The sequence below is a fragment of the Sciurus vulgaris genome (genome assembly GCF_902686455.1).
Source record: "Sciurus vulgaris genome assembly, contig: HiC_scaffold_442_arrow_ctg1, whole genome shotgun sequence".
Taxonomy (NCBI): Eukaryota; Metazoa; Chordata; class Mammalia; order Rodentia; family Sciuridae; genus Sciurus; species Sciurus vulgaris.
Genome location: NW_027632595.1, coordinates 43,107 through 187,285, shown reverse-complemented (window position 1 = coordinate 187,285; position 144,179 = coordinate 43,107). Strand labels below are relative to the sequence as shown.

General features: G+C 39.0%; 1 protein-coding gene and 1 long non-coding RNA gene across 8 annotated transcripts; one reads left to right on the top strand and one right to left on the bottom strand.

Annotated features, from left to right (window-relative positions):
* Positions 1-69,206: 69,206 nt before the first annotated feature.
* On the top strand, positions 69,207-96,620 carry LOC306652688. 4 transcript variants are annotated; one of them, XR_013761510.1, is made up of 8 exons: positions 69,207-72,651; positions 75,245-75,343; positions 76,710-76,739; positions 77,215-77,288; positions 78,450-78,501; positions 80,345-80,443; positions 90,952-91,172; positions 94,745-96,616. It is a non-coding gene; the product is annotated as an uncharacterized lncRNA (long non-coding RNA). The 4 variants fall into 4 exon arrangements; XR_013761511.1 differs by lacking the exon at positions 76,710-76,739 and having other exon boundaries at positions 69,213-72,651; positions 94,745-96,614; XR_013761509.1 differs by lacking the exons at positions 69,207-72,651; positions 75,245-75,343; positions 76,710-76,739 and adding an exon at positions 92,190-92,341 and having other exon boundaries at positions 76,751-77,288; positions 94,745-96,620.
* A 21,474-nt stretch (positions 96,621-118,094) lies between these two features.
* LOC306652687 (ankyrin repeat domain-containing protein 7-like) lies at positions 118,095-136,404 on the bottom strand. Of its 4 annotated transcripts, none has more exons than XM_079125441.1 (3): positions 125,082-125,414; positions 121,416-121,530; positions 118,095-118,256 (listed from the first exon to the last, which is right to left on the bottom strand). In XM_079125441.1, exons 1-3 carry the CDS (start codon positions 125,228-125,230, stop codon positions 118,194-118,196), a joined length of 327 nt encoding a protein of 108 aa, XP_078981567.1. In that variant the 5' UTR covers positions 125,231-125,414; the 3' UTR covers positions 118,095-118,193. The 4 variants fall into 4 exon arrangements, 3 of the variants coding, with proteins under 3 accessions (XP_078981567.1, XP_078981565.1, XP_078981566.1); XM_079125439.1 differs by lacking the exon at positions 118,095-118,256 and adding an exon at positions 121,000-121,257 and having other exon boundaries at positions 121,410-121,530; XM_079125440.1 differs by lacking the exon at positions 118,095-118,256 and adding an exon at positions 121,000-121,257.
* Positions 136,405-144,179: the final 7,775 nt, after the last annotated feature.

Genomic DNA, 144,179 nt, shown 5'->3' with positions numbered 1-144,179 from the left:
TCTCCAGATGTTGGAATAGTTTCTGTGTTTTACTCTTTCATTTATTTCTAACTTCAATCCATTATCATCTGATAGAATACATAGTAGTGTCTCTATCTTCTTGTATTTGCTAACATTAGCTTTGTGGCATAATATATGGTCTATTTTAGAGAAGGATCCATGTGCTGCTGAGAAGAAAGTGTATTCACTCTTGGTTGGATGGTATATTCTATAAATGTCCGTTAAGTCTAAATTATTGATTGTGTTATTGAGATCTATGGTTTCTTTGTTCAATTGTTGTCTGGAAGATCTGTCCAGTAGTGAGAGAGGCGTGTTAAAATCACCTAGTATTATTGTGTTGTGGTCTATTTGGTTTCTGAAATTGAGAAGGATTTGTTTGACATACATAGATGAGCCACTGTTTGGGGCATAGATGTTTATGATTGTTATATCTTGCTGATTTATGCTTCCCTTAAGAAGTTTGAAATGTCCTTCTTTATCCCTTCTGACTAACTTTGGCTTGAAGTCCACATTATCGGAAATGAGGATGGATACTCCAGCTTTTTTTGCTGAGTCCATGTGCATGGTATGTTTTCCCCATCCTTTCACCTTTAGTCTATGTGTATCTTTTTCTATGAGGTGAGTCTCTTGCAGGCAACATATTGTTGGATCTTTCTTTTTAATCCAGTCTGCCAGTCTATGTCTTTTGATTGATGAATTCAGGCCATTAACATTCAGGGTTATTATAGAGAAATGATTTGGTTCCTTCCCGTCATTTGGTTCATTTTTAAAATTTATTTATTTATTTGTTTGACACAAATTGTTTCCTCCTTTATTTGACAATTCCTTTAGGATAATTCCTCCCTTGGCTGATTTGCTTCTTTGTTTTTCATCTCTTCCTCATGGAATATTTTGCTGAGAATGTTCTGTAATGCTGGCTTTCTTTTTGTAAATTCTTTTAGCTTTTTTTTTATCATGGAAGGATTTTATTTCATCGTCAAATTTGAAGGTAAGTTTTGCTGGGTATAAGATTCTTGGTGGCATCCATTTTCTTCAGGGCTTGAAAATGTTGTCCAGGCCCTTCTAGCTTTAGGGTCTGGATTGAAAAATCTGCTGATATGCGTATTGGTTTCCCCCTGAATGTAATTTGGTTGTTTTCTCTCACAGCCTTTAAAATTCTGTCTTTATTTTGTATGTTAGGTATTTTCATTATAATGTGCCTTGGTGTGGGTCTGTTGAAATTTTGTGTATTTGGAGTCCTATAAGCCTCTTGAACTTGATTTTCCATTTCATTCTTCAGATTTGGGAAATTTTCTGATATTATTTCATTGAATAAATTATTCATTCCTTTGGCTTGTTTCTCTAGGCCTTCCTCAATCCCGATAATTCTTAAATTTGGCCTTTTCATGATATCCCATAGTTCTTGTAGATTCTGTTCATGATTTCTTACCATCTTCTCTGTTTGTTCAACTTTGTTTTCAAGGTTAAATATTTTGTCTTCAATGTCTGAGGTTCTGTCTTCCAGATGTTCTATCCTATTGGATATGCTTTCTATGGAGTTCTTAATTTGGTTTATTGTTTCCTTCATGTCAAGGATTTCTGTTTGGTTTTTTTTCAATATCTCTAACTCTTTATTGAAATGATCTTTTGCTTCCTGTATTTGCTCTTTTAACTGTCAATTGGTGCGATCATTCAATGCTTGCATTTCCTCTTTCATCTCGTTTGCTTCTCTGATCATTTTAATTATGTACATTCTGAACTCCTTTTCTGTCATTTCTTCTGCCATGCTGTCATTGGGTTTTATTGATGTAACATCTAGATTTGTTTGCAGCATTTTCTTTCCTTGTTTTCTCATATTGTTCAGGTATCAGTGGACCGCTGAGATATTGCAGATTTCCTCTATTGACTTACAATGTCCCTGAAGATTTCTATATATATCCCCCCTTAGCCTCAGTAGGCTGAAGTCATGGAGGAAGTTGATAATGCGGTGCTCCACAAGGAAGCTGCCTCTCTAGGAGTGGTGGCCTTCAGGTGGGGTATAATCCCTGCTAGTGGGCAGAGGTGCCTCCACTTGTTAACCAATGGTCATCCAAAGGGGACCTAGGCTGCGGGCTGAGGCAAGGCCTGTTTGGGCCTGAGTCTCTGGTTTTACCGTCCTTGTGGGGAAACCTCACCCAGCAGGGAAGACTCACCCGGTGGGGAGGTCTCGCTGGTCAGTTCCCTCCTAGAGGTTCTCCTCAATTTACAGCTACCGCCTGGGCTGGGCTGCCTTCCTCTGCAAAGTTCCCAGGGGCCCGGCCCTACCTCCTGGGGCTGGGAGCCTCACCCTTCGCAGATGAATCTCCTTAGGCTGCCCCTCCTCAGAGAATTTGCCCACAGTCCTGGAACCTTCGCTCCGCCCTAAGCCTGTGTCTGTGCGGCTCTTCCACCCAGAAGCCTCCTAGATCCTGGGACCCTGCTCTGCACCTAATCACCTGGCTGTGTGGCCCCTCCTCTGAGCAGCCACCTGTGGCCCCGAACAATTGCTCTGAGTCCCAGAGCCCCGCCACAGGCCTCTTCCTCCAGACAGCCGCCCAGTATTCCGGTGCGGTCACTAGGAGTCCAAGAAACTCACTTCGTGCCTCCTCCTCCCACCAACCACCCGTAGCCTGGGGCAATCAATCACTCCGAGTCGAGGTGACCCTCCCCGTTCCTCCTCCTTCTCCAGATAACCCCCCAGGTGTTCAGGAGCAGTCCCTCTGAGTGGCTCTGAATCCACGTGACCCGCTGCACGGGTCCTCTGGGCAACCGCCCGGAGCTCTGGTGCGGCCACTCAAGACCAAGCGTCCCACCATGCTTCTCCTCCAGGCAGCCCCCCTGTGTTCAGGAGCTGTCACTTTAAGACCAAACAACTCACCACTGGCCTTCTCCTCTGCGCAGCCGCCTGGAGCGCTAATGCAGTCACTGCGAGTCCAAAGGACCCGCCGCGCTCCTCCTCGTCCTCCTCCTATTCCTCCGGGCAGGCCCCAGGGTTCAGAAGTGGTCAGAGTCCAAACAGCTCGCCACGCAGCCCCTTCTCTGGCAACCGCCTGTAGCTCTGGTGTAGTCACACGAATCCAAGTGGCCGCGCTCCTCTTCCTCCTCCTCGTCCTCAGGGCAGGCCCCGGGGTTCAGAAGCGTCGTTCTGAGTCCAAACAGCTCGCTGCGCGGCTTCTCCTCTGGCAACCGCCTGTAGCTCTGGTGCAGTCACTCCGAATCCACACGGCCACGCTCCTCCTCCTCCTCCTCAGGGCAGGCCCCGGTGTCCTGAGTCCACACAGCTCTCCTCGCCACTCCTCCCCTGGGCAGCCGCCGGAGCCCCAGTGGTTGCTCAGAGTCCCAGCGCTGTGCCGAGCGGCCTCCTTTACGGCGCTCCCAGCTGTCCGAGTTCACTGCTCCAGCGGGGGGAGGGGCATCTCGCCGGCAGTTCTACTTCACAAAGTTTCCTACGTTCCAGGACCACCGTCCCATCCGGGATGCCTCCCCAGGGGGTGAGAGTCACCCGGCTGCCGTGACTTTATTATTCTAGCTCTTTGATATCTCTTTTGCTGTCTAGGGATTGATGCAGCTTCTTGCAATGTTCTGCCACCACTCTTGGCCCTACTACAATCAATTTGTACATGGCAAACTTGACAATGCAAAATAGTTTATGTGATTTCCCAAAGAAAATCTTTCTGTGACTTTCCATGGAAATTGGAATAAAATCCAAACTCCTTCGTATGTCTCATAAAGCCCCATCTCATTTTCCTTATTCTTAGGGCAGGCTTGAATTTTGTAGGGTATCTTTTATTGCCATAATTATTGGAAAGGGGAGCTGTTACTGACATTTAGCAAGAAGTATAGAGAATGCTAGGTGTCCCATGTTATGGGATGATCTTTCATTCTGCCTGTTGATCATTATCTAAGCCTGGTCCTTTGCTCAATATTATATATCCAATGTAAAGTATTTACATGGGATCTTCCAGGGATGCAAGTATTGTCTCAAAGTAGAAAAAGATGCATTTTGTCTCAGTATGGAGGTGCATGCCTATAATCCTAGCAACTCAGGTGGCTGAAGCAGGAAGATTGCTAGTTCAAGGGCAGCCTCAGCAATGAGGTTGCTGACCCAGATGAGCAAGTGGGCAGTGTGAGTGGAGAGTGGAAATCAGTTGGTGTGCAAGGAAGAGTGACCCACATTGAGGAAGCAGGCAGTATGAGAATCCTGGGGCAACCTGCTTGTGTGTAGGAAAGACTAACCCAGGGGGACATGAAAGAAGTGTTCAGAGGTTGCAGAAATTGTTGGGGTGCAGGTAAGGCTGACCACAGTGAGTGACCAGGCAGTTTGTGGAGCATGCGGTCACCTGCTGGTAAACAGGAAATACTGACCCAGCATATTAGACAGGCTTTGGGTCTGTGGACATCAGGAGTGGTGTAGGGAAGACTGACACAGTTGGGCAAAGAGGCAGTGTGAGGTGTCATTGGAAATCTGCTGGCATGCAGGGAAGACTGAACAACCATGAGCAAGCATGAAAAATGTGCAGTGTATGAATACCTGCTGGGTGAAAAGGAAGAGTAACCCAGCTGAGCTAGTAGGGATTGTTCTGCAAACATGGAAACCTGTTGAGGGGGAGGAAGTCATACCCAGAGTGAGCAAGCAGGCAGTGTGAGGGGTCTGAGAAAACCTGCTGGGTGCAGGGAGGACTGACCTACAGTGAGCAGGATGGCACTGTAGTGGTTTGAGGAATCCTGTAGGGTGCAGGGAAATCTGAACCCCAGTGAGTCAGCTGCATGTGTGAGGGGTGTGTAAACACAGTTTGGGGTTCAGAAAAAACTGACTCAAATGAGAAAACAGGCAGGGTAAGGGGCCTATGGCAACCCACTGGGGTGCAGGTGCCACTCACCAAACACCAGTAAGTCAGTAGTGTATGGGGTTTACAGACATTGTTGGGTTACAGCAAAGACTAACCCAGGTGAATAAGCAAGTAACATTAGAGAAAATGGAAACCAACTGAGATGCAGGGAAGATAGAGCCACAGAGAACAAACAGGTATTGTGAGGAGCCTGGGGCAACCTCCTTGCATGTAGGGAGGACTGATCCAGCTGAACAAAAAGGCAAAGGGTGGGGCATGCAGACACGTGTTGGGGTGCTTGGAAGGCTGAACACAATGAGCAAGCTGGAACATTGGGTGGCACGTGGACACATACTGGAGTACAGGAAAGACAAACACCCAGTGTGAAAGCATTCATTGTTAGGGGCCCAATGCAACCTGCTGAGGTGCAGGGAAGACTGACCCAACTGAGCAAGCAGCCAGTGTGAGGGACTTGTGGATATGAGTTGGGGTGCAGGAAGACTGACCAGAAGTAAGCAAGCAGGCAGTGTGAGGGGTGCACATCCATCTGCTGGAGATCAGTGAAGAAAGACTCCAATGAGCAAGGAGAAATATTTTTGGGCATGGTTTAAATGGGTGACTTTAGGAGAGAATGACCCAGCTGAGCAAGCAGGCTGTGTGACTGACCTATGGAAAACTGCTGGTGTAATTTGAAGACTGATCAAAAGTGAACAATCAGGCAGAGTTAGGGTCTGTGGGAAGCTGCTGGAGTTCAAGGAAAACTGATCCACAGGGACTAAGCAGGCAGTGTAACTGACTCACAGAAACCCTACTGTGGTGCACAGAAGACTGACACACATTGAGAAAACAGGCAATTTGTGGGGCATATGAACACCTGCTGCATATGAATACTGACCCAGCTGTAAAAGCAGGCATTGTGGAGGTATGGGAACATCTGGAGTGGTGCAGGTAAGAGTAACATTTGACCAAAGAAGCATGTGTGTTTCCATTGGAAACCTGCTGGTGCATAGGAAAAACTGGCCAATGTGAGGAAGTAGGCAGTGTAGGGGCCTGTAGAAACCTCCTAGCCTTTTAGGGAAGGCTGACCCAGCTGAACCAGCAGGCAGGTTTTGGAGTCTATTGCAATCCCCTGGGGTGAAGGGAAGACTGGTGCAGCTCAACAAGCAGGAAGTTCTAGAGATACGTGCTCAGGTGTAGGAAAACTTCCCCACAGTTGTCAAGCAGGCAATCTGATGGTAACACAAACATATCATGGGTATAGGGAAAACAGACCACAGTGAGCACACAGGAAAAATTAAGTTTTGGGGGAAAATGATGCAGTGAAGAAAAGATTGACCCAGTTGCACGAGCAGGCAGTGTTAAAGACTGGTGGGAATCAGCTGGTGGGCAAGGAAGAGTGACCCACAGTAAACAAGCAGGTAGTGTGTGGAACCTGTGGCAACCTGGTTGCATGCAGAGTATACTGACTTATCTGAAGGAAAATGCAGTGTCAGGGGCAGACAGGTTTCTGCTGGGGTTCAGATAAGTCTGACCCATTTAAGCAAGTTGGCAGTGGGAGGCATGTGTGGAAACTGAAACCGACTGACTCAAGGGAAGCCTGGGCTGCAGTGAGCAACCAGGCAGTGGGGGGTGGGACACAGATTCCTCCTGGGGTGCAGGAAGCAAGATAGAGCTGAGCAAGGAAGTAGTATGTGAAGTCTGTGGAAACCTGCAGGAGGCAGAATATACTGACCCCCAGGGAGCAAACTGGCAGTGTGAATGTTGTGTGGACACATTTGGAGTATGAGTAAGATGGATCCAACTGAGCAAGAAGGCAGTGTTAAGATCCAGCAGAAACCTGCTCTGGTGCAGTGAAGACAGACACACAGCATGCAATCTGGAAGTGTGAGAGGAATGGGGAAGCCTGGTAGAGTTGGAGGATGAATGACCAAATTGATTAGGCATACAGAGTCAAGAAGTGACATACACCCGCTAGGATTAAGAGAAGAAAACCTGAAGATAAGTGAGCAGGCAGTGTGTGGGGTGTCCCAATACCTGCTGGCATCCAGGAACGACTGAACCTGCTGTGTGGGGGGTTTGAAAAACTTCTAGGTGGAGTAGAAGACTGACCCAGAGTTGACTTATCAGGCATTTTGACAGGCCAGTGGAATCCTAACATGCTGAAGGAAAGATTGACCTGACTGAGCCAGCAGGCAGTTTTTGGAGCTTGTGGCAACCTCCTGAGGTGTGGGGAAACTGGTGCAGCTGATCAAGTGGCAGTGAGATGGCCTTGCAGACAACTGCTGAAGTGCCAGAACCACTGACACAGTGAGGAAACATGCAATTTAAGGTGCATGGGAAAATATGCAGGGGTGCAGGAAATACTGACCTTGGTGAACAAACAGGCCCTGAGAGGGACCTGGGTGAAACTTCCTAGGTGTTCAGAAAGGGGCCCCTAACAAGCTAGAAATTAGTGTGAGGGGTGTGGGGACACCTGCTGGGGTGGAATGGAAACTGACCCATAGTGAGCAAGGAGGCAGTGTTATGGGCATGAGAAAACCTGCTGGAGTTAAGGGATGACTGACTCAGCTGAGCAAGTGGGCAGTGTGAGTGGCCAGTGGGAATCAGCTGGTGTTCAAGGATTGATGACCATCAATGAGCAAACAGACAGTGTGAGAATCCTGGGGCAACCTGTTTGTGAGTAGGGAAGACTGATCCAGGGGGACAAGAAGGAAGATTGCACTGGGTGTGGAAACTTGCTGGAGTGAAGGGAAAGGGACCATAGTGAGCAACCCAGCAATGTGAGGGGCATGCAGATTCCTGCTGGGGTGTGGGGAAGAATGAATCCACTTTGCAATGAGTCATTGTGATGGTCCTTTGGATATGTACAGGGGTGTAGTGAAGATCAGCCCACAGTGAGTAAGCAGGCAGTCAGAAGGTCATGTAGATATTTTGGGGGGTTCTATGAAGACAAATGAGCAAGGAGTAATGTTTAGGGGCATGGGAAAAATACTGGGACAGATGAAATGCCTTAGTCACCAACTGGGTGATGTGAGTGACTGTGGAAATCAGCTAGGATGCTTGGAAGTCTGAACCAAATTGAGTAAGCAGGGAATGTTAGGGTCTGTGGTAAGCTACTGTGGTGCAGAAAAGACTAACCAAAATTAGTAAGCAGTGTGATGGACTTGCAGAAACCTACTGAGGTGCAGGCAAGACTAACACACAGAGAGCACACACACAATTTGTTAGACATGTGACAATCTGCTGGGTCGTAGAGAATGCTGAACCAGCTGAAAAAGGAGGAAATGTGGGGACATATGGACATGTGAATGGGCGCAAGGAAGACATATTTGACCAAGGAGGCACTGTGAGTTGTCACTGGAAACCTACTGGGGTGCAGGGAAAACTGACCCAGTTGAGCAAGGAGGCAGTGTGTGGGGTCTGTGAACACCTACCTGGGTGCAATGAAAACTGACCCACATTGAGCAATCAGGCAGTGTGAAGGGCTTGTGGAAACCTTAGTAGGAAAAACTGAGCAGGCTGAACCTGCAGGCATTTTTCCTAAGTTGTGACACATTGCTAGGTTGCAAGGAAGACTGACACAGCCCAATAGGCAGGCATTGTGGTGGCCATGTGGACAACTGCTGAGGTGCAGGGAAGACTGACCCAGGTGTACAAGAGGGCTGGGGATACATGCTTGGGTGCTGAAAAACTGACCCACCATGTTTAAGCAAGCAGTCTGATTCACAAGAGAACATTTGATGGGAGCTGGGAATTGGGACCAGAGCATGAAGGAATGCTTTGGTTTGTGGGGAAATGCTGTGGTGCTGGGAAAATCTGACCCATCTGAGCAAGCTTGCACTGTGAATGGCTGATGGAAATTAGTTGATGTGCAAGGAAGACTGATCCACAGTAAGCAAGCAGGCATTGTTTGGAACCTGTGACAATCTGCTTGTGTGAAAGGAAGTCTGACCCAGCTGAACAAGAATGCAGTGTGAGGGGAAGGCCAGTTTCTGCTGGGGATCAGGTAAGATTGACCCATTTCAGCAAGATGGCACTGTGAGGGGTATATGGAAACCTTTGGGGCAAAGGAAAGACTAACCCAGAGTGAGCACTGAGAAGCAGTTGGGAGTGGTGTAGATCCTGCTTGGGTGCAGGTAATGATATAGCTGAGCAAACAGGTAGTATTTAAGTTCTGTGGAAACCTGCAGGAGGCAGGGAGCAAGCTGGCAGTGGGAATGGTGTATGAACCCCTTTGGGGGTTCAGGCAAGATTTACCCAGCTGAGCAAGCAGACAATTTTAGGATCCAGTGGCAACCTTCTGAGGTGTTGTGAAGATGAACCCACAGTGTCAAGCTAGCAGTGTGAGAGGCATGGGGAAACCTGGAAGTGTTGGAGAATAACTGACCAATTAGAGCAAGCTTACAGTGTCAAGGACTGGTATATACCTGCTGGGATGCAGTGAAGGGAGACCAAGTGTAAGTAAATCAGCAGTGTGGGGCGTGTGCCAACATCTCCAGGGTTCCAGGGAAGATTGAACTGGATGAGCAAGCAGTGAGTGTGTGTGGGGGGGGGTTGAAAAACTGCTGGGTGGATTGGAAGACTGACTCAATGTGATCAAGTTGGCAGGGTGATGTGTGTATACTTGCTAGGGTGCAGGTAAGTCTGACACAGTTGAGCAAGTAGGCAGTGTGAGGACCCTGAAGAAACCTGCTGGGGTACATGGAAGACTGACCCACCATGAGTAAGTTGGATGTGTTAGGGGTTTGTGGACACATTTTGGGGTTCAGGAAAGACTGACTCAGATGAGCAAGCAGGAAGTTTCAAGGGTTGTGGCAATCTGCTTTGTTGCAGGAACCACTGAGCTACATTAAGTTGTCAGTTTGTGGGTTTGCAGATGCTTCTGGGGTACAGAGAAGACTAATTCCACTGAGCAAGCAGAAAGTGTCAGGGGTCTGTGGGAAGCTGCTGGGGTTTCAGGGAAGAATGAAGCACAATGAGCAATCAGGCAGTGTGAAGGTTATCAAGATTCTGGCTGTAGTTCAGGGAAGAATGACCAACTTCACAGTATGAGGGTCCTTCGGAAACATGCTGAGGTGCACCAAACCTGGCTCACTATGAGAAAGCAGGCAGTGCAATGTATGTGCTGAAACCTATTTAGGTTCTGAGAAAGAGGCAGTGGGAGGGGTTGCAGATTTCTGCAGATTTCTGCAGAAGGCTGACTGAGCTGAGCAAACATACAGTGTTGGGTCCTGTAGACTCAACTACTCAATTTGGGGAGCAGGGAAATCTCGCCCTCAGTGAGAAAATAGATAGCATGATCAACCTGGGAAACATGCTGAAGTGCAGGGACAACTGACCAATCCGCAAGCAGGTGATGTTAGGGGGCTGAGTTTGAAGGAATAATAATGCACAGTGAGAAACCAATAATGTTAAGGGGATTGTGGAAAGTGTGGGGTATGTGAAAATTGAACCAACTGAGCAAGCTCTGGAAAACTGCAAGAGACAGGGAAAACTGATCCCCGAGAGCAAGCTGCTACTGTGAGCGGTGTGCAGAAACCAGTGCAATACTGATGCAACTGAGAAAGAAGACAGTGTGGAGGTCTGTGGAAAGCTGCTGGGAAGGCACTGAAGACTGACACATGGTGAGTTGTCAGGCAGCATGAAGGGCTGTGTACAACTGCTGGGGTGTAGGATAGACTGAACAACAGTGAGTAGTCCAGCAGTGTGAGGGGCCTGTGTTCACCTGCTGGGGTGTAGGGAAGACTGAACAACTGTGAGTAGTCAGGCAGTGTGAGGGGTCTGTGTTCACCTGCTGGGGTCCAAGGAAAACTGACCAGCACTGAGTACTCAAGAAGCATAAGGGGCATATGTGTAACTTATGGAGTGCATGAAGACTGACCCACAGTAGTCAGGAAGCAAGAGGGCTCTTTTTACCTGCTGAGCTGCAGGGAAGACTGACAAACAATGAGAAGTTATGCAGCATGAAGAGACCTGTGTATACCTGCTGGCGTGCAGGGAAGACTGACGCACAGTGAGTAGTCAGGCAGTCTGAGGGGTCTGAGTACACCAGCTGTGTGAGGGGAACACTGACCCAGAGTGGGTAGTCAGGAAGTGTGAGGGACCTGTGTACACCTGCAGGGGTGCATGGAAGACTGGCCCACAATGAGTAGTCAGGTAGTGGGAAGAGTCTGTGTATACCTGTTGGGGTGCAGGGAAGACAGACCCACAATGAGTAGTCAGGCAGCAAGAGGCACTTTTGTACACCTGCTGGGTTGCCTGGAACATTGATCCACAGTTAGTAGTCAAGCAGCATGAGGGGCCTCTGTACACCTGCAGGGTTGCAGAGAAGAATGACCTACTGTGAGTAGTTCAGCAGTGTGAATGGCCTGTGTATACCTGCTGGGGTGCAGGGAACACTGTACTCAGTGACACACAGTGAGTATTCAGTCAGCATGAGGTGCTTTTGTATACCTGCTGGGTTACCTGAAAGACATACCCTCAGTGAGTAGTCAGGCTGTGTAAGGGGCTTGTGTACACCAGCTGGGGTAGCTGGGGTGACCAGAAGTCTGACCCTCAGTGAGTATTAAGGCTTTGTGAATAAATAATTTTTAAAAGGCTTTGTGAGGGGCCTGTGTACACCTGCTGTCTTGTGTGGAAGACTGACCCACAGAGAGTAGTCAGGCAGTGTGAAGGGCCTGTGTATATCTGCTAATCTGTAGGGAACTCTGACCCACAATTAGCAAGCAGGAAGCTCAGGCCTGTGCATACCTACTGGGGTACAGGAAAGACTGGTCAGTCTTTGATTAGTCAAGCAGTGCTGGGGCCTATAATTTCTGCTGCTGTTCAAGGAAGATTGACCTACAGTGAGTAGTCAAGAAATGTGAGGGGCCTGTGTGCACTGGCTGGGGTGGAGGGAAGACTGACTCACATTGAATAGTCAGGTAATGTGAGGGGCCTGTGTAAGCCTGCTCAGGTTCAGAGAAGACTGACCTACAGTGAGTAGTCAGGTAGTGTGAAGGGTCTGTGTACACCAGCTGGGGTACAGGGAAGACTGACCCAGAGTGGGTTCAGGCAGTGTGAGGTGCCTGTGTACACCTGCAAGGGTAGGTGGAAGACTGTTAGAGAGTTTGTTGACATGCATTCTGAGGGGCTTGTGTATACTGGCTGGGGTGCAGGGAAGACTGACCCACAGTGAGTAGTCAGGCAATCAGTCAGTACATGTGTGTGCCTGCTGGGGTGCTGGGAATACTGACACACAGTGAGGAGTAAGGCAGCAAGGCACACAAGAATGTATACAGAGGACACTCATTCTGCCTCACTACTCCCTGTGGGCCAGTCTTCACTGTACCTCTGCAGGTGTACACACACCCTTCACACTGCCTACTTGCACACTGAGGATCAATCTTCCCTGCACCCCAGCAAGTTTACACATACCCCTCTTGCTGCCTGACTACTCACTGTGTGTTAGTCTTCTGCGCACCCCAGAAAGTGTACACAGTCCCCTCAACTGCCTGACTACTCACTGTGGGTCAGTCTTCCCTGCACCCTAGCAGGTGTACACAGTCCCTTCACACTGCCAGAGTACTCAATGTGGGCCAATCTTCCCTGCAGCACAACAGGTGTACACAGGCTGCTCATACTGCCTGACTACTCAATTTGCGTCAGTATTCCCTGCACCCCAGCAGGTGTACACAGGTCCCTTTTGCTGCCTGACTACACAAAGTGGTACAGTCTTCCATGCACCCTAGCAGGTGTACACAGGACCCTCTTGCTGCCTGATGACTCACTGTGGGTCAGTCTTCCCTGTAACCCAACATGTATACACAGGGCCCTCACACAGCCTGACTCCTAATTCTAGGTCAGTCTTCCCCGCTTACTTGCTTACTGTGCTTGTTTTCCTTGCACCCCAGCAGGTGTACACAGGCATCTCTTACTGCCTGACTACTCACTGTGGGTCAGTGTTCCCTGCACCCCAGCAGGTGTACACAGGCCCCTCACATTGCCTGACTACTCATTGTGGGTCTGTCTTCCCTGAACACCAGCTTGTGTACAAAGACTCCGTTTGCTGCCTATTTAATATGGGTCAATTTTCCCTGCACCCCAGCAGGTGTACAAAGGCCCTTCATACTGCCAGTCTCATCACTGTGGGTCAGCCTTCCCTGGACCCCAGAAGGTGTGCACAGATCCCTCACACCCCTGGCACTCACTCTGGGTCATTCTTCCCTGCACCCCAGCGGATGTATATGGGCCCCACACAGTGCCTTACTATTCACTGTGGGTCAGTGTTTTCTGCACCCTAGCAGGTGCAAACAGGCCTCTCATGCTTCCTGACTCTTCACATTGTGGTCACTCTTTCCTTCCCTCCTTCAGATATATACAGGTCCCTCATACTGCCTGACTACTATCTGTGGGTCTATCTTCCATGCACCCCAGAAAGTATACACAGGCCCCTCACACTGCCTGACTACTCACTTTAGGTATGTCTTTCAGGTAACCCAGCAGGTGTACACAAGCCCCTCTTCCTACCTGACTACTCACTGTGTGTCAGTCTTCCCTGCATCCCAGCAGGTATACACAGGCCCCTAATACTTCCTCCTTGCTCATCTCTGGGTCAGTCTTCCTTGCACCCCGACACATATACACAGGCCCCTCACACTGCTTTACTACTCACTCTGAGTAAGCCTTCCCTGCACCCAGGTGTACACAGGCCCTTCACACTGCCAGAGTACTCACTGTGGGTCAATCTTCCCTGAATTGCAAGAGGTGTATACATGTCCTTCACACTGCTTGGCTACTCACTGTGGATTAGTCGTCTGTACACCCTAGCAGGTGTACACAGGCCACTCACACTGCCTGACTATTCACTGTGGGTCAGTCTTCTCTACACCCTAGCTGGTATACACAGGCTCTCCTGCTTTCTGACTATTCACTGTGGGTCAGTCTTCCCTGCACCACAGCAGGTGTACACAGTTCCCACTTGCTGACTATTCACTGTTGTTCATCTTCCCTGCAGTCCAGCAGGTGTACAAAGGCCCCTACACAGTCTGACTACTCACTGTGAGGCAGTCATCTCTACAAACCAGTTAATGAACACAGGCCCACTGACCCGCAATGAGTATTCAGGCAGTGTGAGAGGGCTGTGTATATGTGCTGGGGTACAAGGAAGTCTGAACCAGAGTGAGTAAGTAGGAAGCATCAGGGGCCTGTGTACACCTGCTAGGGTGCCCAGAGTAGTGACCCAGTGTGAGGAATCATGCAGCATGAGAGGCCTCTATATGCCTGCTGGGGTGCAGGGATGACTGACCCACAGTGAGCAAGTAGGCATGTGGGCCTGTGGCAACCTGCTTGTGTGCAGGAAAGAGTGACTCAGCTGCAAAATGCAATATATTGGGCATGCAAATTTACCTGTTGGATGCAAGGAAGGCTGACCCCATTGAGCAGTCAGACAGGGTAAGAAGCTGTGGAAACCAGTTGATGTAATGGAAAGACATACCCAGAGTGAGCAACCAGGCAGTGTGTGAGTGTGCAGACTCCTGCTGCAATACTGGGAAGACTGATCCTCTGTGAGCAAGTAGGTAGTGTAAGGGTCTGTGGAAATGTGTTTGGGTCAGGGAATACTGACTCAATTGAGCATGCAATTCCTGGGAGCCTCTGAAAGATGACTGCATGGGAAAGATTGGTTACACTGCCCACAATTCTAAGAGGTGCCTTATAAGCAGGTGACATGCAACTCTCTGAAGACTATATGTGGCCACAAAAGTAGAATGGGCTTCACTATCCAGAACTGTCAGGGGTAAGCATGTGGACAGTAGTTGTCAGGAGCCTCAGTCTGAGGGTTGCACAAGGTTGGACTGTACTACCCAGAATCTTGAGAAGTGTGTAGTAAGCATGTGACCTGCAGCTCCATGGAGCCTCTGGGTAAAGTCTGTACAGGAAGGATGACCTGCACTACCCAGAATCCACAGAGGTGTGTGGTGAACATGTGGACTGAAGATCCCATGATACTCTGGGTCAGGGTCACACAGAAGGGATGGGTTATATTACACAGGATCCATAGGGGTATATGGTAAGCATGTGGCCTGCAGCAGCTCCTAGGAACCAGTGTATGATTACTTCGCTGAATCCAGTATGTGTGGTGAACCTGTTGCCTGAAGCTCCTAGAAGCCTCTGGGTCAGGACCACACATGTACTTTTGATTACACAGCTAGAATCCTCAGGTGTATATGGTGAGCATAAGGCATTCAGTTCACAATGGCATTTGGGTGAAGGTTACAAAGGAAAGACATGCTGTACTACCCAGAATTCTCAGGTGCCTTATAAGGATGTGGCCAGCTATTGCCAGGAGCCTCTGTGTTAGGACAGCACAAGAGAGATAGGTTGAGCTACCCAGAATTCTGAGGGTGCATGGTTAGCATGTTGCCAACAGCTCCCATGAGCCTATGGTTGAGGGCTGCAAAAGAAGAATGGGCGTCACTACCCAGAATCCCAGGGTGCCTTGTGTGATTGTGGTTTACTGCTCCCAGGAACCTCTCAGTAAAAGTCTCAAAGGAAAAATAAGTTACACTACTTAGAATACTTAGGGGTGGGTGGTGGGCATGTGTCATATAGCTCTCTGGAGCCTATGGGTGAGGACTGCACTGCAAGATTTGTTTGCTCTACTTAGAATCCTCATGGTTGTGTGTTTTGCATATGGCATGCAGCTTCTAGGATCCTATGCATGAGGGCCACATGGGAGGGATGCTATATTCCTCAGGGTAATATGCTGAGCATGAGACATGCAGCTCCTAGGAGCGTAAGGGTGAGATCTGCATAGAAAGTGTGGGCTGCACTACTCAGAATCATGTGGTGCTTTATGGGCATGTGACCTACAGCTCCCAGGAGTGAGTGTGTGAGTGTGTGTGCTTTTGTGTGTGTGAGCACTGTGCAGAAAATATGGATTACACTGTCCAAACTCCACAGGGTACCCCATTACTCTGTGACCTACAGATCCCACTATCCTCAGGGTGTGATCTGGACAGGAGGGATAGGTTACACTATCCAGAATTCTCAGGTGTGTGGTGTGTGCATTTGGCAAGGAGATACTAGGAGCATCTGGGTGATTCCTGCAAAAGAATTGGGTAAACTACCCATAAACCCCAGGTGCCTGATGAGAATATGGCCTGTAGCTACCAGAGCCTTTGATTGAGAGGATCACGGGAAGGATTGACTACATTACCTAGAATTCTCAGTGTGCTTGGTGAGAATGTGGCCTGAAGCTCCCTGGAGTCTCTGCATGAGGGCCCCACAGAAAGATTAAGTTACATTATCCAAAACCTCAGGGTTGTGTGGTGGGAATGGTACCTGTAGCTGCCTGGAATCTCTGGGTGAGGGCTGCAAGAAGGAATGGTTATACTACCCACAATTCTCAGGAGCATATGGTATGTGGTGTGTAGCTTCCAGAAACTGGTGTGTGAGGATTCCTAAAGGTGCCTGGTGAGCATGTGGCCTGCAGTTCCCAGGAGGTTCTGGGTGAGGGCTTCAGAGGAAGGATATGATGCACAACTGAGATCCTCAAGAGTGTCTGGTGGGCATGTGGTATATGGCCCACTATCTGTACAGTGGGTATACTTGTGCTATCTTACTTCATGGAAACATTATCATTGTGGAGACAAAATGGAAACCACAGATTACTGAACTGTTATTTCTGCTGTAATTTCTAAATCCTCTTCAGAGACTTTCTCTTATGCATCATTGTGGCATCCTAGTAAGTGACATCTGCCTTATTCCCTATTTATGAGAAAGGCATGAGACACTTAAAAAGGCTAACCAATAGCTAGTAACAAAGCTTAAAGTAAGACTCCAAGTGTGATTGTGCTAAATTGTGTGAAGGCCTTATTTTTTCTACTAGGATGCTCTGGGTGGGGGATGTATATCAAGGGTACCATGTTGCCTAGCATGAGTGAGGACCTGGATTTTACCCCCAGAACAAAGCCCCACCCCACCTACAGTCCCTCCAATAAGTGATTGATGTTTGAGAAATTAAGACCTAAGAAAGATTATACTTCCTGGGGAAAAGTAAATATTTGTTTGAAAAGTGGAAGAAGTATGTGAAATGTAGCATTTCCACTTTGATTTTTTATTTCTAAATTTTGAGATAGTGCTGTATTTTTTCATGAAAAGTCCTTTCATTTTCATAGAACTACTCTGTATTATGTCTACATCTACAGCCACAGAGAGGTAGTGACATTGGTGATGCAGATGAAATGTGACACTGACCTCTGCAGTTACAGTGACAACAGCACAGCTCTCATTAAGGTAGATAGCAGCCAAAAGTGGATTTGAATACAATTCCTAGAAAAAAGATGCCTTTTTTTTTCTCATTAAAATATGTCACGTTGGTGAAACCTGTGGCATGCTAAACTTGAATGCCTGGAACTAACTATTCTTTGGTGCAATTGACAGCTGCACAAGTCCAGGAGGAGGAATGTGCCATGGTTTTGCTAAAATTTGGTGCAGATTCAAATGTGATGGATGCCAGTGTCAACACTGCTCTGCACTATGCTATTTACAGTGAGAACATATGCACAACAGCAAACCTGCTAATACACAAGGCAGTCATGGACACAAAAAGCAAAGTATATTTACATCACCTTTATTTATAATTATTGATATGTACTTCTTTTAAAGTAATACATACAGGGGCAATTTAAATATTCATACTTTAAAAGAAATACAGGAAGTTACAGATTTATTTTAGGTAGTTAAGGTAAATATTTGTTAACAGAAGCGAAATATTAGATGTCAATTTTTTTAAAAATATGGTTATCGACCATTTTTCCCCAATAAGATTAAAAAATGCATGACAGAATTATTACCTTGGAAAGAAGCTTCAGTTGTGCAAGTGTGCATTTGAGAGTGTGTGTTTGATTGTGTTTCTAGGAATACAACACAGGGATAATCTACCACTGCCCACATGACCAGTAATTTTTTTTCAGAGTTTGTTATTTTTAATATTCTTTTATGGCTTTTTGTTTTTGTTCTTTGTACTGATACATGAGAGCAAAATGTATGTCCACCTATCATACATACTGGAGAGCAGTCATATTTTAGCTTTGAGACAAAGTCTTGAAAACAAGCTCAGACTGGTTTGGTAGATGTTATATTCCAACCCAAAGCTATTCAGTAGGTGGTACTTCAGGAGTGTGCCTTGTACACAGGCTGTAATTGGGTTTGATCTTAAATGAAAACAAAAGAGACTTTGATAAGCAAGTGGAATTTCATGACATTTTCTATATATGTGACTTATCTCTCAATGTTAAGGCTCAATTAGGGAAAAAAGGCAAGTGAAAGAAATCAGAAATATATAGACCCATATGATAGTCATGTAATTGAGAAAATGGACAAATAAAACCTGTTTGACTTTTGAAAACCATTTGTTTGGTTTGTGTATAAACAGGTTCTTTTCACATTTGGGGAAAATAAGAATTCCTTGTTTGTAAATGAACCAGAGTTGCAAACATGTACAGAGATTCAGTTTAGGAGAACTCAGATGTTAGGTTGAGAAGGTGCTAAGGGATGAATAGATAATTCACTGTCAAATTATTCATTTCTTGGAGAGGGAGCCACCAGTATGAGACCAAACACTTTTCTGAAATATGTAATGCTTTGCTGGGAGGTGACAGAGATTTTCATTTTTATTTTTGATAGGATGAAACATAAATATATTATTACTGGACTAGTTGCCATCACTCCCCTACCTGGGAAAATTTGGGGGGGATTTATTGTACATGACTATCTTACACTTTCTTCCTGTTGAGCCAATCCTCAAATGATTAAGGAAAATTTCATGGGACCAGATTTGGTACTGAAGTGGATGATGTATGTATACCTGTCATTTTCTGCCCTAAAATTGTGAATAAGAGTGTCCTGAGGCTAGTTTTGAAAACTTACAAGTATCACTCACACTGAAGACCTGGATTCAGTAAAAGTAGTAACACTGGGATATTTACTTTTAAATGTATTTCACAAAGATTCAGAGAGAACTCCTTGATAGGAACTACTAAATACATTTACATAATATATGAATTCCAGCTATCCAAAGCTACTGAACTCTCTAAAATAGTGGGAGATTGGTCAGGAACTCCTTTCAAACGTCTTCATCCCAGTACTGGTAATCTAACTTTCCCCCCTTTCACCAATTCTGTGATTCATAATTTGAAGAAATGTTTTAGGCATTATCTATGGACTTACAAAATAGCATCCTTTTACTTCCAGCCATTAATCATGTACTGCCATTCAGATGATCCATAGAAATGGGCTTATGGATCCTCTTTTAATAAAGAGAGAATGATGCTTTAAGTATTTCATGCCTCCTTGTTGTCTTCAAGGTCATTTTGACAACTGATGCTTTTGCATGCAGTGTTTCTCCTTTAGAATTGCAGTAGATCATGAACCCAAGTTCAGTGTGAGTTTTATAGCAGACTCTCTCAGATGGCCTGTTGAGCTCTTGGAGCCCTGGCATGACCAGCATGGCAGTATTGAACACTGCAAACCGTGAAATGAGAACACAGATGTGGATACTTTTAATTCATTTTCAGCAGTTCTTGGGAAAATTATTCATTAACAGGTGTTGGAGTTTTTTTACATGTGGTGTATAAATTAATAGTTGAAGGAAAAATCTTAAAGGAGGTATTTGCAATGCTTATTAGGATATTTTTGAGCGTGATATTTATGGTGACATAAGATATGAAAACAGACTGTTTAGACTGCCACAATCTGGCTTTGATCAGTCCATTGATAAAAACACACAGTAAATCTACTCTCATTCACATACCATGTCTATGGAGCAACCATGGCCTGTGCTAATATATAGCTTCCCACTGAATTGCATGATCATGAAAATTGAGAAATGTCATGCAGAATGTGGCTATTAAACCCATCGAAAGAATTGAATCTGTTCTTCTTTGGGCCCATACTCCTCTCTTGTGAGAGTCACAGAGTGAGGTCCTTTGTTTGAGGACTATGAGTTTTCCACTTTGCTAATAATCCACATAGGTGTCTCATCAGATAAGCCCTTTGACTCAAGAAGCAATAGTTTATAACTCCTGTTTGACAATGTGATTTTTAAGGATTTTAGTGTCTTTAAAATTGCTTATATCAAGGGCTGGGGAGATAGCTAAGTTGGTAAAGTGCTTGCCTTGCAAACACAGGGCCCTGGATTCAATCCCCAGCTCTGCAAAAAAAAAAAAAAAAAAAATGCTTATATCAGGACAAAAGTTGGGCCCAAATGTTTACCACATCGGCCTAGGACCTGACTTCCTTAACAAATACCTAAATTGCAAGAAGTAAAAGAAAAATTGACAAATGGGATGGATTCAAACTAAAATGCTGCTTCTCAGCAAAGGAAACAACCAATAACAAGAGAGATTCTACAGACTGGGAGAAAAGTCATTACCACATGCACACTGGATAAAGCACTAATTTCCAAGATAAAGAACTCAAAAACTTAACACCAAAAAAATCAAATAACCCAATCAATAAATGGGTGAAGTTACTGAACAGACATTTCACAGAAGAAATAAAATCAGTCAAATATATAAAAACAATGTTCATCATCTCTAGCGATTAGAGAAATGCAAATCAAAACTACTCTAAGACTTCATTTCATTCTAGTCAGAATGGCAATATCAATGATAAAACAAAAATAAATGTTGGTGAGGATGTAGGGGAAAAGGTACACTCATACATTGCTGGTGAACATGCAAATTGTTGCCAAGATTATGGAAAGCAGTAAGGAGATTCCTGAGAGAACTTGGAATGGAATGATTTGACCCAATTATCCCACTCCTCAGTTTATACCCAAAGAACTTAAAATGGGCATACTACAGTGATGCAGTAATATCAATATTTATAGCAGCTTAATTCACAATAGCTAAACTATGAAACCAATGTTGATGTTCTTTAGCAGATGAATGGATAAAGAAAATGTGGCATATATACACAATGGAATATTACTCTGCCTTAAAGAAGAATGAAATAATGGCATTTGTTGGTAAATGGATGAAGCTGGAGAATATCATACTAAATGAAATAAGCCAATCCCAAAAAACCAAAGGCCAAATGTTTTCTCTGATATACCAGTGCTAATTCACATTAAGTGAGGGCTAGGAATTAACAGAGGTACTGTGAATTAGGCAAGAGGGTACTGAAGGGAGGGGACGGGTTATAGGGGTAGAAAGATTAGTAGAATGAATTGGACATTATTAAACATGTATATAGTATCATATCCAGTGTCTTGACTACATGACCACTGTGATTCTACATCATGTACAACCAGAAGAATGAGAAGTTACATACCATATATGTGGTGTTAAAGAGCATTCTGTCATGTATAAAAAAATTAGAATAAAAAATAGTTTATTTAATAAGAATACGGTTCATAGATTTTATTACTTTTTGAAATTAACTTTTTAGTATCCAAGTTGGTATTTTATATGCTTTCTTCTCACAATGCATATGTCTATATTGCAATGTGATGGAATATAAGCCTTATAGCATAATTATAGCTATAATTGGATAGGTCATTAATATTGTCAACTACATGGTGTCTTTTCAGCATTTTCTCTAAAGTGTCAAGTGATTTAGGGCCTTTCATGATAAAAATGTTCCAGATAGATCAGAATTAATTTCTTTTGATAAAAAAGTAATATTTCTGATTTGTACTTATAAAATAATAAGGTGGAAATTAAAATGGAATCTGGAAGAAATGATTTAAAAACTGGATGTGCATAAGTGTCCCTGAGTTACTTTTGTAAGTGGGCATGTAATTTTGTACGGAGGTTTAGAGCAGTTAATTTGGAAATCCTTCCTCTGATAATAGGAGAAAGTCTATGGATCATTTACTATAAGCAATCAAAATTCATCTGTCCCTTTAAATTCAGGATGCATTTTGTAATGTGATCCATTTGGAGCAGGAGTGCCTGACAGTAGATTCTGATCCTGACAACACAAGTAATAGTGTCGTGTTAACTTCTTCCCTAACCTTTGTGAAAATCCATTATAACTGAAGAGCTCCCTGAAATTAGAGCTCCTTGAAACTCTGATTCCTAAAATATTAGTGATTGCCACCAAAGAGAATTTCCCAGTAGGTATTAAGAAAATTTAAAGATATTCTTTCAATACTGGATAAACAATGCACAGTTTTGTAATGTTTCAGAAACCGATGATCAAGAAATGTTTCTGTTTGGGGATGGTACTTCTGGAAGAGTAAAACAACTGAGAATATGGAAAGAGAAATCCTGCCATGAAGATGAGTATTGAACTCATTCTTTAAATAGGAATACTTAAAATACTATTGCTTTAGGGTTCTTGTCTCTTTGAGTCAAAGGTATAGTCCTTGCCTTCAGGCAGCTCTTGGTTAAGGTATGGAAAAATCACTTTATCCCATAGTGCCAGGATGAATTTAAGTTTCTTGGAGTTGCTCTTTGTTTGGAGATAGTTGTCCAGAGATCTGGAGTCCATGTTACAGGGGAAGGCCATCTCAAAGGGAAGGAGCAGCACTTGTTAATACGCAGAGGTCTAAGAAGGAGCAGTTACTATGCATTTACTCTATTTTAATTTCATTTTAAAAGGGTCATTTATACAATTTTCAGTTGAGTTGTGAAATATACAAATGGGTGAATCTAATGTGTTTGTTTTCTTACAGGAGAGTCTCACACCACTCATAGCACTTGAAGGGAAAACAGCAGATGGCAGAATTTATATAGACAAGGGAGTAATTATACATACAGTTGTTCAGGGAAGGTACAGACCTTTACTTTTCCCTGCTTCTTTTGACCTCACTGATGGTGTAAAGAGGTAAGAATCCCATAAGTCAGAAATAGTCGACTGATGGGAAGAAACTACTTTATAATGTTTAAGACATAGTACAGCCTTTCAAAATGAAACATCCAGTAACAATTACTAGGATGGGAAACACAAAGACAGCATATAACAGGATTCTTATTCCCTTACAGGGAAGAATGATGTTTTGTTCTCTATCATCAAATTTTGTTGGTCCTGTGCTCTTCTTTTATCTGGTTCCTAGGTCTGCTCCTCATGTAATGTTACATCAGCTATTCAATCAACAAACATTTATTAACCATCTCATGTATGCAATGCCCACAGTTGTTGCTAGATCCAGACATCATGAGGAATAATGATGTTCCTGCCTTCAAGGAACTGACACTCTAAGGGGAATGCTGAGATATTAGGAAGTCAAAGGCAGACAGGTGAGTGCAAATGAAAAAATTTAAGTGGGGTTAATGGATCTAAGAACATCCACTGAGGTACAGGTAGGTGAACAGAGACAGACCCTGTGAGGATGTGTCAAGTGAAAATCAGGTCATGTCCTGTGGCCATCAGAAGAGTATCCCATTCAGACACTAGCTCCTGCAAAACTTCTGCTATATTAGAGTTACCAAGGGGTCCCTGAAAAGAGTTTTTCCACTCTTTATCAAGAGCCAGACAGTAAATATCCCAGCTTTTGAGGACTATAGCACTTTGCTGTAATTGCTCAAATAAGTCCTTGTCATTCAAAACAAGCATTGGCAATACCTAATTGATCAGGTATAGATGTGCTCCAATAATGCTTGGTAAATGAATGTTAATAGAATTTTCATATATTTTCACTTGTCATGAAATAGTATACATATTTTGATTATTCCTAGTATAAGAACTTTACCTGAAATGCCTGAAAATACCAGTAGTAGTATTTGGCCTAAAGTATGTAGTATGTATACTACTGTGTGCAGAGGTTTGGCAAGGTGGCTGGTGAGGGGACAGGGGAAAGCAGCTGGAGACTGGATCAGAGAGAGAGAAACAAAGGTCTACCACTCACCTTGGGAGCCACCCAGAGCCGAATTCTAACATCCCCTGGAAATGCCTGTCTACATTTTTCAGAACCAATGGGGATTCTGGATAGCAGAGGTCACCCAGGGAATCTTCCACGACTTGAGTTATGTCTGAGCAAACAGCTGGATCTTAATTGTAGGTCCATTCTGAAGGATACAGTATGACTGTGAGTGAATCCCATTTCTTCTCTTGGCTTCTGCTTTCTCATCAACACTGGGGCACTGAGGAAAAGTGATCTCCAGAAACCTTCTTGGCTCTCAAAAGTTGTCATTTGTCTTTCCACATTTCCCTCCAGCTCTGTGAACTTCAGCAGCATAGACTACAAACCAACACTCCCAGGATGCTACAGATCTGAGCTGAGTTTACAATCAGAAAATATTTTATCTGGATCTTTCCCACTTGCTGGATACTAAGGATATGCAGGGCAGAGGATCTGGGCTGTGTCTGTAAGTAAACTTCCAGACTTTGTGTTCCTGTGGGATACCCAAATGCTACTGCCACTTCTGCTGCTGCTACTAAAAAACCTTCCTTGAGCTTCTTTTAAGTCACCAGCTCTCCCAGCTCTGTCAGTGAAGCTTAAACCTAAGGGGGACATGTGGGAGGCTATATGGAGGAGAGGAGAATGTGAAAGCTCACTGAGCTCATCTACCATCTATCTCCTTCCTGCTTGCCTCCTCCTCTCCACCTCCCAACCCCTCTTCAGTTGCAGCTGAAATGGGCAGTGGCTCCTGGGCAGAACTGACACCATGGTCTGTTGCTAGGGCAGTAAGGTATCTTTTAAAGCAGGTCCAGTTGGGAGGTCTTTCATTCTGTTCTGTATGAACTCTGTGCCTCTTCATATTGGAACATTTGGCGGCATGAGTCCATTCCCATGGTCACTCCCTAAAGGGTGAGGAAGGCAGTAAAGCTCTCCACTGACCTTGAAGGAACATCTAGAGAAGGCTGACTTCTTGGTAGGTTTGACTCACTCATGGGAACTCAGAGCCATTCACCTTTTCCAACTCTTTGGGGATTTGGCCAGTACTTTGGGGGATGCAGAGTACTTGTGGGTATCACTACAAAATGCAGGTTGTTAGAATGGAGCTACTTTTGTTTTAACTTGTATTTATGGAGCCCCACTTGGAATAAGATTTTGGAGTCTCACACATGGAGTGGACATTCTGTGCATGACTTTCCATTCAGTACCTGAAAAGCTGCCCCAGGACTCCCCAGCAACATGATCATGTGTTGGTGTTTCCCCAGATCTGGTCATGCATTTTCTTTTATTTCTCTCTTGCCTATCATTTTTGCTTTTGTGCTTGCTTCCATATCATTACTTAAAGAAACTCTATCTTGAATAAGGAAATGCCTATAGTTTATCAAATCCAACATTTGAAATTTAGCAGCTGCATACATACATCAGGCTTTAATGTTACACTGTCAGTCATTTGTCAGTTTCTTCAGGTACTCAACATCTTAAGAATTCATTTTCCCTCTTATGCAATAGGTGATCAATGGGGAGAAAAGCTTTTCATGCACTTCCTTCCTTTTATGGCCCCTCTTACACCACCTCAGAGGCAGGCTGGATTGAAATGATGGAACAAATGTGCAGAAAAGATTATCAGTCTCTGCCTTTGAATTAACATCATAGTGCGCTAGAAATTTTTAATGAGCTTTAATATTCAGCAAACTTCAGGTCATGTTGACTGATGGTGCCTCGAGTCTCTTCTTCCTCTCTGCTCAGCACATGAACCCCTGAAATGAAACTCCATGTCATATTTCATTATGTCACAATGAAAGCCTCATCGTTTATTTATAGTTTAAACAATATATAACCTTAGTGAGACCCCATCACATAAAAAGCAACAACACTGAATGAGGTTGCTCTTTAAATTAAACACTCAGTTTGAATACTTTTTAACTGTTTGAATGCAACCAAGTTTTTATTATGCCATGTTATCAGAGGGAGGTACATACCGACTTCTTAAAATTATCTACTTGTGGGCAGCTCACATTGAAGAAAAGTAAAAGCAACTGTTAAGTAACTTTGAAAAACTGAATTATGAGAGTAATCATAACTTCGTTATTATTATTTTCAAGCAGCAGTAAATCTGACAAAAGCGAGAAGCAGGAATGAGGGATAAAAATGTTCCTGAAGTAATTCACTACCTGATATTATTAATATGAAGGGAACACTCACCTAACTAAGGTTTACACTGGATAATAGTGTGGCATATGATTTTTATTGTTCTAAACAACTCTCATGACCAAAATAACTTTTTTTGTTTTCAAACTGAATACTTTAAAGTTTTGAAATATTTGCCTGACTCTGATCATTGTGCCTAACGTAAAGACAGCTATGATACTACTGGCAAAATGAAAGACAGAATAATGACCAGTGTAAAAACAAAGTTAAACCTGATATTACTTCACAGGTACCCCCAAATCTATATTGTGACCATGTTGCTGGTAACTTTATAATTAATATAAATCCCATTCAACTCAGGAAAGTACAGAAAGGTCTGAAACCTGCTAGTCTTTTGTTGGACAGTAACAAAAAAAATGACAACATGCCAGCCATGGTGTAACACACCTGTAATTCCAGTGGCTCAGGCATTTGAGGCAGGAGTATCACAAGTTTGAGGCCAGACTGAGAAACATAGGAAATCCCAGTAGTGACCTCTTGGGCCTTGTGCTTAATGACTGATGGGGCCTTGGTGCCATTACTATCAACAGGCAGAAACCCAGGGTGCAAGTCCAAGTAGATGCACAGCATCAACTTCCTCCTAGATACAGGGGCCACCTTTTCGGTCTTGAGGGAGTTTTGGGGAACCATGCTGCCTTCATCCTCTCCTGTTGTTGGGGTAGGAGAGAAAATCATACTTCTATTAAAAACACCTCCTCTAACCTGCTCTATAGACAGTTTCCCTTTTTCCCATTCTTTCCTTGTAATTCCCCAATGTCCAGTACCACTTCTCGGTAGGGATATCCTCTCACTCCTCAAGGCTACAATTTCTATACAGCCTCCATCATCCCCCACACATTTTTTAATAGTTCTCTTAGCTGATGATTTCACAATTGCTTTCTGCTTCAATTGTGTAGGTCCTACCCAAGACCACCCCAAACACAAGCACTTCCCTATCCCCACTTCCCTTGTAAAGCCCATTGTCTGGGACATCTGTAACCCTTCTATAGTTGCCTGTCCCCCTATTAGGATCCAACTCAAAGACCCCATTCATTTTTCTAATCAATCCCAATACCGGTTACCTACCACCTCACTAATTGGCCTCCAGCCCATCATACAGGACCTCCTAAAAAAGGGATACTTACAACCCACTCACTCTTCTTTCAATGTCCCTATTGAGTTAAAAAACCTAATGGTTCTTACCACTTAGTGCAAGACCTTTGCCTCATCAACTCTTCCATTATCCCCATCTACCCCCTAATCCCTAACCCCTACACCCTTCTCTCCCAAATCCCTGCTGCATCCACTCATTTCTCAGTAATAGATCTCAAGGATGCTTTCTTTTCTATTCCCTTTGTACCTGAATCCCAAGACATTTTTGCTTTCACCTGGGCTGACCCAGAAACCAGACATTCTCAACATCTTACATGGATAGTCCTTCCCCAGGGTTTTAGAGATAGTCCCCATCTCTTTGGACAAGTCCTGGCAACAGACCTAAAGGACTTCCACTCAACTTGCCCTGACTCCACTCTCCTTCAATATGTAGATGACTTCCTCCTCTGCAGCCCCTCCATGGAAATCTCAAAGCATGACATCATATTCCTACTCAACTTTCTGGCCTACAAGGGTTACCGTGCCTCCCCTGAAAAGGCCCAACTGTCCTATCCCACCGTTACTTATCTCGGGTTCTCCATCTCTTACGGAAGGAAGGCCATCACTACCAACAGGAAACATTTCATTAGCTCCATTCCCATTCCCAAACTAAAGCCTAAATCTTATCCTTCCTGGACTTAACAGGATATTTTAGGGCATGGATTCCCAATTATTCCCTCCTAGCAAGGCCTTTATATGACATGGCAAAGGGCCCTCAAAATGAGCCGCTACCCTCCACTCCCAACCGGCCTTTCCACATATTAAAAAGGGCACTCCTCCAGGCCCCAGCCCTCCACCTGCTGGACCTAGAAAAAAACTTTTCTTCTCTATGTTCATGAAAAGGGAGGCCAAAGTTTAGGAGTACTTGGACAAAACTATGGGCCAACTTTTGCCCCAGCAGCCTATCTCCCCAGGCAGTTGGACCCTACTTTAGAGGATGGCTCCCTGACTACGCACCTTGGCAGCCAGCCATGATCTTCAAAAGGAAGCTCATAAATTCACCTTTGGGTCTCCCCTCACGATTCTTTCACCACATCACTTGAAAGACCTCCTGACCTACAAAGGGTTGCAATCTCTCCCTGCTTCCAGGATTCTTTCCCTACTGGTATTCTTACAGAACCCCACAATATCTTTCAAACCCTGTCCCCCTTTAAATCCCGCCTCCTTACTCCCTATTACAACTAACTTGCCAGAGCCCCGAGTTCGTAACTGTACTGAAGCTCTGGAGGCTTTTCTGCCCTGCCCCACAACGATCTCTGAGGGGACTTTGTTTTGTCCTGATTTCACATGGTTTTCCAATGGCAGTTCCTTTATGCAGGATGGGGTCAGAGTGGCAGGATATGCTGTTGTCTCCCTCTCCTCTATAATCAAAGAAAACCCCTTCCACCAAACACCACTAACCAACAGGCCGAACTCATAGCAGCTACCAGGGTTTGTGAACTAGCTACAGAAAAAAAAAAAACTTATCTTTTTACACTGATTCCAAATATGTTTTTCATATTCTATTGTCCCATGCTGCCATATGGAAAGAAAGGGGACTCCTAACAACCAAGGGCACCTCTGTCACTAACTCAAAACTCATTTCTGACCTATTGGAAGCCTCAAAGTTACCATCTAAACTTTGTATCATGCACTGTAAGGCTCACCAAACTGACTCCTCCCCTATCACAGTGGGCAATTCCAAATCTCATCAAGCTGCACAATCAGCCGCCCTCCAACTTCCAATCCCTCTCCAATACTCACACTCACTTCTTCAGAGAATATGTCTGAACAAGATCATCAATATTTTTCCATTTTCTCCATTCCTTGTTTCACTCTAGCCCCCAAAGTCTTGAAACCTTTCTTCAATCATTTTTCACCCTCTCTGGGGATGTTAAAGCCCTCTTACAACACATCTCCTCAACATGCCACATTTGTCAATGAACCAATTCTAACACACCTCTACAGCCTAAACCCTTCCCTTTCCTTCCCATCAGGCTCAAGGGCACATCCCTGCAGCTGACTGGCAAACTGACTTCACCAATATGCCCAGGGTTAAACACATACTAGTACTACTAGTACTGATGGATACCTTCTCCGGATGGGTCGAGGCTTTTCCTACATCCAACAAAAGGGACTCTACCATCGCTAACATCCTGTTAAGGAAAAATTACTCAGCTCATGGAACTCTTTCCTCACATCCCTTCACCAGAACGCTTGGCTCATTCCACCCGAGGCCACTACAAGGGACATTCACCAACCTAACCCCCCAAGAAACTTTCCCCTTTCGGCCTTGTTATGGGGTCTCCTGACCATATTTCTCCTGAAACCCTCTACCCCTTCCCAGACTTCGCTCCCATCCAGCAGGAAGTAAGCAGATTGAGTGACACTGCATTCCAAAATATTTTTAAAAAGGGAGAAATATAAGATCATTGCTCTTATTTTTCCTATTTGGCGCTTGACCAACATTCTCCTGCCAGCGTGAACTCGCACCCAATCGGTGCTTAACACCCCGCCCAGACCCCTAGCAACAAGGCTCACCCAATCAACTCTCACCCGGTTTCATGCCCCAACCAATCAGCCTCTTCCCAGCCCCATATAAGTGTGTACATTTTTAAAATAAAACAGAACTGCTCCAGCATTTGGATTTGGCTCATGTCTCTGTGTGATTCCTTTCAACTATGCTTCTCCAGTTCTCTTGTGAATCAGCATAAACAAATTTTGCAGAGTTATCTATCAAATGTAAGAACAATTCTTTATTGCCATGATTATGAGTCCTGTTTTCTGGAAGACACACATTCCTATGATTAAGTTGTGATTATATGCAAAATGATCAGTAACATAAACCAACATTACAGCTAATACATTAACTACAAAAAATGTCCAATTTTAGAACTATTCAATATGATACAAGTAAAAGAATATAGCTTTGAAGAAAATGGTGACTTCTTGAACAAAAATGTAAAGGGTAAGCAGTGGTATTGTTTAAAAAGAAACATGCCAGTTTACATACATTCCAAACCTTTTTTCTTGAAGTGTATTGACCTGAATTTAGGAAGCATTCATAATCTGGAGTAGCTGGGATTGCAGGATTGTATGTGTGCATCAATTCACCACATTGAAATGAGAAGTTTTTGTTTTGTTTTGTATCAGGAATTCCTTATTTCTGAGCCTTAACCTCAGCACATTTGCTTTTTCTTAAATTTTGAGACAGGGTCTCACTAAGTTGCTTAGGCCCACAAAGTTGCTGAGGTTGACCTCAAACTTGCAATCCTCCATACTTCTTCTAGAGTCTTTGTAATTATAGTCATGTGCCACTGTGTCTGGCAAAAAGAAGCTTTTTAATGGTTATTACACTAAAATATCTTCTATGCTAAACTAAGTTACTTATAGATATCAAAATTTCAAAATATTCCAACTAAATCCATGTTTTCATCCCCCTACATGAATGGATATTGAGCCCAGGTCTTTGACCACACTAGGCAAGTGCTCTATGGCTGAACCATATCCCCAGCCCTCAACATAAATTTTCTATGTTTTACTATCTACACTGTAGATCTTTTCTAAAATACAGATCCAAGAACTATTTATCATTGGGAAGTTCCTTATTCAGTTTTTTTTTTAATTTTTAATTTTAATTAAAAATCATAAATTTACATAGGGCAATGTTGTTTGATTCATTTTGTTATTTTTCCCCTTCCCCCCTCCCCTCCCACCCCTCTTTTCCCTCTATACATTCCTTTCTTCCTCATTCTTACCACCCTCCTTATCCCTAACCCTAAACCTAACCCTAACCCTAACACTAACCCCTCCTACCCCTCACCCCCATATGTCCTCATCCGCTTATCAGCGAGATCATTCGTCCTTTAGTTTTTTGAGATTGGCTTATCTCACTTAGCATGATACCCTCCAATTTCATCCATTTGCCTGCGAATGCCATAATTTTGTCATTCCTCATTGCGGAGTAATATTCCATTGTATATATATGCCACAGTTTCTTTATCCATTCATCAACTGAAGGGCATCTGGGTTGGTTCCACAATCTGGCTATAGTGAATTGAGCAGCTATGAACACTGATGTGGCTGTATCTCTGTAGTATGCTGCTTTTAAGTCCTTTGGGTATAGGCCAAGGAGTGGGATAGCTGGGTCAAATGGTGGGTCCATTCCAAGCTTTCTGAGGAATCTCCATACTGCTTTCCAGAGTGGCTGCACTAGTTTGCAACCCCACCAGCAATGTATGAGTGTACCTTTTTCCCCACATCCTCGCCAACACCTATTGTTGCTTATGTTCTTGATAATCGCCATTCTAATTGGGGTGAGATGAAATCTTAGGGTAGTTTTGATTTGCATTTCTCTTATTACTAGAGATGTTGAACATTTTTTCATATATCTGTTGATTGCTTGTACATCTTCTTCTGTGAAGTGTCTGTTCATTTCCTTAGCCCATTTGTTGATTGGATTATTTGTGTTCTTGGTGTAGAGTTTTTTGAGTTCTTTATAGATTCGGGATATTAGCGCTCTATCTGAAGTATGATTGGCAAAGATATTCTCCCACTCTGTAGGCTCTCTCTTCACATTACTGATTGTTTCCTTTGCTGAGAGAAAGCTTTTTAGTTTGAATCTATCCCAGTTGTTGATTCTTGCTTTTATTTCTTGGGCTATGGGAGTCCTGTTAAGGAAGTCTGCTCCTAAGCCAACAAGTTGAAGGTTTGGGCCTACTTTTTCTTCTATAAGATGCAGGGTCTCTGGTCTGATTCCGAGTTCCTTGATCCATTGTGAGTTGAGTTTTGTGCAGGGTGAGAGATAAGGGTTTAATTTCATTCTGTTGCATAAGGTTTTCCAGTTTTCCCAGCACCATTTGTTGAAGAGGCTATCTTTTCTCCATTGCATATTTTTAGGCCCTTTGTCTAGTATGAGAAAATTGTATTTATTTGGGTTTGTGTCCGTGTCCTCTATTCTGTACCATTGATCTACCTGTCTATTTTGGTACCAATACCATGCCGTTTTTGTTACTATTGCTTTGTAATAGAATTGAAGATCTGGTATTGCGATGCCACCTGCTTCGCTCTTTCTACTGAGGTTGCTTTAGCTATTCTGGCATTCTTATTCTTCCAGATGAATTTCATAATTGCTTGCTCTATTTCTGTAAGGTACATCATTGGGATTTTAATTGGAATTGCATTGAATCTATATAGCACTTTTGGTAGTATGGCCATTTTGACAATATTAATTCTTCCTATCCATGAACATGGGAGATCTTTCCATCTTCTAAGGTTTTCTTTAATTTCTTTCTTTAGTGTTCTGTAGTTCTCATTGTAGAGGTCTTTCACCTCTTTTGTGAGATTGATTCCCAAGTATTTTATTTTTTTCGAGGCTATTGTGAATGGGGTAGTTTTCCTAATTTCTCTTTCTGAAGATTCATCACTTATGTATAAAAATGCATTGGATTTATGAGCATTGATCTTGTAACCTGCTACTTTACTGAATTCACTTATGAGTTCTAAGAGTTTTCTGGTGGAATTTCCAGGTTCCTCTAAATATATAATCATGTCATCAGCGAACAGGGATAGTTTGAGTTCCTCTTTTCCAATTCGTATCCCTTTAATTTCTTTGGTTTGTCTAATTGCTCTGGCTAGAGTCTCAAGAACAATGTTGAATAGAAGTGGTGAAAGAGGGCATCCCTGCCTTGTTCCAGTTTTTAGGGGAATGCTTTCAGTTTTTCACCATTTAGAATGATATTGGCCATGGGCTTAGCATAGATGGCCTTCACAATGTTAAGGAATGATCCCACTACCCCAATTTTTTCTAGTGTTTTGAGCATGAAGGGATGCTGTATTTTATCGAATGCTTTTTCTGCATCTATTGAAATAATCATGTGATTCTTAACTTTTAGTCTGTTGATATGGTGAATGACATTTATTGATTTCCAGATGTTGAACCAACCTTGCATCCCTGGGATAAAACCCACTTGATCGTGATGCACTATCTTTTTAATATATTTTTGTATGTGATTTGCTAAAATTTTGTTGAGAATTTTTGCGTCGATGTTCATTAAGGATATTGGTCTGAAATTTTCTTTCCTGGATGTATCTCTGTCTGGTTTAGGTATCAGGGTGATATTGGCTTCATAGAATGAGTTTGGGAGGGTTCCCTCCTCTTCTATTTTATGGAATACTTTGAGAAGTATTGGAATGAGCTCTTCTTTAAAGGTTTTGTAGAACTCGGCTGAGAACCCATCTGGTCCCGGACTTTTCTTTGTTGGTAGGCTTTTGATGACCTCTTCTATTTCATTGCTTGAAATTGATTTATTTAAGTTGTGTATATCTTCCTCGTTCAGTTTAGGCAATTCATATGTCTCTAGAAACTTGTTGATGTCTTCGAGGTTTTCTGTTTTGTTGGAGTATAGATTTTCAAAATAGCTTCTAATTATGTTTTGTATTTCACTCATGTCTGTTGTGATATTTCCTTGTTCATTCCGAATTTTAGTAATTTGAGTTTTCTCCCTTTTTCTCTTTGTTAGCGTGGCTAAGGGTTTATCAATTTTGTTTATTTTTTCAAAGAACCAACTATTTATTTTGTTAATTTTTCCGATTGTTTCTTTTGTTTCAATTTCGTTGATTTCAGCTCTGATTTTAACTATTTCCTGTCTTCTACTACTTTTGGTGTTGGTCTGCTCTTCTTTTTCTAGGGCTTTGAGCTGTAGTGTTAAGTCGTTTATTTGTTGATTTCTACTTCTTTTGTTGAATGCGCCCCATGAAATAAATCTTCCTCTCAGTACTGCTTTCATAGTGTCCCAGAGATTTTGATATGATGTGTCTTTGTTCTCATTTACTTCTAAGAATTTTTTAATTTCCCTCCTGATGTCTTCTGTTATCCATTCATTGTATAATAGTGTATTATTTAATCTCCAAGTATTGGAGAAGTTTCTGTTTTTTATTCTGTCATTTATTTCTAATTTCAGTCCATTATGATCTGATAGAGTACAAGGTAGTATCTCTATCTTCTTGTATTTGCTAACAGTAGCTTTGTGGCATAAAACATGGTCTATTTTAGAGAAGGATCCATGTGCTGCTGAGAAGAAAGTGTATTTGTTCTTTGTTGGATGGTATATTCTATATAAGTCGGTTACGTCTAAATTGTTGATTGTGTTATTGAGGTCTATGGTTTCTTTATTCAATTTTTGTTTGGACGATCTATCCAGCGGTGAGAGAGGTGTGTTAAAATCGCCTAGTATTATTGTGTTGTGGTCTATTTGATTTTTGGATTTGAGAAGGATTTGTTTGACGTACATGGATGAGCCAATGTTCGGGGCATAGATATTTATGATTGTTATGTCTTGCTGATTTATGCTTCCCTTAAGCAGTATGTAATGTCCTTCTTTATCCCTTCTGACTAGTTTTGGCTTAAAGTCCACATTATCTGAAATGAGGATGGATACTCCAGCTTTTTTGCTGTGTCCGTGTGCATGGTATGTTTTTTCCCATCCTTTCACCTTCAGTCTATGGGTATCTCTTTCTATGAGATGGGTCTCTTGCAGGCAGCATATTGTTGGATTTTTCTTTTTAGTCCAATCTGCCAGTCTATGTCTTTTGATTGATGAGTTCAGGCCATTAACATTCACAGTTATTATTGTGATATGATTTGTATTCCTATTCATTGAACTCATTTTTGTTTTTTGACATGATTTGGTTTCTCCTTTATTTGGCTATTCCTTTAGGCTAGTTCCTCCCGTTGCTGATTTACATCGTTGTTTTTCATCTCTTCCTCATGGAATATTTTGCTGAGAATGTTCTGTAATGCTGGCTTTCTTTTAGTAAATTCCTTTAGCTTTTGTTTATCATGGAAGGATTTTATCTCATCATCAAATCTGAAAGTAAGTTTTGCTGGGTATAAAATTCTTGGTTGGCATCCGTTTTCTTTCAGGGCTTGGTAAATGTTGTTTCAGGCCCTTCTAGCTTTTAGGGTCTGGACTGAAAAATCTGCTGATATTCTTATTGATTTTCCCCTGAATGTAATCTGATTCTTTTCTCTCGCGGCCTTTAAAATTCTGTCTTTATTTTGAATGTTAGGTATTTTCATAATAATGTGCCTTGGTGTAGGTCTGTTGTAATTTTGCATATTTGGAGTCCTATAAGCCTCTTGTACTTGGTTTTCCATTTCATTCTTGAGATTTGGGAAATTTTCTGATATTATTTCATTGAATAGATTGTTCATTCCTTTGGTTTGTTTCTCTAAGCCTTCCTTAATCCCAATTATTCTTAAATTTGGCCTCTTCATGATATCCCATAATTCTTGTAGATTCTGTTCATGATTTCTTACCATCTTCTCTGTTTGGTCAACCTTGTTTTCAAGATTAAATATTTTGTCTTCAATATCTGAAGTTCTGTCTTCCAGGTGATCTATTCTATTGTTTATGCTTTCTATGGCGTTTTTAACTTGGTTTAGTGTTTCCTTCATTTCAAGGATTTCCGTTTGTTTTTTTTTTCAGTATCTCTAACTCTTTATTGAAATGCTCTTTTGCTTCTGTTATTTGCTCTTTTAACTGTTGATTAGTGCGTTCATTTAATGCCTGCATTTGTTCTTTCATCTCCTCGTTTGCTTCCCTGATTGTTTTAATTATGTACATTCTGAACTCCCTTTCGGACATTTCTTCTGCTGTGCTGTCATTGGGTTTTATTGATATAGTATCTAGGTTTGTTTCGGACATTTTCTTCCCTTGTTTTCTCATATTGGTCAGACGTCAATGGGACTCTGTGATATTGTAGATTTCCTCTATTGGCTTATAGTGACCCTGTAGATTTCCAGTGTATCACCTACCAGCCTTCAGTAGCCAGAAGTCTTGGATTAATTTGATAATGCAGTGCTTCCGAAGAATGCTGCCCCTAGCCCGCTACCGGTTCCAGGGAGAGAGACCTGGAGAGGTCTCTTGTTGCACAGCCCTGGTTCCAGAGCCTGGTTGTAGGTTGGAGGTCTCCACTGGTTTGGGGACTTGTGGCTGGCTCTGTGTAGACATGCTCTCACTGGGTGATTTGCCCCGAGAAGCTAGCCTAGAGAGGCGCTTCCTGCTGGAGGGGGGCTGGGCTGCTTGGGGAAGTCCCTGGCGCCCTGTGCTGGTCACTGAAGCAACCTGTGGGCGGGCTGTAGCTGGCAGTGGGGCGGGCTGGAGCTGGCTGGGGCGGGCCGGAGCTGGCCGCCCTTCTTCTGTGCAGAAGGGCTCTCACTGGGAGGCCTGTTCCTAGAGGCTGGAGGATCTGTCCCTGTGGGCGGAGCCCACCACCAGACTGCACCAAGCTGCCTGGGGGAGATGCTATCTGCCCTGTCCCACTCTACTAAGCCACTCGAATCTGGGCCTGCCGCCCAGCTGAGCTTCGCTGGGTGGGGGAGACTCACCCCGTGGTTCTATCTTAGTCCGAGTCTCTCAATGTCTCTCCTTCTTGAATCCTGAGTTCTGGGGCAACTGGAGATGCAGTCACCCTCTAGTCCGCCATCTTGGATCGCCCCGTGGAAAAAGCCTGCAGCTGGAGGGTGACAATGCTGCCTGGAGAGGTCTCTGGCTGCCCAACCCTGGTCCCAGAAGCCGCTTGCGTGTCGAATATCTCCACTGGCTTGGGGACTTGTGGCTGGCTCTGCGTCGAGAGGCTCTCACTGGGCGGTCTGCCCCGGGAAGCTAGTCTAGAGAGGCGCTTCCCGCCGTAGGGGGCTGGGCTGCTTGGGGGAGTCCCTGGCGCCCTGTGCTGGTCACTGAAGCAACCTGCGGGCGGGCCGGAGCTGGCAGCAGGGCGGTCCGGAGCTGACCGTGCTGCTTCTGTGCAGAAGGGCTCTCACTGGGGGGCCTGTTCCAAGAGGCTGGAGGATCTGTCCCTGTGGGCGGAGCCCACCACCAGACTGCACCAAGCTGCCTGGGGGAGATGCTATCTGCCCTGTCCCACTCTACTAAACCACTCGAATCCGGGCCTGCTGCCCAGCTGAGCTTCGCTGGTTGGGGGAGACTCACCCGTGGTTCTATCTTAGTCCGAGTCTCTCAATGCCTCCCCTTCTTGAATCCTGAGTTCTGGGGCGACTGGAGATGCAGTCACCCTCTAGTCCGCCATCTTGGATCGCCCCGTGGAAAAAGCCTGCAGCTGGAGGGCGACAATGCTGCCTGGAGAGGTCTCTGGCTGCCCAGCCCTGGTCCCAGAAGCCGCTTGCGTGTCGAATATCTCCACTGGCTTGGGGACTTGTGGCTGGCTCTGCGTCGAGAGGCTCTCACTGGGTGGTCTGCCCCGGGAAGCTAGCCTAGAGAGGCGCTTCCTGCCAGAGGGGGCTGGGCTGCTTGGGGGAGTCCTGAAATATTTTTTTAAAAAAGGAGAAAAAAGAAAATCTACTGTATAACAGTCATATACTAATGAAACCTCCTGATGTATGTTATGTACCTGACAATGGGCCCACAGTTTTAACTATACTTTTAGTTAACAATATATTTATTTTGCTTGCTCTATTCAAATCAGTGTTGCTAATATTTTAGTTATTGCTCATTTAATTGGCTATGAATCAAAAATTTGTTAAAAATATAAAGTATTTACACACACCAAAGTCATTTTCTTTAAAATAATTTGGGTAAATCAGATGTGGTACTCATTTCTTAACATTTTATTTTTCATGTTACATTAAACTAGGTAGTGCACCTCTACACTTGAGTCTGTGGTCTGTCAACTAGGTTAGTATTCATGCTATCTGAAAGCCTAGTGCAGAGGACACTCCCATACATCAGAGTTTCGACAATGACAGCGCTTGCCATCAATCGTGAAGTCCAAGGTGTGGGACTCTGTGGTGTGGGAAGCAGTTTAGAACCTCACTATTCCTGTTCTGCAGTGCTTCCCTGCCACATTGGAGGCCTGAGTTCTTTGAAGCTCTTGAAATACTGGAGCTGTCAAGTTAAGTAAAGCATTTTGTTTCTATTCTATTTCCTCACTTAAGTAAACTCTGCAACATTTAACACATCTGAAGGAGTTTCCTTTAACCATTAAGAATGAGATAGAACCTAACACTCCATTAACTCTCATGTAATTATGAATCTGTGATATTCATGTTTAAACCTATTCACATCTTGAATAAATCTAAAATAAATTGGTGTTTCTCATTAGTGTTTGTGAAGCATAGTGTCTTTTGAGATATTTCTTATAAAACTTATTAGAACAAAAATTAAAATACAAATATAATTGTTGGCATACATACATACATAAATATAAATTCCAGAGAAATAAAAATTCCATGATGATACAACACAAATTATACCTCAGATATAAATCATGTTGTTGATTGTTATCAATCTACTCATCCATCTATCCATTTATCCCAGGACAAAAACAAAACAACATATTAAAAAGTTTGCATACTTAAGAAAACATAAGAATAACTGGGCACAGTGACATACAACTATAATCCTAACTACTTAGGAGGGTAAGGATGATTGAAAGTTTGATGACAGCCTGAAAAACTTAGCAAGATCCTGTTCCAATGTTTTTAAGGGCTGGGCTGGAAATGTAACACAGTGGTGGAGCACTTGCCTAGCATGCATAAGGCCCTGGGTTCAGTCCCCAGTAACACACAAGCACATTTGTGCACACACACGTGCAACATGGGAGAACAAAAGAAAAAAATCAAATTCTAAAACATGCATAAAACAACACAGTTTTAACATAGATAAAGAAAAATACCTAGAATTAAATGGAATGAGACAAATTCATAAGTAGTTGTTTATTTCAACACTCTTATCAGAATTAAGAACACTTGATAAAACATGTAAGTATAAAATCAGGAAAGATCTACAAGGTAAATGAGACAGTCAAATGACTTGACCCACTAATAATTTTAGAAAGCTCCATATAATAATAGGATGCACATTCTTCAAGTGGAAATAGTACATTTGCCAAATTATATTGCATTCTGGACCATATCACATATCTATATAAATCTAAAGGAAGTGAAGCCCTACGAAGTGTATTCACTGATTCACAATGCATTTAGGTAGAAATAACAAAGATATCTGAAAAAAAATTCTAAGTATTTGAAAATCAAAAAAAAAATTCTAATTAATGTGGTTCAAAGAATCATGGGAAATAGAAAATATTTTGAACTGCATGAAAGTGAAAAACATTTTGAAACTTGTAAGGTGCAGATGAAGAAGTAATTAGAGGGAAAAATTATAGCTTTACATCCATGTTAAAATTGAAGTACATTCTAAAATCAAACACCTAGTCTTTCCCTTAAAAGTTAACATGCCCCACACAGTGGTGCATGCCTATAATCCCAGCCACTCTGGAGGCTGAGGTAGGAGGATTAAAAATTCAAGGACAGTCTTGGAAACTTAAGGAGACTATATCCAAAAGGGCCTGGGCAGGTAGCTTTGTAGTGAAGTGCCTCTGGGTTCAATCCCCAGTACAAAAGAACAAAAATGAACAGACAAAAAACAAACAACAAATAAAACACAAGAATGAAATTGCTTTCCTATATACCAACAATGAACAACAGGAATATGAAATTAAAATCACAAATTCATTTATATTCTCAACAGAAAGAAAGAGGAAAGGAGAGAAAAACATTAAGGGAGAAATCTAAAGAACAATATGAACAAAATCTGTGTGAGGAAAGTGGTAAAACTCTGATGAAGAAAATCAAAGTTTATTTAAATAAATGTTGAAATACTCTAGGTTCTCAGATATGAGAACACAATATTGTTAAGATGTCAATTTTTTACAACTTGATGTACAGATTCAATGTAATCCCAATTAACATCTAACAAATTGTTTTGTGGATACTACAAACTGATTCTAAGTTTACATGGGAGCTGGGGGTGTCCTTAATGGTGAAGTTCTTACCTAGCATGTACAATGCCCTATGTTTAAACTCTAGCACCACAAAACCAAAACCAAGTGCATATAAAAAGATAAATCAGAAATGCTAACAATACTGAAGAAGAGGAGCAGAGAAGGAGAAATTAAACTGCCTAATTTTAAGACTGTGAAGGTATAGAAATCAAGACAGCATTGTATTAGTGTACTAATAGACATACGGACCAGTAGAACAGAATACAGAGCTCAACTTCACCAAAGGAGCAAAAAAAATCCAATGGAGAAAATATCTGATTTTTCAATGGTGCTGGAACAATTAGACATTCAGATGCAGAAATAAATAGAATCTGCACAGTCTTTTTACAAAAATTAACTCAAAACTGGTCATAGACTAAATGTAAAATGCAAAATTTGAAAAATTCTTCAATAGGAGAAAATGCAGGTGAACTTTGGTTTGGCAATAAATTTTTAGATTTAACACTGAAACAGGATCTTGAATGAGAGAAAATATGAAAAGGTACAAACTAATCAATTCACATATTTAAAAAAGAAAAAAGTCAGCTAGGGTTGTGGCTCAGTGGTAGAGCACTTGCCTAGCATGTATGAGGCTCTGCGTTCAATCCTCAGCCCCATATAAAATTATAAAATAAAGATATCGTGTCCACCTACTGTTAAAACAAAATATTTTAAAAAAATAAAAAAGTGGTAAGTTGAACTTCATAAAAATTTCAAAGAAAATAAAAATTAAATTTTTATTTTGCTCCATGCAAGACACCATTTTGAGAATGAAAAGACAAGTCACGTAATGAAAGCAAATATCTGCAAAATACATAATGGTAATGATCTGAAAAATAAAAGTGCCAGGAAGTAGGAAAAGACATTTTCAAAACACAAAAATATACAAAAGAATTAGGATCCAGAATGGACAAAAGAATTTCTACATGTCAATAAGACGAAAAAAAAAAAAAAATCAAATGGAGTCGTGGGCATAAGAAACAAACAAACAAAAAAAAAATTCTAGGAAAGAAAACATAAAGAGCCAGTATATTTATGAAAAATATCCAGGCTCTTTTATCATAAGAATATGCAATTGAAGGTCAGAATCATGTCTTGCATAGAGTAGCTAAAAATGTCAAAAATATAGAGCAATAAGAATTTCACACACTCTGGTACTATAAAACATTGTGGTTTCTTGGGGAAACAATTTGACACTTCCTGTATGTGAGAACATTCATATCCTATCACCTAGAAATTCTACTCCTAGATGGATTCTCTTCTCCTGTATGCAAAAGACATACCTAAGAATGCTCATTAAAGCACTGTTTATTATAGCAAAATATTGAAAAAGATCTTAATGCTTATTAAGAGAATAGGTATTTACATTGTATTCTAGTAACAAAATCTAATACTATAAAATGGTTAAAAGTTGATAGAGATTCCCATTACATGATAGATTTCAAATACTAATAAACTGAAGAGTAAGTTTCAGAAGAATAATTAAAATATGATAGGCTTCTCTAAAGTAAGAAATGTGTGAAATGATCCTGATACCGCCTGAGTCAGGTTTGCAGTCAAGAGTGGAGAGAGAGGATGTCACTGGGGACATGGCTACTTCACTCACATTGGTGCTTTTCTAATCCTCAAGGGGAGCAGTGGCCATGGTCAGATTTGTGGTATTGTACATTTTTATATATCCATTGTTTAATAAATTGAAGCAATGGCCTTCAATGTATATATTGAATATTAGAACCTTATAAAAGTGCTTCCAATAGTTTCTGAAAAGTACATTCATGCATTAATTGCAGGACTCTCTTCTTCCAGTGACGGAATGAGCTTGTGTGAGACCTGCTGTTAGCACAAGGGTGACTGTAGACAGGAAAGGGCTTGCAAGCTTGGGGGAGAGAGGCCTAATGGTGACCAGGGAGGGACACCTTGGAATACCAACAATGCTTTTTAAAACTGCACTTCACTTGATCCACAGAAAAGGGCACTCCAGAACCAGCCACCTCAGCCCAAGGGGCTGAGTCACCTATGAGTGCTGGTCAGGAAAATTCACACTGGATCAAGAGCAGAAATAAACCTAACACACAGGACAGAGAGTCTACATCAAACATTTTCAGCTATGAAAGCTTATGGAAAACATTATAAAGTGTAAGAAAATACTCCAATATGAATTTAATTAAATCAAACAAAATGAAAAAATAGTGCAACTTGGGATTTTAAAATTCTAGATAGAAATAGACAATTGCCCAAATATATGACAGAATTTTGGAAAGAAACTAATTTAAAGATGGAAGTTTTTCCAAAATGACAAAAAAAAAATAGTTTCCTTGAACCTAGAGATGCAAAATATTTATTAAGTGGACAGAAAGGTCAGGAACAAAAGAAATAGAAACCAAGTAATACAACTAAAACTCAGAAACATGAATAACATCAGATTTTTTTTTAAAAAGTCCTGCTAATTTTATTAAAACATTTTTGTTAAGTCTTGGATAGTGACAATAACAATAAAACCAGAAAATGAATTATAGGATATTTAAAAGTGATTTTTAAAATTTACTATATGTCAGAATTTACAACATACAATTAAAGTAGTAGTGAAGAAAAGTCAAAGCTTTAAAAAGTTATGCAAAATAGGAAAATAAGTGAACTAAGTGGTTCTATTCATTAATATAGATAAAGAAAAGACACATGGAAAAATGTAGAATAGAAAAAGTAATAAAAAGTATGTTTATGCATTAGCAAGAAAACAGGAATAATCAAGCATAGGAGACTAATTTGAAATACTATATGTAAAGCATTTGGAAATTTACACGAAATCTGAGTATCTTTAAAAGAAATGATTTTCTAAAATTGACCCCACTAAAAACTGAAAATATAAATTCATAATTTTAACAGATTACAGTTATTGAAGAAGTATCCCATAAAAATGTACTGGGTCTAGATGATTTCATAGGAATATTCTTTGAAACACTCAAAAGACATAATGTAAAAGGTACTTAAATTCTTCACAGCATATAAAAAGAAAACCTTCCATATTCTTTTTATGCAATAGCTGTAGCAATCATAATTAAATGTAAAAAGATTGGAAAATATCAGCAATTTTAGGCTGACCCTACTCATGAAGGCATGTGGACATAGGGACTGATGTGAAACATTGATGTTAAAGGGAAAGAGACTTAGCAGGCACCTGAGTGTATACAGGGACCAGCTGATGAGATCTCAGAAAGTCAGTCCTTGCCTCCTGGACATCAGTCCTGGCTCACTTACAAACAAGTCTGTCTTAGTGCTGGGACCTGAGTAATCCCTCTTTTCATCTTATTCCTGCCCTTCTTTTAGAGCAAACTGTAGAAAACACATTTCCATTTCAACATAAACAAATGTAAAACAAATCATAAAACTTAAGATATACTCTCCCTGCTTCCCCAATCCCAGTTCATTCCCACATAGGATACCCTTGTTGCCAGTTTTGTATATTCTGCTGTCTGTGTATCCTCCACATCATTCTGCATCTATATATAAACCTCTATTGTATTCATGTGTACATGTGCTTGTATATCCTTTTAAACTTTTGCACAAATAGGATCATAGTAAAACTCCATGTGACAACTTACTGTCCCAATTGATTGTATAACACAGACCCTGCCCATTTATGTACATGCAGACTTCACTCATTCTTGTTAACAGTGGCATCATATTCAACATTATCTATGTTCCATGATTTATTTAACTAATTTTCTATTAATGGATATTGATGTTTTATCAGAGGTTGATTTTGTTGTTTTGTTGTATTTTTGCGTATTTTGCTCACTATAAAAAATGTCATAAGCCAGGTTTGGTGGCACATAACTTTATTTCCAGCTACTTGGGAGGCTGGGGCAGGAGGGTCCTAAGTTTGAGGCTTGCAAGACCTTGTCTCAAAATAAAAACTGGTGAGGACTTATCTTACTATTAGGGTGCTTGTCTTGTAAGCATGAGCCCTGAGTTAGATTCCCCAGTTCTGCAAAAACAAAGAAAGTAAAGCTGTGGAATAGAGTCTTGTATATACACATTTGCATACATTGGGGATTATAGCTTCAATTTAAATTCACAGAACTGATTTTCAAATAAACTGTTAACAGGAAGGTTTAGCAGGAACTGAACACAAAGCAAATGGCTCCCTTTAGAGTTGATAAAATAAATAGAGGTCAGTAAATAATTTCATAAGACTCCCTAGCTTGTCAGAACTGGCTCATGTGACTTTGGACAAGGCACAGATTTACAATGACAAATAATCCATCTCCCATTTATTTAATTATCTTGTTTAATTTGAAAAGCTGAAGCAAAGAAAAGCAGGTCATCCTGCATTGTATAAATCATCTAACTGAAACGAAAGTGTGGAAAAGGACACCTGAGGAGTTTCAGATAAGCTAGTTAATACACCTGAGGCTGAACTCCAGACCATGCATGTGGCTACTCCCTCCTTGGGGAGCTGGGGTTCACTTCACTCACTGCTCTGGGAGTGACCCGCCTGAGAAGTGTGGAAAGAGGAGGGGAAAGCAACTTACCAGTGGAGAAAAATGGACCTACTTTGAGAAGGTGATCGAGCTTATTCTCACATGTGATAAGCCATGTTAACTGCACATGTCCTCCATATAAATGATGAAAATATTTCCAGTACTCCTTTCTTACCCAAAAGCCATAATTATAGACTAACCATTACACACATTATGTGTCATACATATTGTAGAACTGGAGGTCCCTTCCTTGGGTATAACCCACAGTAGATGCCTCACACTTTGCCCTCAAGGACCTTTGTGATTTTATAGTAAGAATAAGGAAGGACTCCAGCAGTTTCTGACTTTAGTGGGTTGTGGAAGCTGATATTTAACTGTTTATAAATTGTCCAGTAGGAGGCTTCAATGGTTCTTTCATTTCAAGTCTGAAAATCTGCAATGGCTTTTGCCTTTTAAAGACTGATCATGCATACATTCAAGATGTGCAATTTCTTTTTATTACAACTGAAAATGGCTGGTGTTCAACAGATGGTAGTACTTTACTCACATTCTGACTCTGCCACAAAACGGTGTTCCTTAAGACATCATAGACCATGATATTCACATCTGTGGGGCTGAGAGGAAGGGCACCTTTGTTATCATTTCCCCATAAGGTCCTCATCACCTTTCTTCTCAGAAACCCTGAACACAGTAGACAGTGGGTTGAAATATTCAAAGTGGTGAAGGACAAACCTTTCATCCAGGAATCCTATGGTCAGTCCAAGTGTCCTTCCACAGCAGGCAGCAATGATGCTGTTCCCAGAAGTCTCACTCCTTTCAAGCTCCTGCATCAAAATGCCTTATACTGGGTGACTTTTAAAAGAGATAATGATTTCTCAAAATTCTGGGTTCTGAGATGTCTGACAATCCAAGGTCAAGGTGCCAGGAGGTTAGGTGTGTGCAGAGGGCCTACTTTCTCCATTTAACACAGGGCCTTATTACTGTGCCCTCATATGATGGAGAAGGAAGGACTGAACCCATTACTTCAAGCCCACTCCTTTCTTCTTTATTTCCTTCCTTCCTTCCTTAAAATTATTTATGGTGAATATTACTGAAACCAGGACTTAACACATGCTGGAAATAGGCTGTACTATGGAGGTTCTTCTACAGCACTTTTTATTTGAGACAGGGTCACTAAATTACTAAGATTGGCCTCAGACTTGTGCTTCTCCTGCTTCAGTCTTCACAGTAGCTACAATGACAGGCCTGTACCACCAGGTCTAGCTTAATGTGTGTGTGCACACATGTGTGTATGTGCGGTGTGTGGTGCTGGAGATCCATCCAGTGCCTCATGCATGTGAAACAGTGCTATTTTCTAAAGCCATTCATCTATCCATGGTGTCAGACCCTGAGGGACTAACAACATCCTGATGGCCCAGCTTCTCAATGCATTTGGGTTAAAGTTTCAGCTGGAGTTTTGGAGGGACTCACACTTGAAACCACAGCACCAGATAAACAGGAGTCACCATTAGAGGTGCCCTACATGTGGGGAGTTCTTCCAGTTGAACTGAAGAACATTAGACAGGAACTCATAGTTAGACTACTCAGAAAGAGCTCTGGTAAAGGCAAATTCATAATGCCTATAAAGGACAGGGTTGCTTTTGTTTTCTATATAATTTAAGAGACATATAGCAAAAACTCCAGCTATCTTTCCATGTTTTTGGAAACACAGTGCATGCACATGTACCTTTCAGGGATCAGTAACTGAGGGGGGATGGGTTAGAGCTTCACAGGAGGAGCACTTGCAATCTTAGTGAATTTTGACACTTTAAGTCTACATAAAAGCAAGGTGTCACTCTCCTATGTTAAATGGAACCCTGTTAGAATCACAAAGAAATAGACACAGCACACAACAGAAGAGAAAGGGATGGGAACTCACATGTCTTACTATGAATATCAGCTACGTGGGAAATATAAACTTGCAGGAAATGAGGGCCAAAGGAAATATAAGATCACATGAAACAACAAAATGACAGAAGGAAATCCTCCCTCATCAGGGCATGCTTTAAGAGAAAATTCATGAAACACTCCAACCCAAAGGCAAGGAATGCCAGAAGGAACACAAAACAGGATCCACTGTGTATAAGAACTAACTGAAGCATATCCAGTACAGTCAGGATCTGGGTAGCATTTTGTAAACAGAGAGAACAGCAAGGACAAAGGTCCTGGGCATAAATGAGCATACAGGGATGGAAGTCCAAGAAGGCCTGAATGTGTGGCCACACTGATGGACCTGGAGTGAAGGGAAAGCCAGGAACTGGTCAGATGAAGGGCAAATTAGAATCAGGGTGTTATGGCAAACCTTTAGCAGATGAGAAATCTGAGGCTCAGAGAAGTTTAGCCATTCTACTAAGTTCCTTCTCTCACACACTGGTTCCAAAGTCCCCACTCCCACAGAACACCGTACCTGGGTCAGACTGACACCTACAGATCTCCTAGTTAACTATTTAAGGGATGGTTGCCAGAGACATAAACATTCAGACAGCTCAATTTATCATAACTAGTAATTGGGTCCAGGGCCCAATCAAGAACATCGCAGACTCCCTGCTCACTTTCTCATTACCAGAGGATTTCTCTAAGTAACTTCATCTAATAAGTGTTTAGACTATCAACCTGAGTCTGACTCTCATAAGATCTTTATACTTTCTGGGTGAGGAAAGGACCAATGCCCCAGGCAACAACCTGAACCAGGGTGGGAGGCCTAACAACTTTAAAGTCGATGTGTCATTTCTTGATCTGTCTTCATGATCAGATGAGTACTGCAGCACAGGATCAGAGGATTAGCCCAGGATTAGAGTCACCTTCACAGGGGGTCAAATAACAGAACATACTACTTGAGAGCAAATAATAAGTCCTTTATGTATTAAGCCTTTGGAATTTTGTTTGTTCTGTATGCTGACACCATAGCACATGCATAACTTCATCAAATCTATCACAGAAAATTCTTAAATCAAGCACTTGATACTTCAATTCAATACACCTGTAGGTCATCCTTCCAATAGGACCTTGTTTTTCTGGCCACACAAAAACAAAAAGCTCAGCTATCAAATTGATCAATAGGCCACCTGTTCTTATCACAGTAAATAAAAAAATAAACAATAAAAAGAATCAAAATAAAACAAAGTTATACAATGATGTTTGAATTACTTAGAGTGTGAGTAAACAAAACATTCTATGTACTAAATGATCATTAGATTAAAGTACTACAAGAATTTAGTCATCAGTGGCAAGAAAAATGGACACAATAAAAATATAGAATGTGAAAAATGCTGTAGGTTTCCACCAATCAAAAAATATGGGGGGCTGGGGAGATAGCTCAGTTGGTAGAATGCTTGCCTTGCAAGCACAAGGCCCTGGGTTCAATCCCCAGCACCACAAAAAAAAAAAAAAAAGTATGGGGTTTGAAAATAGATGGATTCACTGTTCAACTGTGCCAGACAACAACAATAACAACAACAACAAAACTCAAGGGAATTACAAACTCAAATTCAAATCATTACCAAAACAGATAGTAATACAAAATTTAAGGAAATATGATGGATGAGAAATTAAATAAATGAACATTAAGCAATTAAAATGATTCAAAACAGAACTTTGACAATGAAATAAAGGAATACAAAAGGACATAAACAGAATTCCAGCTCCCTGTTCCACCTACAAGAAGATTGGAAGTTGTCCACCCTTGTAATATGTCAAACACTGAACTAACCTAGAATGAATTACTCTTCTTACATCCTTGAGAATACTGAGATCTTAGTGCAAAGTGTTTGCCAAATAATGGTGGGGACAAGGGATAGGGATATATCTAGTGGCACATTTTGTGCTTAGCAAAACCAAGGCCCTGGGTAAACTCTAGAAAGAAAACTGATTCAGAGAATTACAACTGATCAAGTTCATAATCAATAAGAAACCTCTTGTTGGGGTTTCTATAAGATTAATACACCCCAAAGTGTAATGGACAAATTGCTGGAGTCTCAAAGGTGATAAGTCTAAAAGTTAAAATCTTCAGACTCTACAGGGAGGTCCCACACCTTTGCAGGTCATCTTCAGGAGACTACCAGTTCCTCAGAGTGGAGTGTGGAGAAAAATCTCTTATGCTGCTGGCAGAACAGGTTGAATAACTGTTTTCAAATAATCCTAGAAAATTGCTTGCTTCTCAATGAGGTCTGCCATCATGAAAAAGTATTTGAACTGACCCCACCTGCCTGAGTTTAATCAAGGAAACAACAACCTGACAAAGGAAATGTCACTCCAGTCTTTTGGTCCTTCCTGTCCCACTTGAGGGACAAGCAAAACAGAGAATCTCTTGTAAAAGACAAACTTGGGGACACAGGTTCACTAAATGCACATGACTTCATCACAGCAATGAACAGTGCCTCCCATTGTCCCAAAACTTACAACCACATCACTAAATACCTCTCTGCCTGAAGTAACTGACCTGTAAGACACTGCCAGTGTCAGAGCCAGACTCAGATAAGGAAGAGATGTCAGCATGATCAAACCAGGAAATTACAACAACTATGATTCCTATTGTAAAGACACTAAAGAAAAAAAGCAGACAACACAAGAACAGATAGTTAATATAAGCAGTGATATACATATTCCAAGAAAAAGCAAAAAGAAATAGTAGACATCAAAAACAAAATAGAAATGAAGAATGCCTTTGCAGGGATTGTTAGTAGATCAGACATGGCTAAAGGAAGTTACAGGAAGCTTAAGGATGTATCAAAAGAAACTCCCAAAACTGAAAAGCAAAGTGAAAGCCTATAATCCCAGCTACTCATGAGACTGGCACAGAAGGATCATAACCCAGATGGGCAACTAAGTAAGATCTTGTTTCAAAATTAAATAAAGGGGCCAGAGTTGTAGCTCAGTGTAAGAGTGGTCCTGAGGAGCATGCACAGTACCACACATAACACCAAAAGAAACAGCATGCTGAGATAGGAATCCACACCTGACTAAAGGATTTAAAAAAACAAAAGTGATGACACTGAATCCCAGTGAACAGGTGGAGATACATGCAAATTTTTATGTCTTGAGATTGTAAAATGGTACAGCCCTTGGAAAAGAAGGGGTGGTTTCTTGATAAATTAAACATGAACCAGCATAGGCCTCAGCCACATTCCTGGATGTTCATCCAAGAGAAATGGAAATAGATTCACGCAAAAGCCTGTGCATGAACCAAGGTGCAGGGCCATGTGTCTATGGGCCCAGCAATCGGGAGGCTGGGCTTGGGGGATTGCTTGAGCCCAGATGTTGAAGACCAACCTGGACAAGTAACTCAGTGAGGAAAAAAGCACACCTGAATACAAATGTGTACAGCAGTTTTCTTCATAAGCACCCTTAAACAGGAAACAACCCCAAAATACTTGAAAGTGTGAGCAGGCAACAAAGTGGTGCCTCCAGGCCACAGAATATTATTAGGCAACAAGAAAGTAGAACCACAAGCAGCAACTTGTGTGGAGAATTGCACTGGGTGGAAAGAGCCAATTCCAGAAACTGTATGGATGATATGGCTCCATTTATAGAATGTGCTTGAAAGGACAAAATTATACTACATTTGCAAGAGGCTGTGGGAAGGACAAGAGGCAGTCTGACACTGAAGGTACAGCAGGAGCTGTCCATATGATGTTAGTGTGCAGTGGGTCCACTCTGGTGGTCACACTCATCCTCACACATCATGGATCAGCATGATTTGCACTCAGACACCCTGAACATGGAACCTGGTGAAATCTGAATGAGGCCATCTGGACTGTTCTGAGGTCAACTTTCTAGTTGTGATGTTACACTGCCCTTGTGCAAGATGTTACCATTGGGGGAACTGCATTTAAGATACGGTACCTAACACCTGGTTTATTTCTAAAAAATGCATGTGAATTGATATCACCTGAAAATAAAGAGTTTAAAAATGTACAGCATCATTATGAAATATTGAAAAACACATTTTCAGGGCAACTACAGATTTTCAGCCATGACAACTAAAATGAGCAATTCTCTTCCATCTTGTGTTTCCTAAAACTTCTTTAGGATGAATGAATTTGTTTTATTGTGACATAAAAGTATAGATTAGAAGAGAAATTCAAATACATGTAAACAACAAAACTCAAACTTAATATCTTTCTAAAGATAATTTTAACAATTAATTTTATTTCTATGTGTTAGAAATAAACAGTCAAATGTTAACAATTTAGTCTCTTGCAGGTGTTCCAAGATGGAAGCTGCCCCAATTAAAGATAGTGGGGGTAGCATAACGTATGGGACACTATGAAAGCAGTACTAACAGGAAAATTCACTGCATTAAGCTCATTCAATAAAAGTATAAAGAATCAAAAAGTAAATGACCGAACATTACATCTCACAGCCTTAGAAAAAGAGATCAACACCAAAAGTAGAACACCAGAAATAATTAAAATCAGAACTGAAATCAATAAAATAGAAACAAAAGAAACAATTGAAAAAATGGAAAATACAAAAAGTTGGTTCTTTAAAAAAATAAACAAAATTGGTAAATCCTAAGCCACTCTAACAAAGAGAAGGAGAAAGATAATTCAAATTACTAAAATTCATGATAAAAAGGGAAGTATCACAATGAACACATCGAAATACAAAACATAATTTGAAGCTATTTTGAAAATCTATACTCCCATAAAATAGAAAATCTCAAAGACATTGACAAATTTATAGACATATGATCTACCCAAACTTAATAAGGAGGACATACACAATATAAACAGATCAATTTCAAGCAATGAAATAGAAGATGCCATCAAAAGCCTACCAACCAAGGAAAGCCCATGACCAGACAGATTCTCAGCTGAGTTCTACAAGACCTTAATGGAAGAAATTGCACCAATATTCCTAAAAGTATTCAATGAAATAGGAAAGGAGGGTACCCTTCCAAACTCATTCTATGAAGCTAGTATCTCCTTGATACCAAAACCAGACAAAGACACATCAAGGAAAGAAAACTTCAGAACTATATACCTTATGAACATAGATGGAAAAACACTTACCAAAATTCTGGCAAATTGCATACAAAAACCTATTTAAAAGATTGTGCACCATGATCAAGTAAGGTTCATCCCAGGACAGGAATGCAGGGTTGGTTCAACATATGGAAATCAATAAATATAATTTGTCATATCAATAGACTTAAAAACAAGAATCACATGATCATCTCGATAGATGCAGAAAAGCCATTTATCAAAATGCAGCACCCCTTCAAGATCAAAACACTAGAAAAACTAGGGATAGTAGGAAAATACCCCAACATTGTGAAGGCTATCTATGTTAAGCCCATGGCCAACATAATTCTAAATGGAGAAAAACTGAAATCATTCCCTCCAAAAACTGGAACAAGACAGGGATGCCCTCTTTCACCACATCTATACAACATTGTCCTGGAAAACTCTAACCAGAGCAATTAGACAAATGGAAGGAATTAAAGGAATATGAATAAAAAAAAAGAACTCAAAGTTTCATTATTTTCAAATCACATGATTCTATATTTAGAGGTTCCAAAATATTCCACCAGAAAATTTCTAAAACTAATAAATCAATTCAGCAAAGTAGCAGGAGATAAAATCAACACTCATAATTCTAATGCATTTCTATTCATATGTGATGAATTCACTGAAAGTGAAATTAGGAAAATATCCCATTCACAATAGCCTCAAAAAATAAAATACTTGGGAATCAATCTAACAAAAGATGTGAAAGACCTCTACAAAGAAAACTACAGAACACTAAAGAAACAACTTGACTAAAACCTTAGAAAATGGAAAGATGTCCCATGTTCTGGGATAGGCAGAATTAATATTGTTAAAATGACCATGCTACCAAAAGCTGCATACAGATTCAATGCAATTCCAATTAAAATCCCAGTGGCATACTTCATAGAAATAGAGAATGCAATAATAAAATTCATTTGGAAAAATAAGAGATCCAGAACAGCCAAAGCAATCCTTAGCAGGAAGAGTGAAGCAGGAGGTATCAACACACCATATCTTAAACTATAGTACAGAGCTATAGTAACAACAACAGCAAGGTATTAGCACCAAAACAGACAGGTAGACCAATGGTACAGAACAGAAGTCACAGAGACAAACCCACAAAAATACAGTTATTTAATACTAGACAAAGGTGCCAAAAACCTACAATGGGAAAAGAGAGTCTCTTCTAACAGTGCTGGGAAAAACTGGAAGTTCATATGCAGCAAAATGAAATTAAACCCCTCCGACATGCACAAAACTCAAATGGATCAAGGATCTAGGAATTAGACCATAGACCCTGCACCTAATAGGAAAAAAGTAGGCCCAAATCTTCATCATGTTGGCTTAGGACCAGACTTCCTTAACAAGTCTCCCAAAGTACAAGAATTAAAAACAAGAATCAATAAATGGGATGGATTCAAACAAAAGTTTTTCACCATCAAAAGAAACAATAATGTGAGTAAAGAGCTTACAAAGTGGGCGAAAATCTTTTCCACATGCACTTCACAAAGAGCACTAATCTTGAGAATTTATAAAGAATTCAAAAACTTAACACCAAAAATACAAATAACCCAATCAATAAATGGGCTGAGGAACTGAGCAGACACTTCACAGAAGACATTTTTTTAATAAATGAAAAAAATGTTTATCTCTAATTAGAGAAATGCAAATCAAAACTACCTTAAGATTTTATCTTACTCCAATTAGAATGGCTATTACTGAGAACACAAGCAACAAAATTACTAGCCTCTATCTGAAGTGTGAGGTTCACATTTAGTGTACCGGTCCTGACCTTGCAATGGTTGTGTTCCAGCTATGGAAAACAGCTGGTGTTCTTTGAAGGTGAGTGCATGGTGTGAGTTTGCCAGGATGCTATGCAATAGGGGACCAGGAGACCCAGAGTGAGACACAGGGTGCAGAGGGAATCCCATCAACTCACAAGCCCATACCCATGTGCAGCTGTGCCCAGGCATCCTTGGCTAGCAGTGTTACCATGATCAATCTTTCTCCAAAAGCAACTAAAGTCAGTAAGCCTAAGGAGCACTTTCCACTTCACCAGGAGACTCCATCCTTGATTGGAGACAACAATGTCTTGGCCAGCTGGAGTCATCATGAGGAAACCAGAGCCTAGAACCAGGTGGGCTTGCATGGCACTGTGCTCTGTGGATCCTGCCACATGCTCAAGCTTCTAACCCTGTTTTGTCTCCAGGAATGGGGACAGTGGGATGTACAGATCCAAGTAGAACAGTGTCAGAGTAGAACTGTTTAACTTTTCTGTTTTTTTTAAGCAAACTATCAGTTTTCTACATTATTTTCAGATTTTTATTTCCAATCAATAATTGGAAAGTGTTTAAACTCCTAATTGCTGAAGAGCACAGAGGAAATAGGAGCTAGCAGTTAAAATAAAAATAAAGACAAAACATTTTCTTAAGCACAGGAATGTGGCTGGGTATTAAGAGCCAGAACTGTCTGCCTCTCCAAGGGAGTCAGCTTCTCCACACAGCAGCTGTAGCCCAGTTTCATTCAGATGCAACACAAGGGCCCTCTTAGTCCTCATTACCTGTCAGGGCCCCCTGTGTGCACAGGCCTTCAGGCCCTCTCCCACCCTCTCCCTATCACTCACAGCTTCCTGATGTTGTCTGATGCTAGTCTTGCATCCTGGGAACTGCTGGCCTTGCCAGTTCATGTCTTAAAGTTTGTATAGGAAACAGCCTACCTGCTCAGTCTCATCCCTAAGGAAGGTCCTGTGGAACCTGAGCAGGACTCGCTGTTCTTCCCAAAGTGCAGGTGACTTCCAAGGAATGAGTCAGGTGACACTGAAAGCTGCGGGGTCTGAGGCTATTGCTGAACAGACCCAGGACTCAGTCTAAGTGGGGTCTCTGGTCCACTCTTATAATATTCTAGTAAATCATATACTGTGCTGGTGGAGGCCACAGGGCCTTGCCATCACCTTGCTCTCAGAGGGGAGGGAGGGCAGCCACACACATCACTTATCCCATGTGCAAAGATGAGGCATTGGTGCCCAGACTGAAATCTTTGCAGCTTCTACTAGACATTCTTTCTGGGAGTGAAGGAATGTTCTATTTTTGAGCCATTGTTTTGTCAATTCTACAAAACTTCATGTAACTTTATATTTTTGAAAGATATAGTTTTGCAATTATTTAATATTCTGCTAATTTGACTTTGAATTTTAAAAGTCAAGTATTCTGTTTTTGGGGTTTTCATATTTTATTATACTTTGTTTAAAAGGAAAAAATTGTACATGTTTAGAAAGTTTAAATGAGTAAATTTAAGGTACTGAAAATTTTAAAAATCTAAAACAGTAAAAAAAAAATAAAAGAATACAAGCAACAATAGGTGTTCACGAGCATGTGGGGAAAAGATACACTCATACATTGCTGATGGAATTGCAAATTGTACAGCTACTCTGGAAAGAATTATGGAGATTCCTTAGAAAATTTAGAATGGAAACAACATTTGACCCAGTTATCCCATGCCTTGACCTATATCCACAGGACTCAAAATCAGCATACTACAGTGATGCAGTCACATTGATGTTTATAGCAGCTCTATTCCCTATAGCTAGATTATGAAACCAGTCCAGATGCCCTTCAATAGATGAATGACTAAAGAAACTGTGGTATATATACTCAATGGAATATTACTCAGATTTAAAGAAGAATAAAATTATGTCATTTGCAGGTAAATGGATGGAGTTGGAGAATATCATGCTAAGTGAGATAAGCCAATCTCAGAAAACAAAAGGCCAAATGTTTTCTCTGATAAGTTCATGCTAATACTTAATGGGTGGTATGGGGTAAGGGAAGAACAGAGGAACTTTGCATTGTGCAGAGGGAAAAGAGGGGATTAGAGGTGGCAGGGGGTAGGAAATATGGTGGAATGAGACAAACATTATTACTCTATGTACAAATATGATTACACAAATGGTGTGACTCTACATTATGTACAACCAGAGAAATAAAAAGTACTCCATTCATGTACAATGAATCATATACTGTCATGTATACTAAGTAGAAGAAACAATAGAGACAATAAATATTGTCAATTTAAAATAACTCCTTTTTCAATAACATCAAAAAATTTTAAATACTATGGATCTATGGAACAAATCATTGAAATATTTTATGGATATTGTGACAAAACACTGAAAAATTCTGACACAAAATGATCAAGGCCAGCACACCAAAAGCACATCTACAAAATGATGCTGAAGACAAATGAATTCCTAAATGAGTGGACCAGTATGCCAAGAGCATACTGGATGAGGGTTAAAACTTGATCCTCTCTCACACTGACTTAGGAGTTTTGCTGAAACCCCACTCACTGAACCAGCATGGCTTCTCATAGATACTGCAAAGCTGATTGGAGAACTGAGTAGGAACAGGAGTCAACACCACTGTAGAAAGGGACAACACTGCCTGATTTCATCCTCATTATTAAGCTTAGAAAGTGTAATCTCTGTGTAAAGACAGGGAGATAATCAATGGGACAGGAAAAAAGGTCAGGCACAGACCCACATATAAGTCAATGAAGTGGGGAAAGGATCAACTTTCTAACAAACACTGCTGAAATAGGAAAGTCATGTGCCCCCAAAAGGTTATCCTCAAACTGTTTTTTTTTTTCCCCCCCTACAGTGCTGGGGATGGAAGCTAGGGCCTCAGTTATGCTAGACAAATACTGTACCACTGAGCCACATCCCCAGCCCCATTATCCTCAAACTTTACCTCACAACCTAAGCCAAATTAACATGGAGTGTGTCCCAGATCAAAATGTAAGTGTTAGCACTATAAATCTCCTAAAAGAAAACACGGATGAATACCAACAGGACCTTGAGTGGTGGATTACTCATGCACAATACAAAAGCCTGAATTACAAATGAAAAAAACCCTGCTACATTAAAAAATCTCCACTTACAAGAAAACTAAGGAAAGGGCAAGCCACAGGGTGGGAAAATTTTTTATAAAACCTGTGTCAGACAAAATGCCTGTGCCTAGAATGTAAAAAGAAATTGTACATCTCAATAAGAAGACAAATATTAAGGTAGGTCCTAGAAGGTCCCCCAAGGACCTTGCGCTTGTTGATAATGTAGTGGTGGTTGTTGGGAAAGTCACTGAATCATGAGAGCCCTGCCTCCTCACTGAGTTAATCATTTAAGAGAATCCTAATCTGACAGCATTATTGAGAGGTAATGAAAAGTGTAGGCAATGCTGCCTAGTTGGAAGAAGAAAGTCACTGGAGTGTATATAGGGAGGGTATAACGTGGCCCTAGCTTCTTCTTTGCTCTCTGCTTCCCAGTTGCCATGAGCTGAGTGAGCAGCTTTCCTCTGCCATATCCTTCTACCATGCTGATCTGCCCCATTCCTGGTCTAAAGCAATGGAGCCAGCCAACAATGAACTGAGTCTGCTGGAAACATGAACCAAATAAATCTTTCTTCCTTTAAGGTAACATTTTCAGTATTTGCCACAACAAAAAAGCTACAACAACAAACCAATATTTAGAAAATAAATACAAAACAGTTAAAAGGCAGTTCAAAAAATACAGATGATAAATAAACACATGAAAAGGTGAAAACAGCATTAGTAATTAGAGAAATGCAAATTCTATCTATAATGAGATAGTAAGAAATACATAATAGAGTCTTAGAGAAACTCTCTTTGCTGAAAGTAGTGACTCTTCTCTTAGGCCTGTAGATGCAGTGTGCATCTGAAGCAGGATAAAGCTTGGAATCTCTGCTTTCACGTTGTGTCTGCATTTATTCCCTTGAAATTTCTCAATGCTCAGCTCTGGACATAAGCATGTTAATCATTTTAAGAGTGCTCATCCAGAATCAGATGACTTCAGACTAAATAGCCCTAAATCTATCCATCCCAGATTTTCTCTTTGGAATAGTGAGACATCATGTGCAGAATCTTGTTTCAGACCCCTGGAGTGGCACTCAGAAATCTTAATCCTTGTCTAAACCTACCAGGAATCTTCTGCCCTACTCCCATAATACCAAAAGCTGTGTTCTTATCTAAAATGCCAGTGCAACGAAGAAAAGGTTTTGCAAAAATGACAGAAGAGTTGTTTTTCTTTAATTTGCTAACAGGGGGAAAATACATGGCACATTCCTATCCCAGAGGCCATGATTCTGACTGCCAGGGGGAACAGTGGTCTTTCGAAGAGGGCACACAAAGGGTTCCATTCCAGCTGTGCTGGAATTCAGTTTCAGAATTCATTCCTGTATGTTAGTATCAACTGACCAGTAGCTAAGGCATGTGCCCTCCTGACTGCTCTCTTTACCTCCACACTGGGGCCGAGTTCAGCTGTTGTTCATAACCCAAGAACAGGCACTCTTCATTCATCTATTGGGATCTTTAAGAATTGAGTTGGTGAGGTGTGAAATGTATGAAATAACTCTTACCAATCATATTCATACCATATCTCACTTAGATATGGATGACTGCCATGGTGACAACTGCCTCATTTAGTCAAATTATCCTGCAGCACTGGAGGCCAGGAGTCCAAAGTATTAACATAAAGGAGTTACAGTTAAGGTGTTAGCAGGGCCATACTCCCTGCATTCCCTGGCTTGTGGTCTTCCACCTCCATCTTCAAACCAAGGGTATATGCAACATTTTCCCCAATTGTTTCTACCATGTGGTCACCTTCTCTACTGTAGTTAGAGCTCACTCTGGCTCCTCTATAAAAGCATTTGAGCTTGCATTTTGATTCCACCCAGAAAATCCAGATAATTTTCCCATCTCAAAAATCTTAACTGCTGGTTGGGGAGATAGCTCAGTTGGTAGAGTGCTTGCCTTGTAAGCACAAGGCCCTGGATTCAATCCACAGCACCGCAAAAAAAAAAAAAAAAAAAAAAAAAATCTTAACTGGATCATATCTGTAGTCTCTTTTCCACTAAAAGTTATAGTCCCAGTCACCAGGTCCAGGGATTAGAATGTGAACCTCACAGAGGTCATGATTTGGCTTTCCACGCTTGCTGGGAATGCCACTAATTCTCCCACTTTCACCTCTGCCCTTGTTCCACTCAGTACTGATTTACTTCTAGTTCCTCTATCAGTTTTTACTGAAAATGGCACCTTCTCTGAAAGGCCTCCCCAAGTCACCCTGTCAAAAAGTTGACAACATCAGTGATTCTCTATCAGAGAATGGTATGTCTTTCCCAGCAGGTATCAATATTTCTATTGATTTTTATCCACTCAATTGTTTGGCTATTGACTGCTTTCCCACTGAAATGCAAAGTCCACTTGGGCAGGTTCTCTGCTACCTCTGTACTCCAAGCATGATATCTTACACACAGAAAAAAAAATCCTTAATATGAAATTATATTAAACTACATTCCATACCATACAGTATAAACAATTTCTCTTTTCCTATAAAAATTTTAAGGAACAATATTTGCTACCTTATTTCCAATGAAGTCTAACAACAGTTTATAAATTTGAAACTAGAAGGTTTATACAGTATTACCACACTGCACTGTGACATTATAATACCACATTTAATATCTGTAAAATATCAGGAGGCTAAGGCAGGAGGATCTTGAGTACAAAGCTAGCCTCAATGGCTTGCTGAGGCTCTAAGCAACTCAGCAAGACCTGTGTCAACATAAAATATATAAAAGGTCTTCGGGTGTGGCTCAGTGGTTAAGCACCACTAGGTTTAATCTGTGGTACAAAAAAAATTGGAAAACAACTTTTCTGAATGAAGTTTAAGAACAATTAATTTATACATCCTCATTCATATAGCATTTGAAGAATGAGACTCTGTAGGTTACTTGAGACTACTGAATCTTATGCATCCTCAGAACCTCATATACATCAGGAACATTTATAATCAGAAGGGAAGGTAACAATACATTTTATACAATCTCCTTAATTTATAGCTGAAATTATGAAGATCAGAGAAGTTACTCTCCTCAGAGTCACAATGTGCCATAGTGACAAAGCTGGAATTAAGAACATTAGTCATATGACTTCCAGAGTACCTTGAATCTAAATATATATAGAGTAAATGTTGGACAATGTATGTATGTTACACTATTGGTTGACAGCATGAGCTATGAAGCTAAACAACTTGGGCTTCAATCCTAGTCTCCTATTTAACAGTAAGGCAACCCTGGGCAAATTTTATAATATATAGCAGTTTTCTCACCTATAAAATTAGACATTATATATTTAATAAGGTTGAGAGGATTAAGTGAATTGAATAAGATGTAAAATGCTCAGAATGTTTCTGGCATGTAGTTAAAACTGCACGAACTTTATCAAGTGTAATTTTATTAAGCAATATATTTTTTCAATTTTATTGCTGTAAAAAATCACCAATTTACTCATCTTAAATGCATAGTTTGCTGATAGTGACTGCATTTGTACTGTTGTATAACTATTGCCAGAAATCATCTCTAAAACTCTCTTAAGTATTATGCTTTAAACTTGTTCCTGTTAGATACACGTGACAGTAGAGGGCATTTTGAAAGTTATGTTAAATTCATCCTCTTTCATATTCCTATCCCTCATCTCTTCCTTTCATTCCCCTTTATCTAATCCAATGAGCTTCTTTTCTTCCCTTCCCATACTTATTGTTACTTTACAAATAGGGTCCTGAAAGAGAAGTTACACAGGTTGGCCAAGGTCACAAAAATCATAAACAGCAGAGCCAGGATTTGAATCAGCTCTAAGATTCATGATAGTCTCATGCTACAATGCCAATACACCATAGTAAATGGCTTTAAAGCTTATCTTTTATATATCCCGGGTATAAAAAGATACATTCACATGTGCTTATATGTGAACTAATCCCTCAGATACATTAAATGAAAAAAGACAAGTAAACCAGGGCCATCCTCCAAAGTATTAGTATGCTACTATATATACAGAGTCAAAGATTTGGGGAGAAAAATACATATGGCTATATATGCATAAATTATCACTGAATGAATGCTATTGAAGCAGAACAGTGACATCCTCGAGCAGAGAAAACTATGGGACTGAGGATAAGAAAAGCACAAATTTTCAATACTGCCTTGCTAAACATTTCATCTACTTGAGTAATTTTCATAAGTATTACATCGTAATATGACAATTGTAAAAGCAAAAATTCTGTAATGAAAGGATACCTGACTCCTTGTTTCCCACATTAAATAAATAGCATTAACAGTAACACCTATTTTAATTGAGCATCCTTTTTTGATATTTTTCACCTGAAAAGGTGCCTATTAAGACCACACTTATACCCCAAACATGAATCAAATGTGCAGCCATGTTTGAAAAGGATGAACCAGTTCCTGTGAGACTGAAAAACCCTAATGGAGATAGGAAAAAAAAAAAAATCAGCTTCCATTATTAAAACAAAAAATACACCTATACACACACACATTTATAAGAGCTTTACCTAAATAGTCAAAACATGTAAGCAATTTGTATGTTGTTAATGAATGAACCATTCAACAAACTATACTACATAAATTCCATGGAATACAACTCAGCAGTTAAAATGAATGAACAATTGATAGACACAAAAATTGAAACTAATCACCAAAGAAATTACATTAAACTTTTAAAAATTCCTAAAGATTCCATAGTATGTTCATATTTGTAAACACATTCTTGAAATGATAAATTCATAAAAATGGAAAAAGATTAATGATGGCCAGGAGTGGTGGGGAAGGTGGCAGGAGAACATGGGTGTGGTTATCAGAGGTCAACACGAGGGGTCCTTTTGACAAAAATGGTGTATACATGAGCTATATCATTTTTAATATCAAGATGTGGGCACCTCTACATAAAGTGGGCAGAAGATGTCTCTCTCTATTAACACACTGTATATAAATCTACAGTTGTCTCAAAATAAAATTACCTTAATTGAAAAAATAAAATTGCAAATCATTGAACCACACTGAAATGAGATCCAAGTGAAAATCATCCTAAAATTATCCAAGTTTTCCTTAGAAGTCTGGTAAAGCAAGCATGAAAAATTAAAAAGGAAAGTCTAAACAATAATCACAAATGGTACCTTCTAGATGGTTCATGAAAATGTCTTCCAGGAAGAAAACTGGTTGTACATACATATAATTCTCAGTAAGTACTTTCTTCAATTATACATTTAAATACTACTTCACAGAGCACAATAGTCACAAGCAAAATACATGCAAATTTATTTTCTATATATTAATGAAGTTAAAACCATGTCTTCCTTCAGAAGTTTAGGAGGAAAAAATTATATTTGAAAATATTTAAGCATTAATGTTTAAATGAAGCTTGTAATGATATAGGAAAATATGAACAAAGAGTTCCCTTAGCTCTGGTGAATCCAAGAATAACTGAAATAGTCAATCCAAATATTCCATTTTACAAAATGACAATTGTTTTATCACAGACTAAATCATTAAGCAAAAAGCACAGATAAGTGAAATAAATATTTACAAGTAGTGGAAGAGTTAACCAGGAATACAGCAATTTGTTTTCATGTAGTTAAATATGAAAGAAGGCATTTATGAAAGCCTTAGGGAGATGACTCAGAAAACATTAGATGAGCATTTATTTAAAAGTTATGTTTCCAAGCTAACTGACCATAATTTGAGTTCAGATCTTTAAAACGTTATCAAATTGAAATCACTGGCACACCTAAATGACCTTCACCTGACACAGGACACAGCCAGTGCTGGCAACTTCCATCAAACCCAGAGTACAGTTTCCTAGTGTGGCAGTATTTCAGGACAGAGGTACAGCTAATTTTTCCAAAGCACCTAGCAGCAAAACAAGTTCACTACTGTGTTTTAAAGACCCCTTCAAAGAGGGGTTTTCTGTGAAAGAGGCAACTAGCAGGTTTGATAAAGGTTTGGTTGGGAAATTCAGATTTAGGTGAGAAAGCACCTAAAGAGATTGCACCTCCATTTTAAAAAGGTCATTTGAAATCAGAATTCTCTTTCCCTATTTTAGATATCACTACTGTCTTCTAAATAGTCAACAGAGGGAGAAATAGAGGAATGGCAAAGCTGTGGATGCTAAGAGTTTTGCTTCAGGGATTGCACAACACCCACTTGGAGAGGGGAACCAGGCCTTGGGTGACATGGAGGATGGAACCCAGGGCAGAGGACTGAAAGGGTGGGTTGGGTGACTGGCACTTGACATTTGAAGTCCACCGCGGATGTCACGCATCCTTAGTTAACAAGACACTAATCAACCCACCTTTAATCGGAGCAATGGGACTGGTCTCTGACGTTCTTTCAAGGAGTGGAGGGCGGGGTCGCAGCTTTAAAGGTTTCACGTGGCTTTGATTAAGAAATAGCAGCAGGACGGTGCAATCTAGCTAGCTCAGTTTCCCTCTCCTCCATTCTTCACGGATTAAAAGCACACTGAGTCACCCACTCTCGGCCTCCAGACCTAGCAAAGCGCAGTCCCGACTGGGCGACTCCGAGGGAAAGGCGGGGACCCAGAAGCTCAGCGCACCAAGTTCGCAATGCTGTGGCCCCAGGTCCAGGCCCACATGCCAGAGCTCAACCAGCCTGCGCCCACCCTAGGCCACCCAGGTGGCACCCCGGGCTGTGCCCACCCTAGGTCACTGAGGAGGCGACCCTGCACCTTGGCCCAGGAACAGGCCAGTCCCACCATCCCCCAGCGACCCCTACCTTGCCCAGCGCCCGGAACTAATGCAGCTGGAGTCCTGCAGCGCCCACCATCCCTGGTCACCTGGGCTGAACCTTGCCGTCCACCGCCACATGCTGGGCCGAGGGTCTTCTGCGCTGAACTGGGCCCCAGAGGGTCTGCACCAGGGTCACTCCCCTGGGGTCGCTCCGGACCCGCCAGTTCAGGGGGCACCGCGCCGCAGCGGAACAAAGAACCAAGCACCACAGGTGCCCGGGTGGGTAAGCTGCGATGGCTGCCCGTGGGCGGGAATGAGCTCTGCAGGAGGGCGGCGGAACTGAAGAGCTGCTTCTGGAACCCTCGAAGGCCCTGGGGAGACTGTCTGGTAGGCCTCAGCGGCTGCCCCTCAGCAAATATAAACTCGGCAGGGGTGGCGGCGGAACTGAAGAGTGGCGTCTGCAGCCCTCCAAGGCCCGAGGGAGACTATCCCGGACAACCGCTCTCCACGCTCCTCTCCCTCAAAACAAAGAGCGCCCACCCCGCGCGCAGGCTCTTCAGGGAGATACCCCTGCCGCCACGGGCCAAGCACAGCCCGCAGCACCTGCCGCTGCCGCTGCCGCGCCCGCTGTCCGCTGGGATTGGTGGAGAGAAGCGGCTAGCCCAGGGCCGCCCCCTCACGTTATTCTATTTTCAAACTCGCCCCGCCCGCCCGCCTGCAATTTTGGGGATCCAGAGACTTCCTGCACCGACTGTGCCCCCTAGGGACCTGAGGCGGAAGCTGCAGTCGTGCCCTCTGGATCTGCTGTTGGAGAATAGGAGAATATTTCAAGACCTAAATGTTTGCAGGTACTGTCTTTCTGCCCCTCCCTTCCAGTGTCTTTTTCCATGAATATTTATGCAAGAAAAAGTCATCCCATTATTTTTTTTTCTCATATTCAAGCTTTTTTCTTAATTATCTCAATAGGCTAAACACTTAAAGGATTATATTTTAGCTGCCCTTTAACTGATTTGACTAAAATTTCTGACTTGAATACATTTCAACTAAAATATAGGATGTTGTTTTCAAATGTTAAATGCCACACTGAGATCTTTAGGTTGATTTATAAAATAGTTCTTCAAAGGGCAGAAATATTTATACACTGCTGACAATGGCTCCAAAGAGCAAAAGGACATAATATCATGCAGAAAGTTTTATTGGTTTTTTTTCCCCAAGAGGTACAGAACTAAAATTTTATAATTGTTTCATTCAGTCTATGTTGGGTGTCTATCTGTGTGTGTGCATCTGTGTGTGTAAACGTTGATAGTTGCAGTTTCTGTTTCAGTTGAGAGAATAAGATAGCTAATATTAACTTAGCATTCAGTGATCTCAGATTAAATTTTGACTAAATGAAATTCTAGTGACTTTTGATTTGATAGATTAAATTAAAAACAACCTTTTTCAGGAATTAACTGACTTTATTTGAAGTGTGTCATGGCATTGTTATAAACTGGAATTGTTTTATTATCTGTGGAGTTCCAATAAAACTGCCATATATTACTTTTTCTTTTTTACTTACAGAATTAGTCATACATAGTAGTTGGGTTCATTTGGACAAAATCAAACAAGCATGGAATTTTATTTACTCCATTTTGGTATATAGTGCACTTCAGCTTTCCCTCTCTCTCTCCCTCTCCCTCTATTCTCTTTCCTCTACTCTATTGATCTTCCTTTTGTTTACTCATTTATTCGACATATATCACTTATTAGTTCACATTTGTTAGTGCATAAAAAACTTAAAGATGAAAATAGAGAAAAATATATCTTAAAAAGTTATCTTGGGTTGAGTTCAAACATCTTTAAACATATTACTACAGTTATACTTCCTAAACCATGTATTTGCACACATCTCATGTTTTACACTGATCCTTTTCGAACAAATTTGAATGCTTAGATTTCTTGTGCTCAATTGTTTCACCAGTATGGATGGCAAAAGTACATCAACATTTTGTGGGATTATGTTTTCAATATAAATTTCATAAACAATAGAAACTCAGAACTCATTTTTATGATAAGAAGGTACTTTTCTGAGTTTATCACTGTTGATTTTTAAAAATTGTATCCAAACCACAAAGACAAAAGTATGACCATCCAGTGAATGCACAAACATAGTTTTGAACAAAAACTGGTACAAGCAATCACCATAACAAGCATCCATATGAATTTGTTCTACTGCAGGACTGCTCAGTCTCTACATAATATATGTATTTCAAATATAGCCAGTAAAATTTGTCAGCATTCCCCATTAACCGTGGTGGTTTTCCTTATCTTCTAAGCTTCAGTACCAATGATGGTCACTAGCTTTTGGTGAAGTGGTTAGCCAGGTACTAAAGCATACTTAATTTTATTAGAATGCTATCTTTAAAGATGGTAAAGGTGTGGGGGATAGAAATGAATCTTTATGCAAGAAGGTTTAATTTTGGAAATAAACAAAGAATAAGAAGGTTTAATTTGGGAAATATCAAAGAACATGATTTCAACCTATAATAACTAGTTCCAGGCCAAGGTAGCTTCTGGTATACCCAAGGAGCAAAAGAATATTTGGAGTTTAATTGGGAAAATGCACAGATAGATTTAGTGTTCTGTAGTTCCCATTGTAGAGGTCTTTCACCTCTTTTCTGAGATTGATTCCCAAGTATGTTATTTTTTTTTGAGGCTATTGTGAATGGGGTAGTTTTCCTAACTTCTCTTTCTCAAGATTCATCACTTACATATAAAAATGCATTGGATTTATGAGCATTGATCTTGTAACCTGCTACTTTACTGAATTCACGTATGAGTTCTAAAAGTTTCCTGGTGGAATTTCCACGTTCCTCTGAATATATAATGATGTCATCAGCGGACAGGGATAGTTTGAGTTCTTCTTTTCCTATTCATATCCCTTTAATTTCTTTGGTTTGTCTAATTGCTCTGGCTAGAGTTTCAAGGACGATGTTGAATAGAAGTGGTGAAAGAGAGGGCATCCCTGCCTTGTTCCAGTTTTTAGGGGAAATGCTTTCAGTTTTTCCCCATTTAGAATGATATTGGCCATGGGCTTAGTGTAGTGGCCTTTACAGTGTTAAGGAATGTTCCCACTATACCTATTTTTTCTAGTGTTTTGAGCATGAAGGGATGCTGCATTTTATCAAATGCTTTTTCTGCAACTATCAAAATAATCATGTGATTCTTAACTTTAAGTCTGTTGATATGGTGAATGACATTTATTGATTTCCAGATGTTGAACCAACCTTGCATCCCTTGGATAAAAAGCACTTGATCGTGGTGCACTATCTTTTTAATATATTTTTGGATGCTATTTGCTAAAATTTTGTTGAGAATTTTTGCGTCAATGTTCATTAAGGATATTGGTCTGAAATTTCCTTTCCTGGATGTGTCTCTGCCTGGTTTAGGTATCAGGGTGATATTGGCTTCATAGAACGAGTTTGGGAGGGTTCCCTCCTCTTGTATTTTATGGAATACTTTGAGGAGTATTGGAATAAGCTCTTTTTTTAAAGGTTTTTTTAGAACTCGGCTGGGAACCCACCTGGTCTCGGACTTTTCTTTGTTGGTAGGCTTTTGATGACCTCTTCTATTTCATTGCATGAAACTGATTTATTTAAGTTGTGTATGTCCTCCTCGTTCAGTTTAGGTAATTCATATGTCTTTAGAAACTTGATGTCTTCAAGGTTTTCTGTTTGTTGGAACATAGATTTTCAAAATAGCTTCTAATTTTGTTTTGTATTTCTTTCACTCATGTCTTTTGTGATATTTCCTTGTTCATTCTGAATTTTAGTAATTTGAGATTTCTCCCTCTTTCTCTTTGTTAGTGTGGCTAAGGGTTTATCAATTTTGTTTATTTTTTCAAAGAACCAACTATTAATTTTTCCGATTATTTCTTTTGTTTCAATTTCTTTGATTTCAGCTTAGATTTTAACTATTTCCTGTCTTCTACTACTTTTGGTGTTGATCTGCTCTTCTTTTTTTAGGGCTTTGAGCTGTAGTGTTAAATTGTTTATTTGTGGATTTTTACTTCTTTTGTTTGTTGAGTACACCTCATGAAATAAATCTTCCTCTAAGTACTGCTTTCAAAGTGTCTCAGAGATTTTGATATCATGTGTCTTTGTTCTCTTTACGTCTAATAATTTTTTTTATTCCCTCCTGATGTCTTCTGTTATCCATTCATCATATAATAGCATATTATTTAATACTAGGTATTGGAGAAGTTTCTGTTTTATATTCTGTCATTTATTTCTAATTTCAATCCATTATGATCTGATAGAATACAAGGTAGTATCTCTATCGTCTTGTATTTGCTAACAGTAGCTTTGTGGCATAAAATATGGTCTATTTTAGAGAAGGATCCGTGTGCTTCTGAGAAGAAAGTGTATTCGTTCTTTGTTGGATGATATATTCTATATATGTCTGTTAAATCGAAATTGTTGATTGTGTTATTGCGATCTATGGTTTCTTTATTCAATTTTTGTTTGGAAGATCTATCCAGTGGTGAGAGAGGTGTGTTAAAATTGCCTAGTATTATTGTGTTGTGGTCTATTTGATTTCTGGACTTGAGAAGGATTTGTTTGATGTACATGGATGAGCCAATGTTCGGGGCATAGATATTTATGATTGTTATGTCTTGCTGATTTATGCTTCCCTTAAGCAGTGTGAAATGCCCTTCTTTATCCCTTCTGACTAGTTTTGGCTCGAAGTTCACATTATCTGAAATGAGGATAGACACTCCAGCTTTTTTGATGTGTCCATGTGCATGATATGCTTTTTCCCATCCTTTCACCTTTAGTCTGTGGGTATCTCTTTCTATGAGATGAATCTCTTGCAGGTAGCGTATTGTTGGATTTTTCTATTTAATCCAATCTGCCAGTCTATGTCTTTTGATTGATGAGTTCAGGCCATTAACATTCAGGGATATTATTGTGATATGATTTGTATTCCCAGTCATTTAACTCATTTTTGTTTTTTGACATGATTTGGTTTCTCCTTTATTTGGCTATTCCTTTAGCCTAGTTCCTCCCATTGCTGATTTGCATCATTGTTTTTCATTTCTTCCTCATGGGATATTTTGCTGAGAATATCCTGAAATGCTGGCTTTCTTTTTGTAAATTCTTTTAGCTTTTGTTTATCATGGAAGGATCTTATTTCGTCGTCAAATCTGAAAGTAAGTTTTGCTGGGTATAAGATTCTTGGTTGGCATATATTTTCTTTCAGGGCTTGGTAAATGTTGTTCCAGGCCCTTCTACCTTTTAGGATATGGATTGAAAAATCTGCTGATATCTTTATTGGTTTCCCCTTGAATGTAATTTGATTTTTTTCTCTCGCGGCCTTTAAAATTCTGTCTTTATTTTGTATGTTAGGTATTTTCATAATAATGTGCCTCTCTGTTTGGTCAACTTTGTTTTCAAGATTAAATATTTTGTCTTCAATATCGGTGGTTCTGTCTTCCAGGTGTTCTATCCTATTGGTTATGCTTTCTATGGAGTTTTTAACTTGGTTTATTGTTTCCTTCATTTCAAGGTTTTCTGTTTGTTTGTTTTTTCATTATCTCTAACTCTTTATTGAAATGATCTCTTGCTTCCCATATTTGCTCTTTAACTGTTGATTGGTGTGATCATTTAATGCCTGCATTTGCTCTTTCATCTCCTTGTTTGCTTCCCTGACTGTTTTAATTATGTACATTCTGAACTCCCTTTCTGACATTTCTTCTGCTGTGCTGTCATTGGCTTTTATTGATATAGTATCGTTTGTTTGGGACATTTTCTTCCCTTGTTTTCTCATAATGGTCAGATATCAGTGGGACTCTGAGATATTGCACATTTCCTCTTTGGCTTATAGTGTCCCTGTAGATTTCCAGTATATCACCTCCTAGCCTTCAGTAGCCTGAAGTCTTGGAGTAACTTGATAATGCAGTGCTTTCGAAGAAAGCTGCTCCTAGCCCGCTACTGGTTCCAGGGCTTGGGGCTGTCTCTGTGCGCTAAGGCTCTCACTGGCCAGCCTGCTCCAAGAAGCTGGCTGTGGAAGGAGCCTGCCGCCAGAGGGAGCAGGGCTGCTTGGGGAAGTCTCTGGCTGCCCTGCCCTGGTCCCAGAAGCTGCCTGCCGGCCGGGGCTCACCACTGGATCCGGGACATGGAGCTGGCTCTGGGCAGAAAGGCTCTCACTGGACGGCCTGCTCCGAGAAGCTGGCTGTGGAAGGAGCCTGCCACTGGAGGGAGCAGGCTCCTTGGGGAAGACTCTACCTGCCCTGCCCTACTCCAAGAAGCTGCCTCTGTCCGGACCTGCCGCCTGGGCCGAGCTTCACCTAGTGGGAGAGACTCACCCTGCGGCTATATGTTAGTCCGAGTCTCTCATTGCCTCCCCTTCTTGAATCCTGGGTTCTGGAGTGACGGAGATGCAGTCACCCTCTAGTCCGCCATCTTGGATCTGCCTGATTTCTAATTTCATTCCATTATGATCTAATAGAATATAAGGAAGTATCTCTATTTTTTTTTGTATTTTCTATGAGTTGTTTTGTGACATAACATATGGTCTATTTTAGAGAAGGATCCATGTGCTGCTAAGAAAATGTATTCACTCATAGGTGGATGGAATATTCTACATGTCTGTTAAGTCTAAATTATTGATTGTGTTATTGAGTTCTATGGCTTCTTTGTTCAATTTTTGTTTGGAAGATCTGTCCAATTGTGAGAGAGGTGTGTTAAAGTCACCTAGTATTATTGTGTTGTGGTCTATTTAGTTCCTGGAATTGTGAAGAATTTGTTTAATGTACAAGGATGCACCATTTTGAGGCATAAATATTTATGATTATTATGTCTTGCTGATTTATGCTTCCCTTAAGCAGTATAAAATATCCTTCTTTATCCCTTTTGACTAACTTTGACTTGACGTTCACTTTATCTGATATGAGGATGAAAACCCCTGCTTTTTATACTGAGTCTGTGCATGTGGTGTTTTCTCCCATCCTTTCACCTTTAGTCTGTAGGTATCATTTTCTGAGATAAATCTCTTGGAGGCAGCATTTTGTTGGATCTTTCTTTTTAATCCAATCTGCCAGTCTGTGTATTTTGATTGATCGGTTTAGGTCATTAACATTCAAGGTTATTATTGAGATTTGACTTGTATTCCTGGTCATTTTGGCTTATTTTTGGTTTTTAGCTTGACCTGGTTTCTACTTTAATTGGCTATTTCTTTAGAATAATTTCTCCATTTACTGACATATTTTTGTTTTTCATTTCTTCCTCGTGAAATATTTTGCTGAGAATGTTCTATAGGGCAGGCTTTCTGTAAATTCTTTTAGCTTTTTTTGTAAATTCTTTTAGCTTTTGTTTATCATGGAAGAATTTTATTTTGTCTTCAAATCTGAAGGTTTGTTTGGTGGACAGAAGATTCTTGGTTGGCATCCATTTTCTTTCAGAACTTGAAATATGTTGTTCCAAGCCCTTCTAGCTTTTAGGGTCTGGATTGAGAAATCTGCTGATACCTATGTTGGTTTTTGCCTTTTATGTAATCTGATAATTCTCTCTTGCAGCCTTTAAAATTCTATCTTTATTTTGTACTTTAGGAATTTTCATTATAATGTGCCTTGGTGTGGATCAATTATAATTTTGTACATTTGGTGCCCTGTAAGCCTCTTGTATTTGATTTTCCATTTCTTCAGATTTGGAATATTTTCTGTTATTATTTCATTGCAGAGATTATTCATTCATTTGATTTGTATCTCTGTGCCTTCCTTAATCCCAATAATTCTTAAATTTGGTCTTTTCATGATAGCCCATAATTCTGGAAGTTCTGTCTATGATTTCTTACCATGTTTCTCCTCTGTCAACTTTGTTTTCAAGAATAAATATTTTGTCTTCAATGTCTGAGGTTCTGTCTTCCAAGTGATCTAGCTTGTTGATTATGCTTTCTGTTGAGTTTTTAATTTGGTTTATTGTTTCCTTCATTTCAAGGATTTCAGGGGTTTTGTTTCAGAATTTCTCTTTACTGAAATGATTTTTTGCTTCCTGCATTTGCTCTTTGGACTTTATTAGTGTGATCTTTCATTGCCTGCATTTGTTCTGTTATCGCATTGTTTCTGAGATCATTTGAATTTTATACATTCTGAATCCCCTTCTGACATTTCTTCTGCCATGATATCATTGGATTCTATTTATATACTATCTAGGTTTGTTTGGGACACTTTCTTCCCTTGTTTTCTCATGTTGTTCATGTATCTTCCCCTCTAGCAGTGTGAATCCAAGGCATGGCAGTTTTGCCCCTATAGACTTATAGTGTCCCTGTAGGTTTCTAATACCTCACCTTGAAGTGAGAGATCAATATGAGCAGCACACAATACAAACAATATGCATTCTTAACCCAAAGAGTCCCTATTAAGATATTAACCATGTTGTCTTAATAAACAGAGGTGATGAGTTCAATTATTGTTTATGGCATAACCAATAGGTTTGCAATAAGGACCACAATTTCTAATGGTAGACAAAGAAGATGGGGAGGGGTGTAGAATATAACACTAATTAGATAAGAAGTGAGTCTATAGAGGTACTATGTGGTAGTAATAGTGAAAGCAGAATTAAAAGAAATTAGTTGCTAGCCTGAGAAAAGGGAGAAAGAGTCTCCAAGGAAACAGATAGATAAGAGGAAAGTAGAAAGAATAATAAAAATATTAATAAAAGAAAGTAAAAGTAGGAATGATAGGTATACTAGGAATAATCATAATAAGGTTAATAATAAAAAATTCTACAATAAGACTATTCTGTAGTGTTCAAACCTCCTAGTCTTCAGTAGCCTGATGCCTGAGAGGAACTTCATAATACAGTGTCCCAAGAAGGGTGCTGCCCCACTAGGAATGGTGGTCTCCAAGTCAGGAATAAACCATGTTAGCAGGCAGTGGCGAACCCATGTGCTTATAGATGGTCAGCTGCAGCACAGACTGCAGAATGGGGCAGGTGTCAGTGCTGGGCTCCATGGCCATAGAATTCCTTCTAATTCTTTCTTCAATGAAAAGTGTTGCATACTCAAACTGAGTGTGCTCATATGTCCAATTAAAATGTAGATGCATTTCCTGTGCTAAATATACTTTAATGTGTTTTTGACTCAGTAAATATTTTGCTGAAAGTCAGTAAATTTTGGAATGCCCTAATGATTTAAATGAAGCAAGTGAATCAGTGTTTCACTCTTAGATAAAGTGACAGAATTGAAACTTATCACATCAAGTATCATATTTACCTCTAAAAATTTGGTCCTCCAGTGTTTAAAATGTTGAATGCTGTACAACATCAAGTACATTTCACAAAAGAGATTTAAATACATTTTATTGTGTTCATAGACTTTCTGAGGAATGCAAAATGGGCTACTTAAGCACTGATGTAAGATGTTTTAGACATATCCGCTTAAGTGAGTTTGTTATCAGGGAACACTTTTCCTATTTCATCCATCTTGATTTACCCCACCAGTAGCCAGATAAAAAGAGAAACTCAGTTTCATCTGGAGTGTATTAGAAAGTATTTCTTCTGGAAATTATGGTGCAAAAGATATAATGTTATAACTTCTGATTCTCATGATTTCACAAGTAGAAACATGGTGATGTCTAAAGGGTGATGATTAAATCTATATGCATCTAATTATTGCCATTATTTTTACCAGAGTGGCTCTGAGCAACATCCAGAGGTGTGTGCTTCCTATATATCTGGTGAGTTTCATCCAAAAGTAAAGAAGGGAATAAATAGACATGTGTTATATATGAACCATATATGATTAAAAATACTTTAAAGTGAATGTGCCTTAAATAATGAGCAATAGTATGTTGTAATTATTTAAGGAAGGTACCTATCAATTATCATAAGAAAATAGGAGGCATAACTATTAGGTTTCAGCCACAGGTTAAATTGGTGGTATTGCTAAAGGAACTGAATTTTGAGTTGCATTTGATATATGCTTCCATCACAGGAAAGTTGGAAATAAGGAAAAGGAGAGAAGAGGGAATGAACATTGAGAATCTTAATGAGAACAAGGAGTTGAAAAAGGAAAAAAAAGTAGTGGAACTTAGTGGAGTGTTGAAAATTCAAGCCATGTATGAGAAAGGAAAAGAACAGAGTTTTTAAACTGTGGGAAGAATTTTTGGTTCAAGTTCCAAAGATGAGTGAAGGAGAGAGTCAAACTTTCTCACACTTGGAAATGAATTGAGGAGAGAAGACCTGATCCCAAAAGAGCTAAGTTCATTTACCATAAATGATTAGGAATATATACAATTTAATGATAGACAACATGTTCCTACTACCTAGGACAAAAATATAGGGCAGAAACAGCAAACGGAGTAATAGGAGTATGAATTGTTATGGGGCATTCCCCAAAAAGATTTCTAACATTCTCTTTGGAAAGATTACATATACTTCAACATTTTATTTGAGGGGACAGCCGCAGGAGAAATTCAGAGCTACATTCAAATTAACCTACACAAATTGAAAACTGACAAAGTTCACACTAGAAATCTGAAACTGTGAGAAATCATCCCTTCAAAATGATATTCAAAAGCTCATTCTGACTCAGCAGGTCTTTGAATTACATGTCCATTAAATTCTAAGATGATTTCAAATATACTGTTCACAGACAACATGTTTTGGAGTCAGGGAATGGATGTCCTTTTGGGAAATAAAAAGGAAATGATATCAGTTTCTACAGTTCAGGACACAAGCAGATCAAGTGCAAGCATAAATCTTTCATTCTGAGAATATTTTCTTGGGAATTGGGAAGGACTCAAAAGACAAAGATTGTTGGGGGCTATGCCATGCAGACTATGCCAAGATGGCACCTGGCAGACAGCCAGAAGTTGTTTTGATCACATCAGCGGTGAGGAAGTCGGTTAACATAGACACAATCAGGTTATTTATCATTGGCCGTATTCAAGTGAGTCCACACACACAATGCATGCATATGTGTTCCCAAGTGCTCCTGCTCATGCCTGCTCATTTTGATCTTTGCCATGATTGGGCAGCTGGCTCCTTGCCTGATATTTGCTAAACTGGCGTGGCCCTACCCTCTGCCTCCTGGAGGGAATATAAGCGGGCAGTAGGCAGAAGGCAAAAAGCAGCAGCAGCAGCAGGCAAAAAGCAGAAGGCAGATGGCAGATTGCAGAGTAGAGGACTAAGAATACACCTCTAGGTTGCAGATCACAGGTTGCAGTACACGGGATGCACCACTAAGAAGTACCTCTAATAGACAGCACCTTTAGCACGCACCTGTAGCACCTTTAGTTCGCAGGATGCAGGATGCACCTCTAAGAAGCAGCAGCAGAACGCTAAGAAAAAATAGATCTCTGAAAGCGTAGCAAGTCTCTTTTCCTGTAAGCAAAGTCTTTCTTCCTCTCAAAGCCTCTCTTCCTCTAAAATCAAGCAAGCTTCTCTTCCTCTATAAGCTAGAGAATAGGCAAGCAAGCAAGGAAGCAGCTCAGGAATAGAAGTAGTTTATTTCCAGTCCACCTCCGATAAATACCCAGGAGATTGTTGCTGCAGGCGGTAACAAATATCCACAGGGTTGTTGCTACGGGCAGCAACAAAAGATGAAGAAATTATATAGCTAAGATCAGTTTTCTAAGTTGGCAGGCAAGAAAAAGTGGAGCTAATTCAAACAAAGAATGTAAAATTGAAAGAATCAAGTTCCCAACTCTAAAGGTAAAGAGAAAGGAAAATGATGGAGGACTGAAGCAGTTTAGGAAAAATGAGGAAATGGAGATAATGCTATTCAACTCTATTCAGTTTATTCAGTTTATCTGTGAAACTTTTCCTGGTCCAGAGATGATTAAAACCAGAAGGGACTGGAAGAAGCAGCTACAAATTTCTCCCTTTGATATCTAGTAGGCACCACCATATGTAAGGTGTCAATATGAGTCATTCAGATGAGCAACCTAGAATTTTTGAAGCATTGATTTTTAAAGGCAGCTAATATTTTGTTAGTATTTTAAATATTCTCAATAATATTATTGTATTTGTCTATTAGTGCACTGCAGTGAAACCATGTTCATAGGTGTGTCAGGAAGACATAGTTTACTAGAAAAATTCTGATATATAGGTGGAAAACAGTGTGGTCAACTAGCCCTCTGATGAAAATACTTGAAAAGCTGCCAAGTTATGTCACACTAGATACATTATTCTAAGCAGAATGCTTTATGTAGTTTATCCCTCAAATAACAACACTGTTACTCATAGTGTATATAAAAATTTCTTTGAAACTCAATTTATTGATATCTGATAATTCTGCAAGCTGTTTTCTTGTACATTTTCTTATAGATATGAACACACTATTTTCACACAAGAGAGGAAAAAGGAACTTGATGTTGGATAAAACAGAGAATATAAGAAAAGAAGATGCACCACTTTTTCACTTGGGTATAAACAAACACAAACATGCATATGCATATTTGTTGTTATCCTAAACACATACATCTGAGCTAATTAGTTCAGAAAACTCTCTTTGATGAGCAAATAAATGTACCTTCCCCTGGAATCTTATCACAATTTGGACTTATTGATTGTAAGGGAAATGGGGGACACAATATGTACTTAAATTTAAATGGATTAAATGATTCTGAAGGATTCAATTGAGATATGTGCTGCCACATTTTAATTTTAATTCAGCTTTGACATTGAATTTATAAGGAAACTTCTTTCCTCCTCTGAATACAGATGAGTATGCTCTCCAGCATTCTGCATTTTGACATTGGTATACTTACCAATGTGTTTGTATTAATAGTCATTGCAAAAATCCTTTTGCCAATCGAAACTTAACTGCCTATTTAATCAGATCAATATTCCTCTAGATTTTACCATATACTCAATTAAGGGGAGAGACATGTAGTGTCTCCCCAAGTGTTATTCAGAAGTATTGGACTAGTAAAATTACTCCTGAATGATGTCAATATGTACTGGGTTCAGAGGGGAACACATGTACTTGCATGTACTTGAGAGGCTGAGGCAGGCTTCTGTCAGGTTTCCAGCCACCAAGAAATTTATCGACAACTTTTCTCCAAATTTAATGACATGGGTTTAAATTTTCTATGAATCTTTCCTAATGCAAATTCTGCCTCACTCTGTATCTTGCTCCCCTTCTCTGCTTGAGCCATCCTCTGAAAGTTCTCCTTCCCAATTCATATACCATCAGATAAACCCATTCCATTTAAAAACTTTTCTATATACAGCCTTTCCTACTCTTTGCATTTCCTGCTTCTGGCTGATAATCTCACTTTTGAAGTCTCCATTCATCTTAATCTAGAAAATACTTCATTCCTGGCATTTTTTGTCTACTCTAGCTCTTATCACAAACTCAAATATGAAGGGAAATAAGTAAAATTGTTGACAGCGATATGAAGTAAAATTTGTCCCATCAAGCCCAGGAACTGATAGAGTAGAAAGAAAAAGGAATGTTTACAGGTTCCATCTTTATTACCCAGTATGATAACTGGAAGTATCTGAGATATCCCTATTGAAACCACAAGCAGGTTCTGACAGGAATAAGAGGCTTAATCATGAAAGTTTCACAAGAAAGTAACTTGTAAATATTTAAGATAAAGAAAATCAAAGAAATGTATAAAAAAAAGCAAAAGGAGTTCATTGATAAAGATATAAATGTGATTACTTTTTGGGAACACTAAAGATGGGGTTAAATGGATTTTTAAAATTTAATATTTGAAGGAAGAGATAGTAAACTGTGTTATGTTTCATGTTTCACTGGAAATTGAGTATTTTTTCCCTCCAGAATCTTCTTTCACCTTGAGTGGATCAACCTGTGAGTTATAGGTCTTGTACATGGTGACACATAGTGTCTTTCAGTGGTGTTCTAAAGTATTGGATCAGTAGAACTATACCCCTATATGTACTGGGCTCAGAGGGGCACACCTGTAATTGCAGGTCCTTGAGAGGCAGACGTAAGCCCTCTCAAGGTGTAAGTCAGGTTGCCAGCAAACCAGGAAATTAACAGACATTCTGTCCCAAATATGAAGACATGGGGTTTGAAATAATTCCTATAGTGCTTGACAGGACACACATGTTCCTGCATAAAATATAAACGCCCACACACCAGCAATTAAATATTTCAAATAATGGCTATATTCACCTAAACTCGTGCTTAATTTAAAATTATCATTTTAAATTTTATTTAAAATAAAATTTTAGAATTATAGTTACTGTTCCTTTTTATTTGGATAAATTTTCTTTAACATTAATATTATAAGGTAGTTTAAGTAAATCTGTGCATGTTTCAGGAGGGTCACACTTGGACACTTTAACAGTGGAAGTGGAGGAGAGACACCATGGAACTGGATTTAGTCAGCAACAGGTATGCATACATGTCATTTTGAATTCCAGATATCTTCCTTCTTTTGTTTCCAGGAGGTAAATTAGGGCAAATGACATAATCTAATACACTTTGGCCATCCAACATCACATTTTCATATTTAATTGTACAACATTTAAGTGGTCATGAATCTGAAAATAGTTTTAGAAATCAAAGTGGATTAAAGATAAACTTTATTCAAGAAATTGGACCAATACTTTAGAACTCTGTTTTGTTTTGAACTGTGTAACATCCTTAAATAGTGAGAGATAAATAAGAGACTGACAAGTAATCAATTGACACTAGGAACATACATAAAAGTAATGACCAATGAATACATTCATGTAAAATCATCTTCATTTCCAAAGGATCACCACTGAATTTCACATTATCTGCCATCCATGCCATGGTTAAAAAATCATATTCCAAGATTTCCAGAGTCTTGATTAAAGAAGAGAAAAATGCAAAACAGACATATCTTCTTGTTAATAGAACCAAAACCATTCAGAATACATACTTTACTGATAATTTATGAAAAATATCAGGTTTATGTTCTTTCCCTTTAAGAATGCAAAAGAATTACTAAGCTTATTTAACTTACCTCTTTACACAATGTTAGACTAAAGTACTTTGATGCAATTGTTGGGATGTTATGAAATATTGGAGGTGTCATTTTGCCTCCTGGTTCTCATGTTGTATGTGTCAACAAGTGGAGGATTTGCATGCCTTTGAATGGATTTCTCTTCCACAGCTACACATGGATTCTTTTAATATGCAGGTTTGTCATGGGGATGGGTCTGATGTACTGTTTATATCTGAGCATCATGTCTGAAAATGAGCATGATACACATGCTAGTTTCATTCAGTATCTCTGCAAGGAGAAAGAATACACTTGAAGAATGATCACAGCTTACAGAAAAATATTTACCACGTGTAAATAAAATGTATTAAATGATCTCAAGAACACCACAAAATAAGGGACTGAGTGGGTAAGCTCAGCTTCATCAAGACTGCATATGCTTGTGTCTCCTGTGCACTTTTGTTGCACATAATTTAATGTTCTTATTTCCAATTCCAATAATTTCACATATATGAGAATGGTGATGCCCAAAGAGTGATGATGAAATCTGTATGCAAGTAATTATCACTATTATTGCTTTCCAGAGTGACTCTGAGCAACATGCAGAGGTGTGTGCTTTTTGTGGACATGCATAAGGTAAGAACCGCATAGGATCCAAAGTACGCTGCAGCGAATATAAGAAAAATATGGGCACTAGTATATAGTAAATGCTCAAAGGGTGTATCTTTTACCTAGCTATTGAACAAAAGGGAAGGTAAGGAGTGGCATAACATATTAGGTTTTAGCCACAGGTTTAATTGTGGGTATTGCTAAAGAAGAGAATGGTGAATTTCCTTTAAGGTATGCTTTTATCTCAGGTAAATTGGAAATAAGAAAAGGAGAGAAAAAAGAGGGTAGGAAGACTGAGAACTGTAGTAAGTACACAGAGTCATAAAGGAAAAAGAATCAGTGGTTCTCAGGAGAGGTTGGGAAATTCAAGCCCCACATGAGAAAGGAAAGGAGCAGTTTTTTCACACTGTTGGAAGAACTTGAGTTTCATGTTCTCAAGATGAATGAAAGTGAACATAGTTGTGTCCCAAACTTGGTGAGTTTTTCAGTTTGAAAATGGATTGAGGCATGAAGACCTGATCCACAAAGCTAAGTTCATTGGCCAACAATGAGTGGGAATATATAATAATGATTGCAACATGGTGCCGCTCTCTACGACAAAAAAAAATATATATGGTAGAAATAGCAACTGGAAAATTAGAAAGACATATGAGTAGTCAAGCGGAATCCCTTAAATCCACAGGTATCTAAAATTCACTTTGGAAAGATTACAGATCCTTCAAAGTTTAATTTGAGGGAACCTCCAAGGAAGGAATCTAGAGCTACATTCTCAATAACATAGATGAATTGGAAGCTGACAAATTTCATACTGCAACTGTGAACTGGAATCATCTCTGGAGACCGTGTTCCAAAGCTTCTGACCCAGCAGGTACTGGCTTCAACATGTCCATTACATTCTAAGTGATTCCATTGATCTTGGTCTACAGAAAACACCATTTGTTGCCAGAGAATGGATGTCCTTTTGGGAAATACACAAGAATATCTCCTGGTTCCTACAGTTCAGGACACAAACACATCAAGTGCAAGCATAAATCTGATTTTTATTCTGAGCAGGTCTCTTGAGAACTGAGAGTGACTCCGAAGATCAGATGGCAAAAGTATATGACTAAGATATATTTGTCAGTTTGGCAGGCAAGGAGGACTGGCAAAAAATCATACGAAGAATGAAAGATGCAAAGACACAAGCTCCCACCTCAGATTTTCCTTTGGAAATCCTGAAGGGGAGGGGAAATGAGAGAGGAACCAGGAATTATGATGAAATGGAGAAAATGTTCCTCAGCTCTTTTCACTTTGTCTGCTTTCAAATGCAAATTTGTTGCAGAGATGATTGTTACCCATGGGGACTGCAAGAATCAGGGCAACCCACCACTCCCAATTTGTCCCCTCCTTATATAGTAGGCACCACAATGTGTGAAGATTCCATATGTGTCATTGAGGTGAGCAAACTTGGATTTTTGAAGCATTTGTTGTTTAAAAGAAGGCTAATTTTCCTTTGGTACTATTCTTACAATCACTATTAATTGTTTTGTTTCCATCGGTACTTTATTGGTGTGCTGTTGGAAAACCGGGTCTTTGGCATGCCAGAATAACAGGATATTAGTGAGATATCTTTGGAACTCAAGAAAGCAAATGTTGTGATCACCTGAGAGACTTGAACAAATACATGAAATACCACTCCAGATTTATTTTTAACCAGAAGCCAAGAAGCAGGTTATTCCTAAAACACCATCACAGTTACTCTTAGTGAATTTACCATTTACTATGAAATATAAGCGTTTATTGATATCTGATAATTCTGCAGGCTTTCAGAACACTTTTTTTGGACTGCTTTTCTGAACTCTTTATGCATTATCAAACTGTTTTTTCACAGATATGGAACCACACACTTCACATAAAAGAGCAACAAGATACTTGATGGTGGTGAAATGAGGGGACACAGGAAAAGGAGATGCATCTGTTGCCAGCATGGGTATGAACAAACACAAACAACCAAATGTGTATTAGCAGTTATTCTAAACACATATCTAAGCTGAGTAGCTCAGAAAACTGTCTCAGATGAATAAACAAGTGAACTTTCCCCTGGAATCTCATCACAACTTTGGACTTAGCAATTATAAGGCAAATGACAAACAGGAAATGTATTTATCATAAAATAGATTAAATGACTCTGAGAAGATTCCCTCAAGATGCCAGCTGCCACATTTTCATACTCCTTTGACATTGATATTTTCCAGGTCCCTCTTTCCTCCTCTGAATACAGATCACTCTTCTCTCCAGCATTCTCTATCTTGTCATTGGTATATATGCTAATATCTTTGTGTTAATGGTCATTGCAGGCTGTTTTTTAACCATTGGATACTTCACTGCAAATTTTTCAAAACATCTCTGCCTGATTGATTCAGAACATTTGAGTCTTGTGACTTTTTTCAACACATATATAATTTATTTATTGCTTTCCTATAAATTGTATCTCTTATTTAGTGAAGAACTATCTAACCAGAAATTTTCTAAATTTATAAATCGAGAATATCCTTGCATAGAGCAATGAAATGTTTGCTCATATTTCTTTGATGTGTTTTGTTTATCTTCTCAATGGTGAACAATGAGGGAGATCCTCTTGCATGCTAATCAGTTGTTCTCCCACTGAGCCTCTTCCACAGATCTAATTCTCATGTGTGCTGTTAATATGCTAGTTGCACAAAAGTGCTCACCAAGATCCTAAATGAGTTTTCTCAACATAAAAATATATTGCCCTAGAAGATACTAGATGTTAAATGAAAGCAACATTCACAATTGTTCCATTTTTTTTAACATGATAAAGTGGAAACTTTGAGATATGATCAGAAGCAGCATCTCACATTCCTGTAGCCCAGATTCTTTTTTTGTTCTTTAATTAGACTATTCTATACTGGTCACTGAAAGTTTTCTATTCTCTGTATTTTGGAAACATTCCCTCCAATCAATCTAGCATCTACTTCATAGATTACTGATTTCTTCTCATTATTTGTCACCATTCATTCATATGGTCTTGATATCTACCTGCTGGTGGTTTTTAGGACGATCCTGGTCTCATGATTTTACTGCATATAGTACTATCAGGTATGTTTAGAACATGAAAGTTTCTGCACCTTCACTTCTATAGGTAATTTCATAATGAAAATTCGGCCTCATTTGTATTTTTATCCCTCTCTCTCTGCCTGCAACATCCTCTCTCAATTCTCCTTGCCATTCCCTATATGAATGGACTCTGTCCATTTTAACCCTGTCTCTGTGCAACCTTTCATGGTTTCAGCATTCCTTGTCACTAGCTGACCACCTCACTATTGAAGTATCCATACATGTCAGTATCTAGAAAAAAGTGCATCTCTGTCTCCTTGCATCGCCACTGGCTCTTCGTACAAATAAATTATGAGTAGAGATACTTAGTGTCTCTCAAGTGCTTTTCTGAATTATTGTTTCAGTAAAATTACTTCTCAGTGATATCAGTATGTCCTTGGTCCAGAGGGACACACCTGTAATTTTAGCTCCCTTAGGGCTGAGACAGTCTCCTCTGAGATTTCCAGCCAACTAGGGAATTTACAGACACTCTCTTTACAAATACAAATGAGTAGTTTTTGAAAGAATAGCTACCAAACTTGCAAAGGAATCACATGTCTCTGGGTAAATACACAACAATAAAAAAATTCAAACATTAGAGGTATTCACCTAAAACTTACCTTAATTTAAATCTTTCACTAAAATTTTTCTATGCTCTATATTTCTGGAGACATTATCTTCAACCAGTAATGCATCAACATCGTAGATCATTGATGCCTTTTCATTATTCATCTCCATTCAAGCACATGGCCCAATGTCCACCTGCTTGTAGCATTGAGGTTGATCCTGCTCTTCATGCATATGTTGCACCATCAGCTCTCATTGGAACTTGGATGTCCAAGTATCTTACACTTCCTATGAATCTTTCTTAATACAAATTGTGCCTCACTCTGCATCTTGTTCATTCTCTCCCTGCACCATCCTCTGGAAGTTATTTTTCCAATCCCTATATCATCAGATAAAAACACTGCATTTAAAAACTTTCTGTGCACAGGCTTTCATTCTCTCAGCATTTCCTATCTCTGGCTGATAACCTCATTTCTGAAAGCTCCATTCATCTCCATCTAGAACAGAATCATCCCTGGCACCATTTACCTTCTCTACTCTTTCCACAAACTCAAATATGAGGGTAAAGAAATAAAACTCTTGAGAGAAACATAATGTAAAAGTGATCCCCTCAAGTCCAGAAAATGATGGACTAGACAGAAAAAGGAAAGTTTACTGGTCCTATGTTTATCATCCAGTATGGAAACTTAAAAATGTCTGAGGTAACCCTAGGGAAAATACAAGCAAATTATACCCAGAATGATGGACAGAATCATGGAAGATTCACAAGACTGATTACTTGTAGAAAAAAAGACAATCAAAGGAATGTAAGAATAAACAACATGGATTTCATTTATAATGGCGTAAATGTGATCATTTATTTGGGATACCAAATGTGATGTCCAAGATTTTTAAAGTTTAATGTTTGAATAAGAAATAGTAAACGGTGTGGTGTTTCTTTGTTCCCTTGAAATTAAATTTTTTTTGAGAAATTTTCTTTCACCTTGAGCAGATTGACTTGTGAGTTATTATAGGTCTGTACATGGTGACACCTAGTGTCTGCCAATGGTGTTCTGAAGCATTGGGTCAGTAATGCTGCACCTCAATGATGTCGATATGTACTGGATTCAGAGGGGTATACGTGTAAATTGTGGGTGCTTGAGAGGCAGAGACAAACCTGTTAGGTTGCCAGCAAACCATGGAATTTAAAGATCCTCTGTCTCCAAATATGAAGATATGAGGTTGAAATAATTTCTTTTGTTATTGCCAAGGATACACATTCAGTACATAAAATACACAGACCCACACGCATACACTAATAAAATATTTCAAATAATAGATATATTATCCTAAAGTTGTGATTAATTTATTTTATTTTTATTGTAAACAAATGGGATATGTTGTTTCTGTTTGTACATGGAGTAACAGCATACCATTTGCATATTCATACATTTACATAGGATAATGATGTTTGATTCATTCTGTTATTTATTCCTTCCCCCAACCCCTTCCACCCCTTTTCTCTCTATACAGTACCTCCTTCCTCCATTCTTGCCCCCCTCCCACCCCCCATTATGTGTCATCATCCGCTTATCAGCGAGATCATTCATCCTTTGTTTTTTTGAGATTGGCTTATCTCACTTAGCATGATATTATTCAATTTCATCCATTTGCCTGCAAATGCCATAATTTTATTATTCTGAGTAATATTCCATTGTGTATATACATGACAGTTTCTTTATCCACTCATCAATTGAAGGACATCTAGGTTGGATCCACAATAGGGCTTTTGTGAATTGAGCAGCTATGAACATTGATGTGGCTGTATCTCTGTAGTATGCTGATTTTAAGTCCTTTGGGTATAGGCCGAGGAGTGGGATAGCTGGGTCAAATGGTAGGTCCATTCCAAGTTTTCTAAGGAATCTCCACACTGCTTTCCAGAGTGGCTGGAAATTTTCAGCTCCACCAGCAATGTATGAGTGTACCTTTTTCCCCACATCCTCTCCAACACCTATTGTTGCTTGTATTCTTGATAATTGCCATTCTAATTGGGGTGAGATGGAATCTTAGTATAGTTTTGATTTGCATTTCTCTTATTACTAAAGATGGTGAACACTTTTTCATAAATCTGTTGATTGCTTGTAGATCTTCTTTGAAGTGTCTGTTCATATCCTTAGTCCATTTGTTGATTGGGTTATTTGTATTCTTGGTATAGAGTTTTTTGAGTTCTTTATATATTCTGGAAATTAGTGCTCTATCTGAAGTATGAGTGGCAAAGATTTTCTCCCACTCTGTAGGCTCTCTCTTCACATTGCTGATAGTTTCCTTTGCTGAGAGAAAGCTATTTAGTTTGAATCTATCCCAGTTATTGATTCTTGTTTTTATTTCTTGTGCTATGGGAGTCCTGTTAAGGAAGTCTGATCCTAAGCCAACGAGTTGAAGATTTGGACCTACTTTTTCTTCTAAAAGATGCAGAGTCTCTGGTCTGATTTCAAGGTCCTTGATCCATTCTGAGTTGAGTTTTGTGCAGGGTGAGAGATAGGGGTTTAGTTTCTTTCTGTTGCATATGGATTTCCAGTTTTCCCAGCAGCACTTGTTGAAAAGGCTATATTTTCTCCACTGCATATTTTTGGCCCCTTTGTCTAGTATGAGAAAATCGTATTTATTTGGGTTTGTGTCCGTGTCTGTACCATTGATATACTTGTCTATTTTGGTGCCAATACCATGCCGTTTTTGTTACTATTGCTTTGTAGTATAGTTGAAGGTCTGGTATTGCAATACCCCTGTTTCATTCTTCCTGCTAAGGATTGCTTTAGCTATTCTGGGTTTCTTATTCTTCCAGATGAATTTCATGACTGCTTGCTCTATTTCTGTGAGGTACATCATTGGGATTTTAATTGGAATTGCATTGAATCTGTATAGCACTTTTTGTAGTATGGCCATTTTGAGAATATTAATTCTGCTTATCCAAGAACATGGGAGATCTTTCCATCTTCTAAGGTCTTCCTTAATTTCTTTCTTCAATGTTTTCTAATTTTCATTCTAGAGATCTTTTCCTTTTTGGTTAGATTGATTTTTTTTTTTTTGAGGCTATTGCAAATGGAGTTTTTTTCCTCATTTCCATTTCAGATGTTTCATCACTTGTGATAAAAATGCTTTAGATTTATGCATGTTGATTTTATATCCTGTTATTTGCTGAATTCATCAATCAGGTCAAGAAGTTTCCTAGAGGAGTTTTTTGGATCCTCTAAATAATCATGGCATCAGCAAATAGTGACAGTTTAAGTTCCTCTTTTCCAATTCATATCCCTTTAATTTCTTAAGTCTGTCTAATTGCTCTAGCTAGAGATTCAAGGACAATGTTGAATAGAAGTGTTGAAAGAGGACATCCCTGTCTTGTTCCCATTTTTAAAGGGAATGGTTTCAGTTTTTCTCCATTAAGAATGATGTTGGCCATGGGCTTAGCATAAATAGCCTTTACAATGTTCAGGTATGTTCCTACTATCCCTATTTTTTCTAGTGTTTTGAGCATGAAGGGGTGCTGTATTTTGTCGCTTTTTCTGCGTCAGTTGAAATAACCATGTGATTCTTATCCTTAAGTCTATTGACATGATGGATTATGTTTATTGATTTATGGATGTTAAACCATCCTTGCATTTCAGGGATGAACCCCACTTGATCGTGGTACACGATTTTCTTAATGTTTTTGGATATGGTTTGCCAATATTTTGTTAAGGATCTTTGCATCTATATTCATCAAAGATATTGGTCTAAAATTTTCTTTCCTTGATGTGCCTTTTCCTGGTTTGGGTATGAGGGTGATATTAGCTTCATAGAATGAGTTTGGTAGGGTACCTTCCTTTTCTATTTCCTGGAATACCTTGAGAAGTATTGGAATGAGTTCTTCTTTGAAGGTCTTGTAGAACTCAGCTGTGAATCCGTCTGGTACTGGGACTTTTTGGATGGTAGGTTTTTAATGACTTCTTCTATTTCATTGCTTGACATTGGTCTGTTTAAATTGTGTATGTCCTCCTGGTTCATTTTGGGAGGAGCATATGTCTCTACAAATATGTCAATGTCTTCGGTAGTTTCTATTTTGTTGGACTACAGATTTTCAAAGTAGCTACTCATTATGTTATGTATCTCAGTGGTGTTTGTCATGATATATCCTTTTTCATCACAAATTTTAGTAATTTGAATTTTCTCTCTCCTCCTTGTTAGTGTGGCTAAGGGTTCGTCTATTTTGTTTACTTTTTTAAAGAACCAACTTTTTATTTTGTCAATTTTTTGAATTGCTTCTTTTGTTTCAATTTCATTGATTTCAGCTCTGATTTTAATTATTTCCTATCTTCTACTACTTTTGCTGTTATTCTGTTCTTCTTTTTCTAGGGCTTTGAGCTGTAATGTTAGGTCATTTAGTTGTTGACGTTTCATTCTTTTCTGGAATGTGCTCCATGCAATGAATTTTCCTCTTATTACTGCTTTCATAGTTTCCCAGAGATTTTGATATGTTGTTTCTTCATTCTCATTGACATCTAAGATTTTTTAATCTCCTCCCTGATGTCCTGATGTTTTCTGTTATCCATGTTTCATTCAATAGAATATTATTTAGGCTCCAGGTGTTGGAGTAATTTCTGTTTTTTATTTTGTCATGGATTTCTACTCAGTCCATTATGATCTGATAGAACACAAGGCAGGATCTCTATTCTTTTGCATTTCCTAAGGGCTGCTTTGTGGCATAACATATGGTCTATTTTCGAGAAGGTTCCATGTGCTCCTGAGAAGAAAGTGAATCCACTCATTGATGGATGGAATATTCTATATATGTCTATTAAATCTAGGTTATTGATTGTGGTATTGAGTTCTGCGATTTCTTTGATTGGTTTTTGTTTGGAAGATCTATCTAGTGGTGATAGAGGTGCATTAAAGTCACCCAGAATTATTGGGTTGTGGTCTATGTGATTCCTGAAGATGAGAAAGATTTGTTTGATGTACAGGGATGCACCATTGTTGGGGGCATAAATATTTACTATCATTTTTCTTCTTGATTTATGGTTCTCTTAAGCAGTATGAAATGTCCTTCTTTATCCATTCTAACTAACTTTGGCTTGAAGTCCACTTTATCTGATATAAGGATGGAAACCCCCACATTTTTAGTGAGTTCATGTCCGTGGTAGGTTTTTCCCATCCTTTCACATTTAGTCTGTGGATGTCTTTTTCTATGAGATGAGTCTCTTGCAGGCACATATTGTTGGGTCTTTTTTTAAAATCCATTCTATCAATCTGTGTCTTTTGATTGATGAGTTTAGGCCATTAACGTTCAGGGTTATTATTGAGAGATGATTTGTATTCCCAGTCATTTGGGCTTATTTTTGGTTTTTAATTTGGTTTGGTGTCTACTTTGAGTGGTTTTTCTCTAAGATAGTTCCCTCCTTTGCTGACCTCCACTGTTGTTTTTAATTTCCTCCTCATGGAATATTTGGTTGAGAACACTCTGTAGTGCAGGCTTCCTATTTGTAAATTCTTTTAACTTTTGTTTATCATGGATGGATTTTATTTCATCTCAAATCTGAAGATGTATTTTGCTGGGTATAGGATTCTCGGTTGGCAACCGTGTTTTTTCAGAGCTTGAAATATATTGTTCCAAGTCCTTCTAGCTTTGAGTCTGGGTTGAGAAGTTTGCTGCTATCCGTATTGGTTTCCCCCTATATGTAATCTGATGCTTTTCTCTCACGGCCTTCAACATACTATCTTTATCTTGAATGTTAGGCATTTTCATTATAATGTGCCTTGATGTGGATCTGTTGTGATTTTGTGCATTTGGTGTTCTGTAAGCCTCTTGTATTTGATTTTCCATTTCATTCTTCAGGTTTGGGAAATTTTCTGATATTATTTCATTGAATAGGTTGTTCATTCCTTTGGTTTGTATCTCTGTGCCTTCCTCAATCCCATTAATTTTTACATTTGGTCTTTTAATGATGTCCCATAGTTCTTGGAGATTCTGTTCATGATTTCTTACCATCTTCTCTGTTTGGGCAACTTTATTTTCAAGATTAAGTATTTTGTCTTCATTGTCTGAGGTTCTGTCTTCCAAGTAGTCTAGTCTTTTGGTGATGCTTTCCAATGAGTTTTTTATTTGGTTTATTCTTTCCTTCATTTCAAGAATTTCCATTTGTTTTTTTTTTTTTTTTTTTAGAATCTCTATCTCTTTGCTGAAATGACCATTTGCTTCCTGATGTTGCTCTTTCAGTTTATTTTTATTATCATTCATTGCCTGCATTTGCTCTCTTATCTCATCCTTTGCTTGGCGAATCATCTTAATCATGTATAATCTGAAGTCCTTTTCTGATATTTCTTCTAACATACTGTCATTGGATTCTATGAATATAGAATCTAGGTTTGTTTGGATCATTTTCTTCCCTTGTTTTTTCCTATTGTTCATGTATCTTCCCCTCTAGCAGTGCAGATCTGGGATATTTGCAGATTTCCCCCTATAGGCTTATAGTGGCCCTATAGGTTTCCAAAACCCTTTCTTTAAGGGGAGATCAATATTATCATTGCCCAATTCAGATACTTATACAATCCTAGACCAAATAGCCCCTATGAGAATAATAACAATATTGCCATAATAAACAGAATGTATTCAAATATTATCTTTAGTGAAACAAACAGATTTGCAATAAGGTCTGCAGTTTCTAATGGAGGACAAAGAGGATGCAGAGGCATGTAGAATGAAGCTGTTAATGGGATAAGAAAAGAATATACAGAAGTTCTAGAAAATAGAAAGGGTGAGAGTGTAATCAAAAGAAATTGGATGTTAGCATGCAAAAAAGGGAGAAAGAGATTCCTAGGGAACAGGTAAATAAACGGAAATGAAAGCAAGATAATTAAAGAAATAAAAACAAAATTTTTCAATAAGGAGAAAAAAAGAAAATCTACAGTGTAACAGTCATATTGTAATGAAATTTCCCAGTCTTAGTAGCCTGATGTATGAGAGGTACCTGACAATGAGCTTCAAGCCTCCAGCAGGTGTCTCAGGATGGGATTTGACCCACCTAAAGATCGGAGCTATGACTTCCAGGATTATCTGAGATGGCCACTCTGGCTTCCAAATGTGTTGGCAAATGGGGAGCTGCCACTCAGGGTGTGGACGTGGTCAGCTTGAGGTCCTGGAGGCGTGGTGCGGTTGGTCAGGCAGGGTTCTTGGAGGTCAGGTGTGTTTGGTATGGTTGCGGGATCCTGGAGGCCGGGTGCAGTTGGTCTGGGGTCCCTGGTATAATGCTCAGGCAGTTGGTCTGGGGGTCCTGGCAGCAGGGAGCAGTCAGTCGATGTGAGGGCCCCAGAGGCTGGGAGTGATTGGTGGGGCTGAGGGATCCTGGAGATGGGGCTCAATCTGTCCGGCCAGGGGTCCTACAGGACCTGGCTGTTTTGTCAAAATGGCGGCAGCCATGCATAATCAAACCTGTAGGTACTGTAACAGTGAAATTGCAGGCAACAGCAGGCAGCTGGTGCTCTACTGGCAGTGGGTGATCAGTTTGCTGACTGTTGTCGGATGATGAGGAGGTGAACCTCGTGCGTTGGGTGATGGACAGGTGAGAACAAGACCTCATCTGCTCTTGGAGTGGCCTTTGCTCAACAGGAACTAAAGCAGAAGACCAGTTGGCAAAAACAGCTCAAACCCATTATATCCAAGGCCACTTGAGGGTGCCTTGTGGAAAAGGCTTAATTTATTTTTTATTTTAATTTTTTTTCATATTTACAGACTGCATTTTGATTCAGTGTACATAAATGGGGTGCATTTCTACGGTTATACATGATGGAGATTCACACCATTCATGTAATCATACATGTACATAGGGTAATGATGTCTGTCTCATTCTACCATCTTTCATATGCCCACCCCCTCCCACCTCTCATTTACCTCTATATAATCCAATATTCCTCCATTCATCCCTTACCCCCCAACCCCATTATGTAACATCATCCACTTATCATGGAAAACATTTGGACTTTTGCTTTTGGGGATTGGCTAGTTTCACTTTCTATGATTAGCTTAGTTTACAGCTATTATTTGAAAAATAATATTTTAGGATTATATCTACTATTCCCTTTTATTTGGATAAATTGTCATTCACACTATATTTTTAGTTATTTTAAGTACATCTTTGCATTTTTCAGCAGAGTCACTGTTGGACATGTCATCAAAGGGAAGAGAAGGAGATACTTTATTGAGAGAAATAGAGCCCAAATCAAGTAAATGTACATGAAGCACACTGAATCTTTAGAGTAGAAAAGAAATTTGTCAAAATTTTGGATAAAAACATTTCAGGTAAGGAATGGGGTGTTCACAATAAAGGTGTAAAAATTATTACTCATTTTGGAAACCATTAATGATGAAAAGGAATTGCTTAAAAGTTATTTTTTTGGGGTAGAAAATAGTGAACAGTATGAATTTCTGCTTTTATGTATTTTTAAATTTTGTGTATGAGAATGTTCCATTTATATTGGCTAGGATTTTGGATGAATCTTTGAGGCATTTCTTTGCATTGAACCTGGTGACATCCTCTTTCCCCAACAACTGGATTTTTAAAGTTTTGGGTAATCAAAAGTATTACCTAAAGAAGGTAAGATTTACTGTGCACAATGGAGCACATCCACAAGACTTCAAGCTGAACAAGAGAAGGGGTCTTATACCCTCTCTGATCTGTAGAACATAGTACACACGTTTTAGGCACTCTACATTTTTTTCAGCATATGAATAATGCTTGTAAAAATATATAGTCAATCGTATATGTAAATTACTCACATATCCTTTTTGTTTCCTTCCTGATATAGATTCTATGATCCAATTGAGACAACTGAATGCAGATTCTTCATTTCACATAACAAAACTTAAAAATATTCACTGCTCACAGTGTTCACTACATGTAGAAAAAATGGCAAAACTGGAAAGTGAGCTTTGCAAACTTACAAAGGAGTATTGTGAAAAAAAAAATAGTGATATCAAAGGTTACACAGGAAAATGTAGTTTTAAAAGAAGAACTCCAAAATTTGAGGTATGTGTAAGCTAGAACTCTTTCATTTATACTACTGGTCCGTGGGGGAATATTTGTAACATTTGTAACTGCTGACTCATTTCTTTGCAAGAAATAAAACATTTTAATCATGTGAAAAATAAAATTCTAATGAATAAGATAACACACTGTTAGTCATCATTACTTCTAAAACTTAAATGAATATTCTTGCCAATCACAGTTTAATGGGTGTACAGACTCCTATCTTATAGGAATTTATTTATTTATATAATTTTTTGAGACACTAAGTTGCTTAGGGCCTTGATAAGTTGCTAAGAATAACTTTCAATTTGAGATACTCTTGCCTCAGCTTCCCTAGTTGCTGAAATTAGAGACCTGTGCCACCACACCTGACTAGAAATCTATTTATATAACAATTAGAAATTTGGATTTTTTAAATTTATACTTTTGCTTTTTATAATACAATGTTTCAAGGAATGCCATTTAGAAAAATTATTTCTCTATTTTACTCTGAATATATTTTCAGTGTGGAATTACTTGATTATAGAAATTTTTTAAAAGATATTTGATCAAGATTTCTAAATTGCTCTCAAGAAAGCTTATGTTAATTTAAATTTATCTCAAAGATAATGAAATGGGCATTTTTCACTGCCCAGAAACATGTTTTTAAACATTTATAGTTTGTATTCTGATGTTTGGGATCAAACCCAAGGGTTAGTTTAGCTAAGTAGATATGGGAGTGCTGAGCTAGGCCCTCAGCTAGTTTTAAAAATTAAATGGAAAGTGATTACTGATTATTTTATTCAAATTCACTCTAGTTTAAAAATAAAATTTCTTCTTTATTGAAAAATTCATACTGTTAATTATTGGTTTGAATATTAAGTTTGGTCTTGTCCCAAAGGGGATTTTGAGTTGTTTATAAAATACATACTGCTCAACAAGGTAAGTCAAAAGTGCTACCATAAAATAAACAAAAAAAGTTGAATAAAGTTACTTTTATCTGGAAAAGAAAATTTAAAGATAAACATTTTGTTATAGATGGGCCTTAGAAAAAGAAAAGATTGTTATTTGAACAAAATAAGGACCAATTAAAAGAAAATGAATATAATAAAGAAGTGAAAAAGAAACTTGAAATATCTGTTACAAAATCTGATGCAGAATTAAGTACTACAAGAAATAAGTTTAATCAGGTAAATGAGCTTTCAGTAAAGTTTTGAATTTTTTATTTTATTTCAATGAACTTATTTATAATATTTATTTAACATACTCTATGCAGCCATGTTTCACTTCATGATGGAGATATGATCTGAGAAATATGCTGTTTGGCAATTTCACCAGCATGAAATCTCCATGTGTGTACTTCCACAAAATTCAGACATCTCCCACAGTGCCAGGCATTATGAACTTCCAGTATCTCCACTGTATATACAGTGCATTTTTCCCACAGCCTTGGAATGTGGGTGTGAGATTATTATTTAGGTTTAAAACAAAATGTTATCTCACCCTATAATTAAGTGATGACATTTGTGGCAAAATTAATTATTACACATTTTGTTATCTAGTAGATGTTCAGCATTTGTTTCCTGAATGAAAATGTTAGGTTTAATCACTGACATAAATATCAATTTGAGGCTTTTTATGTGAAGATACAGAGTAAATAGATTTGAAACTAGTTAAATATTTAATTATTACCTCATGTACATATATAACTGCATGACTGATTTGATCCTAGAATGTAATCAGAAAAAAAATTAGGGTTTACATTCTATTTATGTATGATCTATCAAAACGTATAAAGGTATTCTACTGTCAGGCATGGCAGATTAGAACAAATAAAATTTTTTTAAAACTTCTTTTTCACAATTTCATCTCTGCCTGTATTTATGAAACATTTTTACTACTTGAGAATTTGTTTTCCTGTCATTTATGCAGTTGGAATTTGAGTAATTAATGTGTAATAAAGATTTATGTGTTTTAATAATCTACTTGTTTTCAATGGTTATTTATTTTGAACATATCATTCTTAATTAAAGTTTTTGACTTTCTATCCACTGCTGGGATGAGGCCAAAACCTTCTAAAAAGAATCTCTAGATTTCATCAGAACAGGTCTTTGAGAACAGATTGCCAGAATTTACAGGATGGGAAACCAGAAAATCATCTTTGCAAACAGAAACCTATAGACATTGCAAAAACTGAAATGATTTCTGAATTATTTTCCTCTGTCATTCCCAAGTGTGTGTGTGTGTGTGTGTGTGCGTGTGTGTGTGTGTTTAAAAATTAACTATTTGTATCATGGAGAATTATAGAGTATTTAAAACCCATATATGAATTATAACCGTAAGTTGCATATTTGGGGAGTGCGGGTGGCATTTTTGTCCCATTGGATTAACTAATGTTTTTAATTCAACTCCATTTATCTGCAGAAGTCCAGTCTTGGCTTTCACAGTGGCCTCGTTCAGAGAAAAGACATTTAATATATTTCATAATTGATGATTTTTCAAGGATTTCAAAACCCTTGGTTCTAACAACAGATCTTCTAGTTTGAGGAGGTGAAATCGCTTCCTTGATGTGTTAATGTAGTGGTGTGCTTATTATTCCCATTGTTAAGTAACAAGAAACATTGTGGCCAGCACAGACCCTGGATTTGAATATCATTTTCTTACTTTTGAGGAAAAGAAACCCTTTGCAACAAGGAATCTCCTGTTTTATATACAGAACACTTTTGGAAATCATGATGCACCATAAAATGTAATCTACTGGTACTTGTTCCTAATAAGTTGGTCAGTTTATTTTCATATTTCACACTTACATTTCAAACTTCACTAAGAAGAAATAGATTATAATGAGCAGAAACAGGAATTTTTTGCAGTAGAGCTTTATATATTTTACCTTATTTACCATTAGTATTTTGCAGCACAAGTCTTCTCTGGTGTTTACACATTCACAGGATAGAAATAACTGGTTTGGTGGGTGAGCACTAGAAGCAGAGGTGGAAGACCTAGAGACAATCTCACAACTTGCCTATATTTTTTGCCTCACCCTACTTCCCAGAATTGTGCTCATTGATGAACATGGATATGCTTAGTGTTCTTCCTAGTTTTATCACATATTAATGTGTGCAATTCTCATAACTACAAAATTTTAAAACAGAATATGCATAGAATATTTTCAGGGAAAGAAACTTAAGAAAATTCTGTGTGACCAAGTACATGTAGAGCTAAGGCTCTTACTATGGACTGGTCATATGCATAAGATGTCAGTGAACAAACTTTTCTTTTACATCCAAACTTAGTAATCACTTATTTTATGACTTGTATCTAATGTGCTTTAGAACTTTTTTCAATTTTGAGATCCTTTAAATTGTAACTTCCTTTTACTCTTATAGATCCATTTTCTTGAATTAACTTTTTGAACTCTTGGGAATGAATACTTTTATATGCTCTGAAGTTTAAACCCAATATTTCTCCAGTGGGATACCTATTTATTGCAACACTTTCATTGTATAAATATACAGGTTGTTGTCTAATTTCACAGGAAATCTTGTTATGTTATTTTGTTATATGGTAACTAAATGTATCCTTGATTTTATTAGGTTTCTACTAGTGATATGACAGAGAACAAGCTATGGCATGAATATAATGGGATGAAGAATAGCTCCATGATGAGACTGGAAAGAGAAATAAATATTAAAATAAAATATCAGAACCAGAAAAGGAAATACCTTGATACTACTGGAACTTTAAGAGAAAAGAGCAATGACCCTCAAAGGATACACAAACTGAATGAGGAAACACTTACAAAAATAACATTCCAGCATAATGAACAGTTTGATATTCAAAAAGTGGAAAATCCAATGCAGAATTTTACACTGGAGAGTGAGAAAAAAATGCAGAAAAAATGGAAACAGAAGTCAAATCATACCCTGCCACACTGGCTGCTGCCCCATATCATTGTGTTGAAAGTCAAACACCAAAAATATATCTAGAATTTGCTTTCCAAGAGCAAGAAATAGGGGCTTTACTTCACAGGAAAAGAAGAATTTTGATGTATTAACTTAAAAGATAGCAGTGATATTCCTTCCCAACAAGATTTGAAGTCTGAAATAAACAGTGACCTCGAAAATGAGATTGATCAGAAAAGAGATACCCTCAGAGTAAGGACTTTGATTTCAGAACAAGAAAAAAGACTCCTAAAACAAAGTGCCAAATGAAGGGGATGGAACACAAGTGTCAAAATGAACAAAGGGAAATGACTGAATACATCAGAGAGCAGAAATCTTATAGAAAGGAGAGATTATCTAAAATCCAAAGTAAAATTACACTGCTTCAGCAGCAATTGCATGACCTTCATAAGAGATGAAAATCAAAACAATGCAGTGATTAATTTCCAAAATGAATTTCATGAAATTATAAAATGATTTCAAGCTCAGATTGAAAGACAAAAGCTCTTGCTAAAAGTAGAGATATGTAATTATTCAATGAAAATAATCACTTTAAGGAAAAATGTCAATGTGAAAATAAAAACAAAGTGTCAAGCAAGTAAGCTGTTTCAAGTATCTTTGAAGGAATACTCAGTGATATTTGGTTATGGTTAAATGCATGTAGATGAAAATAAAAATTCATATAAATGTTTTCTGTCTCAACACAGAAACATAACCTGGTTTCCCCTCAATACAACATAGACCCAATTTCCCACACAAATAAATGATCTGTGTTTGAAGTAAGAAGCCTTCCAATTTTTCTGCTCTGATTCTTATACATCATGTACATATTTCAAAAGTAACACTCTGCCTCATAAATGTGTACAGTTACATGCCAATTAAACACAAACTTAGTGCTACATAGAACTGATTTTAAAATTTAATAAGGAAAAATATCAAAAACCTTGGACCTAATAGATGCTTCATTTTGAGTATAGAATTGTGAAGTTTTAAGAGGTTGAATTACAGATTTTTAGTAGCCATATGTGCTGACCTTAGTAATATATTCTCAGCAATATCTATTTTTGGTGCTGGTAATTGAATCCAAAGATTTGCACATGGTAAGCACGTGCTCAACTACTGGAATATACACCATCTCCATGAATTCCTGTTGCCATATTTCAAAATCATGATATAACAGATACATATAAATGCTTATACCCACTTTCACTTAAAATTTCTTTACAGATTTCCCACTGAACTGAAATGCAGATGCTGTGTTTTATAATAGATTTCCTTCACTAAAATTTTATATATTTCTAGTTGGTAATTTTAATTATATTCATGTCAATTTGATTTAAATGAGAAAATAACGGTCCAAAATAGCTGTTGACCTCTCAACTATTCAAAAGGATCTACTTGTTATTATCATAAATTGGGACAAATGTAATGAATTGCAGCAACACCACAATTTATTCAATCTAGTTCATTGCATCTGTCCATGATAACTTGCTCATACTTTTCTTCAAAACTCAATTACTATTATGAAAAGGATATAAACTTCTAGCACAAAGATAGTTGTCCTCATCTATATTCATGAATTTGGCAGTGAATTCCTATTTCCAGACTAATGAGAGTGGCAGGATTTATGTACAGCAGAAACAGTGTGAGGATGGGTGGTTGTTTTTTTGTTTTTTATAAATGCATGTTATTCAGGGAAAAAAATGAAATACTAATTGTGCAATTCTCAAAGAATCAAAAACCCTATGAGAGTGTTATACTAGCAGACTCCTGATGGAGAAACAGCAGAGCCAAATTTCATATGGTCTTCTGTGTACAAGTTCTGCCCCAAGTCAGCCTTGGAATACATAAAATTGGGCACCCAACAAAAGTTTTATTAAAAGAAAATCTAGTAAACCCTACCTCAAACTGTGAGCCTGCATGTCAAAGCATTGAAGTCAACTGGCTGAGATTAGTTACATTATGCTTCCCTTTTGGATTTCAGATTGATTTCTTATCATCCTGTTTTGACTTTGGTGAAATAGTGAGCTGTTTGAGTTGTGAAAGTTAAGGAAAGGTCACAATATCTATATTAAGAAAACAAACACATTTTAATTTCTAAAAATCGCTGAACATCTCACTGGGGATCTCATTTTTAAGAGATTCTTGTTAACTGTGTGCAATAAATAAAACCGAAGTGATAATTTGAACTTTCCTTTAATTCTGCATTTAAATTAGATTTCAAAATGAATATCACTGTCTATAATTGAAGATAGATGTTGATGTGATTTGGGCCCTGGCTCTGTGCTCTATGCTCTGACTCTAGGCTCTCTCTCTGTACTCTGTGCAGTGTGCTCAGTCTCTGTGCTCTTTGCTGTGTGCCTCTGTGCACGCTGTTCTCTGGACTCTGTGTTATGGGCTCTGGCTCTAATCTGTTCTCTTCATTCTGCACTCTGGGCTCTGGTTCTGGCTCTGGCTGTGTGCTCTGTGGTCTTTGCTGTGGCTCTGATCTATCTCTGTATTCTGGGTCTGGGCTCTGGGCTCTGTGCTCTCTGTTCTGAGTTCTGGGCTCCAGGCTCTGTGTTCTGTCTCTGTCATCTGGATCTGGGATCTGGGCTAGGGTCACTGTGCTCTTGTCTCTGTGCTTTGTGCTCTGCATTCTGTGTTCTGAGCTCTGGACTCTGTGCTCGGGGCCCTGGGCTCTGGGCTCTGTCCTCTGGGCTCCATCTCTGTGCTCTGCATTCTGTGCTCTGTGTGCTGTCTGTGTGTTCTCTCTCTGGGCTAGGTGCACTGTGCTCTGTGCTCGGCAATCTGTGCTCTGTTCTCTGGGCTCTGTACTGTTTTCTGTGCTTTGTGCTGTGGTCTGTGCACTGGGATCTGTCATCTGGGCTCCATCTCTATTCTGTGCTCGGTGCTCTGGTTCTGTGCTCTCTCTGTACTTTGTGCTTTTTTCTGTACTCTGTGCAATGTGCTCAGTCTCTTTGGTCTTTGCTTTGTGCTCTGCACTCTGTTCTCTGGACTCTGGGCTCTGTTCTGTGCTCTGGCTCTGTACTCTGTGCTCTGCATTCTGCATTCTGGGCTCTGGCACTGACTCTGGCTGTGTGCTCTGTGGTCTTTGCTCTGGCCTCTGGATCTGAGCTCTGTGTTCTATCTCTGCATTCTGGGTCTGGGCTCTGGGTTCTATGCTCTTTGCTAGTCACTGTGCTCTGTTCTCTGTGTTCTGAGCTCTGGGTTAGGGTCTCTGTGCTCTTGTCTCTGAGCTTTCTGCTCTGTGCACCGTGCTCTGACTCTACTCTCTGCTGTGGGCTCAGAATCTGTGCTCTGTGCTCTGATCTCTGTGCTCTGTACTCTGTGTTCTAGTCTCTGTGTTCTCTGTACTGTGCATCCATGCTTTGGGATCTGGCTCTGGGCTCTGTGATCTCTGCTCTTTGCTCTGGCTTTGTACTCTGGGCTCTGTGATCTCTGCTCTTTGCTCTGGCTTTGTGCTCTGTTCTCTGGGCTCTGTGCTCTACACTATACATTCTACATTGGGAGTCTGTGCTCTGGCTGTGTCCTCTAAGCTCTGTGATCTGTGATCTGGGATAGGCTCTGTACCTTGGGTTCTGGGCTCTGTTCCGTCTCTGTATTCTGCTCTGGTCTCTGGTCTCTGTGCTCTGTACTCTCTGCTCTGAGCTCTGAGCTCTGGGTATATAGCAGGAAGCATGTAAGTCCTTAGAAATTGACAAGAAAATTAGATATATACTCACAAAAAATGGCAAGGATTAATACCACCTCATATTCCTACTGAATGAGTATGAATTTCAGCCTGAGTGATAAGAAAGTTAGATAGCATTGATAAAGTTTTCATTAGCTTTAGATTTTCTCTTTTTTTGTTTGGGGATTTCTGTTGAATACAACCACAGGACTGATATAGACTAAATCAATATCAGCATTACCACTTTACTAAAACTTGCTGTTAAGTTTACAAAGGTAAGAACACCTTTGTGATGACCATAAGTACTTAGGCAAGGGTACAAGTACCAATGTGAAGACGCAGAATGCTAGAGAACTCAGTAAGGTGTATGCAGAGGAGCAAGCAAGGAACCTGAGAAGATCAACGTCAAAGCTGAAGTAATAACATGGCAGCACATATGAGGAGTGACCTGTCAGAATGGTTTCGTCCATGTTATGGTAAGCATGCAATCCGTCCCTCTTTTGTCTTATGGTCTAAAAGTCCAAAGGTTTGATGAGAATCCAGGGGAAGATAGAGATTATTTCTCATCAGAAAGGATGTTCTGAACTAACTGGATCAGATATATGCTTCCAGAATCAAAGCTAATATATGTAGGGTTGTTTGTTTCATACCCATGTGGGACAGTGGCACATCTTCTTTGACTAAATACTCTGTTTTCGGCCATTTCATGTATCTTTTTCCACCCTTGTGTACAGATGCAGGTTCCACATCTGAAAAGAAAAATCAAATAAAAACACATGATAAAGCATAAAGAATTCAGATAAGCCAATCCTAAGCAAAGTGAGTTCTGAAAGCCTCACATATTGGACAGATTGCAGAGAAGGATTTTGCATCAAAGGCTTTGGTGTATACGCAGTCAGTATCAATCTACATGTTTGAGGAATAAAGAAATGAATTTCATCACGAATCCTGGTTCAAAATGAATCTACCAGAACATAGCTAAAAGTGATTTCAAATATTTTCAGAAAGGGCTGGCTGTGCAGAAAACTATGTATCTAGAGATCAGAATTTAGCACCCCAAGAGACCGCACATTTGCCATACCCAGGAATATGGATTCTTTCCAATGCAGCAGTAGATTAGTACTATTGGTAGGGGTGGTAGTAGTAGTAATAGTAGTAGTAGTAGTAGTTGAAGTAGTAGTAATAGTCAAAGATATACATAATACAGTAATAGTCAAAGATATATAATTTCATTATTATTTCACATAATAATGAAATAATCACTGCCTTTCAAACAACAAAAGCTTCAAAATGCTAGGCCTCACATCTGATCCACTGATATGCTTGCCACACCTATGAGTGTGGGCCTGTTAGCTATGGAGGAGAAATTCATACCTGCTGGTTGAACTGATTCTTCCAGTCCATGCTGGTTTCAATCACCTATGCTCCATGATCATCTCACCTTTGGTTTTAAGGCACCTACCCTGACAGAAGCTGAACTGCATTCTTTCAGATTCCTCACTTATCCCCTCCACAATTACCTAGCTAACGTCTTTGGTTTTTCCCTCATTTCCCCTTCCCTTTAGCTTTTTCAAAAGACCCTTTAGAGCTAGGTACAAGATCCTTTTCATTTCAGATTCTTTTTATGCCGTATGCCAACTCCTTGCCTACCAAAGGACAAAATTCATCTCAAAAACGTCATTTCTAAATCTGTTTTTTGCACTCTTCACATTACTCAAGAGACATGCTCAGAATTACAGTAATCCTTATGCTGGCATGTCAGCTGCTTTGTATTCTGATGTGTGGGATCCACTACTATTATTCAAAATACACCAAGGAACCTTCTTATTCAGGCTACCAAAAAAAACCAACTGTCTGCACAACCAGATCATTGCAAACACCTTCGAATATAAAGAAATCATGAAAACAAAGACCTGCTGAGTCAGAATGAGATTGTGAGTGAACATGGCCACATCACATGATTCATCACAGTTTGAGAATTCCTGTAACAACGTCCTTGCTTTCCAGGACCTCTACCTTAATTTGAACATAGTTCTGGTTTACTCCCTAGGATGTCCTCCTCCAATCAAAGTTTAGAACAAGCTGTAAGCTTTCCAAATTGAATTGGACATACCTGTGGTTTTGGGGCCCCTTCATGATCATTCAAAATGTTTTCTACTTTCATAACTGATGTTTCTCCCCTACAAATGTTTTCACAGGTAGTAGCAACATATTTGGTGTCACTAGAGTGTATGCATGGACAATCATTTGTGGTAAATAAACGTAGCAATGTGGGATCATCCCTTCTCTTCTCAATTCCTTTCCAACTGCCACTCAGTCAGGAAGGTTTGGTATGTAGTACTCTATCCCTCTTTCAAATTTGGACATGGAAACTCACACATGCTTCCCACACTTTGAAAGCACTGCTCTTTCCCTTGCTCAAATGTGACCTGAATGACCTTCCAGCTGCTCAGTACAACTGCTCCATCTTCCGTCCTTAACTCCTGTTACTCAGCGCCTTCCCCACTCTTTGGTCCCCCTTCCTCTCTCCCTTTCTTTATTTCAACTTGACCTTGGTTGACGAATGTATCAAAATGCAACTCACAATTCATTTTCTTCCGCACTACCACCTGTATGAACTGTGGCACAAAGCTAATAATGTATGACTCATTCTATTTTCTTTACTTGATATTGATCTGTTTAAATCATGTATGTCCTCCTGGTTCAGTTTGGGAGGAGCCTATGTCTGTAGAAATTTGTCAATATCTTCGGTACTTACTATTTTGTTGGAATATAGATTTTCAAAGTAGCTTCTCATTATGTTCTGTATCTCAGTGGTGTCTGTTGTGATATTTCCTTTTGCATCATGTATTTTAGTAATTTGAGTCTTCTCTCTCCTTGTCTTTGTTAGTGTGACTAAGGGTTATCTATTTTGTTTACTTTCTCAAAGAACCAACTTTTTGTTATGTCAATTTTTTGAATAGTTTCTCTTGTTTCAATTTAATTGATTTCAGCTCTGATTTTAAGTATTTCCACTCTTCTCCTACTTTGCTGTTATTCTGTTCTTCTTTTTCTAGGGCTTTGAGCTGTAATGTTAGATTTGATTACACATGGCTGCCGCCATTTTGAGACAATAGCCAGGCCCTGGAAGACCCCTGGCAGGACTGACTGAGTCCGGTCTCCAGGATCCCTCAGCCCAACCAATCACTCCCCGCCTCTGGGGCCCTCTCATCAACTTACTGCTCCCTGCCGCCAGGACCCCCAGACCAACTGACTGTGCCCTGTCACCGGGAACCCAGTCCGACTGATTGCACCCGGCCTCCTGGATCCCACACACACCAAACACACCCGACCTCCAGGACCACTGCCAGAACAACTGCACCCTGACTCCAGGACCTCCAGCTGACCACGTCCACCCCTGAGCTGCAGCTCCCCATTTGCCAACACATTTGGAAGCGAGAGCAGCCATCTTGGATAATCCTGAAATCCGTAGCTCTGATCTTCAGGTGGGGCAAATCCCATCCTGAGACACCTGCTGGTGGCTTGAAGCTCATTGTCAGGTACCTCTCATACATCAGGCTACTGAATACTGGGAGGTTTCATTAGTATATGACTATTATACAGTACATTTTCTTTTTCCTCCTTTTTTAAAAAAATATTTAAGTTTTTAATTCTTTACGTTTCTTGCTTTCTTTTCCTTCTGTTTACCTGTTCCCTCAGAGTCGCTTTCTCCCTTATTTACATGATGTTATTTTCCCCATAGGGGCTATTTGGTCTAGGATTGCATAGTGTCTGATTTGGGTACAGCTAATATTAATCTCCTCTTCAAGAAAGGGTTTTGGACACCTATAGGGCCACTATAAGCCTATAGGGGGAAATCTGCAATACCCCAGATCTGCAGCGCTAGAGGGGAAGATACATGAACAACATGAAAAAACAAGGAAAGAAAATGATCCAAACAAATCTAGATTCTATAGTAATAGAGGAAAGGACTTCAGATTATACATGATTAAGATGATTCATGAAGCAAAGGATGAGATAAGAGAGCAAATGGAGGCAATGAATGATAATACCAATAAGCTGAAAGAGCACCTGCAGGAACCAAAAGATCATTTCAACAAAGAGATAGAGATTCTCAAAAAAAAAAAAAAAAACAAACAAACAAAACAAAAATCCTTGAAATGAAGGAGACAATAAACCAAATAAAAAACTCAATGGAAAGCATCACCAACAGACTAGACCACTTGGAAGACAGAACCTCAGACAATGAAGACAAAATATTTCATCTTGAAAATAAAGTCGCCCAAACAGAGAAGATGGTAAGAAATCATGAACAGAATCTCCAAGAACTATGGGACATCATTAAAAGACCAAATTTAAGAATTAGTGGGATTGAGGAAGGCACAGAGATACAAACCAAAGGAATGAACAACCTGTTCAATGAAATAATATCAGAAAATATCCCAAACCTGAAGAATGAAATGGAAAATCAAATACAAGAGGCTTACAGAACACCAAATGCACAGAATCACAACAGATCCACACCAAGGCACATTACAATGAAAATGCCTAACATTCAAAATAAAGATAGGATTTTGAAGGCCGCAAGAGAAAAGCATCAGATTACATATAGGGGGAGACCAATACAGATAGCAGCAGACTTCTCAACCCAGACTCTAAAAGCTAGAAGGGCCTGGACCAACATTTTTCAAGCTCTGAAAGAACATGGTTGCCAACCAAGAATCCTATACCCAACAAAACTAACCTTCAGATTTGAAGATGAAATAAAATCCTTCCATGATAAACAAAAGCTAAAAGAATTTACAAATAGAAAGCCTGCACTACAGAAGGTTCTCAACAAAATATTCCACGAGGAGAAAATGAAAAACAACAATGTACGTCAGCAAAGGGAGGAACTACCTTAGAGAAAACCCACTCAAAGGAGAAACCAAGCCAACTTAAAAACCAAAAATAAGCCAAATGACTGGGAATACAAATCATTTCTCAATGATAACCCTGAACGTTAATGGCCTAAACTCATCAATCAAAACACAGACTGGCAGAATGGATTAAAAAGAAAGATCCAACAATATGCTGCCTGCCAGAGACTCATTTCATGGAAAAAGACATCCACACACTAAAGGTGAAAGGATGGGAAAAAACCTACCACGTACATGGACCCAGTAAAAAAGCGGGAGTTTCCATCCTTATATCAGATAAAGTGGACTTCAAGCCAAAGTTATTCAGAAGGGATAAAGAAGGACATTACATACTGCTTAAGGGAACCATAAATCAAGAAGACATAACGATAGTAAATATTTATGCCCCAAACAATGGTGAATCCCTGTACATCAAACAAATCCTTCTCAATTTCAAGAATCACATAGACCACAACCCAATAATTCTGGGCGACTTTAACGCACTGCTGTCACCACTAGATAGATCTTCCAAACAAAATCCAACCAAAGAAACCATAGAACTCAATAACACAATCAATAACCTAGACTTAATAGACATATATAGAATATTCCATCCATCAATGAGCGGATATACTTTCTTCTCAGCAGCACATGGAACAATCTCGAAAATAGACCATATGTTATGCCACAAAGCATCCCTTAGGAAATGCAAAAAAAAAAAAAAACAGAGATACTGCCTTGTGTTCCATCAGATCATAATGAACTGAGAGTAGAAATCAATGACAAAGTAAAAAAAGGAAATTACTCCAACACTTGGAGACTAAATAATATGTTATTGAATGAAACATGGATAACAAAAAACATCAGGGAGGAGATTAAAAAATTCTTAGAGGTCAATGAGAATGATGATACAACATATCAAAATCACTGGGACACTATGAATGCGGTACTAAGAGGAAAATTCATTGCATGGAGCGCATTCCAGAAAAGAATGAAAAGTCAACAATTAGATTTAAGTATTTTATATAATTAACAAGCCAAATTTTCAACTCTATATCAGGGTTTATCAATCTACATTCCAAAGAATATCTACTTCTCCAGAAATACCAAGCCTTATCAGAAAGGTACCTTGGTTCACTTTTAAGAGACTGTGCATTATGTATCCTCTATTACGGGTACATCTTTGCCACTGCTTCACAGTTATTTGACACTGATTTTTCATAGCAAACATTTAAATGTAAAAAACTAAATTTGCAGGTATAGGATTTCCAATAACATGGAAGTTTCCTCCATGTTACTCAAGTCCTCTTGATTCTCTTCCATTTATGGTGTCAGAATCCCAGATATCAGTGTCAGGCACTCATGGTCCAAATGGTTCACAAAGAAATTAGGTTCTGAATTGAAAAGATAAGACTAAGAAGACTCTTGCTTTTCCTTAATTTGTTCCTGTGTTTTCTGTTATTATTAGATGGAAGATATTTACCTTATATATTAGAAAGCTGAACACAGAAATATATTCTCCCTGAAGAATGGGTGAAAGTCTTTTCTACCTACTCCACTAATAGGGGATAAATATCCAGCATACAGAACTCAGAAAATTTCGTGTACCCCAAAAATAACTAACAAATAAATGGGTAAAAATACTGAGGAGAAATTTTTCAAAAGATGAATCACAAATGGACAACAACCATACAAAAAATGTTCAACATCTCTAGCAATCAGGGAAATGCTACAATAAGATTTAATATCACTCCAGTTGGAATGGTAATTATCAAGAATACAAACAATGATAAATGCTGGGCAAGACTGCAGGGAGAAAGGAAACGTGCATTGTTGGAAGTACTGCAGACTGGTACAATCACTCTGGAAAGCAGTTTGAAGATTGCTCAGAAAACTAGAGATGAGAAAACAATATCCCACTCCTATTAAAATATTTTTGTAAAATAACAAGAATCAGCATACTACAGTGATAGAGCTCCTTCAATGTTTATAGTAGTCCAATTCACAAGAATTGCATTATAAAATCAAATCAGATGCTCATCGATGGATGAAGGATTAAGAACTTGTTGTATATATACACAATGTCATTCTACTTACCATAAAGAAGAATTAAACTATGTCAACTGCTAGTGAATTGGTAGAAATGGAGTGCATCATGTTAAGTGAAAAAAGTCAAACTGAGAATCTCAAAGGTCAAATGTATTCTCTGATAAGTAGAAGCCAGAGTAAAATAAAGGAAAGGAGAAGGAAAGGATATAATTATGAGGCGATATAGGGAAGATCATGGTGTAGAAGAATATTGAGGGGTCAACTGGAAGGATGAGAAAGAAAAGGCATGGATAATGAAGTCTTCAAAAATGATGGTGTATGTGCATGCATAAATGTACCACATGAAATTGCACTGTTATGTATAAGTAAAAATAACCAATAAAAATTAAATAAATGGACAAGGGAAAGGATGTCCATCAGAGCAAAGAGAACAATGGAGGGGAGGAGGGACAGAGGGAAAGGAGGCAGGAAAGGGATTGAATCATAAACTGAAATCAAATTCCATGCATGTGTAATTTTGTTGAGATAAACCTAACAACACTACTATGTGCAACAATGACTATCTACACATTATGTATTCAACTCCTATGTGTAACTATTAAGATCAAATAAAAATAAGGCCATGAAATGTGTTCTCAGTCTTAATGCAATTCTAGGACTCTAATACACATCTACTTTTCAGAATTTTTTTACTTTGATGCCATTTTAGTTGCTACTTAGTGTAATTCATAAATTTAAGCAAAACATAATTCAGAAATTTTGCATATCAATGAGCTTAATACTGATCAATATTGATGAACTATTGTTTGCATAATGAAAGACACTAAATTATTTTCATTTTTAATGGACAAAGCTGAGGAGAAAAGAGAAAGTGTTGCTTGCAATGGGCACAATATTTCCATTTCTAAAAATGTGTAACCTAACTAGGCTTAAAATACTCCAATGGGAATATGACTTTTATAGTACTCATGAGGAAAATGTTTTTAAAATGCTAATTTCTCAGGCTTGGAAGACAGCAAAGGAAGCGCATTCAAGCTGTACTGTAGTGTAAGACCAAAGCAGTGGTTGTGCAACTTCTCAGCACAGGTGGGTGAAGGAGAGATTTCACCAAAATTAAAATACTGAACACTCAAAGAACCTTATAGACTCAGAAATTTGAGTATGAAAACCAGAAATACAGCCACCATGACCCACCACCAGTGACTGCTGAAGTGGACTTGGCACAGATTTGTGGATTTAGAAGTGTGAGCAGAGGAGGCTGAATTACAACCTGCACCTTGGAGTGTCTTGGTACAGAGAAATCTGAAGTCAAAAACGATGTCTAGCTCCCACCCGGTGTCTCCAGGCAGCTGACACTTCCCGTGCCTTTACGCCTTCCCAGCTGCAACTGGGCATTGTCCAACCGCCTCCGGTCTGCTGGGGCCTGCTCAGCCAAGCAGCTTTATGCCTCAAGTATAGCTTGAGGAGTCCCCAGCGTGCAGGCAGAGCGGTGATGGCAGCGGAGGCTGCAGCAGCACTGGCTGAGGTGCACGCTGGCAGGGAGAGGAGCCAGAGAAAAGCACGAATGGAGCACAATGGTGGATCATATGCAGAGCTTGACCCAGCTGGAGAATCTGTGTAAACAGCTGTATGAAACAACAAATGCAACCACTAAACTGCAGGCAGAGAAGCCTTGGTTGAATTCACCAACAGCCCCCACTGCCTGAGAAAGTACCAGCTGCTCACTGGAGAGTGGAGAGAATCTGCTGCTGAACTGAACATTCCCTGACATTACTTCAACTCAAAATAGGGAGAAGACAAAACGCCCAAACCATTAACAATAATCCAAGGAGGAAAAAAAGAGGAAACTCGGGGCCAACTCCTTGGCATCTGCTCATGTTAAAAACAGAGATGCCACAGAAAATAAATAATTACACATAAAAGAACATGTGGAGAAAGAAGAAGAGGAATCCACCATAATTGGTACACAAGACCAAGACCTCTAAAAACATGAGAAAACAGACAAACATAATCCCCCCAAATTCACAATCCCCCAACAAAGATCCCACTGATGAGGTGGACTAAAACCCAGGGAAGTGTTTTAATAAATCTTATTATCAAAATGATCAAAGAACTAGAAGAAAATATAAGGGCGGAATTAAAGAGAAATTACAGGAGATGAAAAACCACTATAATAAAGAAATAAAAATATTGAAAAGAAACCAAACAGAACTCTTAGAAATGAAAGGCATGATCAATCAAGTTAAAAATTTACTTGAAAGCATCACTAACAGATTAGATTGCAAAGAATATAGAAACTCAGTCCTTGAAGACAGGACTTCAGGCATTGAAGATAGACTGTATGTTCTTGAAGACACAGAAGGTACTATAGGGAAAAATTTTAGAACATGACCGTGTCATGCAAGAACTCAGGGACAACTTTAAAAGACCAAACCTGAGAATCACTGAGACAAAAGAGACTATGAAGATACCAACTAAAGGCCTAAATAACATTTTCAAAGAGGTAGTTGCAGAAAACTTTTCCCAAAGGAGAAATGAGATAGACATCCACAAAAAAGAAGATTTACCGGGCCCCAAAGAGGGGGCTTACAGTAAAAAGAGAAGCTTGCTAAGAAATATCATAATCAAAATGCCTAAAATATAGAAAAAGGAAAGAAAATTAAAAGCCACAAGAGAGAAACATCAGGTCACAAATTATAGACAAATCAATAAGGCTCACTTCTGATTTATCAGATCCTAAATATCAAGAAGTCCTGGTATGAGATACAGCAAAACACAGTTAACATTTGAGGGGGAAATACAAATATTCAATGACAAGAATTTCTGCAGATTAAATACAAGTAAAATATTTTTATGGTAAAAAGGAGAATAAACAAAAAGAATTCATGGGGACCAAACCAGCATTACAAAGGATACTCAAAGATATACTACACACAGAGGAATTAAAAAACAATTCCCAATGACCACGAACAGAGGAAGATAAACAGAAGAATAATCTACTAAATCAGAATCAAACCTGGATAAAATATAACAAAAATTATGACAGGAAACAATAAACACATATCCATACTAACAATAAATGTTAATGGTCTTAATATCTCAATTATAAGCCACAGATTAGTAGAATGTGTCAAAACCAGAATACAACTCTATGATGCTAATAAGAGACTCAGCTTATAGGCAAAAACAATCCCAGACTGAAGTTAAAAAGATGGCAAAATAAATATTTTTTCCAGGCATATGGTCAAAGAAAACAGGCAGGAGTAGCTATCTCTCAATTCTGATAAAATTAATTTCAAGCAAAAATGAATCAGAAGAGACAAAGAAGGCCACTTTATCCCAGTAACATGAACAATCCAACAAGAAGTTACAAGAATAGTAAACATTTATGACACAAATGTGAACACACACAATTACACAAAGAAATACTATATAATAACATAAAACTACATATTATGTTAAATGAGTTAAATCCCAACCCCAAAACACTGGGTGATTTCAACACACCCCTGTCACCAACAGACAGGTCACCAAAATATCAAACATACTTTAAGCCTAATCAACACTATAATAAAGAGGACCTAACTGATAACCAACCTAATATTCCAATCTCAAAGAGCTGAATTTACCCTCTTCTCAGCAACACTGGAACTCTTTCCAAAATAGATCATATTCATGGCTAAAAATCAAATATTAGCAAATCAAAATCTAATGTAATCCCATGTATTCTATCAGAGAAGAAAAAAAATGTAAACCACCTAAATACAGGGAGGTTGAATAATGTTCTCCTAACTGAAGAACTGATCAAAAAAGGAATGAGAATAGAAATTAAGAAATTCTTAGAAACTAATGAAACCAAAGACTGAGAACATCAATGTATCTGGCATTGTATAAAAGCACTTCTAAGAGGAAAACTTATGGCACTGTTTACCTACATTTAGAAATTTGACAGATTCCAAATAAATAAGCCTACATTCCTCCTCAAGGCCTTGGATAATGAAGAAACTAAACCCCAAAACCAGTAGAAGACAGGAAATAATTAAGATCAAAGCAAAAATCAATGCAATTGAGAATAATTGAAAAATACACAGGATCAATGTAATGAAGAGTTGGTTCTTAAAAAAAACAAAGTTGACAAACCCTTAGACAAACTAACTAAAAGAAGGAGAGAAAAAAATCAACAATATCAGTGATGGAAAGGAGATCACACCCTAGATCCTTTGGAATCCAGAGGTTTATCTATATTGAAAATTTATACTTGAATAAACAGCAATACCTAGAAAATATTGGCAAATTTCTAGACACATATGATCTGACCAAATTGAAATAGAAAAATGTGTAAAAACTTAACAGACCAATACTAAGTAATAAATTGAAATAGCAATTTAAAATCTTCTACAATACAAAAGCCCACAACCTAATGGATTCTCAGTTGAGTTCTACCAATCCTTTACAGAAGAACTAACAGCATTCCTTCTCAAATTATTCCATGAAATTGAAAGGGAGGAAACTTTCCCAAATATATTTTATGAAGCTGGTATAACCCCGATACCAAAACACACAAAGACATATCAAGGAAAGAAAACTACAGAGCAAGAGCCCTAATAAATATAGATGCAAACATCCTTAAAAATATTAGCGAACCATATTCAAAAGGATGATGCACCAAGAACAAGTGGGTTTCATCCCATGTATGCAAGGTTAGTTCAACATACACAAATCAATGAATGTGATTCATCCCTTAAACAGAATTATGGGTAAAAGTCATGCAATCATCTCCATGAATGCAGAAAAGACCTTGGATACAATCTACCACCCATTCCTTTAAAAAATAATGGAAAAGCTAGGGATCAAAGTTACTTACCTCAACATTTTAAAGACCATTTATGACAAACCCAAAGCCAATAATAAACTAAATGAAGAAAAACTAAAAGCATGCCCACTAAATTCAGGATGAAGACAAGGCTGCACACTCACCATTCATATTTAATACTGGCCTTAAAACACTTACCAGAGTGACCAGGCAAGAAAAAAAAAAAAAAAAAAAAAAGAATACAAATAGGAGAAGTCAAACTCTGTTGCTGAAAACATGATCCTATATATAGAAGATAAAAAAAAAAAGATTTCACCAGAAGATTTCAGAGTATAAAGAAATTTAGCAAAGTAGTAGGATACAAAATCAACACCCATTAATCAGTAGTTTTCCTATACCCCAACAGTGATTCAGCTGAGGAAAGAATAAAAAAAAAAAACAATCTCACTCACAATAATCTCAAAAAATTAAATACTTGCAAATTAATTTATCCATGGAGGCAAAAGAGCTCTACAACATAAATAATAGAACACTGAAGAAAAAGAACACTTAAGAACTGAGAAGATGGAAAGACATCACATGTTCCTGAACAGGCTGAAACAATGTGGTCACAAAGGCCAAACCACCAAAAGCAATGTACAGATCCAATACAATCCCAATTAACATAAATTACCTTCTGGACAGAGTTAGGAAAAATCAACTCTTAGATTTACTTGGAAGAGTAAGAAATTCAGAATAGCTACACAATAGTAAGCAAGGTAATTAAAGGAGACATGAAATCACCTAATCTAAAATTATACAACAGAACAATAGCAGCAAAAACATTCACAAACCTCTAGCCATATGATATTTGACAAAGTTGCCAAAACTTTATCTTAGGGAAATGACACCCTTTATAAAATGGTGCTGGTACAAAAGGAGAGGTGTTTGTTGAAAAACAAAATTAGGCCCTGGAATTTCAGTCTGCACAACCCTCAAATTGAAATGGATCAAAGATTAAAAATTTAACCTGATAATTTCAGCTGCTAGAAGAAAACATAGTGTCAACACTCCAACATAAAAGTGCTGGCATCAGCTTCCTTATGAGCCCTATAAAGTGCAAAAAATAAAACCAAGGACCAATTTTTGCGATGACACCAAAGTGAAAAGTTTCTGCACAGCAAAAGAAATGATTAAAACTGTGAAAAGAGAGTCTACAAAATGAGAGAAAATCTAGGCAATTTCTTTTATTCCTTTTAGTTACATTAATTCCCTATTAATTCCTTCAATGGGGAACTTATATCCAGAATACACAAGAACTAAAACCCACCAAAAAAAAAAAAAATCCAATCAATAGAAGGGCAAGCAACTGTGCAGAAACTCTCAAAAGAAGAAACACAATTGGACAACAAAAGTTAAGAAAAATGTTCAACGTCTCTAGCAATCAAGGAAATTCTACATAAGAGTCCATCTCACTCTGGTCAAAATAGTAATGATCAAGAACATGGAAATCAACAAAATTCAGTGAGGTTGTGGGGAGAAAGAAGCACCTGTGCATTGTGGGTGAACTGCAGACATACCACTCAGGAGAGCAGTGTGGAGAGTCCTCCAAAAGCGAGGGATGCCTGGGAGGTTTCAAGGTGGTGGGATAGAGCAGGTCATTTTTCTGGCTGCTCCATGGTGTGAAACCAAGAGAGAAGACAGGGAGCTTCTCAGCGAGGTTGGAGAAAGAAACAAAGGTCGGGCTTTATGGAACTTAATACTGGACAATCAAAGCAGATAAAATGAGGAAGAAACCTCCAGCGCCACAGCTGCTGCTGCAGCTGGAGACACCAGCCAGAGTGGCCCCTCTGCGCACAGAGGAGGGATAAGGAAATCAAGGAAACCCATATTTTTAGGAGTGAGGCATGCCTGTATACAAAGTCTGCAGATCAAAGCCACTTCCTGACTAAATGGAAAGGTTCACTTCACAGCAGCCTTGTACAGAAACCCAACCACATTTCTTTGTGTGGCATATAGAGGACAGAGGAAGGAACCATTTTGAAGCCACACATTGGGGACTGATATCTTTGGGTGCCAAACCTGAGTCTGGCCCAAAATACAGGCCAGACAAAAGCAAAATGCATGACAAAGAGTGTACCCAAGTTGCAAAGAGAAAATTAAACATGTGAGGTTTACACACACAGGACAACTGGTCATGGACCCCCTCCTGGCACACCCCATCCCCTTCTAATCCAGCTGCTTGCAAAGCTGACTGGGAGACACATGGCTGGCCAGGAATTAACAAGGGTGGGTGTGGGAGAGACTGAGTTTGGACACTGAACTTGAAACCATGAAATATGTGGTCAGCAGCTAACATAGTGGACTAAGAATTGGCTCGTACACCACGCAAGTGGGCCCTGGAGGCGATCCTGGGTGGCAGACTTCCAGAATGGACTGGCAACTGCTGAGCTCTGGAAGTGCACTTATTGAGAATCTCCAAGCCAACTGGCACCCAGTGAAAGAGCCTAGACCCTATCTATGCCCAAACCCTGCACACAGCACTTTCAGTTACAGGACTATCTCTCACAATTGCAACTCCACCTTGAGGATGCTGCAAGCATCACAATCCAGACAACCCCACCTAACTACTGAGTAGGGAAGCTGAGAATATTTTGAACTCCAATGGAAACAATTCCTTAACTTTTCACACGGTCTTTTATTCCCCTTATTTCTTTTCTCTGCTTAATTTTGACCTTAATGGTTCATAGATATTTATACATATTCATATTTGGATTTTTCTTTTCTCATTTCCAGTTCATTTGAAACTACTTATTTTTCATGGATCAGTTTTTTGGAGACTAGAAAGTTTGATTAATATATTTTAGTTTAGATTTTTATTCTTTCATTTTTGTATTTATTTTTAATTTTTAAAACTTTTACTTTATCTATGTTTTCTCTCATCTGTTTCTCTTGAACCTCGTTCTCCCTTTTCTTTTGCTGATAGGCAATCTCTATTGTTCCTTCAGTCTTTAATTTTTTGCTTCTATCTTCTCTTTCCCTCCCTTAAAATCATCACATCTTACATCACTTCTGTTCTCTCCCTGTTCAACATTCAAAATTATAAGTTATTTTGCAAAGTTGGTGTTTTTATTGTTCATAGGAACTCATTGTATCATTTTTATTTATTGTGACAACATTGTAGATGTCACAGCAGGAATTATTGGGTTTAATGCTACCCATATAGTTTGCATTGGTTGTTGTTACACTAAATGATAAGTACCAGAAACCTTCAGGGACACTATAGTCTACAGAGTAGAAAAACTACTGTTTTGCATCCATACTTTTACATGAGTAGACACAAAAACAACATGATAACAAATCACACCAAACAAACCAAGACACTCTAATAACAGAATCCATCACCACCATAGGGGGAGAAATGACAAAGAAGGAGTTTAGAAAGTATATAAATTAATCTGTGAGGAAAATGATGTTGAAGAGTGATAGTAGAGAAAAAAATTCAGGAAATGAAAGATCACTTCAATAAAGAGATAGAATCTAAACAAAAATCAAGTAGAAATACTTGAAAAGAAGATATCAATGAACCAAATTAAGTATTCAACTCAAAGCATGACCAACAGACAAGACCACTTAGAACCCAGAATTTTAGATAATGAAGGCAAAATATATCATCTTCGAAATAAAGTTGACCATGGAGAAAAGATGTTAGGAGTCCATAAACAGAACTTCCAAAAAATATGAGATAACATGAAAAGATCAAATTGAAAGAATACACAATATTTTCAATGAAATAATATCAGAGTGATAGAGTAAAACAGAATATATTACCTTATGTACACAAATGAATGAATTGACTGATGTGATCCTACAATATGTATAATCAGAAAAAATGAGAGATTACACTCCATTTATGTATGATCTATCAAAATGTATAAAAGAATTCTACTGTCATATACAACTAATTAGAACAAAATTTTTAAAAATTTTAAAAGAAATATCAGAAAATTTTCCAAACCTAAAGAATAAAATGGAAAATCAGATGAAAGAGCCTTATAAAACTCCAAATATAAAAATGAACAATTAGAACACACCCACACAGATGTATACTATTTATGAAAATTCCCAACATACAGATTAAGGATAGAATTTTAAAGACTGCTATAGAAAATCAACAAGTCACCATTAGAGGAAAACCAATCTGTATCTCAGCTGATTTCTCAGCCCAGACCCTCAGAGCTGGGAATCTTGGAACATTATATATCAAGCACTGAAAGAATTTGGATGCCACCCAAAAAATTGATATCCAGCAAAATTAAGCTTCATAACTGATGATGAAATAAAAACCTTCCATGATAAGTACAAGTTAAAAGAATTCAAAGGAGAAAATATACTCTACGAAAAATACTCAATAAAATTTTCATGAAGAAAATAAAAGTGAAGACCAGCAAAGGAAGGAAGTACACTAGAATAATTGTCAAAGGAGAAACTAATTCAAATTAAACATCAGAAATAAAACAAAATGACAGTAAACAAAAATCATCTCAATAACAACATTAATGTTAATGAACTAAACACATCAATTAAAATTCAATTAAAATACATAGATTGGTAGAGTGGATTAAAAAAGAAAACCCAACAATACACTGTCTCCAGGACACTTATTTCATCAGCAAAGACATACACAGACTGAAGGTAAAAGAATGGGAAAAAATATAACTAACGTGGATCTCATAAAGAAGCAGATTTTATCCTCATATCAGATAAAGTGGACTTCAAAGTTAATCAGAAGGGACAAAGAAGGACATTTCATACTGCTTCAGGGAATTACATATCAACACATAATAATCATAAATATTTATGCCCCAAACAATGAAGGCTCTACATGCATTAAACAAAGCCAACAGACCAAAACACAATACTGAGAAACTTTAAGACACATTTCTCACCACTGGAGTGATTTTTCCAAATGAAAACTTAACAAAGAAACTGTAGAACTAAAAAATGCAATAAATAATTTAACTTAACAGACATATATAGGATATTTCATTCATCAAACACTGAATGTACCTTTTTCACAGCAGCACATGGATCCTTCTCTAAATACACTATGTTATGCTGCAAAGCAACTCTTAACAAATATGCAAAATCAATATAAAACTATTCATTCTATGAGATCCTAACAGAATGAAATTAGAAATCAAAACTAAAATAGAAAACAAAATCTTCTCTAACACCTGCAAACTAAACAATACTCTATTGAATGACCAAAGGAGCAGAAGAAATCAAGGATGACATTTTAAAAACTAGCAAAGGAAATGAGAAGAGAAATACAACATATCAAAATCTCTGGGACAATATGAAGGCAGTGCTAAGAGCAGAGTCCACTGCATTCAGTTTATTCATTTAAAGAATAGAAAGTCCCTACTAAGTAACGTAACATTTCATCACAAGGCACCAGAAAAAGAAAGAAGACAGGGAATAATTAAAATCAGAGCTGAATTTGTAACAGCCTCAAAGAAAATAAAATACTTGGGAATCAATCTCACAAAAGAGGTAAAAAGATCTTTACAATGAAAACTACAAAACATTGAAGAGAGAAATTGAGGAAGACCTTAGAAGATGGAAAGATCTCCCATGTTCTTGGATAGAAAGATTTAATATTGTCAAAATGGCCATACTACCAAAAGTGCTATACAGATTCAATGCAATTCCAATTAAAATCCCAATGATGTACCTTACACAAATAGAGCAAGCCATCATGAAATTCATCTGGAAGAATAAGAAACCCAGAATAGCTAAAGCAATCCTCAGTAGAAAGAGCGAAGCAGAGGGTATCACAATACCAGATCTTCAACTCTATTACACAGCAATAGTAACAAAAATGGCATGGTATTTGTACCAAAATAGACAGGTAGATCAATAGGACAGAATAGAGGACATGGACACAAACCCAAATAAATATGATTTTCTCATACTAGACAAAGTGGCCAAAAATATGCAATGGAGAAAAGATAGCCTCTTCAACAAATGGTGCTGGGAAAACTGGAAATCCTTATGCAGCAGAAAGAAACTAAATGCCTATCTCTCACCCTGCACAAAACTCAATTCAAAATGGATCAAGGACCTCGGATTCAGACCAGAGACCCTGCATCTTATAGAAGAAAAAGTAGGTGCAAATCTTCAACATGTCGGCTTAGGATCAGAATTCCTTAACAGGACTCCCATAGCACAAGAAATAAAAGCTAGAATCAATAACTGGGATAGATTCAAACTAAAAAGCTTTCTCTCAGCAAAGGAAACTATCAGCAATGTGAACAGAGAACTTACAGAATGGGAGAAAAGCTTTGCCACTCATACTTCAGAGAGAGCACTAATCTCTAGAATATATAAAGAACTCAAAAAACTCTACACCAAGAATACAAATAATCCAATCAACAAATGGGCTAAGGAAATGAACAGACACTTCACAGAAGAAGATCTACAAGCAATCAACAGATATATGAAAAAATGTTCAACATCTCTAGTAATAAGAGAAATGCAAACCATCTCACCCCAATTAAAATGGCGATTATCAAGAACACAAGCAACAATAGGTGTTGGCGAGGATGTGGGGAAAAGATACACTCATACATTGCTGGTGGGGTTGCAAATTAGTGCAGCCACTCTGAAAAGCAGTGTGGAGATTCCTTAGAAAACTCAGAATGGACACACCATTTGACCCAGCTATTCCACTCCTTCACCTATACCCAAAGAACTTAAAATCAGCACACTACAGAGACACAGCCACATCAATGTTCATAGCTGCTCAATTCATAATAGCCAGATTGTGGAACCAATCTAGATGCCCTTCAATTGATGAATGGCTAAAGAAACTGTGGCATATATATGGAATATTACTCATCCATAAAGAATAATAAAATTATGGCATTTGCAGGCAAATGGATGAAACTGGAGAATATCATGCTAAGTGAGATAAGCCAATCTCAAAAAACCAAAGGACGCATGATCTCACTGATAAGTGGATGATGACACATAATAGGAGGTGGGAGGGGGGCAAGAACAGAGGAAGGAGGGACTGTATACAGGGAAAAGAGGGGTGGGACGTTTGGGGCGAAGGAGAAAATAACAGAATGAATCAAACACAATTATCCTATGTATATGTATGATTACACAAATGGTATGCCTTTACTTCATGTACAACCAGAAACAACATGTATTCCATTTTTTTATAATAAAAATAAATTTTAAAAAATCAGAGCTGAAATAAATGAAATTGAAGCAAAAAAATAAACTACCAACACAACAAAAAGTTGGTTCTTTCAAAAAGTAAATGAAATTGATAAACCTTCAGACAAACTAATCAATAAAAAGAGAAAATTCAAATTCCTAAAATTCACAATGAAAAAGGAAATATTACCAGAGACACTACTGAAATACAGATGATATTCAGAAACTATTCTGAAAATTTATTCTCTAATATAAAATGTTGAAGACATCAAAAATTCCTACAGACATATGAACTGCCCAAATTCAATCAGAAAGGCATAAGAAATTTAAAGAGATAAAATTCAAGCAATGAATTTGAAGATGCCATCAAAGGTCTACCAAGAAAGAAAAGCCCAGGACCACAAGGATTTTTAACTCAGTTCTACCAGACCTTCAAAGAAAACAGCAATACTCCTCAATTTATTCCATGAAGTAAGGAAGGGGGTAATCTTTCCAAAGTAAATGTATGAAGCTAGTCTCATCCTGATATCAAAAACAAGAACAAAAAGGCACATCAGAAATTTTCAGATCAATATTCCTGATGAATATAGATGAAAAAATTCTCAACATAATACTGGCAAGTTGCCTATGAAGATATATTTAAAAGGTAGTGCACTGTGCTCAAGTGAGGTTCTTCCCAGGGAGCAAGGTTGTTTCAACATATGTAAATCAGTATATATAATTCACCACATCAGCAGAGTTAAAGGCACAAATCACATGATTATGTCTACAGATGCCAAAAAGGCATTTGACAAAAATAGAGCATTCATTCATGTAGAAAAAGTAGGGATCGTAGGAATACACCTCAGCATTGTAAAGGCTGTATATGCTAAATCCAAGGCCAACATCATTCTAAATGGAGAATAATTGAAAGTGTTCCCTCTAAAAATTGGAACAAGATAGGAATGTCCTCTTTCACTTTTTCGATTGTAGGACAATCGTAGGACAAACTCTCCATCATGTCAGATTAGGAACCAATTTTCTCAACAAGACTTCTAAAGTGCAGGAAATAAAATCATGAATTAATAAATGGGATGGTATCAAACTTAAAAGCTCCTTTACAACAAAGGAAACAATCAAGAACATGAAGAGACAGCCCACAGGATGGGAGGAAATCTTTGACTCCTACTCTCAGATAGAGCATTAATCTCCAGGATATACAAAGAATTCAAAACACATAACACCAAACAACCCCAAATAACCCATTCAGTAAATGGCCCTCATAACTGAAAAAACACATCACAGAAGAAATGTGACCAGTAAATATATGAAAAAATATCCAATATCACTAGCAATTAGAGAAATGAAATTAATACTACACTGAGATTTCCTCTCACTGCAGTCAGAATGGCAATTATAAAGCCTACAGTAACAATAGATGTTGGTAATAATGTGGGGTTACACTCATACATTATTAGTGGACCTGAAAATTGTTGTAGCCCATTGGCAGTATGGCAATTCCTCAGAAAACTAGGAATGGGATCCACCATTTGACAAAATTATCCCACTCTCAGCATATATCCAGAAGACTTAAATTTGGCCTACTACAGTGATATGGGCACATCAATTTTACAGCAGTTCAATTCTTAATACCTAAGCTATGAAACCAACCTAGATGCCTTTCAACAGATGCATGGATAAAGAAAATGTGGCACATATATACAATAGACTATTATCCAGTCAAAAGGAAGAAACAAATTATGGCATTTGCCCAGTAAATGGATAGAACTGGAGACTATCTTGCTAAGTGAAATAAGCTAATGTCCAAAATCCTAAGGCTGCATGTTCTAATATTGGATGCTGACTCATGATAGGCAGAGTGATGGAGGAGAGGAGGTTCACTGGATTGAACTGTGTGCAGTGAGAGCAAGGAGGGAGAATAAGGGGTGGGAATGACCACAGAGTGAATCAGACCTAATTTTCCTATGTTCCTATATGAAAGCACAACCAGTCTAACTCCACATCACATACAACCACAAATATAGGAAAAGATAGTCTATGAATGAATGATATGTGACAATACATTCTACTGTCACAATAGCTAAGAACCAAAAATAGGCATATGACCACAATATAATGCAACTATTTCATTCCTTCCTATTCTCCTGAAAGATCTAAAATTATCATACTATGGCAACACTGCCACAACAATATTTACAGTAACAAATTCATAACAGCTATATTATGTAACTGACCCAGGTATATCCAGTTATGTTATATACATACACACATGTAGATGTATATGTACACATAAATGTACATGTATATGTATATATGATATAAAATATATATTGTAGTGCATATTTGTTTCATAATATGTATTATATACATGACAATATGTAAATTAATATATACTATATATCACATAAATGATATATACATTCTACATATAAAACAAATAAAATTATTTAATTTGTTGGTAAATGGGTGGAAATAGAGAATATCCTGCCATGTAAAATTAGCCAAACTCAGAAACTCAAAGGTCAAACATTTTCTCTCAAAAATGGAAGTTAAAGAAAAATAAAGCAAGGAGGGAGGGAAAGATAACATGAGTGACCAATCAAATGCAAACTCACAGATGAGCAAAATGATGTTCAGCAGAGGAGAGGAAGGAGAATGAGGGAGCATGAGAGGCAAAGAGGGAGGCCAAGGGGGTCAGAACTGAAATTAATTTCCATCCACATCAGTTTGTCAGGATGAAACCAAGCACCATGTATAACTATAAAACTATCATAATAATTTAAAATAAAGTAAATGCCATTTCTAAATTCTAAACTTTAATCCATTTCAAAGAGATTTATAATTTATTATATAGACCAAATTCTTGTAAATTAATAGAAACTGTCAAGAGAACCATAAAATCTGTATAAGAATATACTCTAAAACAGGAATTGTATACTTATTTATTGAGGAAAAGTAAGTCATCTGAGTGAATGCTACATTTTGACAGGAGCAAACAGAACACTCCTCCATGCTATGCAGGAGGCACACTGCACACCCTCACCACACAATAATGGGGCTCAGAGAGGTACATTGGTTCTTAAGAGAAGCTTGAATTTCAGATTTCTGGATGAGTCTCCTTAATTTTAAATATGGGCAACTTTTAGAGGTAAACTAAATATATTCATGAGTTTAAAAAAATGAAAAAGAGGAAGAGCCTTTCAACAACTGTTTGCATTCTAATTTAAAACAAACCAAAAAAAAAAAAAAAAAAAAAAAACCTGCATAAAAATCCACATTTGTTGACCAATGTCACAATCAAAATAAACATAGTTTAAGTATTTTGGAAATAATGGTGTCTGGCGTATACCTTGGTTTTGGCTTCCAAGTTCACATTTAGTGAAATCAATTTTTCCAATAAAGATGGTGACTTCAAAGCAACAGCCAGGTGGAGAGTTGTTTCATTTCTGATGTTGTGAGCATGTGGATTGGCACCATGTTCTAACAGGATATTTGCACACCGCTCTTCCATGTACTGTAGTGCCTGTTGGTTTTATACCAAGAAATAAGCTATAAATTTTGAGAATCAAAGAAAACCATTTCATGTTTTACTAATTAGTCACATTTAAATTGAATTAATCAATTTTTCTCCTAAGCATTTCAGTCAAAATTTTTCCTACAGAAACCCATGGCTACCTCTACCTTCATCAATGGTGTGTTGCCATCAAGATCACTGAGGTCGATCTTACAATTCTTCTTTATTAGAAAATCCACCATTTCTGCTTGGCCAAAGGCACAGGCATAATGTAGAGCAGTCCTATGAAAGTAAGAGGCTTTGTTAGGACCTCATAAAATACCCTCTCAAAAATCTACAATTATTAATGAAATTATAAACATTAAATAACAGGCAAGTCCTCTACTATCTTCTGAGGAAAGTACAATATTTTATCAGCTGTTATTAAATACTGAATTAATGAATTACCAGCCTATTCTATTGACTTTTTCTTTTACCCTTCTTTTTTCAGTACTTCTAGGGTTCAAACCCAGGGGCATTCAACCCAAAAGCCATCAAAAGCCATATCCTTAGAACTTTTTATTATTACTACTTTTAATTTTGAGGCAGGGTCTCACTAAATTTCCCAGGCTGGCACTGAACTTGTAATACTTCTGCCTCTGTCTCCCAAATCACTAGAATTATAGGCATGAGCTACTGTGCCTGGTCCCACTGATGTTTTATTTTCATTTATTCTGTTTTTGTGGTGCTGGGGATGGACCCCCAGAGCCTGGAGTCTCCTAGGTAAGAGCTTTACCACTGAACCACATTCTAAGCCCAGAGCATCCCACTTGCCTATAAACAGCATGACCCTTGAATCTAGTTCAACATTGGATGGAATTCTACTTCAACCTCTGTGACTCACTAGTTAGCCCTCATATCCCTCGATTTTATCACCAATAAAATAAGGATTAAAGTTAGTAGCTACCTCCCAGGATACTACAGTGATGCTTATACAGGAATCTATGCAAAAATTTGAACAGTTTCTAGATCAAGCAACAGTTCAATAATTGTTGCCTTCTTGGCTATCGTAATAATTACAATTACTATGAATCAAAAGAGTATTTCAATTAGTAAAATAGTACTATTACAGTGACTTTACAGATATCTTTTAAGGACTATGTATTTCAATCAGTCTTAGATGCTCTTTTTTCTATCATTTTAACATCACTGACTTTGGGATGCCACTAAAATTTAGGCCGCATTAGAAGTATAATTGGGAACATTCAATTTTTTTTTCACACATGAAATAAAGAACCATCACATATTCCACAGCGCCTTACTTTGAGTGAAATGTAATGCGAACAAGAGGTCTATAGTGGCTCTAATCATATGGGTGGCATTTAATTTAATATTAGTTCTTAAGATTATTGTAGGTAAAGAGAGATGAATGATAAAACAACAATAAAAGACCAAATTTAAAATATAATAATCCTTGATTTTCTTTTTTTTTTTTTCAAGTAACTTAGAGTGATAGGAAATGTAGGACCCAAATGAACTAGCATGGTTCACTTTATTCAATATTTATACTTATAGGATACATATAAATCAGGTATTTCCAATGTTCAATATTTAATACTGCCCTAACTTTTAAAATAGGCAGTTTACAGTTTCCTACCACGAGAAGTGCTTCTGTGTGAGGAAAGGGTTTACTTGATATCAAGTTCTATCATTTCAGTTTTAAATTTCTGATGAAGTAAACATAAAGCTTATAAGGAAGGGTTTTAAGAGACATTATGTCAATGATATACTAGGTGTTCAGTGTATGAGTATAAATGAATAGAACAAAAGAACAGGTAAGTATGCTTAAGTTCAGTTTTTTAAGCAAAACTTATGAAGTAAAGCAATACTTTGGGAGTAGTAATAATCTTTTACACTTGCTCTCTTCTTTTTTGTCAGTATGCCACTAAAGCAGAATTAACCTGCAATTACATTTATGTAACAAACCCTACATATAAAAAATTATGTGTAATATCTATAAACAGATGAAAAGTTTTCTTTTACATTTCTAAGTAGTATTCTACATAGAAATGTACAAGAAGAAAACACAAATTCCTCTTTATACATTTTGTGTTGGCAAGGACTGTCCAAAGAAAGAATGAAGTGAAAAGAAGACTTCCTTTATTTCTACCTCTTTAAAAACTTATTTCTTTCATTTTGGTGCTGGTGATTGGACACATGCCCTTTAGCCTGATAAAGTCAAACTGAATTAAATCATAAAAAGTACACTTTTGCAGATGCTCAAGTGATTTATGGATATTGGAAAAAATATTTGTGCCTGTAGTAAGAGAATAAATTTAATTCTAACATTAAATGAAATACATTTCTCAGTTATGAAGTTTTGAGGATGCAAAAGGAGTTTGTACTTAGACTCTGATGCTTAAGGTTAACCTGCATAACACTCCTCAAATAGATGATTTGATGGTAAGTTCTGTGCAGCGTTTAAAAATGTATACATCCCTATCTACCAATTCTAGTATACTAAATATTTTCCCATATATTTGCATACTTTGTATTTTTGTATTAGGCACTAATCTTTTGGCTGTTGGCAAACAAGTAATTAGTGAAAGTTTATAATATTTTTGATACCCACATTGGCAAGTCTTTGTTCATTACAAACATTTTCATAGTGTTATCATGACCTTAAAATACTGCATGCATGTAGGACTCCAAAATGTTATAACTTTGATATTTTATTATTTTTTAAATTTTTGCAATATTGATAACCACAGAAAGATCTCACATTTGGGGGACAAGGAGTATTCCCTTCCACAAAACCACCACCAGGGCCCAGGCCCATATGGATATCCTTAGTCCCTTGGGAACAAGGCAGAGCAAGAGACATTAGGGTAGCAGCAGGCAGCCTGTACAGACTGGGAACCTTATGTATACTGCTCCCTTGGCCCTGGTGACTGAAAGCCTGCCCTTCCTGAATGCTGTGTAGAAATGCTCTATTTTCCCTGCTTACATAAACAGACAAATAGTAAGGTATAACCACAGGAAACTGTATTAGAACAGAGGAACCAGCAATGCTGTGGACAAAGTTTGGCAGATTATTTTTAAGTGTAGTCTGTCAAAGTGGTGGCAAAATTGGAGAAACATCATGTTTGGTGCTTTGGAAAGTGGGCAATCTGCAAGTGAACTTTATTGTCTGCTCTCTTGAAAAGTAACAATGAAGTCTTTGCAGAAAACTCAGGGCTCTTCCACAAGTCTTGCTCTGAAGAGCACACCAAGTTATCCTTCAGAATTTGATTAACTCATGAGTCAAGCCTGTGAGAAGTAAATTTTTTCTTCTTCTTTTGTAACTTTCATAGCAATGTTATAAACAAAAGAAGAAAAAACAGTGGAGCCATGTTCTCCATTCAAAGAGTTCTTGTAAATCCTCTCAGTAGACAACATAGTGGATTATATCTGAAGAAATCTTTTTTAGCCCTCATGTTGTCATATTATGAGCAATATTTTTCTCATTATGCACTTTTCTACAATGTATATAACGTACTTTTGAAAGTATGTACGTTAACATTAAACTGCTGTGTGTACTTAACTGTTAAAAACAGTCTACAAGGAAACCAGCTGAAATTTTGCTTTTGTTTTACTGCTCATTAAGAGGGCCTGGTGCTAGACTTCCACGGTTTGCAGGTCCACAGTACAGAGGCCTCCATGGGGGTCTGAAAGTCATCTCCTGGTGAAAGGAGAGCTGTTCTCCCTTCTTCTCTGCCCCACGAGCAGAGCCTGAGTGGTGCAGCCCCATCAGTCCTTCTTCCCCCAACTGGCCCCTTGCCCTTCAGTCCCTGACCTCACAGACACCCCCATACCTGTGTCTTTTATCAGGTTCATCAACATCACCTCCCTCAGATAAAAAACGTTTTACTGCAGCTAAATTGCCAATCTTCACAGCCTCGTGGAATCTGTGAATCTTGGCCTCCAAGCGTAAGGCAGACAATTTCTTACGGGCTGACTTCATCAGGAAGCCTTGTATACCCCTTCTTCTGGGGACATCCTCAGTCTCTGACTTAATCTTCCTGAACAGAAGGAATCACTGCCAACTGCCCTAACTGGGCAGTTACTGTCAACAGTGGAATAGCCGTTGCCAAGCAACCACATAAACACAACTGCCAGCAGTGGAATCTGATGGCCAGCAGTGATGGGCACCACAAGGATTCATCACACAACGTTATATCACTTTTACATTATGATATGGAGAATTTATTAATATTAAAACACACAGAAGAGCTGAAATATCATATAGGTTTAAAATACAGATAATACATTAATAGTAATGCCACAGTGTAGTGATTTTATCAGTGTTAATGATATATGTGGACATTATATTAATATTAAAAGATACAGGGAGCAATCATATTAGTAATAAATGATATTTTTAACTTTATCATATTAGAATTAAAGGCCACAATTTATATATGATATTATTATGTGATGCTGTGCTATGGATATAACATGAATACTAAAGACCACAGGGCATGCCCTATTATCAGTTTTTAAAGCTATAATATGGATACCATGTTAGTATTGAGGGCCACATGGCAGTTTCCTTATCAGTTTTCAATGCCACAAGGTGGATTTCAAATGAGAACTGAAGTCCACAGGTCATCTATTTTATCATTTTTACATGCTACAAAATGGAAAACATCTTAATATGCAAGGCCACCAGGCAGCAATTTTATCAAGTTTTGATACTATAATATGGACTTCATGTTCCCAATAAGGCCACAGGCATGTAAAATGGATTATCATTTCTACAAATGCACAGGGCAGCCTTTACATTAGATTTGGATGTTATAGTATGGATAGAATAATAATGTAGAAGGCCATAAGGAAGCAATGATATTAATTTTATATGCTACATTGTGATACCAAAATAGTATTATAAACAGAATAAGTTATATTAATTTTACTTGCTAAACTATGGATATTTTATTATGTTACATTAGAGGGTATATGACAGCTGTTATATTAGCATTAGCTGGTTACTATGGGTATCTTATTAGCATTAAAAGCCACAGGTCATATATTATATTAGTTTATTATCTTATAGTATGGATATGATATTAATAATTAAGCACAGTACACATGAAACATGGATTATCATTTTAGTGTGAAAGGCTGCCAGGTAGCTATTATATATTAGTTTTGGATGCTAAGTCATGTATATTATATTAACATTAAAGGCAACAGGGAATCTAGCATATTAATTTGACATGCTATACTATGGATATCTTAATAATAGTAAAACCACAGGGCAGTTATTAGCTTTACATGCTATGGTGTGGATATTACCTCAATATTAACAGCCACAGGTTAGCTCTTATGTCTCTCTTAGATGCTACAGTATGGATAGTTTATTAACAATAAAGTTCACAGGGAAGCTATAGTATTAGTTTTAAGAGTTTATACATTGGATAATATATTAGTATTAAAGACAACAATGCATTTACTATAGTACTTAAGAGAATACACATTACATAAGTATTAAGAGCCAGTAGACTGCTATTTTATTAGTTGTAGATGCCATAGTTTGCACATCATGTAAGTATTACAGGTCACAAGGGAGCAATTACATTATTTTAGATTGCCTATCATATTAATATGGTCATAGGCAAGCTATTATATTAACTCTAATTGCTACAGAATGGATGTACTATATAGTATAGTATTTAAAGATCACAGGACAGCTACTATTTCATGTTCAGGGGGCAAGTTTTGATATGTTATTAATATTAAGGCCACAGAACAACTATAATATTAGTTTTAGAGGTCACACTGTAGATATAATATTAATATTAAATGCCACAGGATAGTTATTATATTATAGGCTACCTTATGGATATTGCATTAGTCATAAAGGCCGCAGGACAGCTCTTTTATTAGTTTTAGATGCTACTGTATGGATATTATGTAGTATTAAAAGGCCACAAGGCAGCTATTTCTTCAGTTTTTAAGGTCACAATATGTATACATACTAATATTAAATACCACAGGACATCTCTTACAGTATTTTAAGGTGCTATAGTACACGTATTTCATTAGTATTAAAGTCCTACATTCAATTATTGGGTTTGTTTAAAATGCTACAATGTGGATATTATATTAGTGTTTATGTCCACAGGGCAGCTATTATACTAATATTCAATGATATAGTACTGATATGCTAGTATAAGGCCCTGGGTACCTATTATATTGATTGTAGATAGTATGGCACGAATATAATATTACTACTAAAGACTATAGGGCAGCTATCATATCACTATTAGATGGTATAGTTTGTATATTATACTAGTATTAAAGGTCACAGTCTGGCTATATTAGTTTTAAAAGCACACACCAGAGCTCGATGCAGTGGCACAGGTTTGAAACCCCAGTGGCTCAGGAGCAAAGTATGGGTATTACATTGATGTTAAAGGTCAAAGTCAGCTATTTCATCAGTTTGAGGTACCACTGTCTGGCTATCATATTACTATTAAAGACCACAGGATAAATATTAATGTAAGGTGCTACAGTATGTATATTATATCCATATTAAAAGATGCAGGGCAGTTGTTAGGAGGATCACAAGTTCAAAGTCAGCCTCAGCAACTTAGCTAAGTTCTAAGTAACTTAGCAAGATCCTGTCTCAAAAAAAAGAATTAAAAAAAAAAAAAAAGCAAAAAATGTGCTTCAGGGGTTTGATTCCTGGTAACAAAACCCAAAAAATGAATACAGGAAAACCATTCTCTATTATAGATGGTTACATTAATATTAAATATCAAAGTGCAGCCATGATGCTATAGTATGAATGTTACATTAATACTGAAGTCCATATGACAGTTATCACATTAAAGAAGTATATTACATATTATTTAAGGCCACAGAGCAGATATTAGATCAAATGGCTACACATGGATTTTATATTAATATTAAAGGCCAAAGGACAGCTAATATATTATTATAAGATGCTGTAGTATACATGTTATATTAATACTAAAGGCCAAAGTTCAACAACTATATAAGCTATGTTACTGCATCAATATTATTTTAACACAAAGACCAGAAGTCAGCCATTATATTAATTTTCAATCTTATTCTCTGCGTACAATATTAGTATAAAAAGACACATGGCAGCTATTATATTAATTTTAGATAGCAAAGTATGGGTATTACACTGATGTTAAAGGTCAAAGTCAGCTATTTCTTCAGTTTGAGGTACCACTGTCTGGCTATCATATTACTATTAAAGACCACAGGACAAATATTAATGTAAGGTGCGACAGTATGTATATTATATCCATATTAAAAGATGCAGGGCAGTTGTTAGGTTTATTTTAGATGTCATAGTAAGGGTATTATAATAGTATTGAAGGTCACAACACAGCTATTTTATTAGTGTTAGATGTGACAATATGCATGTATTAATGTTAAAAGCCACAGAGCGGCTATCAGTTTTCCATGATGTAATATGGATATCATATCAAGAATAAGGGCCACAGGGCAGTTGCTATATTAGCTCTAGAGGCCAGAGAATAAATATTTGACTAATATTGGAGTGTAGCAGCAATTATATATATAATTCTATATATATATATATATAGGTTCAGAAGCTATTCTATGAAGACTATATTAATATTAAAAGGCACAGAGAAGTTATTACATTAGTTTTGCATGCTATAATATGAATAGCATTAAAAGCCACAGGGAAGATATTAGTTTTAGATGCCAAGGTATGGATTTAAATTAATAATGAAAGCCACAGGACAGCTATTATGTTATTTTACACTGTAGAGTAAACATGTTATATTAATATTAAAGTTCAAACGTCAGCTATTATGTTAGCCTTGGATGCAATAATATGGATATCATATTAGTATGTAAGGTTACAGAACATATATTACATTAGTTTAAACTATTTAAGTAGAGATATTACATTAAATAAAGACTACATATCACATTTTATGTTAGGTTTTGATGCTATAGCATGGATAGTACATTAATATCAAAGGCCCAAGGTATCTACTGTATTAAAGATGCTGTAATACAGATATTACATTACTATTAATAGCCACAGGGCAGCTATTCTATTTGCTTGAGATGTTAGAGTATGGCTATTATTTTTCTACAAAAGGATACAGATCAGTTATTACATTTGTTTTGGATTTTATAACATGGATATTGTATGAATATTAATAATCACAGGACAGCTATCATATTAATTTTAGATGCTATATTATGGATATTACATAAATATCAGAGGCCACAGGACAGGTATAGTATTAATTTTAAAGAAAGGAATACGTTTATCATATTAACATTAAAGGCTACAAGTCAACCCTTATACTAGTTTCAGATCCTATAGCATGGATATAATATTAATACTAAGGGCACAGGATATAAATGGTATTAAGATATCATATTATAAATATTATATTAATGTTTAAGTCCACAGGGCACCTATTATATTAGGTAGACATGCTATCATATGGATATTAAGTTAATATTAAAGAACACATGGCATCTATTATACTAACTTGAGAAGCTGCAGGATACATAGCCCATTTAAAGGTCATAGGCATTTAATATATTAGTATGATATTCTGTAGTCTGGCTATTACAGCAATATCAAGGGTCACTGGTCAGCTATTACATCAGTTTAGTTATAGAGGCTATATAATGGATATCACATAAGTATTATGGGCTGTAGGGTAGTTATTACATTCAAATTAGATACTCCAGCATGGACATCATATTAGCATTACAGGCAAATATATTGGAGGTCAGTGCTATCGATGGATATTACTTAGTAGTAAAGGACACAGGGGCATCTATTAGATGAGATGAGATGAGACAGTTTGTATAGTACATTAGTTTTAAGGTCCACAGGACCTTAGACTGAAATGGTACATTACATATATAATACTACTGTAAAAGATAGCAAAGCAGCTATTATATTAGTGTTGGATGCTATGGCATGGATACTTAGTTCATATAAATGCCACAACACAGCTCTTATATTAATCTTTGATACTATGAAATGAGTATTATAATACTTTTAAAGCCACAGGACAATTACTACATTAGTTTTAAATGGCACAGGATGGACATCTGTAGTATTAAAGACCAAAGAATATAATACCTATTCTATTAGCTTTAGATTTTACAGAATGGATACCATTAGTATTAAAGATCACAGGGCATCCATTATAAAATTTTGGTACCATAGTGAATTTCAATTAGTATTGAAGGTCACACAGAAGCTATTATACTAGTTTTAGAGTCCACAATATGCATACTATATTAGTATGAAAGGCCACATAGAAGCTATACCAACAGTTTTTGATGCTGTAGCATGGATATTATACTACCATTAAAGGCCACAGGACAACTACTATATTAGTTTCTGGGAACACAGTATTGATATTATATTAAAGTAAAAGGCCTCAGGGAAGTTATTATACTAGTTTTAGATGCCATTGTATGGATATCATATGCTTATCATAGGCCACATGGAAGTTATTTTATTAGTTTTAGATACTACACTATGGATATTATATTAGCACTAAACCAAAAGTCAGGTACTATATTGATTTTAGATGCTCTAGCATGGAGAGTATATTATTATTAAAGTCCACAGACCAGCTGTTAGAATAGTTTAAGATGCTATTAATTAGTTTTAGATTATATATTATAGATATTATATAACTCTGAAAGGCCATGGGGCAGCTATTTTACCAAGTATAAATGCTCTACTATGGAGATTATATTAGTACTAAAGTCTACTGGACAAATATTACATTAGCATTAGCTGCTATAGTATGAATATTATATCAGTGTGAAATGCCATAGGCAGCTATTATATTAGTCTTAGATGCCACATAACAGATATCATATTTATATGAAAGGCCACAGGACAGCAAATATATATGTATAAGATGCTATAGTGTAGAGATTACTTCAATATTAAAGGCCATGGGACAGCTATTATATTAGTTTAACATGTAATAGCATTGATATTTCATTGATGTTCAGGGCCACAGAGATGCTATAAATTAGCTTTAGATGCTAGAGTATGTATATTACCTTAATCTTAAAGGCCACAGGGCAGCTATTCTATCAAACCCTTCATCCTTTTCACAGGGTGACACAATCCCCTTGACAGATGTCCTCCATTGGTCAGGTGACTCCCAAACTCTCTTCTAAGTCCATTCCTATTTTCTTTTTCACTTCTTTTTTCCTCCTCTTGTTCTTTTCTATGAGTAACATTTTCATTTAGATTTTTAAAACATTTTGAGCCACCTCTATTATGAGCTACTCTGAGAGGTTAAGGCAGGAGGGTCACATGTTTGGGAAACCTGCCTGGGTGGCTTAGTGACAAGTTTCAAAGTAAAAAGGACTGGGGATTTTGCTCAGTGGTGGAGCACTGGCAGTGTGAGGGAGGCTCTGGAGTAAAATGCCATCACCACAAAATAAAGAAAAACACTATTTTAAAATAACTACCATCTCCCAGGAAGTTGGTAAAATAATACATTTTGTATACTCTTCACCTAGTTTCCTTAAGTGGCATTATTTTACAAAACTAATATTAAGCCAGGATATTGACAGTGCCGTGACTGCTTATGAAAGGGAAATGCTCTTGTAAAAGCAAACTGGTTTTACCATATGTGTATTAACAGTGATTGAACGTGGCTTGGAAGGAAAAGCAGGTCCTGAACTCAAAATCTATAGCTAATTGTAATGCTGTTGATGTTATACTTCAGGTACCCTGAGAACAGAGATCTTTGGGAAGGAATAAATTTAAATATGTAGTTGGTGCTTAAGCTAGGTTAAAGCAATCACACCTTTTAAGCTAAGTAACAGAGGAATGAGACTACCTTCCTCATCTTGGTGGCCTCATGCTAGTTAATAAAACCAGGAGATGAAACAGAAAAAAAAAAAAAAAAAAAAAAAAACAGATGCAATGGGCAGGAGCTGTGGGTGTAGCTCAGTGGCAGAGAACTCACTTGGATCCTGTGATGCACTGAATTTGATCCTCACCACCACATGAAATTAAATAAATGAAAATAAGGGAATCATGTCTGTCTGCAGCTAAAAATAAAAAAAAGCTAAAATATATATGTATAAATACATATACATACATATAAAACATCATTCTAAAAAATGCAATGGGCACAATTAATTGCCAGATGAAAGTTTTTTAATAAAAATTTGTGCATTATTAATTAATTAATTAATTTATTTTGGTACCAGGGATTGAACCCAGAGGTGCTTAACTACTAAGCCACACCCCAACCCTTTTTGCTACTTTATTCAGAGATATGGTCTAAGTTGCTTAGGGCCTCACTTTGAACTTGTAAGCCTTCTGCCTCAGCCTCCCAAGCCACTGGGATTACAGGTGTGTGCCACCATACCCAGCCAGAAATAAGATTTTGATATCATTCTCTAACCTAAGGAGTCAGGGCTCTTTGAAGAAGTGGCAGATACTATAACCAAAGGAGTAAGTATAAAGCCAGGGTAACATTTAAGTATCAGAAAGAACTTTGGGACAAAGCAATAAAATATGCTAAAGGACAACATGAGATAATGGAAAAAAGATCCCAGTGGAAAGACTCCAAAGGTTAAACCAAGAATGAATTGAGGAATAAGGAACTACAGAATTGGATAATAAATAACAGTGTAAGGTAACTATCCAATGTCCACAGTGATACAAATAAGTAACTGAATAGATAAATAAATGGGTTGACTGGAAACCACTTGTGCATAAGAATTTCAGATAATTGGGGCACACACTCAGTCATCAAGGAGGTGGAGTGAACTCCCTGTTCCTTATGTACAGGCCATGCAGGTTGACTTCCTCCAGAAGATCACAATGTGGACACACAGAGACAGAATCTTCCCAGTGAGAAACCTGAAAGGCCCTGCCTCAGATAGGTGAGCACAGTCAGTACTAGCAGGATATTCCCCTTTAGGGGCCTGAGAACACAGAAATGCTATCCACCTCTGTGACCTGCCTCCCCCAGACCCACAGCCCCAGGATAAATATGAAGATAAAAAGTAAACCCCAATAGAGAACAATGTAAAAAGTACCTGAAAGGTCCTTCTCAACCTTGTTAAGGTCATCAGAACAAGAAAGGTCTGAGAAACTGTTCACCCACAAAGAGAAGTCTATAGGGAACGGAAATGAATGTCATTTGGGATCCTGGATGGGGTCCTGGAACAGAAAGAGGCAGAACTAAGAATCCAAAGGAAATGCAACTGCACTAAGTGACAGCACACTAGTGTTTGTTTTTCATGACACTTTTCCTAGGACGTTAACCCATCTGAGACTGTGCACATAAATCATATCAAATGAAAAACAAGGATGAGGCTACATGGGAAATCTCTGCACTTTCTTTGCAATTTCTATATAAAAACTACTCAAAAATAAACCCTTAGGACATAGTTACATGTTTTCAAACACTTGGTTGTTTATACAATTATAATTGCTGATAACTGACATTCTAACTAGTTCTGTATTTTATTAAGAATTCAAAAAGTATTTTAACAGAAAATTAAACCATTTCATCTAATATATGATTCAAGATAGCGCCATACAGGTTTTATGTTGAAATAAGAACACACGTAGGTCAACTTATATTTTTATGCAGTCACTAGATATTAGGTGCGGCTTCTAAAAACTTGACTACTTTGCACTAAAATAACATTTTAGAGACTATTTCAATTCATGACTGAACTTCCTCAACAGAGGGACTTTCACTGTGACTAGATCACTTATCCCAAAGAATCCTTGTCCTATTTTTATTTCTATTCATACTCTTTAGCAGTAATAGATTCAAATTATTCATTTGACTAATAGTCAAAGAGAAAAAAAAAGATAAACAGGATTGGCAACCACAGTGGATGATGCCTTGGGAGAAGAAGAGGTTAGAAGGACACAAGAGTCCATCGCTTCCACGATGCTCTGCAGAAAGTGAAGAAACTGGGGAAACATAGTCCATGGATGATCTTAGATGCTTCTATATTTTGGAAAATTACTTTTCCTTTTAGAACTTACAAACCATCATTGGAGGCCCAAACTCTTAAATGGTTACAAATTGAGTTGAACTTCTAAGTGATTTTATTATCACTCTATCCAGTCATAAAATTTATGATAATTAGAAGATCTAAGTGCTGGGGATCCAGCTCAACAGAAGACCACTTGTCTAGCATGCAGGAGGCCCTGGGTTCAACCTCCAGCACTACAAAAGAAAAAAAAAAAGAACTACGTTTTATTTACATAATCAAGTACAAAATGAATAATCACTTCTTCTAGCAAAATGTGTTAGACCTGAAAGAGTGGACACTATCAAAATAAAAATATCCCCTCAGAGTGCATCGCACAGTTAGACTATCATGAACAGTAGTGCCTCATCATAAAGCATGTTCATCTTAAGCATACATCAAAACAACAAAAAAGCCTTTACTGACTGTTAAGGGAAAATGGACATGGTCTAGCTTAGGAAAGGACACATTAGAAGCATATGATACTGACATCAAATCCTCCAGGACAAGCCAGGCACTTTGACATGTCTGTTACCCCAGCACTTGGCAGGCTAAGGAAGGGGGATGACATATTTGGGAACCACCTGGGCAATTAGGCAAAACCCCGTCTCAAAATAAAACAGCTGGAGATGTATGTAGCTCAGTGCTTGCCTAGCACATGCTACAATGGTCACTTGGTTCAATTCTCACTGACAAAAAATGGTGCAGGCCAGACATTTGATCACAGAACAGGGCAGAAGTCATTATGCCAACCTCCCAAAATGATCACACTAAATTGCACTGTGTTCAGCTATGTCAAACCCCTGCTTCTACTAATTCAAATTTGATGACCTTTCAAATATAATAAAAATGGCATGTTCTTTGTTAATAAATTCAACAAATATGAGTGGTATACATGACTTTGATCTGAAAGCCATAGGGACATCTGATAAAACCTAGTCATGGCACTTCCTGTGACAACAGGCCCATCCCCGTGATGGCAAGGAATAAAAGAAAAACTTTCTGATGAATGTACAACTTTAGGAAGACAAATGGATACATTTTCTAAGTTTGAAAATTAGAAAAGAAAATAATTTTAAAAAGATTGGTTTTATAAATATATCAGAATTACAAAATGCAATGGCTGTCTTGTCTCTTAAATACTACAATGATTTGAGTCCAAAGGATATTTCATAGAGTGGTTTTAAATATCATGCCATATAATGGCTGACATTAAACGTATCACCATTCTACTTCTATCTTCTAAAAAGGATTTGAAATTTTTTTCTTAGAATAAAGTCATCTGAATTAGGAAGATGTATTGTGGTGTCTGTGTGTGTAGGGGGGGGGAAACCAAGCCAGGTTTTCTCACATGTTAAGTGTTCTGCCACACAACTGGGTACACAGTTGACCCACCCTAAGCAGCCCTCGGTAATGCCCCAAGTCGCTCCAACCCTCCCCGCCATGCCCTAACCCCCCAACCCACTCTGCTCTGCCCCGCTACTCCTTGCCCTACCTTGCACTGCCTTGCACTTCCTTGCCCCACCCCGCCCTGCCATTCCTTGACCTGATCCAAGGGTGGCCTGACCCGAGAGCAGCACCCTTACCAAGAAAGGTGCATCAGCAATGGCGGTCACTGCCACAGGATGGATGGAGCACACATAGTCCCTGGCCTCCCGTCGGTCTCTGCCCAGCCTCCGAGGCCTCCCTGTCCTGGATCCCTGACCTCCAGGCCCGGATCCCTGACCTCCAGGCCCAGATCCCTGGGGTCGGTCTCAGATCGCGCTTCCTCCGCCCCATGACACAACAACCTGAGACCCCACGGAGGGTGGAGGCCTTCCTCCAGGGTGGCCTGACCAGAGGGAGGCGGCCTTCCCCGTGGGCAGCGTCCTGACCCAGGGTCGACGAGAGGCGGCCTTCCCCTAGGGCAGTTGCGTTACACAGGAGGACTTACCTCAGTGCGGCGGTAGGCGGCGTTACCCAGGGACAGCAGCCTTACTGGAGGGCGGCTGCCTTTCCCGAGGGCGGTCTTCCCAGAGGGCAGGGCGGAGGTCTGACGACCACAGCGGCACGTTGTCCAGGCAATATGTCTACGCCAGCGCTGAAGCAGCCAGACGCCAACACCAGACACAAAGTGAGCGTCCAAAGCACCTGCGCATGCGGAGTGGGCGGGTCTGGACCTGCGCTGTACATCCCGCCTGTCCAGCCCCGCCTGGCTCAGCCACCTGAGAGTTAGGCATGCGGAAAAAGCACCAGGAGGCCTGGGCACGCCCCCGCGTGGCTCCGCCCACCGTGGACTCGCCGCGTGGGTCTGAGTCCCAAACCACCACTGAGGTCTGCTTTGGGGACCGGAGGCGCCCGCGGGGAAGAGATCCCGTGAGAGTGAAGCGCTGCCTCTGGCCCTCCCGCCCTTGTCTGGGCACTGGCGAGCACAGGGATGCAGCTGATGGTGGTGCCCGGCCCACCTGGTGAGCCGGCGGTACAGCAGCAGAGGATGGCAGGAGCCCAGTGCTCCGGGCTGAGAGGAAGCATCCCGAATGGAGGACAAGCCTGGCTGAGTCGTGATGTGGGAGCCTTTTTCAAAGGACACAATAAGCCCTTTGTTAATCCTCACTTTGGCATGCTACCTGCCATGGGTGTGCCTTGTCTCGCCCAGACCTGCCTGGCTCCCTCTGCCAGGGAGCACAGACATGGCTTTGGCACACGTCCACTCGGAGGCACCGCTGCTCCGTCTGCCTTAGCGTAGCCTAGCCAGCCAGCGCCCAGGGCAGGACACAGATTGAGGTCTGCTCCCTCCGGAGCTTGCATGTTCTGCACGTGGTGGCCACGGACACCATCCCTCAAGGGGCCCAGTTCTCATGAGTGTTGGCCTCTGGATGGCCAACCCAGGAGGGAGCAACCCCAGCACTCCTGTTGGAAGCCAGAGGCTTCACCTTTGTACCTGCAGGATGTTCATGTATCCTGAGGGTGGCCCCTTTACTCTCAGGTGGCAGGCTCCTTGCTGAACTTCTGCATGGCTGCTGTGGAATCCCAGGCTCCCCCTGAACAGCAGCTTGTGGAGCCCCAGCTAGCCCAGCTCCTGGCCACCATCACTGAAAGGATGGAGGATGGCAGCCCCGCAGCTCATGCCCAGGCCTTGAAGGAGCTGCTGCTGCTTCCCAGGGAGCCTCATTCACTGACCAATGAGCCCGTGGGAATGGGCAGCATTCTACCCACTCAGTGGGAGATGGTAGGCAGGGCCTGCATCTCCAAGGAAGCGTCCCTTTCACTCATTTTGCTCTCCAACAGGCTGCATCTTTGAGGAAGCGTCTCTTTTACCAAAGTGCTCAGTGGGTGTCCAGCAGCTGTTCATCCTGTGTCCTTGTCGCCCCCAATGTCTTGGGACCTGTAAGCGAGTCCCCTTCTTTGCTTACCTTAATAATTTGTGATCCCTCTTCTTCACTTACTTGGACTGGATAGGGGTCTATTAATTTTATTAATTTTTTTAGAATTAACTTTTCATTCATTGATTTTTATTCTCATTAAATTGATTTCTTCTCTAATTTTTATTATTTTGATTTTCATAAGTGTCCATGGCATCAGCTTAGGTGGTTATTCAGGTCTTTCTCTTTTCTAACACATGCACTCAATACTATGAATTTCCTTTTGGATGTGGTTTCATAATCTAATTTTTTTTATAATGGGGATTGAACCCAGTATAAAACCCAAGCCACATCCCCAGGCCTTCTTATTTGTTTATTTAGAGACAGAGTCTCAATAAGTTGCTGGGGCTGGCTTTGAACTTGCCAGGATGCTAGAATCACAGGCATGTGCTGCTGTGCCTGGCAAATCAGAAATCTGTTGTTTAATCTCCAAGCATTTTATCAGTCCCCAGCTCTACTTTTAAGTTGCTTTCTGACTGAGCTCCCTTGTGAAAGTGCAAACGCCCTACACTTCCTGTTCTTCCAAGACTCACTGGGGTGCATTCCTCGGCCCAGGAAGAGGTCCATCTGGGTGAACATCCCACCTCAGCCTGAGAAACTCCAGTGCTTTGCTGCTGTTTGGTGGTGCCGTCTGTTGACATCCATCCTGTCCAGCTGGCTGGTGGCACTGTTGAGTTCTGCTGTGTCCTTGAGGAACTTGGTCTGCTGGATGGGTTATGCACATCCTGTCACATGCAAGGCTATGCTGGTTGGAGCTGCGTGTTCTCCTGCCCCCAGGTCGGCTGGGCTCTGGAGAAGCCTCAGCAGACCAGGGTCTCGTCTGTAGTGTCTCGTGAGGGCAGGGCCTTTCAAGATTGGGTTGCTCCTGCATGATGAAGCATGGTTCTCTTGTCTCCGTCCCTGCCGGAAGGTGATAGGCCACTGAGGACTCTCCTGGGAACCTGCTGGGAGAGCTCATAGGGGTTTGGACCTGCCAGCAACTGGTCTGATGGCTTCCTTGGTCTCTCAGTCTTGTCCATGCTGGGCCTGAGGAACCTCTCAGTCTTTTACTCAGGCTTTGGATTTGTAGCCGTGTCCCCTCTGTGTCTCTCCTTCTGTCTGTTGCTCCCTTCAAATTTGGGAAAGAGTTTACTCTGGGACCCCTTCTGATGGGTGGAGAAGAATGTTGAAGGTTTGGAAGTACACTTGGTGTCAGGGCGAGCTGTGGCTTTCAGCATCCCGCAGGTTGGACCAGAAACCAGGGCAGCATTTACTTTTAAGATCCATTAGCCAGACTCAGTCTTTCACTGAGAGCCTTGGGCATCTGAACTCAATGCCGTCATGGCTGGGGAGGAGCTCGGCATGATTTGGTTTTATTTTCTGCATCTATTGGGTCTTTTGCCCCTGCATCCTTCCTTCTGTCTCCATTTGTGTTCAGTGTGTATCTTTTGGTACATTATTTTCATTATCTTGCTGCTTCTTTTGCTAATATTTTGAGTTACTTTCTTGGGGTTTTCCTGGGAATTGCAATTAATCTTTAATTTAAAACAAGATAAATTAATGCCAATGTGATTTCAATAGCATGTGGAACTTGGCTTTAATAGAGTTCCATTTCCTCTTTTCTCTTTTTCTCTAGCATCATACAAATTACATCTTTAATAGCATATCAACACAGCTCTGTAACCATTGCTTTATTCATTTGTCTTTTACTCTGACAAGGAAAAAAAAAGAGTAACAAGTAAAAATATACTTATCTCTTCTTTTATGATTAACTAGTTACCTTTAGCAGTGCTTTTATTTCTTTGTATTCATTTGAGTTACTGTCTACAACTTTTGGTACAGAGAGCATGTCAGTGATGGCTTTTCTGGTCTGTATTCACATGTCTATTTCTGAAGGACAGTTCTGATGGATGTGGAACACCTGATTGATCATGTTTTATTTGAGGCCACTCAAGTGTTTCTTCCCAGGGTTTTGGACTCCACTGTTTCTTAGGAGAGTCTTCTGTTCATCTTACTGAGAAGCTTGCTTGTGCCAAGTCCCTTGAACTGCATTTGATCACATAGATTTATTTTCTTTAATTGCATTATCCTTACATTCCTGGGCTAGATGCTACTTGGTCGCTGTGTATAAATCTTTCAGTGTGCCCTTGGACTTGGCATGCCTGTGTTTTGAGAATTTATGCATCTGTGTTTGTAAAGGGTTTGGGTCTATAATTCTCCTGTGGTACCTTTACCCTGGATGTCAGGGTAAGGACCTCCTAGAGTAGGTAAGACACGTTCCCTCTGCTTCTCTTCCTTGCAAGTGCTCAGGTGGGATTAATGCTCATTTTCCCTTAAATCCTCAATAGATTTACCCATGAAGACACCTCATCACAGATTTCTTTTTGTTGGAAGGCCTTGTCCTCTCCATAAGTGACATGTGTAGAATTTGCTTTAGAATACTTCTCTGTCACTGCAGCTACATTTATATATCAGGAAGGACAGCAACCATAATAGGATTTTTAATAAGTTGTTCTTTCAGTTTTTTACAGTTAACGTTTATGTTTTCTATAATCAGAAAACAATGTTAACAGACAGAATTTCAGGAAGCACACATAAAACAAAACTATTGCATTGAAGTGATGATAAGATAATTTTATCGTCCTTTAATTTTACTTTACCTTCCAAGTTTTCTACAACAAATACATGGCATTTGGGAGATAAAAGTCTTTACGATCTGAATTATGTGTGTGTGCGTGTGCAGGCTCAACAGAGAAGCAAACTGTCAATAAATACATCACAGTGTTCTTGAAGTCTTATGAGTGGTGAAGTTTTCAAGGGCCTTACTTTTTCTTTACACTTTCTGTTATCTTCCATTTTAATACCGAGCATCTCTGGCATAACGAGGACACAGAAGGCCCTTTAAGTGTCCTTGGTGGGCTTGTTGTGTTAGGCTTGAACTTTACCCACTGTATACACAGCAGAGCTGCTGTTGCCCATAGGCCATAGGAAAGCAGTGTCCCTTATGAGGGTGGAGTGCTCATGTGGCTAGGCTGCTGGCCAGAAGGGCCACTTCACTCCCAGGACCTCTAGCTGGAACAAGGGCTTCAAGGCTCGATGTGGAACGGAGACTCATCACAACTGCAGGGAGTCACGGGATCTCAGGGACAGGGAACCTGCTTCACCTGTGGCCAGCTCTTTCTGCATCTTCTGGTGGCTCAGGAGGGGGACAGGTGGATCAAGAAGGTCACAGAGTCACACCTTGCTCAGCCCCTCAGTGAGAGGACTAGTCCCAGCTGTAGACGCCAGACCCACACTCATGACCGCCACAGAGGTCAAGTGACCAGCCCAGTGCTTTCCCTGAGCCTCCGTGGTGGTTGCTGTGGTGGAACATGCAACACCAGGTCCTGGCTGGTGACCGTTCCCGTGTATAAGTCAGCAGCGATGATCGCACTCACCAGGGTGGCAGCATCCCCATGGCCGATGAGATAGTTCCTCTGCCCAGACGTAAACTCTGCAGCTCAGAAGCCGCAGTTCCTCGTCTCCCCACCCCTGCTCCTGGGCACTGCTCACTGTGGTCCACCTCTGGGGACCGCAGCCCAGGTGTTCAGTGAGTGGAGGATGCTTGTCCTCCCATTCCTAGCCCAGTCCCCCAGCCTCACACTTCAGGGTTCACCCATGGCACAGAGCCAGCCAGGCTCCTTTCCTTTTAGTGGCTGAATGATGCTTCACTCTAGGCATGTGCCACTGTGCTAGTCCACCATAGGTGTGCATGTGGTGCACACGGATCTGCATGTGACATATGCACGCTGCACAGGTACTATGTAGCATGTACTTTTCTTTATATCACATATGCAGATATGAATGTACACAGATAAGCACATACAGTGTCTTTTTCCATAGATCACTATGAATTTGTAAAGTTTCTCCTTACTAAAAGGAAGGTGAGTTGAGTCCACAAGCTGAGTGACTTGGCACTGGATGCTCCTCTGTGCTGTGGGCAGCTGGACCTCGGCCTCTAAGACAGGAAGCCCTTGGAGACAGTGCCGCCAACCAGTTCGCCTCCCTGGATCCCTGAGGATGGGAGGGAGGCAGATGCTGAGCGAGTGGACACAGGGAAGTTCCAGAAGATAGGGGACATGCAGCAGTTTCTGGTGTTTCTGGGAGTTTGGCATTTTTGACAGACAAAACCACTTGCTGGCCTTGCCACGGCCATTTTTTCTTTCATATTCTAAAGTGATAACATGCTATCATAGCATGTTTTGTTTTAGTTGTTCAGCTTTTGCTGTAAATACTTCCTGCTACACAAGACAAAACAGAACAGACAAGCAGAAGCAGAGCACGCAGGGTGTCCTGCCTGGCCTGCCTGCCTCCAAGGGCTGCAGGCCGGTCCTGAGGCCTGCCGCCTCCCTGGGCTCCCAGCTCACAGAGCTGAGGCTCAGCCTCTTCTCCAGCACACCGCTGAGCTGTCTGAAGTTTTTTACCACTCGGGGTATTTGGGAAGAAAATATCTTAAGGTTTTTCTGAGTTACCTTGGAAATTATTAATTATTTCCTTAGCATTATCTTACAAAACATACTTGGACTTTGAATTTTGGAACAGTCTTCCACAGGCAGCATTTGGAAGGATTTGCAGGGTTAAATCACACCCTCTCACTTGGACTATGTGGTCTTTTTAGACTTTCTGCAAATATGTCCTCTTCCTTTTCTAGGAAAAAATAAATAACAAGCCTGAATTATCTCTGCTCTGTGCTCTGATGACTTTCTTAAAATACTTGAAGTCCTGATGCCTTGAAGTGAGGGTATCAGAGTCCACATCTTAAACTGTACGGTGTGGCTGCTTGGACTTTATAATAACATAGGAATGATGTGGAAGTTAATGGTGTAAAGGAATTACAGAGCTGAAGCTGAGGATTTGTGAAAACCCTGGCATGGCATAAGAAGATCATATTTCTCAGAAAGTGGGTGTCAATTTCTGAAAGAAGCCTCCTTGGACATAGAAAAAGAAAGAGGTCTGAGAGGCTTGAAGGAAGTGTGGCTTGTAGTATTGATGAGAAGATGCTGCTCTGGTATGCAGCAGTGTTCACTAAGTGGACTTAGCAAATCTTCCTAGGTGTCCTGAGTGATCCTCAGAGGTGGGATATCAAGGCACATTTCCAGATAAGAGAAATGTCAACTGAGTGGTGGCAGAGGCTTTGGACCCTATGCTGCCCCTGCATCAGCTGACCACCAGAGGGGTCCCAAAAGTGACTTTAAATGGCAGGTTGTTCCAGGCTTTTAATGTGTGGACCTGAGAGTTCACAAACATCCAGTGTGTGCTGAACACAGTAACACATGAGCAGTGCACATGGAGGACAGGTAAGCTCACCAGCGCTGGCTCCTGACCACAAGGCTGTCACTTGGAAAGGTCCCTTCTGCACACATCTGTACTGGGGCGTGCAGACAGGGCTCCCAGGTGAACGTCACACACATGCAGCCTGCACTCAGCTAGGGGGGGACCTCACGCACTGTTGTTCCCACAGGGAGAGAATACCTTTGGAACTTGGTGTGTGATGGACTGACAGATCTGACTCCATGAGAATGTTATAGGCCAGACTCTAAGGAAAATGACTAAACAGACTCCATTTTGCTCTGAGACTCCATGTTATGTAGGAAATGAGCTTCTCCCATGGGAACACCCCGCCTCTGTGCCCATCATCAGTTACTTGGTGTGACATGTTTAATAATATACAATGGCAACTCCTATGTAGTAAAGAATTGCTCTCTTTTGATTTTTATTGCTCCTAAACAATGTACCATGTAAACAGTAATTGTGTGGATGTTAGCAACCATTCTTTAGTTTGTACCTAGGTAAGGGTCATTCTGACTCCCTTCCCCCTCTGTCGATGATCTCATGATGTTAATGTGTAATTTCAAATCATAGCATCAGACACTTATGATTAATGTGATTTTTTGGTATAAGAACTCCTACAACCCTGTGGTCGGGGCTGTTCTCCCAATAGCCATTTTTTGGGGCATTGTGTGAGACAGTCAGCTGGCCAGCTTAATAAAGACTCTCAAATTTGGACCTCTCTGTGGTGATCAGTCCATTCTTAAGTTGCACCCCATAAGATGGAGCTGAGTCCTGTGGAGAGGGCACTCTGCCCCAGGGGCTCCTGCCCCGATTGCCAAGTTGTGCATTTCTTGTGTGACCAGTTCTTCAGAAGTGAAGCCAATAAACTTTCTCTCAAGCATTTGCAATTAGAAACTGAAGTAGAAAGTAGTTAGTTGTGGGGCCAGAAGATGCAGCCCTCCTGGAAGCAAGAAGAAAGCATAAAGTGCTTTTTCAGTTCCCCAGCTCCAGGCAAATGCACTCTAGAATAAGGCAGGCCCCTGCGTTCTCCTGTCCTCTCTGCTCCTTGGGTGGTCTTCACAAGTTAGATAAATGGCATCAGAACCGAGCACTTATAAAACTTTGGCAACTAGTCTGTAATGCCCAGTCATCTTTGTCTAACATCTCCTCATGAAACGGGAAGCAGGCCACCATCAT

Bases quoted from the DNA above. Each gene is read 5' to 3' on its own strand.
- LOC306652687 (XM_079125439.1), bottom strand. From the start codon at position 125,230: ATGAAGTCAGCCCGTAAGAAATTGTCTGCCTTACGCTTGGAGGCCAAG. The intron at 121,531-125,081 runs GTATGGGGGTGT...TTACTTTCATAG, and splicing joins GAACCTGATAAAAGACACAG to GACTGCTCTACATTATGCCT. The intron at 121,258-121,409 runs GTAGCCATGGGT...TAAAACCAACAG, and splicing joins CACCATTGATGAAGGTAGAG to GCACTACAGTACATGGAAGA.